This window comes from Pan troglodytes, chromosome 16, assembly GCF_028858775.2.
Source record: "Pan troglodytes isolate AG18354 chromosome 16, NHGRI_mPanTro3-v2.0_pri, whole genome shotgun sequence".
In the NCBI taxonomy this organism is placed as follows: domain Eukaryota; kingdom Metazoa; phylum Chordata; class Mammalia; order Primates; family Hominidae; genus Pan; species Pan troglodytes.
In genome coordinates, this window is record NC_072414.2 from 82,722,072 (window position 1) to 82,860,936 (window position 138,865).

The 138,865-nt window shown below is 47.8% G+C and overlaps 6 protein-coding genes and 1 long non-coding RNA gene across 67 annotated transcripts; 3 read left to right on the plus strand and 4 right to left on the minus strand.

Moving 5' to 3' along the window:
* Positions 1-9,405: 9,405 nt before the first annotated feature.
* Positions 9,406-13,631, minus strand: HDDC3 (HD domain containing 3). Of its 3 annotated transcripts, XM_016927457.2 has the most exons (6): positions 13,468-13,546; positions 12,640-12,769; positions 10,917-11,294; positions 10,543-10,598; positions 10,192-10,432; positions 9,406-9,893 (listed from the first exon to the last, which is right to left on the minus strand). In XM_016927457.2, the coding sequence occupies exons 3-6, from the start codon at positions 11,026-11,028 to the stop codon at positions 9,763-9,765; spliced, it is 540 nt and encodes a 179-aa protein (XP_016782946.2). In that variant the 5' UTR covers positions 11,029-11,294; positions 12,640-12,769; positions 13,468-13,546; the 3' UTR covers positions 9,406-9,762. The 3 variants fall into 3 exon arrangements, with proteins under 3 accessions (XP_016782946.2, XP_063651495.1, XP_001170024.2); XM_063795425.1 differs by lacking the exon at positions 12,640-12,769 and having other exon boundaries at positions 10,917-11,243; positions 13,468-13,631; XM_001170024.5 differs by lacking the exons at positions 12,640-12,769; positions 13,468-13,546 and having other exon boundaries at positions 9,406-10,044; positions 10,917-11,243.
* On the plus strand, positions 13,566-32,891 carry UNC45A (unc-45 myosin chaperone A). 2 transcript variants are annotated; one of them, XM_016927441.4, is made up of 20 exons: positions 13,566-13,813; positions 14,027-14,188; positions 14,429-14,465; positions 14,768-14,943; positions 18,534-18,626; positions 19,127-19,294; positions 21,253-21,421; positions 21,728-21,898; positions 23,699-23,870; positions 25,417-25,717; positions 26,599-26,693; positions 26,947-27,088; positions 27,459-27,599; positions 28,121-28,248; positions 28,459-28,525; positions 28,959-29,072; positions 29,305-29,420; positions 31,727-31,844; positions 31,953-32,108; positions 32,257-32,891. In XM_016927441.4, exons 1-20 carry the CDS (start codon positions 13,808-13,810, stop codon positions 32,512-32,514), a joined length of 2,790 nt encoding a protein of 929 aa, XP_016782930.1. In that variant the 5' UTR covers positions 13,566-13,807; the 3' UTR covers positions 32,515-32,891. The 2 variants fall into 2 exon arrangements, with proteins under 2 accessions (XP_016782930.1, XP_016782928.1); XM_016927439.4 differs by having other exon boundaries at positions 13,632-13,858.
* A 758-nt stretch (positions 32,892-33,649) lies between these two features.
* On the plus strand, positions 33,650-56,009 carry RCCD1 (RCC1 domain containing 1). 14 transcript variants are annotated; one of them, XR_001709578.4, is made up of 11 exons: positions 33,657-33,730; positions 34,587-34,670; positions 35,399-35,687; positions 35,900-36,296; positions 36,397-36,518; positions 38,678-38,776; positions 39,106-39,276; positions 39,804-39,833; positions 40,397-40,553; positions 44,769-44,830; positions 55,937-56,009. XR_001709578.4 is itself a non-coding variant. In XM_009429857.5 (10 exons), exons 3-9 carry the CDS (start codon positions 35,522-35,524, stop codon positions 40,546-40,548), a joined length of 1,137 nt encoding a protein of 378 aa, XP_009428132.2. In that variant the 5' UTR covers positions 33,657-33,730; positions 34,587-34,670; positions 35,399-35,521; the 3' UTR covers positions 40,549-40,553; positions 51,626-52,750. The 14 variants fall into 14 exon arrangements, 8 of the variants coding, with proteins under 8 accessions (XP_003314905.2, XP_009428132.2, XP_063651492.1 ...); XR_001709579.4 differs by lacking the exon at positions 55,937-56,009 and adding an exon at positions 51,643-52,750; XR_010151813.1 differs by lacking the exon at positions 55,937-56,009 and adding an exon at positions 51,626-52,750 and having other exon boundaries at positions 39,112-39,276.
* Positions 44,821-73,578, minus strand: PRC1 (protein regulator of cytokinesis 1). 36 transcript variants are annotated; one of them, XM_063795387.1, is made up of 16 exons: positions 72,897-73,118; positions 71,353-71,433; positions 63,391-63,523; positions 62,721-62,843; positions 60,452-60,685; positions 60,203-60,373; positions 59,588-59,737; positions 58,950-59,097; positions 57,866-58,002; positions 55,398-55,493; positions 53,351-53,497; positions 52,902-53,012; positions 49,169-49,279; positions 48,219-48,395; positions 47,850-47,891; positions 44,821-45,433 (listed from the first exon to the last, which is right to left on the minus strand). In XM_063795387.1, the coding sequence occupies exons 4-16, from the start codon at positions 62,829-62,831 to the stop codon at positions 45,359-45,361; spliced, it is 1,710 nt and encodes a 569-aa protein (XP_063651457.1). In that variant the 5' UTR covers positions 62,832-62,843; positions 63,391-63,523; positions 71,353-71,433; positions 72,897-73,118; the 3' UTR covers positions 44,821-45,358. The 36 variants fall into 36 exon arrangements, with proteins under 36 accessions (XP_063651457.1, XP_063651459.1, XP_063651476.1 ...); XM_063795389.1 differs by having other exon boundaries at positions 44,821-45,977; XM_063795406.1 differs by having other exon boundaries at positions 44,821-45,977; positions 48,296-48,395; positions 72,897-73,076.
* Positions 60,659-67,151, plus strand: LOC134808561 (uncharacterized). The gene is made up of 3 exons (XR_010151814.1): positions 60,659-60,864; positions 62,395-62,481; positions 66,156-67,151. It is a non-coding gene; the product is annotated as an uncharacterized LOC134808561 (long non-coding RNA).
* Positions 73,579-77,162: 3,584 nt separating the features above from the next.
* On the minus strand, positions 77,163-101,177 carry VPS33B (VPS33B late endosome and lysosome associated). 10 transcript variants are annotated; one of them, XM_510601.7, is made up of 23 exons: positions 100,501-101,177; positions 96,153-96,233; positions 95,311-95,372; positions 92,874-92,923; positions 92,297-92,364; positions 88,292-88,337; positions 86,343-86,437; positions 85,939-86,043; positions 85,420-85,516; positions 85,122-85,199; positions 84,842-84,915; positions 84,468-84,554; positions 84,189-84,279; positions 83,876-83,950; positions 83,551-83,615; positions 83,373-83,427; positions 81,581-81,627; positions 80,541-80,673; positions 79,881-79,954; positions 78,982-79,083; positions 78,391-78,466; positions 78,168-78,284; positions 77,163-77,543 (listed from the first exon to the last, which is right to left on the minus strand). In XM_510601.7, the coding sequence occupies exons 1-23, from the start codon at positions 100,594-100,596 to the stop codon at positions 77,464-77,466; spliced, it is 1,854 nt and encodes a 617-aa protein (XP_510601.2). In that variant the 5' UTR covers positions 100,597-101,177; the 3' UTR covers positions 77,163-77,463. The 10 variants fall into 10 exon arrangements, with proteins under 10 accessions (XP_510601.2, XP_063651486.1, XP_063651484.1 ...); XM_063795416.1 differs by having other exon boundaries at positions 88,276-88,337; positions 100,501-100,969; XM_063795414.1 differs by lacking the exon at positions 95,311-95,372 and having other exon boundaries at positions 100,501-100,968.
* Positions 101,178-109,736: 8,559 nt separating this feature from the next.
* LOC100611959 (golgin subfamily A member 2-like) lies at positions 109,737-121,467 on the minus strand. The gene is given in 12 exon segments (XM_016927616.3): positions 109,737-109,770; positions 109,852-110,019; positions 110,269-110,471; positions 110,727-110,792; positions 111,185-111,292; positions 111,377-111,622; positions 112,316-112,626; positions 112,986-112,998; positions 113,001-113,087; positions 113,281-113,385; positions 113,493-113,611; positions 121,257-121,467. Coding segments are annotated over 12 exon segments (1,671 nt in total).
* Between the last annotated feature and the right edge of the window lie 17,398 nt (positions 121,468-138,865).

Consider the following 138,865-nt stretch of genomic DNA (forward strand, 5'->3'; position numbering starts at 1 on the left):
AGGGGGTCAGACAGACGGGAGAGTCCAGAAACAGACCCAGGGCTACAGGAATTTAGTATATGGTAAGAGGGATGTTTTAAGTGGGGAAAAAGGTGGATTATTTAATAAACAGTACTTTTAGACAACTAGCTATCAAAGCTAGATCTCAGCCGGGTGCGACGGCTCACGCCTGTAATCCCGGCACTTTGGGAGGCCAAGGCAGGTGGATCACTTGAGGTCAGCAGTTCGAGACCAGCCTGGCCAAGATGGCGAAACCCTGTGTCTACTAAAAATACAAAAACTAGCCAGGCATGGTGGCGTGTGCCTGTAATCCCAGTTACTTAGGAGGCTGAGGCAGGAGAATCACATGAACCTGGGAGGCGGAGGTTGCAGTGAGCTTAGATCATGCCACCATGTCACTGCACTCCAGCCTGGGTGACACAGCCAAAAAAAAAAAAACCACTAAGTTAGATCTCTACCTCACAGTGTCCATACAAATTAGTTCCAGAGGGAAGATATACTACAAAATTACTCAAAAATTTTTATACCTCTGGTGTGGGACGGTCTTTTCTAAACTTTAACATGAGACTTAAAAGATATAATAAGGGAAAAGATAAGCAGATTTCGCAACCAAAAAATATCGAAAGTCTCTTTGTGATGGAAAACATCAAGGTTAAAACACAAATGACAGATATGGAAGAAAATATTTGCAGCACATAAAAAAATCAACGAGTACAATTACTTTAGGAGAAAAGCTTGCTTCAGGGTCCTTAGAGAAAGTCACTGGGGCCTGCCAAGCCGCCACCTAAAGACAAGAGTGAGAGGGCTGAGTTCTTCCAGGTCGTCAGAGTTGTTGCTGCCCGTATTAGGCCACACAGTGGAACCCCATTTATATCATAGCAGAAGAAATAGGATTATCAATGTGAACTGCTTAGCATGGTGCCTGGTATATACGAGAGCTCCACAAATGTGAGCTATAATCCTATTAGTAAAGGATGCTAAGCAGTTCCACTGTGGCAGGTGTCATTTGCTAGTAGAATTTGTAATCAAACAATAGGAGGGGAATCTGTGAACGCCTAGAAAATGAGCAGAATAAAGGATATTATCTTTGGAGGTCTTAGATGTGCAATGAAATTATTTGTCTGACAGAAATGAATGCTGAATTCTATTTACTTAAGCCTTTAAAATGACTTAAGGCAGTCCGGGCACGGTGGCTCATGACTGTAATCCCAGCACCTTGGGAGGCCAAGGTAGGTGGATCACCTGAGCTCAGGAGTTGGAGACCAGCCTGGACAACATGGCGAAACCCCATCTCTACCAAAAAAATACAAAAATGAGCTGGGCGTGGTGGTGTGTGCCTGTAATGCCAGCTACTCGGTAGGCTGAGGCAGGAGAATCACTCGAACCTAGGAGGCAGAGGTTGCTGTGAGCCAAGATTGCGCCATTGTACTCCAGCCTGGGTGACAGAGCGAGACTCTGTCTCAAAAACAAAAAAACAAAAAAAACATAAAATGACTTAAGGCAGCATGGCTCAAGGTGTGATTCAGAATCACCAGAACTGCTATTGAAAGTACAGGTTTCTGTTCTGACTAGAGCTTCTTCAGCCTGGAGGCTGCAGTGGAGATGTGTAGGGCAGAGCCACAGCTGCCCTGAGACTGCTGTGTAATAGGAGATAGGAGCAAGAAACAAAAGCTGACTTCAGTGCACACGGGGATAAAGGCAGATTCCTGGGTACAACCTTTGAACTGGTCTTTGGGAGTAGAGGCCAAGGAATTTGCATTTTTAACAAGCTCCCAGGTGATTCTTGTGCATGCATAATTTGGAAATGGCCCAACTTTTAAAGCAAGCAGCAACCCTTTACCACAGAGCTGTGGTACTGAGGCCTCACAGTTTGTTTGTTTGTTTGTTTCTGAGACAGAGTCTTGCCTTGTTGCCCAGGATAGAGTGCAGTGGCACAATCTCGGCTCACTGCAACCTCCGCCTCCTGGGTTCAAGCAATTCTCATGCCTCAGCCTCCCAAGTAGCTGGGACTACAGGCGTGCGCCACCATGCCTGGCTAATTTTTGTATTTTTAGTAGAGACAGGTTTTCACCATCTTGGCCAGACTGGTCTTGAACTCCTGACCTCAAGTGATCCGCCTATCTCGGCCTCCCAAAGTGCTGGGATTACAGGCGTGAGCCACTGCGCCCGGCCAGCCTCACAGTTCTGAGGGTTACCATCAAAATGAACCAGGACATGACAGAAGCCATTTCAACCACTGGAGACGGATCGGATTCTATTCCTACTTACTTGGAACCATCCAGCTTTCATGAATAAGGAAGGGCTGTATGGCCAGTTGGAACCACAGAGAGAAAGGCTCCAGTTGAACCACTTAAGAGCTGGTCCTCCCATGCAGGGTGAGCCAGCCCAGACAGTGTCCTCATATGGCTTGCCTCAGGGTAGGTAAAACATAAAACCTCGACCACTTGTGCAGAGAGAGCAGCATCTTTCATTTGACCTGAACCTGACTTGCTTACCTTGCTCTGTCACTGGGGCATCTGTGCACTCACGGAGGGGGAAAATCAGTCTAGGATGGTGGGAATGAAGCTTACCATCCACAATAGAGATCTCTGAACAAAATCTTTGTTCTTCCCTAAGAAAAAAGTGTGTGAAGGACAAACACTTCAAGGGCTCATTCTCATAGTGAGAAGAGAGAAGACAGAGACCAGATCCTTCGCAACAACCCTCAATTTTACTTAGGGTCAATGAGAAATCAGTTCAGATGGTAACAGTACCCAGGACCAACTGGGTCTGCAGTCTCCCTTCATTTTGGCTCCTGACTTTGGACCTCCCTAGTTGAGAATAAACCTGAACTAAAAATCCATGTAGTTAGGTAGTCTGGGCACAGGAAACCAAAGTGGGGTTGGAGGTGCGGACTCTCTGGCATTCTGAATGTGACAGAGTTGAAGATTTGAGACACAGCATTGAGTGTGGAGACCTGGAGAAGGCCCCTCAGTGGAGTAGGAAGGACTGGGGTTTCCCAGTCAGCATGCCTCCCGCAAGTTTGAATATTTGTGTCCCTCTCAAATTCATACTGAAAGTTAACCTCCAATGCAGCATATTAAGAGGTGGGGCCTTTAGAAGGTGATTAGGTCATGAGAGCTTCTCCCTCGTGAACAGGATTAAGGCCCTAATGAAAGAGGCTTCACACAGCCTGCCTTTTTTACTGTGTGAGGATGCAGTAACCACCTTGGAAGCAAAAAGCAGCCCTCGCTAGACACCGAACCTGCCAGCACCTTCATCTTGGACTTCCTGCTTCTAGAACTGTGAGAAAATGAATTTCTGTTCTTTATAAATTACCCAGTGTCAGGTATTTTTGTCATAACAGCACAGACTAACATACCTAGAGATTTGCATTCCAACTAGAGGCGCAAGCACACCTATAATTCTGCTCTCTTAACTCCTAATACCAGAGATTGCTAAATAAATACTAAAAATGTAAAAACAGGCCGGGCGCGGCCCAGCACTTTGGGAGGCCAAGGCAGGCAGATCACCTGAGGTCAGGAGTTCCAGACCAGCCATATCAACATGGTGAAACCCCGTCTCTACTAAAAAATACAAAAATTAGCCGGGCGTGGTGGTGGGAGCCTGTAATCCCAGCTACTTGGGAGGCTGAGGCATGAGAATCACTTGAACCCAGGAGGCAGAGGTTGCAGTGAGCTGAGATCTTGCCATTGCACTCCAGCCTGGGCAACAGAGCAAGACTCCATCTCAAAAAAAAAAAAAAGAGAAAGCAAAAACTGTCAAACTCAAAGGAAATCTTCTTTGACAAAGAATGGAGAGAATAATACAGCCAATAGCAGAGGCTGAGGCTATACAGCTTGAGAGAAGTAGAGACTAGTTCAGGATGGTAGGTGCTGGGACTTCAAAGTCCACATGGGACAGGTAACCAAGTGTAACCTAGGAACGTCAAGGGACCAGAACCAGACTCTGAGAGGTACACAGGCAGGAAAAATGTAAGTTGCAAACAAAAACAGGATGACATGCAAGCAATCTAAAAAAATAAAAGATATGTATGTGCAATCACCAAAGAGCTAAAGATATTCAGTCTTGCAATGAGAAACTGACTGAAAAGAAGCAAATAAGATTTTACAAATTATACATGCTGGAAATGTAAAAATACAATTATCGAAGTATACTCTATGTATGGTATAAGCCCTAGACTGGAGGCAGATGACATAAAAATTTAGCAGGTCTGGAAAACAACTGAGGAATCACCCAGAATGCACCACAGTGATAAAAGAAATATAAAAAAGAAGCTAAGACAGATGGAGGATAGACTGAGAAGCTTTGGCATAATGTTTCATAGCAGTTTTAGAAAAAAAGACTAGTGAGAATACAGGGATGAGAAAACAAAGACGGTGAATTTTTCAGAACTGAAGAAAGATGTGAGATCTCAGAATCAAAGAGCTCATTAAGTTCCAAGAAAGGTACATTTAAAAAAAAAAGGCCAGGCCGGGCGCGGTGGCTCACGCCTGTAATCCCAGCACTTTGGGAGGCCGAGGCGGGTGGAACATGAGGTCAGGAGATCAAGACCATCCTGGCTAACATGGTGAGATCCCGTCTCTACTAAAAAAATACAAAAAAGTTAGCTGGGCCTGGTGGCAGGCGCCTGTAGTCCCAGCTACTCAGGAGGCTGAGGCAGGAGAATGGCAAGAGCCCAGGAGGCAGAGGTTGCAGTGAGACGAGATCGCACCACTGCACTCCAGCCTGGGTGACAGAGCAAGACTCCATCTCAAAAAAAATAAATAGCTGGGCACGGTGGCTCACCCCTGTAATCCCAGCACTTTGGGAGGCCGAGGCGGGCGGATCATGGGGTCAGGAGATCGAGACCATCCTGGCTAACATGGTGAAACCTTGTCTCTACTAAAAGTACAAAAAATTAGCTGGGCATGGTGGCGGGCGCCTGTAGTCTCAGCTACTTGGGAGGCTAAGGCAGGAGAATGGCATGAACCCGGGAGGCAGAGGTTTTAGTGAGCCGAGATCGCGCCACTGCACTCCAGCTTGGGCGACAGAGTGAGACTCCGTCTCAAAACAACAACAACAACAACAAACAAACAAACAAATAAATAAACAGGCCAGGTGCAGTGGCTCATGTCTATAATCCCAGCACTTTGGGAGGCCAACGAGGGCAGATCACTTGAGGTCAGGAGTTTGAGACTAGCCTGGCCAACATGGTGAAAACCTGTCTCTACTAAAAATACAAAAAAACCCCAAAAACAGAAAAATCAAAACGTAGCGGGGCATGCTGGTGTGTGCCTATAGCCTGTAATCCCAGCTACTTGGAAGGCTGAGGCAGGAGAATCGCTTGAACCTGGGAGATGGAGGTTGCAAAGAGCCAAGATCGTGCCACCGCACTTCATCCTGAGGGACAGAGCACGACTCCGTCTCAAAAAAATTAAAACAATTTAAGAAACCTCGTGTAGATATATTGCAAATTATGTAAAATAAAACCTAAAGGCTGGGCGCGGTGGCTCACGCCTGTAATTCCAGCACTTTGGGAGGCCAAGGTGGGTGGATCACCTGAGGTCAGGAGTTTGAGATCAGCCTGGCCCACATAGCAAAACCCTGTCTGTACTAAAAATACAAAAATTAGCTGGGCTGGTGGCATGCGCCTGTAGTCAAAGCTACTCAGGAGGCTGAGGCAGAAGAATAGCTTAAACCAGGGAGGTGGAGGTTGCAGTGAGCTGAGATCATGCCACTGCACTCCAGCCTTGGCAATAGAGTGAGTGGGATTCACTCTCAAAAGAGAAAGGCAAATATAAGAACTTATTGAGAAACTGCAGGAATGAATATAACCTGTTGTACAACCATGGTTTAACTGTAGATTTTTAGCCTAGCTTTTCTTTTTTGAGACGGAGTCTAGCTCTGTCGCCCAAGCTGGAGTGCAGTGGCGTGATCTCGGCTCACTGCAACCTCTGCCTCCCAGGTTCAAGTGATTCTCCTGCCTCAGCCTCCCAAGTAGCTGGGACTAAAGGCGCCCACCACCACGCCTGGCTAATTTTTTGTAGTTTTAGTAGAGACAGGGTTTCACCGTGTTAGCCAGGATGGTCTTGATCTCCTGACCTCATGATCCACCCGCCTCGGCCTCCCAAAGTGCTAGGATTACAGGCGTGAGCCACCACACCGGCCTTTTTTTTTTTTTTTTTTTTTTTTTTTTGAGACGGAGTCTTGCTCTGTCTCCCAGGTTGGAGTGCAGTGGCATCACCTTGGCTCACTGCAACCTCCACCTCCTGGGTTCAAGTGATTCTCCTGCCTCAGCCTCCCGAGTAGCTGGGACTACAGGTGCCTGCCACCATGCCCGGCTAATTTTTTTGTATTTTTAGTAGAGACGGGGTTTCACCGTGTTAGCCAGCAGGATGGTCTCGATCTCCTGACTTCGTGATCTACCCGCCTGGGCCTCCCAAATTGCTGGGATTACAGGCGTGAGCCTCTGCGCCCAGCCTGCCTAGTGTGTTTCTTTGGAACTTATCAAAATGTCTCTAGAGGCCAGGCACGATGGCTTCATGCCTGTAATCCCAGCACTTTGGGAGGCCAAGGCAGGCGGATAACTTGAGGTCAGGAGTTTGAGACCAGCCTGGCCAGCATGGTGAAACCCTATCTCTACTAAAAATACAAAAATTAGCCGGGCGTGGTGGCACACACCTGTAATCCCAGCTACTAGGGAGGCTGTGGCATGAGAATCGCTTGAACCCAGGAGGCAGAGGTTGCAGCGAGCCGAGATTGCGCCACTGTACTCCAGCCTGGGTGACAGAGCGAGAATCCATCTAAAAAAAAAAAAAAAAAGGCTCTGGAACATTTCATTTCCTGTTTTGTTACTGACCTGTGACTCTGTAAAAGTCTACTTTTGCAATTTGGATTAATAATTTTATGAATGCAAATTGGAGATGCTGTTCAAAAAAAAATAGAAAAGTCTTACAAAGGAAAGACAATCACAGTGATAGCAGACATCTAGTTAGCTACAATAGACACCTGGAGTCCATTCAAACCTAGAGAAAACTCAGCCTTGAATTTGCTATCAGCTACACCATTCAAGAGCACGGGGGAAATGAAGACATTTTCAGACACGCAAAGACTCAACAGTTTGCAATGTACAAAACTTTAGTGGAAGAAAGTAGGTGTACTTAAGCAAAAAGAGAATTTGTCTAGGGGCATAAACTAATGAGAGGGAGGGTATACCTAAATAAATACTGGCTATAAATGTAATACTATTTTATAGTTTAAAAAGAGGCAGGAACTAAAATTCTAGATAGCAATATTGTTAAGAGTTATTCAAGGCTGGGCACAGTGGCTCACGCCTGTAATCCCAGCACTTTGGGAGGCTGAGGTGGGCGGATCACCTGAGGTCAGGAGTTCGAGACCAGTGTGGCCAACTTAGTGGCACGCCATCTCTACTAAAAAATAAAAAATAAAAAAATCCAAAAACAGGTACTAAGAGGACAGACCTTGCATCAAATGGTGCTAGGAAAACTGGACATCCACAAGCAAAACCATACATCATATATTTTGTATATGGTGTATATACAAAAAAATTACACCATATACAAAAATTAACCCAAAATGTTCTTGCCACAAAAACAACAAAAAATTGGGTAACTACGTGAAATGATGGATGTGTTAATTTGCTTCACTATAGTAACCTTTTTACTACCTGTATGTAGCCTCATAACATCATGTATACCTTATACCAAATTAAATTGATTTAAAAAGAAATTTAACCCAAAATGGATCAAACACTTTACTTGTAAGAGCTAAAACGATAACTTTGGGAGGCCAAGGCGGGTGGATCACCTGAGGTCAGGAGTTAAAGACCAGCCTGGCCAGCATGGAGAAATCCCGTCACTACTAAAAATACGACAATTAGCCATGCGTGGTGGCGCACGCCTGTTATCCCAGCTACTCGGGAGACTGAGGCAGGAGAATAGCTTGAACCCGGGAAGCGGAGGTTATGGTGAGCAGAGATGGCACCATTGCACTCCAGCCTGGGCAACAAGAGTGAAACTCCGTCTCAAAAAAAAAAAAAAAAAAAAAAAAAGCTAAAACGAAAGCTCCTAGAAGAAAACAGGAAAAGCTTCATGGCATTAGATTTGGCAACGATTTCTTAGATATGACACTAAAAACACCGGCAACAAAATATATAAAGTGGACTACAACAAAGTCATCTTTTGTTAAAAAATCTCGTTATCTTACTCCCGCAAAACTATTAAAAAAAAAATAAGTTCAAAGTTCTCCAAAATGTACCATACCCTGGGGATTACTCTGAACTTTGTTCATTTGTTTTCTTTTAATTCGGCTTTTTTGGTTGCCTTTCACCTACTTTTTCGCAGAGCCCTCCGCTGGGGCCTTCACTTGGGCAAACAACTATCGTAGTCGAACAGCTTTGACCTGACAATTTCCTCGTACCCAAGATGATCGCTTTTCCAGACAACTTAATAAACTTTGGCTTTAATGGATGACCGGATGCAGAATAAAATACATAAAAATAAACCTCAGCTGCTCAGCAACGACTGAAAAACCACCACCACCGGGCAATCCCTCCCCGTGGCCACCGAGCAAAGTTCCACCGCCTCCCCTACACTCCGCCTATCGCCGGGCTCCCGGGGTCGGACAGCCCTGGGCCACTTCCGGGCCTTCCCGGAAGTCCCTGTCACTTAACAACCGAAGTAACCCGCAATGCGGAAGGGCGAGGGGATTGCGAGTCACCGAGTTTCCCGCGCGGCTTGAGGTACTGGGGAACCGGAATCCCCCACCGGCCCAATCATGTTGCTGCTGGGGTCTCTCCGGTGCCCAGCAGTGGTTGTCAGTAAGCGGGCGGCACTCCCTTCCGATACGTCTTTTCTTTTTTCATTTTTGAGAAGGAGTCTCGCTCTGTCACCCAAGCTGGAGTGCAGTGGCGCGATCTCGGCTCAGTACAACCTCCGCCTCCCGGGTTCAAGCGATTCTCCTGCCTCAGCCTCCTGAGTAGCTGGGATTACAGGCCCGAGCCACTGCGCCCGGCTAATTTTTTTTTGTATTTTTAGTAGAGACGGGGCCTCGCCATGCTGGCCAGGCTGGTCTTGAACTCCTGACCTCAAGTGATCCGCCCGCCTCGGTCTCCCAGAGTGCTGGGATTACAGGCGAGAGACACCGCGCCTGGCCCCCTTCCAACTTTCTTAACGGGAAAGGCTGCTACCATTTCTTGAGCACCTATGTGTCAGGCTCCATCAGGCACGTCACAGTCTAACCTGATAATTACACAACCCATGTCACTGACAAGGAAGCCAGGTTCGGAGGGGCTGAGGCCCGCAACCTGAGGGAGGTGACTCCGGGACACACAATTAGTCCTGCTTTGCTGAAGGACAGATATGCAGCCTACCAGTCGGAGGCTGGAGAAGGAGCAGCAGCAGCTTAAACCTTAACCCAGAGATATTTTTATTTTCCAGAACGTGTTAGGAACTAGTACTTATATAATCTCAAGTCCCTGAGGGGCCAGAGATCCCACCATGCAAAATAGCAAACAGACCCAAGACTTGGGGAGAGGCGGTGAGTGCATCAGAAATGGATGGGTACATCTGATTCCCACCACGCGGGGCTCAGCTTAGTTAGCAGGAGACCTTCAGATTGAGAAAAAATGCAAGTCTTTTTTTGGCCTCTAATATCTGGGAAGGATGGAGGGAGCTCAGGAGACACAGAAAAGATGGCGTATGAATCCTGTCCGGCCTGAACGAGGCTGGAGTTGTGCCTCTGGATAGCTTCAAGCACTGATCAGAGTGTCAGCCCCCGCTCCTTGAACAGATGCTTTAGAGCCTCTTCCAGTTGCCGGTTTGTTCCCTGAAGCCCCTTCACCACCTGCGCTGCCCACTCGAAGTATTCCTGGACTCGATGTTCTGACCATCCTGCATAAGAGTCGACAGAAACTTGCTAGCGTGATGTCAAGGAAAGCACTGCCTTTTCCCCACTTCCTGGCAAGCTTGGTTCAAGGCCATGAGTTCCTGATGGAATGAGCTGTCCTGAAAACTTCCCCTTGGCCCAGCTATTGTATTTTTACTGTATGAAAGAAGATCAAAGAGTGGTCCAGTAGGATTAATTTGGGAATTAAGAATGCCCAGGGTTTTTCAGGGGAACTGACCAACATGTGTCTTCAGAAGGCGGCATCCCCCTCCCTTTTCCCTCACAGCCCATACGAAAGCGTACCCTCTGGGGTGCAGCGATTCAGGTCCCTCAGATTGTACAGCTTGTCTGCCAGCTTCACCAGTTTGGCCCCGGGGCTACTGTGGGGCGCTTGCTCCACCTGCAGCCTCTTTCTCTCCAGCTTGGGCAGAGTCTTGTCATCTGTTACCTCCTCCACCAGGCGCCGCACTTGTGCCCCAAAGTGTAGCTCCACCTCATCCAGGGTGGTGTCTGTGTCCTCCACCGTGTCATGGAGCAGGGCCACCTGGGGACAAGTTCCCACTCAGCCCTGAGATGTCAGCCAAGGGTTGCCCATTGCTGAATGGGGCCCCTAATCCCCATCCCAGGCTCCTGGCGGAGAAGGGGGAAAGTTACCTGTAACACCACAATGTCAGTGATTCCCGCCTCGTGGGTCAGGATCCGTGCCACACCTGACGGGGAGGGGCAAAGCAGGAAGTCAGGTCGGAGGTAGTCCCAAGGCGGTGTGTTGTGGGTTTTGGAGAGCCAGATGTGGCCCCTTGTGGACTCTGACTAGCTGGGTGACCTTGGTCAAGTACCTTACCCTCTGGGAGGCAACCGACAAAGGGAACGATCATGCCTACCGTTCCAATTGTTATGAGGCTTAAACGGTATATCGCACTAAACTTGGGACAAAACAGGTGCTCAATGAGGTGCACGCCCCCCACGTTTCCTTCCCAGTCCCCACCACCCAGGTGCCGCAGCCGGCGCTCCGCGGCCGACGCGCCCACCGATGGGGTGGTTGATGTAGGGGGTCCCTTCGGGGTCCTTCCGCCGCTGCTGCCGGTGCTTGCGAGCCGCGAAGTCGGCAGCCTCCAGCAGCTGCGCCGCCTCAGAGCCCATCGCGCGGATGGGGCCGACGACTGCGGCCGCAGGGGCCGGGACGGAACGTTTACAGCGCCCCCTGGCGCCGGGGAGGCCCGGGGATCGTGGAGGCTAATTCAGCGGGCCGAGTTGGGCCTGCCCCAGATGAATTCCTCTGGAGCTGACCGGCCCGCGCAGAGAGCAAGTGATGTGGACAGCTGCCTTCAGCATCGCAGCCCCCAGCTCAGTGTGCTCTGTTGGGGGTGCAAGAAGAACATAAGCCTGGCTCTTTGGGAGCCCACAGTCTGTGGAAAAGAGGAAGACAGAGAAGAAATAAGGCAGTGGCCTCACAGTGCTCTGAATCCAGGGTGGCCAAGGCTCAGGGGACTATGGGAGCGGGAAGAAAGGACAATCCCCATACCCTCAGAGTCAGAGACAGCTTCTCCCAGAAGCTCCCCCCAAGAACAATCTTCAACCTGTAAAAGCTCTGAAAATTCTCCAAGTGTTCTAAAAATAGTTCTCCCTGTAGGGATGGGCCAGGTTCTGTGGGCAGGGGAGTCTACCTTTGGACCCCCCAGGAGACCCTAGGGCCTGACCTGAAAAATCAGAGCCTTCACTGGGAGCCCTGCCTAATTGCTTCAGACTTAGGCTCCCAGGTAGCTGTGACGTTTCTGCAGGAACTGCCTTTGTCCTCAGTGTTGCAGATGAAATTTGCCTTGTCTTCTTATGCTATGAGAGCTCCTATTTCAGTCTCTAGGCATCTTCTGTGGGCCCCTGGGGTGATGAGTGTTGTCATTGCTGTCCTGGGAGCATGATGTTGTCAGGCCTGGGTAGGCACTGGAATAACACTTAATTCTGCTGGCTGGTGGCCTTCTGGAGAAATTCCCTGCCTTAGGGCAGCTGAGGGGTAAGAGAGACCTGGTGATCCCCATAGAACTTCTCTGTGAGAGGGGGTTCCCTATTAGCTAAGTATACTCTAATCAGACAGGTAGCTTTTGTGTTCTGGCTGGTAGCTGGGGCAGATAAGGCTCAGGGGAAAGGCTAATGAAAGGAGTCACCCTTGGTTTTCAGCTAGTCTTGGTGGTTGCCATGTAGCAGAGGTTAGGGAGGGAAGCCCCACATGCTGGAACTGAGGTCTCTGGGACCTGAAATAGGAGGGTCAGAATTCCCAGAGCTTCCATGGCAGCCTGGAAGTTGGAGAATGGGTAGAAACATATTTGGCTGTAAATGCTTGTTTGTTCTTCATACTAATGGCTCAGCTGCTCTCTCGTCCCTCATTCTGTCCTCTAGTCCTTTGAGCCTTCTCTCCTTCAGCAGTTTGGCAATGCAGGCCCCACGTTTTCCAACAGGAGATAGAAACCCAGTCCCTGTCATCTCTCTCTAAAAGCCTGTGATAGAGAAGCTTCAGCCTCGTATTAATGGTGCCCAAGGGCCTTGGGGCTTTGACTTTTATTTCCTTATTGTCTGCAGTCCTGGCCTAGAAAGAAAGATGTTGAGGTTCCCAGGACCAGGACAGAGGTGGTGGTGAACTCTCATGGGCATCCAGAGAAGGTCAGGCCCCTTGCTGACAGGCCTATCTGTGGGGCTACTGCTGCTCTTCAGCTGGGTGACCCTTGTCCAGCCAACCTCTCTCTCAGGTACAGCACTTACCCCTGTGGCCCACCTGCCTCTGGTGCTATGGGCTATTCCTGGGAACTGGAACTGATGGGGATGGGTGGAAGGGCGTCTTTTCTTCTGGTAGGGGTTGATCTCTTTTACTCTCCAGTAGGGGTGGAGTGAGCTGTGGAAAGACCCCTCCTGCTTGTCTCTAGCACCCCCACCTCTCTCTTCAGCTCTGGTCCACCACCCTCACTTGTGCCAGACCACCCGGGATGTCCATGGCCGTCACTACCCTGGTTTCTTTTGCCCTCCTCTCTCTGATTCTCCAGAGGAAGCCTACTGCTGCCACCTGCAGGCGGCAGGGGGCTCCTGCTGCACCCGGGCTGAATTTGAGGCCCTGTACCAAGTCAATCTGTCCGCCCTTCCGCCCCCGCCCATCCTCAGGTGAGATCTCCAACCCCGGAGCCACTGGAACATCGACAGGGTGTTCCAGTATCTGGGGCTCTGTTCCTAAATTATGGGGTGGGAGGCTTGTAACTTACAGACTAGTGAAGGGACAGACCGCAACAGAAAATCATGTAGATCATGATTACAATTACAAAGGAGAAGTTCAGGGGGCTGTGCAAGCTGGTAATGGGGAGCCATCCTGAATCTGCCCATGGGTGGCTCTAGGATGAGCTCCTAAATTCGTATGCAAATGTGTGTATGTAAGACTACACTTATTTGGGGAGGGCGTCCTGAGCTTTCTCCGGACTCCCAGGGATTCTGTACCCCCCACAGAACGCAGCAGCGAGAGCGCGGTCGGGGCCGGGATCCAGATACTTTTTCTCTCCCGCAGGGGCCTAGGCCCGCTCCTAGTGCTGGGCCTCTACAACCTACTGGTTGTGACCCTGATGACCGTAGACCTCGTGCACTTCTGCTGCGGTCGGGGCCGGAGTCGGGGCTGGAGCCACCGCAGGCCTCCCTCTGGGTCCTCCGCCGCGAGCTCCCTGCAGGTCTCTGCGGGGACAGCTTAGGCGCGCCCGGAGCTTGCCTGCACCTGCGATCCGGAGCCAAGCGCCCCGCCCCTGCCCGGGCGCGCTCCCTCCTTAGCCCTGCCCCTCTCTAACCCCACCTCCGACGCAAGAGTGGGGCGGGGCAGCTGCCGGTGGCGTCCTGAACCCAGACTCGCCCCGCCCCAGAGACTGCGCCTGCGCGGGCACGAGACAACCTCTCCGCGATGACTGTGAGTGGTCCAGGGACCCCCGAGCCCCGGCCGGCCACCCCCGGGGTGCGTACCCAACCCCCGCGCCATCACCCCTTCGCACCCGCCCTGACCATCCCTGGCCTCCTTCTCCCCATCCATGAGGCTCGCCCCGATCCCTCCTCTCCTCTCCCCTTAGCTCCCGGGCTCTGCCCCGAACCCCCTCCGACGTTTCCGCCCCCTTTCTCTCTACAGGCCAGCTCAGTAGAGCAGCTGCGGAAGGAGGGCAATGAGCTGTTCAAATGTGGAGACTACGGGGGCGCTCTGGCGGCCTACACTCAGGCCCTGGGTCTGGACGCGACGCCCCAGGACCAGGCCATTCTGCACCGGAACCGGGCCGCCTGCCACCTCAAGCTGGTGAGGGAGCCTGGCGCTCTTCCCCTCGCCCGCCCGGGCCCCGGTTCGCCCATCTAAGCTGATGCTTGGGCCCCAGCTGGACATTCACGCTCCCAGGCCATCCCCGCTTGCCAGATGTCTTTTGCACCTCAGGGTGGTGGGGGATCGGGTGACCCTGGAGAGCGAGAGTACCCCTGCTGCCTGGTTAGTGCCCCGAGAGGGAGATGACCATTCCTTCAGGCTCCTGTCTTTCTCTTACAGGAAGATTACGACAAAGCAGAAACAGAGGCATCCAAAGGTAGGGGAATGGTGGGCCCTGGTGTGGAGCTGTAGGGCTTCTGTGGTGGGCAAGGACTCTGGGACCGCTGCACCGTCACATTCTCCTCCTTTGGCCCCAGAGACACATCTGCCTTCTTTCTTTCCCACTGCCTCGGGCCTTTCCTTTTCTGCAGCTACCCTCACCTTTTCTGAGGCTGAAGCACCGAGCCCCACATTCGTCCCCCCCACCTTCTTCTGGCCTTTCCTCGAGATCTTTCCCTACTGCTCTTGCCTGGAGACAGTGGCCTCATGGGTGCTGACAGCGCTCCTGTTTGTGCTCAGCCATTGAAAAGGATGGTGGGGATGTCAAAGCACTCTACCGGCGGAGCCAAGCCCTAGAGAAGCTGGGCCGCCTGGACCAGGCTGTCCTTGACCTGCAGAGATGTGTGAGCTTGGAGCCCAAGAACAAAGTTTTCCAGGAGGCCTTGCGGAACATCGGGGGCCAGATTCAGGAGAAGGTATGTGAGTGACCCAGAGAGGTGGAAGCATTGACTGGTGGTGAAGGGGTCTGGGCCAGGGGTGTAGACACAGTTCTCCAGACGAGATCCCGGTGGCAAGTGAACCTTGCCTGTGGCCAGGGAAAAGCAAATTAAGATGACAGCACATTACTGTTGATTTGGAGGTCTCTCTGGCAGATATTTAAAAGTTTGTACACTTTTCGAGAAGGAGAGAGGCAGACACATCAGTGGTGAGGCTGGGGGCCAAGGGCTCTCTGATGACTGCTGGAGGGGTATAAATCGGTACAGCTCTTTTGGAGAGTACTTTAGCATATCTATTAAATTTGAAATGAGCGTATCTTGTGATCCCATATGTTTACTTCTTGCTGTTTCTCTCAGAGAAACCTTGTCCATGTGCACAAGTAGACATGTGTATGTTTATTTCAGCCTTTTTTGTAGTAAGAAAAACTTGGAACTTGCCTAAATGCCCAGCCATAGAGGAATGGCTGAATAAATGGGTAATGTCCTTACTACAGACTCTTATATAGTTACTGAGAATAGGTAGATACACACATATTGAAATGGGAAGCTCTGGGACACTTGTTGAATGAACAAAGCAAAATAGGCAGGGCATGGTGGTTCATGCCTGTAATCCCAGTGCTTTTGGAGGCCAAGATGGGATGATCACTGGAGGCCAGGAGTTTGAGACAAACCTGGGCAACATAGTGAGACCCTGTTGCTACCAAAACCTAAAAAGTTAGCTGGGTGTGGTGGCACACCCTTGTAGTCCCAGCTACCTGTGAGGCTGAGGCAGGAGAGTCCTTTGAGCCCTGGATTTTGCAGTTACAGTGAGCTATGATCGTGCCACTGCACTCCAGCCTGGCTGACAGAGTGAGGCCCTGTCTCTTTCAAAAAAGAAAAGAAGAAAAATATACAATAACACATATAGTATAATATCATTTATGTTAATGATCCCCTACATAGCAAAACAATGCTATATTTTTTCTGTGGGTACACTTGGGTATGTAAATGCAAAGGAAAATATTTAATTTTTTTTTTTTTTTTTTTTGAGACGGAGTCTTGCTCTGTCACCCAGGCTGGAGTGCAGTGGTGCAATCTCAGCTCACTGCAAGCTCCTCCTTCGGGGTTCACGCCATTCTCCTGCCTCAGCCTCCCCAGCAGCTGGGACTACAGGCACCCGCTGCCACGCCCGGCTAATTTTTTTGTATTTTTAGTAGAGATGGGGTTTCACCGTGTTAGCCAGGATGGTCTTGATCTCCTGACCTCATGATCCACCCGCCTTGGCCTCCCAAAGTGCTGGGATTACAGGTGCGAGGCACCACACCTGGCCAGAAAATATTTAATTAAATTAATTAATTTATTTATTTTTTGAAACGGAGTCTTGCTCTGTCGCCCAGACTGGAGTGCAGTGGTGCGATCTTGGCTCACTGCAACCTCCGCCTCCCAGGTTCAAGTGATTCTCCTGCCTCGGTCCCCCAGGTAGCTGGGACTACAGGGGCCTGCCACCACGCCCGGCTAATTTTTTGTATTTTTAGTAGAGATGCGGTTTCACTGTGTTGGCCAGGATGGTCTGGAGCTCCTGACCTTGTGATCTGCCTGCCTCGGCTTCCCAAAGTGCTGGGATTACATGTGTGAGCCACTGCACCCAGCCGAAAATATTTCATTTTTTAAATTTATTTTTATTTATTTATGTATTTTGAGACGGGGTCTCACTCTGTCACCCATGCTGGAGTATAATCTCTTCCTCCCGGGCTCAAGCAGTCCTCCCACTTCAGCCTCCCAAGTAGCTGGGACAAATGCATGTCACCACGCTCACCTAATTTTTATATTTTTTGTAGAGACAGGGTTTTACTATGTTGCCCAGGTGGCTGGTCTTGAACTCCTAGGCTCAAGGGATCTACTCACCTCAGCCTCCCAACTGGCTGGGATAACAGGCGTGAGCCATGGCACAGGGCCAAATATGCATTTTTGTTTCTTTATTTTTTCAGGAAAATATTTTAAAAGATATACATCAAAATGATAACACTGTGACCCCTGGGGAAAGGAATGGGATTGAGAGGGCTTTCCAAAGGAGACTGCATCACCTGTTCATATTTTTTTAATAAAGAGAAATTGTGTAAAATACGTATATTTTTAAATTAGGAGAAAAGAATCTAAAGACCATTATGAGCTACAACCAAGCTCAAATTCGCCAGATAATTTGACGTTAAAATGCTGACACAGTGGAAGCAGATAACATGATGGCAGACACCTCACTGAAATGTTGAAGCCTGGGAAAGCAAATAGGTTTCCTCTCTCAATGCCAACTCTGATTGGCAGTGGCTGCCCAGAGTCCTATGTTGAGAAGAATTAGGAAGCAGATTGCCTGAGCCAAGCAGGGGAACGTGCCATGACTGGTTAGTCATGGCTGCCATGGATGCAAGAGAGGAAGGCGGGTGGTCCACATGCTAGGCTTGTGCCACCATCTATGCCCAGGACTCTGGGGGGTGGGGGAGTAGGCCTAGGATGATCTTCCCCATTCAGATTATTTATTTATTTATTTATTTGTTTGTTTTGAGACAGTCTTATCCTGTCACCCAGGCTGGAGTGCAGTGGGTCTCTGCTGACTGCAACCTCCACCTCCCAGATTCAAGCGATTCTCCTGCTTCAGCCTCCCAAGTAGCTGGGATTACAGGCACCCGCCACCACACCTGGCTAATTTTTATATTTTTAGTAGAGACGGGGTTTCACCATGTTGGCCAGGCTGGTCTCAAACTCCTGACCTCAGGTGATCTGCCCACCTCGGCCTCCCAAAGTGTTGGGATTACAGGTGTGAGCCACCGTGCCTGGCTTCAGATTTTATTTATTTATTTTTTTGAGACAGAGTTTCACAGTTATTGCCCAGGTTAGAGTGCAGTGGCGTGATCTCGGCTCACTGCAACTTCCGCATCTTGGGTTCAAGTGATTCTCCTGCCTCAGACTCCCGAGTAGCTGGGATTACCGGCGTCTGCCACCACGCCCGGCTAATTTTTTGTATTTTTAGTAGAGATGGGGTTTCACCTTGTTGGCCAGGCTAGTCTTGAATTCCTGACCTCAGGTGATCCACCTGCCTTGGCCTCCTAAAGTTTTGGGATTACAGGCGGGAGCCACTGCGCCCAGCTCAGATTATTTTTAAAACAGTGAAAAGAGAATTCTGGAGCTAAAGGAAGTGTTAGCAACTACCTCACGATCTGCCAGCTCCCTGGCAGGAGGTATAAATGCTGAGTTCAGTGCCATGGGAAGCCCATTCACGCTGCCACAATGTAGATGGCACCACTGGGAGTGGGTTGTCTCGTAGCTGACAGGATACCTCCCCTCCGAAAAGGCACTACAGCATCGGCGCAGCCCCTGCTGCCCAAGCAGGAAATAGCTCAGAAAGAAAAACAGGTGCGGGAAATTTAGGAGGCACTGCCAGGCAAGTCTCTTCCTGCCCAGGGTAGCTAGGTGCTAGCCCTGAACCTGGACATCTTTACTGTGCCTCCCAGAATGAGGAGCTGGAGACAAATGAATAGGGAGTGTGATGTCTCTGGCCAAGAGCCGTGATTTCTTCCATGCTTTGTTGGTTTGTCTAGGTGCGATACATGTCCTCGACGGATGCCAAAGTGGAACAGATGTTTCAGATACTGTTGGACCCAGAAGAGAAGGGCACTGAGAAAAAGCAAAAGGTATAGGCCCCGGGCTGAGTCAGTGAGTGAGCTCCCACTAGAGCCACCCATCCATAGCACCCTTCACCCATGTAGGCCCCCGAAGCCACTGCTGCCTTGCTCTGCCGCTCCTCCAATCGTGCAGCTGGGCTCATGGGGCCTGGATGGGAGCTCTGAGGGTCTGGGGCTTTAGCGTGAACCAAGGAAAGAGAACCAGTGTTCACAGAGTACCTTGTTGGCCAGGCCCTGTGCCAGGAACTGGGTGTACAGAGGTAACTGAGGCACTGTCCCAGCCCCTCAGGCTCTGCTGGGGACTCATTTGCTCTAACCATCAATCCCGAGAGAAGGCTCTTCCCTCTATTTACAGAGGAAGCTAAACTTCAAAGAAGTTATTTTTTGGCCATGGTCACTCAGCTGTGAAGTGGAAGCAGAGAGGTCCGGGGCTCGGGGCCCCTGCTCACCAGTGCTGCATCCTATGCCATGTGCAGTATCAACATTATAATGTACTTCCTTTGACGCAGGCTTCTCAGAACCTGGTGGTGCTGGCCAGGGAGGATGCTGGAGCAGAGAAGATCTTCCGGAGTAATGGGGTTCAGCTCTTGCAATGTTTACTGGACACGGGAGAGACTGACCTCATGCTGGCGGCTCTGCGTACGCTGGTTGGCATTTGCTCTGAGCATCAGTCACGGGTAGGTGGAGTGGAGAGGCTGGTTACAGCTTCAGTCCCTTTGTCTGTCTGTCCATCCGTTCCTCCATCCACCCATCTGTCCATCTGCCCATCTGCCCGTCCATCCGTCCATCCACTCTTCCACCCTCTACCCTTACCTTATTCTAAAAAGAACTTAGGTAGGTCATGGTGCCTCACACCTGTAATCCCAGCACTTTGTGGGGCTGAGGCAGGTGGATCACTTGAGGTCAGGAGTTCAAGACCAGCCTGGCCAACAAGGCGAAACCCTGTCTCTACTAAAAATAAAAAAAAATTAGCCGGGCATGGTAGTGCGCGCCTGTAATCCCAGCTCCTCAGGAGGCTGAGGCACGAGACTTGCTTGAACCCAGGAGGTGGAGGTTGTAGTGAGCTGAGATCGCGCCACTGCACTCCAGGCTGGGTGACAGAGCGAGACTATCTCAGAAACAAAACAAAACAAAACGACAAAAAAAGAAAAGGCAGAGTACAAGGAGATACATGTAACAAGAGAGAAAAAATAAAAATGGCGTGAAAAAGACCAACATAAATTAGGATGAAGTGGGGTAGAAAGAGCAAAAACAGCCTTGGGGTACCCCAAGCACTTGCTTTGTAGGGGGCTTACAAGTGTGAGCCCCAGCTTTCCTGCAGCCAACTCACAAAAACACATTGGTCACTGACTCCTTCAATGTCCATATGGCACAAGCAAGCTCATTGCCCAGAATGTGCCTGGCCACCACAGCATCTACCATCGAGACAGTGACCGGACACGTAGGGCTTGATCCCGACATGATTCTCAGCGTGGATGGTGGTGGCCCAGCATGGACAGTGCAGCAATAACAGTCCTGCTCCTGGGCCAGTGTGGTGAAGTCCATGCCCCCAGCTCTTACCTGAGCTGGCTTGCTCCAGGGGAGAGGGGACCAAAGACTAGACCCTTAGTTGCTTTTAGAGGAGCCCACAATTCCTAGATAGGGGTGAAACTGTGAAATAGTCAATGAAATCTCTTTAGGCTAAGCTTGGGCTGCATTCTGGGTCTCCCAAGGCTAAGACTGTTAAAAGCATATGCATTCTGTTCCCTCCTGCCTTCCAGTCCATTCCAGTTCACAGTCTTGGCCAAGGACACTTAGCTGCTAAGTGGAAGCAGTCAGGATTTGGGCTCAGTGGACCAAGCAGGCCTTCTAGGGTTCTCCAGCTTAGAAACGGGGTGGAGAGGGCCCGGCGCGGTGGCTCATGCCTGTAATCCCAGCACTTTGGAAGGCCGAGGCGGGCAGATCACGAGGTCAGGAGATCGAGACAATCCTGGCTAACACGGTGAAACCCCGTCTCTACTAAAAATACAAAAAATTAGCCTGGCGCGGTGGCGGGCGCCTGTAATCCCAGTTACTCAGGAGGCTGAAGCAGGGAAATGGCGTGAACCCAGGAGGTGGAGCTTGCAGTGAGCCCAGATCGCGCTACTGCACTCCAGCCTGGGTGACAGAGCAAGACTCCGTCTCAAAAAAAAAAAAAAAAAGAAAAAAGAAAGAAACTGGGCGGAGAGGTCTCACGGGCCCATTCCGTGTACGTTACGTCCACATCCCCAGGGTGTGGAAAGAACCTCAGGGTTTAGACTGGGGAAGAACTAGAGCATTAAGCCTGGTGGTCAGGTAGCTTCGTCTAGCTATAGGTCTTTTTCTTGGGGAGACATGAGCTAAAGCAGCTGCTCCCAGGGCTGCAGCATACTATGTCTTCCCTGGCACCAAGGAGAGGTAGTAGGGCATTGCCGTGTAATGTTTCCTTTAGGAAATCTTTCTAACAAAATTATCCTGCCATTACCCTGGCTCATGCCATCCATTCTGTGTTGTTTTCACTTGGAGCTGGGCCTTCCACCCAATTCTCTCCTTCTGGCCGTATCCTCTAACTCACAACAACTCTGTGGCTGCCCTTCAACAACTGGAAGCTTCCTTCTGTTTACCTCTCCCACCCCAGACAGTGGCAACCCTGAGCATACTGGGAACTCGGCGAGTAGTCTCCATCCTGGGCGTGGAAAGCCAGGCTGTGTCCCTGGCTGCCTGCCACCTGCTGCAGGTTATGTTTGATGCCCTCAAGGAAGGTGTCAAAAAAGGCTTCCGAGGCAAAGAAGGTGCCATCATTGTGGGTGAGTGGAAGCAGGTCTGGGGTCTTTTGGACGTTACTGTCATGGAAGGGATGGGGCTGAGCCAGCCAGGCCAGTTTTTTGGGGACCAGACTTGCAGCTGCAGGTCGTTTGGAATACGGTTTGGTGACATTATTTTACTCTAGATTCTCAGCAACCAAGGTGCCTCAGGACAAAGCTGGAGCTCAGTCTGGAGCCTGGGATGCGGATCCCCCCTTCCCTGTGTCTCCCTGGTTTGTTGGAGAAGTTGAAGGGTCAAACTGGGCTGGGCTGCTGTGGAGCCCACTGATGTCTTCTTGTTGTTGCCAGATCCTGCCCGGGAGCTGAAGGTCCTCATCAGTAACCTCTTAGATCTGCTGACAGAGGTGGGGGTCTCTGGCCAAGGCCGAGACAATGCCCTGACCCTCCTGATTAAAGCGGTGCCCCGGAAGTCTCTCAAGGACCCCAACAACAGCCTCACCCTCTGGGTCATTGACCAAGGTAGGTGATATAGTTCACAAAAACTTGCTTCAGCAGCTGAAGTTTGTTTATCCTTAGGAGTAATAAGAAAAGTTGTGAGTGGCGCCAGGCATGGTGGATGACACACTTTGAGAGGCAGGGGGTCACTTGAAGCCGGGAGTCTGAGATCAGCCTGGGCAACATAGCGAGACCTTGTCTCTATGAAAAATTAAAAAAAAATTAGCTGGGCATGGTGGTGTGCATCGGCAGTCCTAGCTACTCCAGAGGCTGAGGTGGGAGAATTACTTAACCCTGGGAAGTCAAGTCTTCAGTGAGCTGTGATTGTACCACTGCACTACAGACTGGGCAACAGAGGGAGACCCTGTCTCAAAAAAAAAAAAAAAAAAGAGAGAGAAAAGTTGTGATTATCTCCAGCCATGTGTCTGCACTGAAGTGCGTCCTGTGGCCCAGGAGGATGCTGGAGCTGAGAAGATCTTCCAGAGCAATGGGATTCAGCTCTTACAACACCTACTAGACACAAGAGCTACCCTTAGGGGTCTCAAAGTTAGACTCTTCTATCATATGTGTGTGCAGATACACGCACATTGAGCGGGCCTGCAAGCAGGTTAGCAGAGAGGCTGGATTAGCTTTCTGTATTTTTTTTTTTTTGAGACGGAGTCTCACTCTGTCGCCCAGGCTGGAGTGCGGTGGCGCGATCTCAGCTCACTGCAGCCTCCGTTTCCCGGGTTCAAGCAATTCTCCTGCTTTAGCCTCCCGAGTAGCTGGGATTACAGGCATGCATCAGTATGCCTGGCTAATTCTTGTAGTTTTAGTAGAGATAGAATCTCACCATGTTGGCCAGGCTGGTCTCGAACTCCTGACCTCAAACAATGCACCCACCTTGGTCTCCCAAAGTGTTGGGATTACCATCATGAGCCATTGTGCCCTGTTTTTTTTTTTGAGTGAGCATGTATTACTTCTATACTCAGAGGAAAAAATAACGGTAGATATATCAATTCATCTCTCTTTTCCCCTAAAAGATAAATAAGAGCTGGGCGTGGTGCCTCACGCCTATAATCCCAGCACTTTGGGAGGCCGAGGTGGGCAGACCACAAGATCAGGAGTTTGAGACCAGCCTGGCCGACATGGTGAAACCCCGTCTCTACTAAAAGATACAAAAAATTAGCCAGGCATGCTGGCATGCACCTGTAATCCCAGCTATTCTGGAGGCTGAGGCAGGAGAATCACTTGAACTCAGGAGGCGGAGGCTGCAGTGAGCCGAGATCGCGCCATTGCTCTCCAGCCTGGGCAACAGGGCAAGACTCTGTCTTAAAAAAAAAAAAAAAAAGATAAATAAGAAAAGCTTTGCAAAGGCCTTGCATGAGCAGGGCCTTTCACAATGGTCCCGCGAGGCGTGGGTGTCGTGTTCACGGCGGTCCCGCGAGGCGTGGGTGTCGTGTTCACGGCGGTCCCGCGAGGCGTGGGTGTCGTGTTCACGGCGGTCCCGCGAGGTGTGGGTGTCGTGTTCACGGTGGTCCCATGAGGTGTGGATATTCTTTTCCCCTTAGTTTTATAGATGAGGAACCTCAAAAGCTCCAGAGCGTTTGGCCCAGGGGCAGGGCTGGCATGCAGGCCTCACTTCTGAGGTCCTTCCCGATCCTACAGCCGCCTCCCTTAGGTAGCAGATCAGCTAAGCAGATTCTCCGGGCTGCCCTGGACACAGTTGTCAGAACTCTGTAGCCTTCTTGTCTTGCTTTTCTCCACATCTCCTAGGAAGCCTGTTTCTTTTACTTGTAGGGGTTGGAACTAGTGTTCTACTGTCTAAACGGGGTGTCTTTACAGGTCTGAAAAAGATTTTGGAAGTGGGGGGCTCTCTACAGGACCCTCCTGGGGAGCTCGCAGTGACCGCAAACAGCCGCATGAGCGCCTCTATTCTCCTCAGCAAGCTCTTTGATGACCTCAAGTGTGATGCGGAGAGGGAGAATTTCCACAGACTTTGTGAAAACTACATCAAGTAAGGAAGTCTGTTTCACCTCCCGTTGCCAGGGATTCTAGCGAAAAAGTTCTGACTCCTTGAGGAGGGGCAGAAATGAAAGGTTTCCAGCAGAAACAGTAATCTTGGGGAGGACTTGTTGGAGGCTGAACGAAGGGAAAGTGGCCCCAAGGCCCACTTCCTGCTCCAAAGTGGCCTCCCCAGGGAGGTTCTTTCTCAAATCAATGTTCCAATAATGCAACAAATGCCATCAAGCACGTACTGGGTTTACCAAACACTTCCTACGCTTCTGTTCCCACACAGATGAAACATGACAGTCCTTTTTTTTTTTTCTTGAGACGGAGTTTCACTCTTGTTGCTCAGGCTGGAGTGCAATGGCACGATCTCGGGTCACCACAACCTCCGCCTCTAGGGTTCAAGCGATTCTCCTGCTTCAGCCTCCTGAGCAGCTGGGATTACAGGCATGCACCACCACACCCAGCTAACTTTGTATTTTTAGTAGAGACGGGGTTTCTCCATATTGGTCAGGCTGGTCTCGAACTCCCGACCTCAGGTGATCCGCCTGCCTTGGCTTCCCAAAGTGCTGGGATTTTTTTTTTTTTTTTTGAGCTGGAGTTTCCTTCTTGTTGCCCAGGCTGGAGTACAATGGTATGATCTTGGCTCATTGCAACCTCCACCCTCCCAGGTTCAAGCAATTCTCCTGCCTCAGCTTCCCAAGTAGCTGGGATAATAGGCGCCCACCAACATGCCTGGCTAATTTTTGTATTTTTAGTAGAGATGGGGTTTCACCATGTTGGCCAGGCTGGTCTCGAGCTCCTGACCTCACACCTGAGGTGATCTGCCCGCCTTGGCCTCCTAAAGTGCTGGGATTACAGGCGTGAGCCACCGCGCCCAGGCGACAGTCCTTGTTCTTAAAGGAGATTATAGGCCAGGTGTGGTGGCTTACACCTGTAATCCCAGCACTTTGGGAGGTGGAGGCCGGTGGGTGATCACCTTAGGTCAGGAGTTCGAGACCAGCCTGGCCAACATGGTGAAACCCCATCTCTACTAAAAATACAGAAAATTAGCCAGGCGTGGTGGTGGGTGCCTGTAATCCCAGCTACTTGGGAGGCTGAGGCAGGAGAATCGCTTGAATCCAGGAGGTGGAGGTTGCAGTGAGCCGAGATCACGCCATTGCACTCCAGCCTTGGGGACAGAGTGAGACTCTGTCTCAAAAAAAAAGAAAAAGAAAAAAAAAATTAAAGGAGCTTACAGCTGTTGGGGAGAAAACTGATGATAAATTATGAAATAAGCAGAATCATTTCAGAGCTTAAGTCCGGGAAGGGACATCAGTGGTGGTATGGGAGTAACCTGTATTAGATACTATGTCAGGGAAGGCTTGAGTGAAAGTCGATAAAGAAAATCAGCCATTATTGTCCAGGTGGAAACGTCCTAGTCCTCCCATTGGCAGCTTTCCTGCTGTTTCTGCCCAAGTAGTGCAGGTGCCTGGCCAGTGGAGGGGAAGGGAGGGAAGAAGAGTCCCTTTATGTTGGCCTTGGTGTGACGGCTGTCACCCTGTGCCCCTCAGGAGCTGGTTTGAGGGCCAAGGGCTGGCCGGGAAGCTACGGGCCATCCAGACGGTGTCCTGCCTCCTGCAGGGCCCATGTGACGCTGGCAACCGGGCCTTGGAGCTGAGCGGTGTTATGGAGAGTGTGATTGCTCTGTGTGCCTCTGAGCAGGAGGAGGAGCAGCTGGTGGCCGTGGAGGCTCTGATCCACGCAGCTGGCAAGGCTAAGCGGGCCTCATTCATCACTGCCAATGGTGTCTCGCTGCTGAAGGACCTATATAAGTGCAGCGAGAAGGACAGCATCCGCATCCGGGCGCTAGTGGTGAGACGGTGGGCCTGGGGTGGGTAGGCAGGCAGCCAGGCAGGGGTCCTGGTCCAGCCGGTGTTGCAGGGTGCGGCCCCAGCACACTCTAGATGAAAATAAGGAATACTGTAATGCCAAAAAAATTAGCCAGGCTTGGTGGTGCATGCGTATAGGTCCAGCTACTTGGGAGGCTGAGGCAGGAGGATCACTTGAGCTCAGGAGGTTGAGGCTGTGGTGAGTCACGCATGTCACTGCACTCCTGCCTAGGCAACACAGCAAGACCCTCTCTAAAATAAATGAATGAATGAATGAGATTCTGGGCTTTCTTGTGGTGAGAGACATCGGCATGGCTCCTCCCCCCATGGGGCTTAAGACTGGGCCTGCAGGGGTCATGCAGTGTTCCTGGGAGCTGGTGGTTTGGGGGTTTGGGGACTACCTGGCCCTCCATGAGCCTGTTGTGGCTGTGCACCTTGTGGAAGCTGGTCTTCCTCCCTGGGGCACTCAGTCCTGGATTTCTCCATCCAATAAGGATTTGGCTGTGGCTGAAGCACCTGTCCTCTCCCCACATGCCTCTCAACTCCACCTGCAGAGGGCTTCTTTGTGTGACATGGAAGGAAACAGAGCCATTCTCAGTGTGGCCTGGGAAGGGGTGGGGCCCACGACTGTCCAGTGGCCAGCGCATCAGTGTCTGCAGATGCTGTGTCATGCGGCCACCCCAGCAGCTGATTTTGCTGCCACACGCTCTAGGTGGTGGTCTGGAGGGAGAGGGTGCTGATTTGTCTGTGTAGCTTCCAGGGGGCCATGGCAGAGTGCCAGGGAGGGAGTCCAAGCCAGGTGTGGAGGAGCTCAGCTCCTGCCTCCTTCCCCAGAGGCCAACTGGTCTTGCCCTCTTCCTCCAGGGACTCTGTAAGCTCGGTTCGGCTGGAGGGACTGACTTCAGCATGAAGCAGTTTGCTGAAGGCTCCACTCTCAAACTGGCTAAGCAGTGTCGAAAGTGAGTTATCTGGCCTTGCTGTGGTTCCCCACCTGTGGGGTAGATCTCAAGACACAAGGGTCTGGGTGGGGGTTGGGGCCTCCTCCCTGTCCTGCTCTCTGGCTCAGGCAGGGGCTGCAGTCTGGATCCTGGTATGTGAACTGCTTCTGTACATTGAGGGGATGCCCAAACCCTTGGTTTTTCCCCCTTGGCCTTGGTGTACCCCTCCGTACCCCCAATCCTGAGGGTCGTCCACTATCCTGCGTGTCCCCAGGTGGCTGTGCAATGACCAGATCGACGCAGGCACTCGGCGCTGGGCAGTGGAGGGCCTGGCTTACCTGACCTTTGATGCCGACGTGAAGGAAGAGTTTGTGGAGGATGCGGCTGCTCTGAAAGCTCTGTTCCAGCTCAGCAGGGTAGCTCTGTGGTTCCTGCCGTCAGCCTGGGGACACTGTCTAGGATTAGACCTTACCAGGCTTTCTCGGCAGGGCTTGGCCAATGGGGTCTTTTGACCCCAGGGAAGAGGGCTGGTGGCTGAGTGGCTGCTCTGTGTAGTGTGGGCATGTTGGCCAGCACCAGTGGTGTTAGCAAGGATGTTCTTCTTGGAGGAGCTGGGGAGGTCAAGTTTGTAAGCTCCCAAAGTCTGGGGCCTGGGAGTTTCCTGAATTCATCCTGTACCCAAGGGTCCCAGCTGAGGGTGGAATTGGGGGCCTGGGCCTGGGCAGCATTTATCTGAGTATTGCTCTGCCCCGGGATGCCCATGTGAATTCCTCTGTGTCCTGGCAGTCGGAGGAGAGGTCAGTGCTCTTTGCGGTGGCCTCAGCGCTGGTGAACTGCACCAACAGCTACGACTACGAGGAGCCCGACCCCAAGATGGTGGAGCTGGCCAAGTATGCCAAGCAGCATGTGCCCGAGCAGCACCCCAAGGTGAGGGGCCGCCAGACGGGCTGGAGGGTTCCCCACCATGGGGACAGCTAACCCAGGGCATCCACAGCAGAACAACGACTTCCCTTTTTTTTTTTTTTTTTTGAGATGGAGTCTCACTGTCTCCCAGGCTGGAGTGCAGTGACGCGATCTCGGCTCACTGCAAGCTCCGCCTCCCGGGTTCATGCCATTCTCCTGCCTCAGCCTCCCGAGTAGCTGGGACTACAGGTGCCCGCCACCATGCCTGGCTAATTTTTTGTATTTTTAGTGGAGACAGTGTTTCACCGTGTTAGCCAGGATGATCTCGATCTCCTGACCTCGTGATCCGCCTGCCTCAGCCTCCCAAAGTGCTGGGATTACAGGTGTGAGCCACCGTGCCCAGCCAACAGCCTCCCTTTTAAGCCAGTTTGTTTCCTTTTGTCTGGCTGTTTTATTTCCCAGTTCCTCAATTGCTGCTGTGAGAAGGGTCCCCCTTTCTCTGTGAGTCAGCCTAGGCCCCTCTCCTAAGCTGCCTCCTCCCCCAGGACAAGCCAAGCTTCGTGCGGGCTCGGGTGAAGAAGCTGCTGGTGGCGGGTGTGGTGTCGGCCATGGTGTGCATGGTGAAGACGGAGAGCCCTGTGCTGACCAGTTCCTGCAGAGAGCTGCTCTCCAGGTGAGCCAGCCTTGGTAGGAGCCAACCTTTCCCAACTCCTGAGCCTCAGGGCTGCAGATGTGGCTCCAGAGGGTGCAGGTTCCAGTGCTGTGGGCCTCTTAGAGCGACGGGGGCTGCCTGCGTGGCTGCCGTCTTTGCTGAGCCTAGGAGTGCAGCGTCTGCCTGCCAGAGTCCCAGAGCTGCCTGCCCACCACCGCCTTCTCCCCACAGGGTCTTCTTGGCTTTAGTGGAAGAGGTAGAGGACCGAGGCACTGTGGTTGCCCAGGGAGGCGGCAGGGTAAGCTGGTTTACACACCCCTTCCTGATGGCTGAGCCATCAGCCTATAAAACATGACTCAGCAGCTGCCACGCCAGAGCTGGTTGTTAGATGCGGAACAGAAAAACATTAATGGCCAGAGGAACACTGTCCCGCTGAGAGAGTGACGCGGAAGCAGGCAAGCTCCTTGGCCCCTCCATACTGGTGCCTGTGAAGGTCCTAGGCTCTACTGTTCCTTTGTCTCATTTACCCCCATGGCCCTGGTGCTCAGCACAATCCATGTCCAGCCCTTATTAGGTGTTTCAGGAAGTGTTTGGATGCAGAGGGTCTGCACAGGGAGTCAAGCCTGGGGAGAGGGAGGAAGGTGAGGGTGGCACAGTCAGGGCTGGGGAGCCTGATGGTCGGGGTCTTACTCCCAGGGATGTCCTGAGCAGTGACGGGCTTGTTCCTACAGGCGCTGATCCCGCTGGCCCTGGAAGGCACGGACGTGGGGCAGACAAAGGCAGCCCAGGCCCTTGCCAAGCTCACCATCACCTCCAACCCGGAGATGACCTTCCCTGGCGAGCGGGTACGTGTCTTCCTGCCCCGGCCTTTCCACTCCCTCTGTCCCTGATGGCCTGTGGGCTGGGCTGTAGCTCCCCTTTGGGACCAGCAGGAAGTTTCAGCTTTGTCAAGGCCTGGGGCAGGGAGGACAGCCTGAGACAGCAGTACTCTCTTGGGGGTGGGCTTCTCCCTGCAGGGTTGGTGGGGCTTGTGGGGGCTGCGGCAAGTACCCCTGACAGGTGGGGTGCACATTGCAGATCTATGAGGTGGTCCGGCCCCTCGTCTCCCTGTTGCACCTCAACTGCTCAGGCCTGCAGAACTTCGAGGCGCTCATGGCCCTAACAAACCTGGCTGGGATCAGCGAGAGGCTCCGGTAAGGTCCCTTGGGATTGCGGGGCCTGGACCAGGCATCGGGATTCGGAATATCCCCCACAGCAGTTTACACATTGGGAAACACTCCTTGGTCATGGGCTTCTGTGAGCCTCACAGTGACTGCTCCGCATCATTAGAGAGGAGGAGACAGGCCAAGAGGCAGCACGGCACGGCAGACTCTAGAGTCAGACTGCCTCGCTTCCCTGATTGCAAATGGGTAACCTCAAGCAAGTTACTTAACTGCTCTGTCTCAGTTTCTCCCTCTGTGAAATGGGATGATTATAGTACCTACCTCATGGCATAGTGATGAGAATAAAATGAGAAAATACACCTAAAAGTACTTACTACATGGGTACCTGGCCCCTAGCATTGTGCCATATCAGTATATTTTAGTTTTGTTTTTTTTCTTTGAGACGGAGTCTTGCTCTGTCACCCAGCCTAGAGGGCAGTGGCATGATCTCAGCTCACCGCAACCTCTGCCTCCCAGGTTCAAGCGATTCTCCTGCCTCAGCCTCCTGAGCAGCTGGGATTATAGGCACGTGCCACCGCGCCCGGCTAATTTTTGTAGAGATGGCGTTTTACCATGTTGGTCAGGCTGGTCTAGATTTCCTGACCTCGTGATCCGCCCACCTCAGCCTCCCAAAGTGCTGGGATTACAGGCGTGAGCCACTGCACCTGGCCAGCATGTTTTAGTTTTATTACTAACTGTGACTTTGAACATATTACTCATTACTTAGCCCGTTTCCTATTCTGCAAAACAGTAGTGATGATGATCACACTTGCACCTTTAGTATAGGGCCATGGTGAGAATTAAGTAAGATGATCCAGGTGCCTGGTCAGGGTAAATACTCAAATGAGGCCGGGCGTGGTGGCTCACACCTGTAATCCTGGCAATTTGGGAGGATGAGGCAGGAGGATCACTGGAGCCCAGAAGTTCAGGCCAGCCTAAGCAGTGTAGCAATACCTCGTCCCTATTTAAAAAAGAAATTAAAGAGAATATCAGGAAGAATAGCTAATGCATGCTGGGCTTAATACCTGGGTGATGGGATGATCTGTGCAGTAAACCAGGACGGCACATGGTTACCTGTGTAACAAACCTGCACATCCTGCACATGTACCCCTGAACTTAACAGTTGGAAAAAAAATTAGCAAGGTGTGGTGGCGTGCACCTGTAGTCCCAGCTACTCGAGAGGCTGAGGCAGGAGGATCACTTGAGCCTGGGGGGGTCAAGGCTACAGCAGTGAGCTGTGATCATGCCACTTTACTCCAGCCTAGGTGACAGAGTGAGATCCTGCCTCAAAAAAACACAGAAACAAAAACCCTCAAATGTTAGGTGTTAGCCTCACCATCACGACCACCCTGGTCTTCTACATCCTAATTTTGAGCATTTTCCACAATCCTATGCTATTTCCTAGGCCTGGTTAGAAGGCTAAGAAGCACTGTAGTTCATACCTGGTGCAAGAGGGTCCTTGGACATTGCCAAGGGAAATCCTCAGCCCAGGACTTGATTGCATGAGGGTGTGGGTGCAGGGGTGGAGCAGATGTAGAAACTCTGATGATGCTGCCGGTGTTAGTCTGTTCTTGCATTGCTGTAAAGGAATACCTGAGACTGGGTAATTTATAAAGAAAAGAGATTTAATTGCTTCCTGGCTCTACAGGCTGTATAAGCATGGCATCGGCATTTGCTCAGCTTCTGGGGAGGCCTCAGAGAGCTTTTACTCATAGTAGAAGGCAAAGCAGGAGCAGGCACATCACATGGTGAAAGTAGGAGCAAGAGACAGTGGGGGGAGATGCCACACACTTTTTTTTTTTTTTTGAAATGGAGTCTCCCTCTGTTGCCCAGGCTGGAGTGCAGTGGTGCAATCTTGGCTCACTGCAACCTCCACCTCCTGGGTTCAATCGCTTCTCCTGCCTCAGCCTCCCTGAGTAGCTGGGACTACAGGCGCGCACCAGCACGCCAAGCTGATTTTTTTTTGTCTTTTTAGTAGAGACAAGGTTTCACCATGTTGGCCAGGCTGGTCTCGAACTCTTGACCTCAAGTCATCTGCCTGCCTCGGCCTTCCAGAGTGCTGGGATTACAGGCGTGAGCCTCCACGCCCGGCCGAGATGCCACACACTTTTAAATAACCAGATCTCACGAGAACTTACTATCACGAGGATAGCACCAAGCCATGAGGGACCCATCCCATGACCCAGTCACCTCCCACCAGGCCCCACCTCCAACATGGGGGATTATAGTTCAACATGAGGGTTAGAAGGGAAAACATCCAAACCGTATCCCTGCTGCTTCCTCCTGTGGCCCTGCAGGCAGAAGATCCTGAAGGAGAAGGCTGTGCCCATGATAGAAGGCTACATGTTTGAGGAGCATGAGATGATCCGCCGGGCAGCCACGGAGTGCATGTGTAACTTGGCCATGAGCAAGGAGGTGAGGGTTGGTCTGGGTGCTCATGACAGGCGGGGATGCAGAGGTACCTGTGCCCTGGCTGGGCTTTACACCCAACTGACTTGGTCCACTCCCCACATCTGGCCACAGGTGCAGGACCTCTTCGAAGCCCAGGGCAATGACCGACTGAAGCTGCTGGTGCTGTACAGTGGAGAGGATGATGAGCTGCTACAGCGGGCAGCTGCCGGGGGCTTGGCCATGCTTACCTCCATGCGGCCCACGCTCTGCAGCCGCATTCCCCAAGTGGTCAGTGTCTCTTCTCGGTGGGGGAGGAGGGACGGACCAGGAATTTCCAGCAGCAGCTGAAGGGGGCAGTCCTAGGGTGTGTGGGTGTGTCCCTTGCCAAGGTTGAGCCTGTTGCCCAGGGGTCATATCTACCCTGTTTTTCTCACAGACCACACACTGGCTGGAGATCCTGCAGGCCCTGCTTCTGAGCTCCAACCAGGAGCTGCAGCACCGGGGTGCTGTGGTGGTGCTGAACATGGTGGAGGCCTCGAGGGAGATTGCCAGCACCCTGATGGAGAGTGAGATGATGGAGATCTTGTCAGTGCTAGCTAAGGGTGACCACAGCCCTGTCACAAGGGCTGCTGCAGCCTGCCTGGACAAAGCAGTGGAATATGGGCTTATCCAACCCAACCAAGATGGAGAGTGAGGGGGTTGTCCCTGGGCCCAAGGCTCATGCACACGCTACCTATTGTGGCACGGAGAGTAAGGACGGAAGCAGCTTTGGCTGGTGGTGGCTGGCATGCCCAATACTCTTGCCCATCCTCGCTTGCTGCCCTAGGATGTCCTCTGTTCTGAGTCAGCGGCCACGTTCAGTCACACAGCCCTGCTTGGCCAGCACTGCCTGCAGCCTCACTCAGAGGGGCCCTTTTTCTGTACTACTGTAGTCACCTGGGAATGGGGAAGGTGCATCCCAACACAGCCTGTGGATCCTGGGGCATCCGGAAGGGCGCACACATCAGCAGCCTCACCAGCTGTGAGCCTGCTATCAGGCCTGCCCCTCCAATAAAAGTGTGTAGAACTCCACTGTGTGCCCTGTCCTTGGGCAGGGAGGGCTGCTGTGAGTGGGAGTCTCTTGAGTGGGTGAGTATGGGTGTGAGCTGGGCGTGGGTGAGTGTGCAACGGAGCTTCACAGTGGCAGAGCCACCTCCATGGAAGGAATCCAGTGGATTCCCCAACCAGGGCCCACTGAGTTGCTTCTTAATCCTACTGGAGGGACAAAGGGTAAGCCTAGGAAGCTAATCAATAAGAAACTCGCCAGGTGCGGTGCCTCAAGCTTGTAATCCCAGCGCTTTGGGAGGCTGAGGCAGGTGGATCACTTGAAGTCAGGGGTTTGAGACCAGCCTGGGCAACATGCAAAACTCTTTCTCTATAAAAATACCAAAAAAAAAAAAAAAAATGAGCAGAGTGTGGCGGCATGCACCTGTAATCCCAGCTACTCGGTAGGCGGAGGTTGCAGTGAGCCCAGAGCGCAGCCTCCCAAAGTGTCGCCTGGGCGACACAGCGAGACCCTATCTCAAAAAATATTAAACTATCCCAAGAAATAAGTCGTTTAGGGTACAGACTCCCATATGCTGGGCCTTCGGTACGTTTGTCTTTATATTGGGAGTCCTCTGTGGCCTCCGCTGAGGGCGCTGGGGCAGGCGTTGGGGTTGGTGGCCAGCTGAGCCTGGTTGAAGGGCGGCTTGGGCCGCGCCCACCACCCCAGCCCGTTCGAGGAGGGCTAAGCCCAGCGTGAGGCTCGTTGGCTCGACAGAGGCACGTGACAGGTCCTGAGCCAATCCGTGGAAGGTAAAGGCTGCTTCCTGTCTGGGCATGAGTCCGGCGCGTGTCGGGTTTTGAGCTGCCGCGGTCCCGGGACTGAGGTGGGTGGCGGGGTCCGTCCGTCTTGGGCGTCACTCCCCGCCAAATCTTTAGCTCAGGTCTTAATGAATGTCCTCTCGGTGGTTCTAATCCGAGCTCCAGACCCACGGGTTCCTGCAGGGGCGGGACCACCTGGCCCAACCTCTGCTTTGGTCCAGCGCCCCCCGGGTTCCTCCAGGGCCTTGGTCCAACGCCCCTCGGAGATTTCAGCCCATTTCACAGACCGGGCCGCAGGGCCCCGGCGTAGGCCTCGGGACCGGAGAGGCCCTCGCGGGGAGTTGAACAGGGCTGCGGCCGCCGCGCCCCGGGCGGCGACGTCACCGCCCTTGCCGGCGATTGGCCGCCTCGCGCCGCGCGCCCTTCAAACCTTTTCTCCCCGTGGCTGTCGGCGCCCGCTGGGCGGGAGGCCTTTCCGGAGGCGGCCGCTCTGCGCCTCGGCGTTTCCTTCAAGGCTGCCCACCAGAAGGACCTGCCCGAGAGGGTAGAGGGCATAGGGTCCAAGATCAAGGTCAGAGGCCCCCTTGGGTTGAGAGAGGACACGGAAGGGATTAGGAGCCCAGGAACTGGGGTCTCAGGAGAGACCTAAGATCTGACTTAAGAGGCCTGAAAATGCCCGTGCAATTCTGCTTCAGCCCGGGTGCAGCGGCTCACGCCTGTAATCCCAACACTTTGGGAGGCCGAGGCGGGCGGATCACTCGAGCCCAGGAATTTGAGACCAGCCTGGGCAGCATAGCGAGACCCCTGTCTCTATTATATTTAAAAAAAAAAAAAAAAAAGCCCGCTCCAGCCGATTCTGCTTGAAGTTGGCGTTGCTGTTGTAACCACCAGACTGTGTTTGTCTCCCCATTTAACGGTTAGCTCCTTGGGAGCAGACAGCTGTCCTCACTGGCAGAGGAGGAGCGCTCAGTAAATGCTCGCTGGACGGATAAATGACTAGATAAGGTACAGTTGAAATTCTGTCTGTATAAGTTTCTCAAAACCAGTAAGATGTCCAGGGATAATTTTTTTGTCAACGCTAAATACTGGATTCAATAAGCTAATACTGTGTGTTTATCATGGCATGTACTCGCACCAAACCCTTTATTTGCATTTATTACAATTCTGTGAGGTAGGTTCAAACAGCACCGCCCCCACCTCCCTTCGTAAACTGAAGAAATGCAGTTGGACTCAGGTGAATTGGCTGAGGTCCCAAGGCCCCGCTGAGTTGCAGAGGCTCTGCCTCCCAAACGCTCTTCTGCGTTCCGCTGTGGGGAGGGGGGCAGAGCACTGTGTGTGGAGTTGGTGGGACCTGATTTCATTGCTCTGCCCCTCTCTGTCTGGCTGTATGAGTGTGTAAGGGTTACTTTCTCTCAGAATCTCCTCTGTAAAACGACCATTTTGGTTCCCAAGATTACATGGGATAAAGTGCCAGATGCTGGGAAGCTGCGGGACGGGGTGGGGGTGTCGGGGGCGCTCGGATCCTAGTCCAATGCCTAAAGGACAGGCCACTTCCTACCCACTTTGTGGCACGCTGAGCTTGAGCCAAAAGGGAGGACAGGGAAAGTGCCTCTAAATATTTGAGAATCTTTGTAAATCCGGTAGGGCATTAGTCAGGGCGCCTGCTCAGCGAACCTTCGTGGCACGGACTCTGCCTTTGTGGTCAGGAGAGTGATAGTTTCCCCATTTTACAGATAAGGCAGCTCCAGCCCCTGGAAGGCCAGAGACTTGCCAGTGTCCCACTAGCGGGCTCTTCGCAAGAATCCCCCCGGGCCCGCCGCAGCCAGGCGGCGGCCGGCAGAGGGCGCTGCTCGGGCATGGCGGAGGAGCGGCCGGGGGCCTGGTTCGGCTTCGGTTTCTGCGGCTTCGGGCAGGAGCTGGGCTCCGGACGCGGGCGCCAGGTGCACAGCCCCAGTCCGCTGCGGGCGGGCGTCGACATCTGCCGCGTGAGCGCGAGCTGGAGCTACACCGCCTTCGTGACCCGTGAGCACTCCCCGCCCCGTCCCCACTTATTCCAGCCGCGCTCCCCAGTCGCCTCCCCGCACCGCTGTGGCCAGTCCAGTTTGTCTCCCCCGTTCAGGCCGCCAGCCCCACATTCTGGGTTGGTTCCCAATTCGACCCCTTCCCAGGAACACCCCGCTCCCCACACCCCCGCCGCCTCCATTCTGGCCACCCTGCTCCAATCCGCCCCGCAGGTGGAGGCCGCTTGGAGCTGTCGGGCTCAGCCAGCGGCGCGGCGGGCCGCTGCAAGGACGCGTGGGCCTCGGAGGGGCTCCTCGCGGTGCTGCGCGCCGGGCCGGGGCCGGGGCCGGAGGCGTTACTGCAGGTCTGGGCGGCCGAATCGGCGCTGCGTGGGGAGCCATTGTGGGCCCAGAATGTGGTGCCCGAGGCCGAAGGGGAAGACGATCCGGCCGGTGAGGCCCAGGCTGGGAGGCTACCCCTGCTGCCCTGCGCCCGTGCCTACGTGAGCCCGCGGGCGCCCTTCTACCGGCCTCTGGCTCCGGAGCTGCGGGCACGCCAGCTGGAGCTGGGCGCCGAGCACGCGTTGCTGCTGGACGCTGCTGGACAGGTGTTCTCCTGGGGCGGGGGCAGGTGAGCGGGGGCGGGGGCAGGTGAGGGCTGCTGATTGGAGAAGCAAGCGGAGCGGGACCCCTTAATGCGACTGTAGCTGACGAGGGTCTCCCTTGCTCAGGCATGGACAGCTGGGCCATGGGACCCTGGAGGCAGAGCTGGAGCCACGGCTGTTGGAGGCGTTGCAGGGCCTAGTCATGGCTGAGGTGGCCGCGGGGGGCTGGCATTCTGTGTGTGTGAGTGGTGAGTGACTTAGTGCTTCTCCAGACGAGCTCATGATCTTGTGCAAACCTTCCTCCTCGTTTTCCAGTTTGGGTGGGGGCCTACCCAGGCCTCCTTCCAAGTTCATCCATCCATCGCCCAGTCAGTTATGACTCCTAAATGCCTCTCACCCTCGGCCTCCTCTGCCTGCACCATGGCCCACTCACGCCTGGACTCTGGCATTTGTTCCTAGCTTCTCTGTTACTGGTCTCACTGCCCCTCCCCTCCTCTCCCCACCTGCTCCCAGCCAGGACTGTCTCTTAACAGTGCTGCCGAGGGAGTATGGAGTGTGAGGGGGCAGCTGAGCCAAGGAAAACGCAGAAACGCTGCAGTTGCCTAGGGGGCCATGATGTATGGCACAGGGTGGACACTGGGGTGCCCACCAGGCACCAGGATGGTGATGAGTGTGTCCCTGTGGTGGTGCCACAGCTGGCCAGAGTGAGGAGTTTCACTTGGTGATCCAGGTGTAGCTCCTTCCTAGGCTGTTAGAGCCCATGCAGAGAGGGTGAGGCTGGGAACAGATGATCTTTGTCTGTGTCTGGGGCTCTCATTCTGGCTGCTACTTAGATCACCTGGAAGCTTAAAAAATTACCAATGCCAGGGGGCCGGGCGTAGTGGCTCATGCCTGTAATCCCAGCACTTTGGGAGGCCGAGGTGAGTGGATCACGAGGTCAGGAGTTCGAGATCAGCCTGACCAACATGGTGAAACCCCGTCTCTAAAAAAAAATACAAAAATTAGTTGGGTGCAGTGGTGCACGCCTGTAGTCCTGGCTACTCGGGAGGCTGAGGCAGGAGAATCGTTTGAACCTGAGAAGCAGAGGTTGCAGTGAGCTGAGATCGTGCCACTGCACTCCAGCCTGGGCGACAGAGCAAGACTCAGTCTCAAAAAAAAAAAAAAAAAAAAGCTACCAGTGCCTTCCTCCACACCGTATTCTCATGGAATGGGCCTGGGCTGGTTGCCAAGCTCAGGAAACCCTGGGCTGAGCCTGGCCAACGTGGCAAAACCTCGTCTTTGTACAAAAAATATAAAAATGAGCTGGGCGTGGCGGCTCGTGCCTGTGGTCCCAGCTACTCGGGAGGCTGAGGCTGGAGGATCACTTGAGCCACGCGTGAGTGGAGGTTGCAGTGAGCCAAGATCACACCACTGCACTCCAGTGTGAGTGACAGAGTGAGACTCTGTCTAAAAAAAAAAAAACAAAAAAAACCCAACCTTGGGCTGGAGAGGAGACCGGAGGGCTGGAAACAGCCCAGTGGGACGCCCTGCACTCAAGGTCCAGAAGGAGTTTGAGGCCTTAAGTTTAGTGTAGAGGCTGAAGCACGGACACATCCCACCAGACTTCCTAGTTTCAGATCATTGCTCGGGCCCTGGGACCTCGGGCCTGGTACTTAACCCCCTCTGTGCCTCAGTTGTGAATAAAGTAGGGATCCTGCGTAAATGGTGATATTTTCATAAAACCACCTGTAGGGCTATTGTGAGAATTAAGTGATTATATTTGAAAAGCATGTGAAACATCAGCATGGATTAAGCACTTCATAAAAGCAGCTATTGTTAGAAACTTTTAGAATTAGGCAGCTGTTCCAACCAAAAAGCTCTAGTGTTGTGGGAGGCCAGGAAGGGGAGAGCTGCACGTGGCTTTCATCAGGACTGGCTGTGGGTGCAGTTGAAAAAGGGGCACAGGCCGGCCCAGTGGTTGTTTTATTTATTTATTTAGAGACAGGGATTTTGCTATATTGCTGAGGCTAGTCTCGAACTTTTGAGCTCAAGTGATCCACCCATCTCAGCCTCCCAAAGTGCTGGGTTACAGGCATGAACCAATGCACCTGGCCCTGGCCCAGTGGTTTTGAAAGGGAGACCACTGCGGTACTTCTAGGGATACATTTCTGAAATGAGGGGCTATTTGGCAGCATAAGAATGGAAGTGGAAGGTCCAGTAAGGGACTTAAAGGGTGATCTGAAGGCATTGAGGGGATGTGAACCTAAGACAAGCCCCTGGGGCCCGAGGGGAAGCGCCTTGGCCTGGAGTGCTACCTTGGGCAGGGCAGGCTTTAGTTGTCCCCAGGAGCGGATGGGATGGGGAGGAGAGTTTGGATGGATGCAGGGGCTTCACAGTCTGTTTCATGTGTCCCCTTGATCTCTTTCAGAGACTGGGGATATTTATATCTGGGGCTGGAATGAATCAGGGCAGCTGGCCCTGCCCACCAGGAACCTGGCAGAGGATGGAGAGACTGTCGCAAGGGAAGGTGAGGGTCATCTCGGCTCCCACAGCCGTCTCCCCAGGATGTGGCTGTCATTCCTAACTCCTGGCTGTATGCTGGCCTCAGAGCTACACTGCTCAGATGGAGCATGTGAGCCCCTTATGGGAGGGAGCATTGGCAAGGCTGATGCCGGTCTTGGCACAACACACTTGTGCAGCAGTGCCAGCCCTGCCTGCAGAATGTAGGGGTTGGGAGCACCAGCTTTGGAGCTAGGCAGTCGTGTACCTCAGAGCTGTTGTGGCAATAAGTGACTGCATGAATAAGGTTTAGCTCAGGGCTCGGTCGGTGTTCACATCATTATCATCATTCTGAAGCCACAGAACTGAATGAAGATGGTTCTCAGGTGAAGAGAACGGGTGGGGCTGAGGATGGAGCCCCTGCCCCCTTCATAGCTGTCCAGCCCTTCCCGGCATTACTGGATCTCCCCATGGGCTCAGATGCAGTCAAGGCCAGCTGTGGATCCCGGCACACAGCTGTGGTGACACGTGAGTGGGGCTGGGAGGCACTCTGCTCCACTCGAGCTGGTGCCTACGGAAGGGGGTGTGGTCGACGGAAAAACTTCTGTCTTAAGGCTTCTGTGGCTCATACAGAGCAGCTACCTTGCTCAGTGGATAAGCCCCAACCCCCGTGTTGTTTCACAGTAGTTCCCCCAGCCTGTCAGGCCCAGAAGTTTCTTCCTTCTGGTGGGAGGCTGATGCTTTCTGTCCTCCCTGCACGGCCACAGACACATTCCCTGCCCGCTGCCGCCTCTGACAGCAGGGACTGTCCAGTCTGGCATGGAAGACTGCGGCGCTCGGTAGCGTGGCACACAGGAAGATCCGCCACTTTTTCCCTCGGGATCCTCTGCCATGCCACGTGTGATCAGCCAGTTGTTAAGAGAATATGTTGTTCCATGCCAGGCAGATCTCATGAGGATTGTAATATGCTAGCTGTGGGCTGTGCCAAGCTGGGCTGGACAGATGCCTTGCCAAAGAACCGTAGTGACAATTATCGATTGTCCTTTTGCTTTCAGGAACAGGGGAGCTCTACACCTGGGGCTGGGGTAAGTAAAAGGATTGTTTTTGTGACCCTGAAACCAAGGAGAAGAAAGACCTGGGAGTATAGGGCAGGTGACAAAGCCAACAAGACTGGAGGAAGCAGGGGCCTCGGCCAGGTCACTGGGAGGAACAGGACTGCTCCCTCCCTGGGGTTGGAACAGACATAGGCGCGCTCAGTCCGAGGCCAGACAGGGGAGACATGGGGAGGATATCGGTACCACCCGCCTACCTCTCTGAAAGACTGTCTTAAGGGAGTATCCAACCAGCACTTACAAAGCAGCTTTTTGTGGATGTGACACTGGGTGGAGAAAAAGATTCGATGGAAGTGTGTGCTCTGAACATCTTAGCTTGGATAGCAGGGAAGTCTGGAGGAGCGTCTTGCCTGGAGTGGCTGGTCGCCACTAGCCTCTTGGGGATCCCCAAGGTTGCCTGGCTCTGGGTCTCTTGGATTCACAGAGCAGTGGGGCATAATCCCAGCCCTTCATTTGATAGTCTGGGCCCCTTCCTGGAGGGAAAGCAGCAGCAAGACCCAGTGGAGACGATGGCAAAGGGGCTGGTTTCACTTTAGGTAAATATGGACAGCTGGGCCACGAGGACACCACCAGCTCGGATCGGCCTCGCCGTGTGGAATACTTTGTAGACAAGCAACTCCAAGTAAAGGCTGTCACCTGTGGGCCGTGGAACACCTACGTGTATGCTGTGGAGAAAGGGAAGAGCTGACATGTGTACGTATATGTATATACAACACCTGTGAGACCTCCATTCAGGTCAAGGAAAACCATTGCCTGCACCCCAAGGGCCCCATATTTGCCCCTCCCCATCACAGTCCTGCCCTTCACCCTCAAGCACGGTCCTAAACTTGTCTGCACTTTAGAAACACCTGGAGAGCATTGAAAACTCTGCTGCCTAAGGTCAGCATCAATCAAAACAATGAAATCAATGAAACAATGAAACCAGAGCCTCTAGGTGTGTGGCCTGGATAGTGGTAGATTCAAAGCTCCACCCACCTCATCCCAGGTACATTTGATGTGCAGCTGAGATTGGGGCACATTCCAGGTCATCGTCTTCTGTCAGTCATTTCCCTGCTTTCGTTTGAATTTTACCGTTCTTGTATGCAGCCTTATATGACATAGTTGTGTTTGCTTTTGAGTGTTAGATAAATGGAATCCTGTGTATGTGCTTTTGTGTCGTTTTTGTCACTCAGCATTGTATGATCCATCCTTGTTGGGTCCTGGAGTTCATTTTTAATGCTATATGGTGTTCTGTTGTATGAATAATACCTCAAGTGATACAGCCTTGTTGATGGTCATTTTTATTGTTTCTGATTTTGGTCATTCCACATAATACTTTGCGCAGTCTTTTGCACATGTGCACAAGTTCCTTTGCAGAACATTGAGTTGAATTGCTAAGTCAGGAGATACCTTTAATTTTACTAGATAATTGTTGCCCCCAGCAGGGTGGGGTCTACTGTGGCTAAAATGTCAGGTAGATGCACACTGGTTTTAATTGGCATTTCCCTGGATACTGATGAGGTTGAGTAGCTTTTCATTTGTTTTGGATGGCTGGGCATGGTGGCTCACACCTGTAGTCCCAGCACTTTGGGAGGCTAAGCAGGGAGATTGCTTGAGGCGAAGAGTTCATGTTTATTGGCCACTTGGAGTTTTTCTGTTGTCAAGTGCCTGTTCAAGTTTTCTGGCCTTTTAAAATGTTCTGTATTTTCCTTAGTGATTTTTCTTTTGGATATTTCAGATACAAGTCTTTTGAGAGTTAGTATTCAGAGTATCTTCTGCTACAATGTAGTTTGTTTCAGTCTCTCTTGGTATTACCAATTTTAATACTTAGGTGATGCTTACTCCATGCCAGGTAAGGCTCAAAGTGCTTTACAAGTATCAACTTATTTTGATAAAATAAGCTTGTCAGTAGTTTTCTTTATAGTTAAATTCTATTTGTGCATGTGTGTGTCTGTGGTTTAGCAAATGTTTCCCACCCATGGGGTCTTTTTTATTGTGGTAAAATATACTGAACATAAAATTTATGTTCAATAAAAAACAAAAATTGTTTTTAACCATTTTTAAGTACATAGTTCAGTGACATTATATGCATTCACTGTTGTGCAACCGTCACCCCTATGCATTTCCAGAACTTTTTCATCATTCTATGCTGAAACTCTGCGCATTAAACACTTGTTAGTCTCCTCTTCCCCAGCCCCAGGTAACCACAGTCCTAGCCTTCTGTTTCTATGATACTGTAAGTGCCTCATGTAAGTGAAATCCCGTAGTATTTGTCTTTTTATGACTGGCTTATCTCACTTAGCAGCATGTCCTCCAAGTTCATCCATGATGTAGCTTATGTATCTAGACTTCCTGCCTTTTAAAGGCTAAGATTCTGTTGTATGTATACACTGCGTTTTATTCATCCGTGCATTGGTGGATATTTGAGTTGTTCACTACAGTGAATAATGTTGCTGGGAACATGGGTGTACAACTGTCTTGAGTCTCTGCTTTCAGTTCTTTTGGATATATACCCAGAGTGGAATTGCTGGATTGTGTGGTAATTCTAAATTTTTTTGAGGAACTGCCCTGTTTCCCACAGAGGCTGCATCATTTTACATTCCCACTGGAAGTGCACACAAATCCTAATTTCTCCACATCCGCGTCCACACTTGTTTTCTATTTCTGGTTAACAGCCATTCTAATGGGTGTGAAGTGGTATTTCATTGTGGGTTTTTTTTTTTTTTTTTTTTTTGGACAGGGTCTCTCTGTTGTCCAGGCTGGAGTACAGCCTCCACCTTCTGGGCTTAAGCCATCCTCCCGGGTAGCTGGGGCTACAGGCACGTGCCACCACATCTGGCTAGTTTTTTGTATTTTTAGTAGAGATGGGGTTGTTGCATATTGCCCAGGCTGGTCTCAAACTGCTGGGCTCAAGTGATCCACTTGCCTTAGCCTCCCAAAGTACTAGGATTATAGGCATGAGCCATCATGCCCGGCCAAGCCATTTTTTAAAATGGACAGAAGTCAACAAAGACGACAGAAGGATAGCAAGTGAGCATATGAGAAGATGCTGTACATCATTAGTCATTAGGGAGTTGTAAATGAAAACCATAGTGAGACACCACTCCATACACAGAATAACTAGAATTACATAAAGGCTGAACATACCAACTGTTGGTGAAGATGTGGAGAAACTGGAACCTTCATACATTACTGGTAGGAATGTAAAATGGTACAACTGCTTTGGAAAACAGTTTGGCATTTCTTTTTCTTTTTTCTTTTTTTTTTAAGATGGAGTCTTGCTCTGTTGCCCAGGCTAGAGTGCAGTGGTGCAATCTCAGCTCACTGCCACTTCCGCCTCCTGAGTTCAAGGAATTCTCCTTCCTCAGCCTCCTGAATAGCTGAGATTACAGGTGTGTGCCACCACACCCAGCTAATTTTTGTATTTTTAGTAGAGACGGGGTTTCACCATGTTGGCCAGGCTGGTCTCGAACTCCTGACCTCGTCATCTGCCCACCTTAGCCTCCCAAAGTGCTGGGATTACAGGCGTGAGCCACCATGCCCGGCGCAGTTTGGCATTTCTTAAAAAGTTAAGTGTACACCTACCATAGATGTGATCCAGCCATTTCACTCCTAGGTATTTATCCAGAAAAAAATATATATCCATACAAAGACTTGTACATGAATGTTTATAACAGCCTTGTTTTTAATAGCCAAAAACTGGAGAAAAGCCAAATGTGAAAAATAAACCTAACAGGTGAATAAACTGGTATATCAACACCATGGAATACTAAGCAAAAAAAAAAAAAAAAAAAAAAAGAATTATGGATATAAGCAACAATATGGGTAAATCTGAAAGTAGTGAAAGAGCCAGACCAAAAAAATATATACTGTATGATTCTACTTACATCGAACTGTAGAAAACGCAAACTAATCTGTAGTAACAAATCGGTGGGCCAGGTACAGTGGCTCATGCCTGTAATCCTAGCACTTTGGGAGGCCGAGGTGGGCGGATCATGAGGTCAGGAGATCGAGACCATCCTAGCTAATACAGTGAAACCCTGTCTGTCTGTACCAAAAATACAAAAATTTACCGGGCGTGATGGCATGTGCCTGCAGTCCCAGCTACGCGGGAGGCTGAGGCAGGAGAATCCCTTGAACCTGGGAGGCAGAGGTTGCAGTGAGCTGAGATTGTGCCACTGCACTCCAGCCTGGTAAGAGCGAGACTCCATCTCAAAAAAAAATAAATAAATAAAAAAAAATCAGTGGTTGCTAGGCAGGGTGAGGCTGGGAAGGAGGAATGAGAAAGGGGTGGGAAGAAACTTCTGGGGTAGAGATACTTGGTTAACTTGACTGTGGTGATGGTTTTTCTGTCTTACCCTTCACATGTGTACAGTTTATGTCCATCCTCCTTCAGTAACGCTGTTGAAGTGGGGCAGCCTCCCCATATTGAGACAAACGGCATTGAAGCCAGAAGCATCCTAGGACTCCCTTTGCTCTCTACACATCAGGGGTTAGGTTTTATATTTCTCACAAAAAAATTAGAGTAAGAGATATTCTTAATTTAGAAATGTACCAGAGAATATTTTAAAAATCACACTTGGCCGGGTGCTGTGGCTCATGCCTGTCATCCCAGCACTTTGGGAGGCAGGCAGATCATCTGAGGTCAGGAGTTCAAGACCAGCCTGGCCAACATGGTGAAAGCCTGTCTCTACTAAAAATACAAAAGTTAGCCAGGTGTGATGGTGCGTGCCTGTAATCCCAGCAAATCGGGAGGCTGAGGCAGGAGAATCGCTTGAACCTGGGAGGTGGAAGTTGCACTGAACCAAGATAGTGCCACTGTACTCCAGCCTGGGCGACAGAGTGAGACTCAAAAAAAAAAAATCACACTCCTGACTAAAAATTTCCAGGAGGTCCTTTTAGTTTTTTCTGTTTGTTTTTCACACACAGACCAACCAACTAAAAAGTGACTGGGGAAAAAAAGGAAACACCACACTATATCTTTTTGAAATGTAAGTATACAGATTTTAATTTATTTTTAAGAATAATTGTATATTTTAAAAACAGGACACGTACTGTATGAGTAAACAGCGTGGCTAACACCACGTCCACACTGGTAAGCTTTTGAGAACCATTTACACTATGTTGACAGTAGTACTGCTGCAGGCAGACAGAGGAAGAATAAATAATAGTGCTTCAAGAAGAGTAGTGATTGAGAGGATAGGTAAAGAGGGCGCCTCATCGTGGAAGCTAGAGCAGGAACACCTCCCCAGTAGTGACATGTGCAAAGTTCCAGATCTCCACGACAAAGACAGCCCAACCCATTGGAACAGACAGACTCCCAATGTGGCTGGCAACTGCGGGGGTAGAAGAACTCAGGCAAAGTAGGCACAGGAATGGGGGAGATGAGAGCCAGGGACAAACGCCGAGAAAGCGTTCCGACAAGCATGTGTGTTCATACATGCATACCCCCAACAAAGGGCATTGCACTGTGTAACAGAACTGAACACAATTTAACAAAGCAGCTCCCAGCCTTCCTGTCACCTCTTTGGCAGTAGGGCAGGCCATCTCAACTTCGGACACACACAGACATTCTCTTCAGGAGGAAGGCTGTCCTGTGTGGTGGGGACAAGGCTTCAGGTGAGAGCAAAGCTATGATAGCTACAGCATTAATTGAACATGCCTAAACAAAAAAGATGTTAATTACTAGTTACAGGTATACATGCCAAAATTACCCCCAGGGATGGGCATAGTCAATCATTTTCCTACAGTGGTGAAATAAACTTTGATCACGCTTCAGCAAGTAGAATTATGTGGTAGAGAAGTCAGGCCCCATATGCTAAAATTTGCACTTCTTGCCATAAACTCTTCATGTATATAAGCCAAAACCAAGTCTCCCAGGACCACTAAACCTATGATGGACTGTGAACTGTAACACTCATTCACATCTTTAAGTTAGGCCCATGGTCATGGAACCTGGCCAAGGTTTCAAGCACGCCTAAGCTGAAGAAAAACTAAAGTCACCCCCAAAGAATTAGGTCCAGTCTAGGCACAGGAAGCCACAGCTGGTTGACTGATCAGGGCTTCTCAGGACTGGATGTTGGTTGAATTGAGGATTCCAGAAGTAGCATCAGATTTGGAAGCCTTTGAAAGTTCTCGCTGTTGAAAAATAAATAACATCAGTGGCCATACTGCCTCTCTTACACATGGCCCACCCTTCTAAGTTTGGTTAAGTGTCAGCAAAAGGTCCCTTGAAGGTAGTTTCTCTGAGATCCCTAGCCTGCAATAGGCTGCGTTAGGAGTAAAAGGTGAGGAACTCTGAGCACCATTCTATTAGTCACAGACAGAGTGCATGTGCACGCATGCCCGTGACCCCTTTTTCCTCAGCCAGTCCATTCTGTTACACCTCACAGAAGAGAAATCCTTCATACAGTCATGCACTGCATAATGATGTTTCAGTTAACGACAGGCCACATACACTATGGTGGTCCCATAAGATTATACCATATTTTTACTGTACCTTTTCTATGTTTAGATACACAAATACTTACCATTGCGTTACAATTGCCTACAGTATCCCAGGAATAGCCTGAATCAAAAAAACCCACAATTGCCTACAGTATTCTTTCTGTAACATGCTGCCCAGGTTTGTAGCCTAGGAGGAAAACGCCATACCATATAGTTTAGGTGTGTAGGCTGTTCTGTCTAGGACTGTTAAGTACACTCGGATATGTGCACAATGAAATTGCCCCACATTCTCAGAACATATCCCTGTCATTAAGCGAGGCATGACTCTACTTCACAGAGCTACTTTAGAGTTGTCAAGGTAAGTAGGCAACAAGCTTTGGTCTCTTGAGCCCTTTATAAAAACAATGGGCCAGAACATATATCTACCAATCCCTGGGGCTGAGGCCTTGTAACCTGCTGGTGATTTGATCTCATGCTGGAGCACATGGTATAGCAGCAAAAGATAAAGCATGAATGGCTGTTGAGAAAGACAGATATTAGCAGAGGTTAGTTTACCGCCTTTGGTGCTGCCTGGTGGAGTCTCTCAGCCATAGCAACCCAAACCAGACGAACCTACCTAGGACTAGCCACACAGATAGGCAGGTACATTTAAGCCTCAGATAAAATGGGCCTTGGTTGAACAAGCGAAAAAGAGAAAGCTGGACCTCTGTCCAGCAATCAGCCAGAGTGACACACACCCACTTTTAAAGGTAGAAGCACCACCAGCCACATAATTTGAAAAACATGCTGGAGTAGGAAGCCAGTTTCAGTGATCAAAACTAGCTGCAGCCTTGGCCAACTGTTCCATTCTCCATCCCTGCAGCAATTAAGAGGGGAGGCAGGCTAGGGGTTTAACTCAATATCCCCTCAAGGGTGAGGAACATCCTCTCCTCTTGCTAGTAAAATATTGAGAGAAGAAATCACAGATTAAGTAAAAGGCAGTGTAGTTAGGTGTTAGCAAATATAGAGTAGGATACTAGGAAGTGAAGAGCATTCTGGAAAAACTTGCTTCCAGTGCTTCATCTGTGCTTCAGTAGCTCAATGTATGGAAAGAGGCAAAGGTGAGGAAATCAGCGTTAGCTAGCTGAGAATAGAGCTGGCGGTTAAGCCCTGAGGGGTTAGGAAGGCATATACTCCAGGAAATAATCAGCACACAGGCCAAGAGCCTCATTGTAGGCAGCACACAGCTGGGGCTCCCTTCCCCCACGTGATGGGGCCTCTGTTCTTTCCAGCCATTGCAGGCCTTTGATGTCACAATTGGGGAGGGTCAAGGTTTTCTGTCAAACATGATTTAAAACTGTGCCTGACTTTAGGGGCTGAGAATCCAATTCAAGTCTGAACAAATTTTATTAATCTGTTGTGAATGTAAATCAGATGTGTTTTTTTGAGTCCATGATAGGAATTCCTGCTTCCTTTGTAACACTGCCGAGATTATTGGTTAGTGTAGCCCTGTGCCCAGATGAATGAAGCCAGCAGATGACAGATCAGTTTGGAAAAGGGACATGCAGGGATTGCCATACAGACCTGAAGCCCAACAGTGGAACTGTCAGAGAGGGACGGATCCTTCTAAGAACAAAGAATTAAGACAATTACCAAGAACTCCACCAAGAGAGCACCAGGACAGTGATAAGAGGGGTTGCCTCCTGCAGCCAGGGAATGGTATGTATTAAGCAGAAGGATCCAGGTTAAATGTCTAGTTGCTGCTGCCAACTTCCTTCCTACACAACCCCCCCTTAAATCACACCCACCCCGCCATGGTCAAAGCAGGAAAGGGATTCTCAGCCTCCAAGGTAGCTGCCCTAGCTAATAGCCTGGGTGCCCCTGGGAAGATACCCACTCTGCCCCAACTGTGTGCTCCCCAGAGACTGGTAGATATTAGAAAAGGTGAATTACCGCAAACTCAGAATAGGTGCTGGCAACAGAATTAATGCTGAAGTTGCGCTGGAGGGGGGCCGAGCCAGGGTACCCACCACTCAGGATGCTGCCGTTGAGCTCCAGGTTCTCCTTGTTGGCTCCATGCCTGCCGGTACGGGGTGTTTTCTTCCCTGAACAGGTGGAAGCAGCGACTGGCTGCAGAGAAAGAGATCCATGTATCATCCTTCTAATGAACGTGCACACGCACACACAATACCTGCACTGGTCAAAGGCTGAGACTATCTTTATATTCATGTCTATAATCCTGTACTTTTTAGTTAAAAAAAAAAATTTATATATATATATATATATATATATATATTTATATATGGGGCTGGGTGTGGCTCATGCCTATAATCCCAACACTTTGGGAGGCCAAGGCAGGAGGATTGCTTGAGGCCACATGTTCAAGACCAGCCTGGGCAACATAGCAAAACACTGTCTCTAGAAAAAAATTTTTTTAAAATATGAATTGATTTACAGAACACCTATCTTGAGCATAGTCTAATAAAATATTTGAAAGACTGAATGTGTTTTACCACATACTTTCCACATCTCTACTGAGTACTTGGCATGTCTAGTGATCTGGTTTCACTGGGCTAGAACCCACATGTAGGGGACCTATCTCCATACCAGCTGAAGACTGGGCTTGGAATTGAGTCTACAGCGACCCTGCCTGATCTTCAGTTTCCCAGACACATCCCAGTGCTTCCCATGGTACCAGTGGGGCTCAGAGTGACTGTTCTCTTTTTTTGCACATTAGTTTTGGACCATTATTTAATGGTGAGCTAGCTTATATCTGTCAACTCTCAGCATCTCAATAAGAACCAAATCCAGGGATCTTAGAATCTAGAACAAGTAGGTGGGGCCTCTGGGTGAACAGGCTAGGGACGCATGTGAGGATGTGCTTAGACACAGGGCATACTAACCTTGCTGCCAGAAGGAGGAAGTCGAGACACGGGGGAGTGGTAGACTGTCCCTCCAAAGATAGGCCGAATGCTACTATTGGCCGTAGCATTGGACATGGTGGTAGTGTTCAGCTAGGGAGAAGAGCACGTGGGTAACTGATGTGCAGTAACATCCTCAGCATTTCTAGCAACCTGTCTACCCTACAGAGAAATGACTATGGGAGGCAGTCTAGGGAAGACGGGTTTACATGGTGAAGGGCCTGCTGTGTCTAATACTGCATAGATTTGAAGAAACTTGTGAAAAATTTTCAAAGCCTATTGCTATCCAGCAAATGGAAATGTACAATGGTACAACCACTGTGGCACAAGACATCTAGCATATGACCCAGCCATTCCACTCTTAGATGTTTCTACCCAAAAGAAATGAAAGCATAGATCCATACAAAGACTTAGACGTAAATGTTCACAACAGCTACCTGCAGCAGCCAAAAGCTGGCAACAGCCAAATACCCATCAGCAGGTAAGTGGACAAGCAAACTGTGGTAAATTCATACAGTGGAATGAATATTGATCTACAATAAAAAGGAGTGACCTTTTGATACATACAACAACAGAGATGAATCTACACTAAAAGAAGCCAGACAAAAAAGAATATGTACTGCGGGATTCTATGTAAAATGTTTCAAAATGAAAACTAATCTATAGTTAGTTAAAGACTAAATCCCTACTCGCCACAGCTAGAGGCTGGGGGCAAACCAGGAGCCAGGGAAGGAGGGAGATAATACAAAGAGGCACTAGGAAACTTTGGGGACCATGAAATGTTCATTATCTAAATTATGGTGACAGTTTCATTGTATAAACCTACATATGTCAAAACTTATTATATGCTAATGATAAGAGCTGTAAATGTTTTTGAGATGGGGTCTCACTCTGTCACCCAGGCTGGAGTACAGTGGTACAATCTTGGTTCACTGCAGCCTCGACCTCCTGGGCTCAAGCAATCCTCCCACCCCAGCCTCCTGAGTAGCTGGGACCACAGGCGTGTGCCACCACAACCAGCTAATTTTTGTATTTGTAGTAGAGATGGGGCTTCAACATGTTACCTAGTCTCCCAACTCCTGAGTTCAAGCAATCCCCCTACCTTGGCTTCCCGAAGTATTGGGATTACAGGCTTGAGCCACTGTACCCAGCCAACACTTTTTTTTTTTTTTTTTTAATTAAAAAAATTCTAGGGGACCAGGCACGGTGGCTCATCTGAGGTCGGGAGTATGAGACCAGCCTAACCAACATGGAGAAACCCCGTCTCTACTAAAAATACAAAATTAGGTGTGGTAGCACATGCCTGTAATCCCAGCTACTCGGGAGGTGGAGGTTCACGCCTGTAATCCCAGCACTTTGGGAGGCTGAGGCGGGCAGATCTTCTGAGGTCAAGAGATTGAGACCATCCTGGCCAACAAAGTGAAACCCCATCTCTACTAAAAATACAAAAATTAGGTGGGCATAGTGGCGCGGGCCTGTAGTCCCAGCTACTCAGGAGGCTGAGGCACGAGAATCACTTGAACCCAGGGGGTGGAGGTTGCAGTGAGCTGAGATTGCGCCACTGCACTCCAGCCTGGGCAACAGAGCGAGACTCCGTCTCAAAAAAACAAAACCAAAAAAACACATTTTAGGCCAGGCACAGTGGCTCATGCCTGTAATCCCAGCACTTTGGGAGGCTGAGGCAGGAGGATCACTTGAGCTCAGGAGTTTGAGACCAGCCTGGACAACTTAGTGAGACCTCATCTCTACTGAAACTCAAAAAAAAAAAAAAAAAAAAAAAAACCACCACCACCAACAAAAAAACCCCCAAAATTAGCCGGGTATGGTGGCATGTGCCTGTAAGTCTCAGCTACATGGGAGGCTGAGGTTAGAGAATCACTTGAGCCCAGGAGGCTGAGCTGCAGTGAGCCATGATGGTGCCACTGCACTCCGGTGTGGGTGATAGAGCAAGACACTGTCTAAAAATAATAAATTTAATGTTATAAAATAGCAGTAGAGAGAAGAAATAATACTCTTTTATTTATCAAAAAGAAAAAAGTAGGCCAGGCACAGTGGCTCACGCCTGTAATCCCAGCACTTTGGAAGTCAAGGTGGGTGGATCACCTGAGGTCAGGAATTCAAGACCCTAGCCAACATGGAGAAACCCTGTCTCTACTAAAAATACAATATTAGCCGGGTGTGGTGGCACATGCCTGTAATCCCAGCTACTTGGGAGGCTGAGGCAGGAGAATTGCTTGAAACCAGGAGGCAGAGGCTGTAGTGAGCTGAGATCACCCATTGCACTCCAGCCTAGGCAACAAGAGCGAAACTCCATCTCAAAAAAAAAAAAAAGTCCTTTCTGACTGTGCTGTAGAGATGAAGAATCATTACATCTTCCATTTAGTAAGTGTGAACGTTGTTTTTCACATGGTACCACAAGGCCATCTCTTGGTCTTACAGGGAAAATGGCATTACAGGTTTTCAGGAAAACCGCTGAAGCTTTCTTTTCATCGTTACCAGAATGTTGGCAATCATTCCCCCACCGCACCCCGAATTTAATGCAAGGACTCAACAAGCACAGACACCAAAGCTGGCCACTCCGTGACTGTCACTATAGGCCGCTACTCAGCCTTCCATCCACTCAAGTGGACTCGACATGCAGGGACAGAAAAACCCTTTCCCATCTCTGCAGGACAGAGGGAAAGAGGTGGGGAAAAGAAAGATCAGACTGTTACTGTGTCTATGTAGAAAAGGAAGACATAAACTCCATTTTGATCTGTACTAAGAAAAATTGTTTTGCCTTGAAATGCTGTTAATCTGCAACTTTAGCCCCAACCCTGTGCTCACAGAAACATGTGCTGTATGGAATCAAGGTTTAAGGGATCTAGGGCTGTGCAGGATGTGCCTTGTTAACAATATGTTTACAGGCAGTATGCTCGGTAAAAGTCATCCGCATTCTCCATTCTCGATTAACCAGGGGCACGATGCACTGCCGAAAGCCGCAGGGACCTCTGCCCAAGAAAGCCTGGGTATTGTCCAGGTATTTCCCCGCACTGAGACAGCCTGAGATATGGCCTCGTGGGAAGGGAAAGACCTGACCATCCCCCAGCCCGACACCTGTAAAGGGTCTGTGCTGAGGAGGATTCGTAAAAGAGGAAGGTCTCCGTCTCCTGCATGCCCCTGGGAACGGAATATCTCGGTGTAAAACCCGATCGTACGTACCTACGTTCGTTCTATTCTTAGGAGAAAACTGCCCTGTGGCTGCAGGCGAGATACGCTGGCGGCAATGCTGCTCTGTTACTCTTTACTACACTGAGATGTTTGGGTGGGGAGAAGCATAAATCTGGCCTACGCGCACATCTAGGCACAGTACCTTCCCTTGAACTTATTTGTGACACAGATTCCTTTGCTCACGTTTTCCTGCTGACCTTCTCCCCACTATCACCCTGTCCTCCTGCCGCATTCCCCTTGCCAAGATAGTGAAAATAGTAATCAATAAATACTGAGGGAACTCAAGAGACCGGTGCTGGTGCAGGTCCTCTGTATGCTGAGTGCTGGTCCCCTGGGCCCACTGTTCTTTCTCTATACTTTGTGTCTTATTTCTTTTCTCTGTCTCTTGTCCCACCTGATGAGAAATACCCACAGGTGTGGAGGGGCTGGCCCCCTTCAAAGAGGTGGCTGGGACTACCCTCACCCACTCCCTTGAAATCAGTGTTTCCCTAAGCCTCGTGTTTACCTTACGTGCTTTGCCCGGTGTATTGGGAACCAGTCCTCGCCGCTTGCTGGGTGTTCGAGGAGCGCTGCCATACAGCATCTCTGTCTCTGTCTGTTTTTTGTTCTTGAGTTGCTGTGTGAAAGTCAGAAGCAACAGTGATAAATCTCAGGAAGAGAGCGGGTCTGGGATGGCAACAGCAGCAGGGCCGGGAATCTAGGCCCGTGTCTCTACAGCCAGAGCTAAAGAGCTGCTGCGGGCTCCCCGTTCCACAAGCCCCGGTCCCCGGCTCCCCGTTCCACAAGCCCCGGTCCCCGGCTCCCTGTTCCACAAGCCCCCGTCCCCGGCTCCCCGTTCCACAAGCCCCGGTCCCCGGCTCCCTGTTCCACAAACCCTGGTCCCCGGCAGAGACTATGGGCTGCTCAGATTACCTTCTTCCTCTTTTCCCAATTTGCGTTCACGTTCACACTTACTCTTTCCTGCTTGGCTCTCTCTTTCTCCAATCGATGCATCTCCCATTGTTCTGCCACATACTCCATGAATTTCTGCCCATTCACCATAAATGCCTTTGAATGTTCCTGTTCCCACAATTCAATTCGTGCCTTCAACTCTTCTTCCAGCTGAGACCAGAAACAAGGACATGTTCAACTCTTTAGTGCAAAGCCCAAAGGAAATGATTTCCCTAGAGAGTGACTCCTCCTCCCCAGAGCATCATTAGCCTCATTTCAGGTAGCTGGGCCCACATGGGTACAGGTCAGAGTGACCAGAAATCAAAGCCCGGAGACATTTCATTCACACAACACACAAGAGTGGAAAATGGCAAGAACCCAAAGTTTGACCACTAAGGTTTTGGTGCCTGAAGTTGGAGGCAGCACAGGGAAGATCAGCAATATGAAATAGGCGATGAACATTAGGAGCAGGACTCTGAAATCAGACTTAATGGGGTTCAATCTGGAATCACCCTCTTTACTGGCTGTGAAGCAGTGAGCAAATTTACATTTTTTTTGAGACAGTCTCACTCTGTCGCCCAGGCTAGAGTGCAGTGGCACGATCTCAGCTCACTGCAAACTCCACCTCCCGGGTTCAAGCGATTCTTGTGCCTCAGCCTCCAGAGTAGCTGGGATTACAGGCATACACCACACCTGGTTAATTTTTGTATTTTTTAGTAGAGATGGGGTTTCGTCATGTTGGCCAGGCTGGTCTCGAACTGCCTCGGCCTCCCAAAGCCCTGGGATTACAGGAGTGAGCCACCACGCCCGGCCAGATTTACCTAATTTCTTAGTACCTCAGTTTCCTCGTCTGTAAAAATGGAAAGAATACCGACCTCATAAGGATGTTGTAAGGATTGGACGAATCACTAAATGAGAGCGTTTTGAAATGATATCCCTGACTTAACTCAAAAAATGGTATTATTATTATCAAAGTGGAAAATGGTAATGGAGCCCACAGGACTCTCTCTCTCAAAAGCTTTCCTTATGTAACTGGCTGAATTGTGTTTCCCCCAAATTCAAATGTTGAAGCCTTAACCCCCAGTACCTCAGAATGTGACTGTATTTGGAGACAGCGTCTTTAAAAAGAGAATTAAGGCCAGGTATGGTGGCTCATTCCTGTAACCCTAGCATTCCTGAGACCGAGATGGGAGGATTGCTTGAGGCCAGGAGTCCAAGACCAGCCTGGTCAACACAGCGAGACCCCATCTCTTGGGGGGGGGGGGAGAAAGAATTAAGTTAAAATGAGGTCATTAGGTGGGCCCTAATCTCATACGACTGGGAGTGTTTAGGCCACACATATTGTGGGAAAACCATGTGAACACACGGAGAAGACGACAACCATTTACAAAGCCAAGGAGAAAGGCCTCAGAAGAAACCAACTCTGCCAACGACATGTTGATCTCAGATTTACAGCTTCTAGAGTTGTGAGAAAATAAGTTGCTGTTGTCGAAGCTGCCCAGTCCGTAGTGTTTTGTTTTTTTGTTTGTTTTTCTCTTTGAGATGGAGTCTCACTCTGTTGCCCAGGCTGGAGTGCAGTGGCGCGGTCTTGGCTCACTGCAACCTCTGCCTCCTGGGTTCAAGTGATTCTCCTGCCTCAGCCTCCTGAGTAGCTGGGATTACAGGTGCCCACCACCACGCCTGGCTAATTTTTGTATTTTTAGTAGAGACCAGGCTGGTCTTGAACTCCTGACCTCATGATCAAGACCAGGCTGGTCTTGAACTCCTGACCTCATGATCAAGACCAGGCTGGTCTTGAACTCCTGACCTCGTGATATGCCTGCCTCGGCCTCCCAAAGTGCTGGGATTACAGGCGTGAGCCACTACACCCAGCCTATAGTGCTTTATTATGGCAGTCCTAGCAAACGAATACACCTTGATACCAAGTTGCTTATACTAAATATATAACTTATTATCTCTGCCTAAGCTTTGAAGAAAATAGTTTTGGGGCTAAACAATAGAAAGAAAAAGACATACAAATAGTGAGGTATCTTTGTAACCAAGCATCAAAAACCCTTAGCAACATTATTACCTTGGGCAGCATTTTCTGGAGCTTGGCTCGTTGTTTTTCTTCTTTTAGAAGATTTCCTCCTCGGTTTGTAAATCGATTTGGATCTGAAGCTTTTCTCTGTGAAAAATACATTTTTAATTAGTGGAAAACCTGGCACCATGAGACCAATAACTTCTGCTAAGATTCTTTGTTCTCGCCAGGCGTGGTGACTCACGCCTGTAATCCCAGCACTTTGGGAAGCCGAGGCGGGTGGATCACCTGAGGTCGACAGTTCGAGACCAACCTGGCCAACATGGCGAAACCCCATCTCTACTAACAATAAAAAAATTAGTGAGCATGATGGTGTGCACGTGCAGTCCCAGCTACTCAGGAGGCTGAGACAGGAGAATCACTTCAACCTGGGTGGCGTGCAGTGAGCCGAGATTGCGCCACCGCGCTCCACCCCGAGCAATGAGCGAGACGCTCAAAAAAAAAAAAAAAAAAGTAAATTGTTAAAGCTTCTCATTCTTTTTAACTTTTCTTTTTGTTAACTTTTCTGTTTTTTACTGTCTTCTTTCTAGTCAAGTAATGCAGTGGGAGTGGGAGAGGAACAAATCTGTAACTGGCTGTGATCACTGACTTATAAACACCACTACACTCGGACCAGCATGTGTTTTCTTTTAGAACATATAAGGTATATCAGAACAGTAATGCAAGTATATAGCTTGTAATTATAAATTAGGTGTGTATACTCAAAAATAGGGGCACACAGGCAGAAAAATTTAGAAGATATTCTAGAAAATTAAATTGTTTCCCTTCCATACTGCTTGATTGGTGACAGCCAATAGTTACTAGAGAGGATGGTAATTCATTTCTTGTTTTCTTCTTAAATATTGGCATGTCAACAAAGGTTGCTGCCTTAGCTCCTTATTTACGTTTTGTTTTTTTTTTTTTTTCTGAGACAGAGTCTCGATCTGTCACCCAGGCTGGAGTGCAGTGGTGCGATCTTGGCTCACTGCAAGCTCTGCCTCCCGGGTTCACGCCATTCTCCTGCCTCAGCCTCCCGAGTAGCTGGGACTACAAGCGCCCGCCACCATGCCCGGCTAATTTTTTTGTATTTTTTTAGTAGAGACGGGGTTTCACTGTGTTAGCCAAGATGGTCTCGATCTCTTGACCTCCTGATCTGCCTGCCTCAGCCTTCCAAAGTGCTGGGATTACAGGCGTGAGCCACCACACACACCTGGCCTCCTTATTTATGTTTACTCTTCTTCTTGTAACCAGAAGTAAAGAATAACTGAGGACAAAGACATCTGTTCTTAAGCAGCTGTAAGATATCCCATAGTTCTCTCCACTTCTGAGTCCTAGTTTGCTGCCTGTAAACTTGAAGGAGTTGAATTCACATTCTCTGAAGGCCCTCTGAGCTCTAACAGGGCCAGCATGAACCCGAGAACAAGGTCTCCCTCAATCTGTGCCCTACACGCCTCACTTGCTTTACCACAGTCCCTGAGCTCTAAAATGCTCTGAAGGAACCCACCATGCTGCCTATCAGAAGAAAAGGAATCAATACCCATGCAATATTCTAAGTATAGCAAAAGTTGGAATGGTAGAGAATGTTAGTTGCCTGCCCCAACATCCATTCTTCTCTCCTTCCTTAGTTTAACAGAACCAGAATTTACCTGGGGCAGCAATTCACCCAGCCTCACCAGCAGGTGACAGAGCATGTGAGCCACGGTGCTGTGAAGAGAGCCGGGAAGAGCTCTTGAAGGAGTGAGGGGCAATGCCTTCTTTGTTCCTTCCTCCACCACACTGTATGACATGTGCCATCAGGCCAGGCGTGGTGGCTCACGCCTGTGATCCCAGCACTGTGGGAGGCCGAGGTGGGCAGATCAGCTGAAGTCAGGAGTTTGAGACCAGCCTGGCCAACATGGTGAAACCCCATCTCTACTAAAAATACAAAAAATTAGCTGGGCGTGGTGGTGCATGCCTGTAATCCCAACTACTTGGGAGGCTGAGGTAGAAGAATCGCTTCAACCTGGGAGGCGGAGGTTGCGGTGAGCCAAGATCGCGCCATTGCACTCCAGCCTGGGCAACAAGAGCGAAACTCCACCTCAAAAAAAAAAAAAAAAAAAAAGTGCCGTCAGGGTGGGAGCTCTAGCAGCCATCCTGGCCCTGAAGATAAGGTCCACCCTTAGTGGTGGGGGAGCGCCCTGGGCCGGAGAAGCCTGGGGTCCTGCTCACTGTGCAGATCTGCCATGCCTGTCCCACACTGCCCACCTCTGAACCTCATTCATGCAAGAAACGCCTACCTTATTTAAGCCATTAATTTTGGGCTTTTCTCTTAAAAGACCCTGTAGATAAGCTTATCAAACAGAGGCGGTCAGCAGAAATTCAGAGAGACTTAATGATAAAGATGGGGTATCAAAAGCCTGGCAAAGAACAAAGCTAACTGGATTGATTCCGTACATGGCATGCTTTCTTAACAGTTAAAAACACAAAAACTAGGACAATACCTCAAACTCTAAGAAAAGCCTCCAGGTTTCTTCCCACTTCTGGACACCTTCAAAGAGTTCCTTGTGAACTTCATAGTAGTTTTTTAACCGCACAATCTCAGCATCGTGGAGCTGGAGCAGACTTTCTGTGTAGTCCTCTGCAAAATATAGGCCCAGTAGTTTAAAACAATTCCTCTAGTATTTAGTATCCAATTTTACGAATCCCCGATTCCCTAAAATGGAAATAGATTGTTTCCTTATGGTAAACTGATACAGGAAGAGGCGTGTGTGTGTGTGTAATAGATATATAGTGGTTAATAAAAACCAGCTTTGTCACAATCAGCCTGGGGGAGTAGGGCCTAAGAGACTAGGATAGAGACTAAAATAATGTTGTCAAAAATCTGCATCATCTCTTGCCTTGTCTTCGGTTTCTTTCATATTCTGCTTTTCTGTCTTGCCCAGCCAGTAGAGGGGTGGATCACAGAAAATGTGCAAAAGCATCTGTTGAATTTAGTTGGGGTAGCTTCATCTTTATATTCAGTTCAGTTCAGACTAGAATTCAACTGGACTCCAGGAGTCAAGCTCCTTTTGGCTCAAACGTAGGCTCTGGCATTTACCATTATATGTCTCTGGGTTAAATTACTCAGCATTTATGTGCTTTAGTATCCTTACCTCTTGACATGAGGATGTGAAATAATATTAAGGGTTTGACACTGCACCTGGCAAAAAGTAAGCACCTGATAAAAACTTAAGCTTCATAGCTAGAGGCTACAGTGACATATTGCTTCAGAAAGCAAGAGACCAATATTTCCCAATAACATTTGCAAATGCTTTTTCATACAGGAATGGCAATTATGCTAAATGTCTTGAAAAGGTGGCTTTATCTGTTCAGAAAAGGATATACTTCCTGTTGAATGTCTGGATGTCTTAAAAACTAGTGAGCAGGCCACATGAAGACCCCACTTTTGGCTGGGTGTGGTGGCCCAACACTTTGGGAGGCCAAGTTGGGAGGATTGTTTGAGCCTAGGAACTTGAGACTAGGCTGGGCAACAGAGTAAGACCTGTCTCCAAACAAACAAACCAAAGACCTCACTCTTGTACTAACCCGCACAGAAAGGGGCAAAAGCTTGTCTCTGCTCCTGGCTATAAAAGCACTGGTCCCAGTACTGAACCAGCTCCACTCGAATTGCCTCAATCACTTTCTTCATGTTTTGCATTTTCAGTTCTTCCAACCGATCCACTTCTAATTGCAGCTGAAAGAAAGAAACTTGTTAAGGGTGGCTGTCATAGTTTTATATTCACTCAGGTTTGCAAAAGCTCCCCCCCTTTTAAGTAAAATTATAATGCAAAGCCACAAAGGTATTATAAATCAACACTTTTTTTTTTTTTTTTTTTTGAGACAGGGTCTCACTCTCTCACCCAGACAGGAGTGCAGTGGCGCGATTCTGGCTCACTGCAACCCTCCACCTCCCAGGCTCAAGCGATTCTCCTGTCTCAGCCTCCCAAGTAGCTGGGATTACAGGCGCACGCCACTACCACCTGGCTAGTATATACAGGGTTTCGCCATGTTGTCCAGGCTGGTCTCGAACTCCTGACCTCAAATGATTCACCCGCCTCGGCCTCCCAAAGTGCAGGGATTAGAGGCATGAACCACTGAGCCTGGCCAAATCAACAACAATCTTTATGACTAACACAGAAGTGCTAAGAGAAGACTGCTGACCCAGTACCTACTGGGTTTCTTACCGCTTTCCGGACCTTGGCCTTTGACCCAGACATAATGGTGGCCACAGCTTCTCTTTCTTCTTCAGGTATTTGCAACCTGTCCCAGAGCTCTCGGATTTGAGTACGCAGCCCCTCACACACTGCTTCATTTTGTGATTTCTGCATTTCCAGCTACAGCATAGAAAGCCAGTGTCACTCACGGCAAAGCAGCAGCACAGAGGCTAGCCCTCTAGCCTCCCGCAAAGAAATGTCTGGAGTAGAGGAGGAGGCACTTTCATGAGAGTTCAAAGTAGCGTGTTTTCATGCCTCCTAAACACGAGCTGTAAGGCTGTCGGGATCTCAGACCCCAAGAATTAGCATTCAAATTTAGAACTGAAAAAAATTTTAATTAAACACTAGTCTAATTCAAATGACTAATATTATTTCATCTATAATTTCATTTTCTTGGAGCCATATAAAGGTTTTTTAACTGTTAAACAAAAATCAAGGTTGTATATCATATATTACTATCCTTAGCTTCCCTCATTCTCTTACCTTACATTGTCTCCTTATTTAAGACTGAAGAAACAGCTGTCAGTTTTGTTCAAACTGCTATATACTACGGAGATCCTAGGGCATAATTTGAGAAGACAGTACCTGCCGTAGCAACTTTTGTAGTGTTGCAATATTCTCCAAAGACAAACAAAAGGCATCTTCGTCTTCACACACCACATCTCTTTCAAAGCTTGTGTCTGGGGTGTGGTCTAATTCTTCCATACACAGTATGATCTGTCTCTTTATACTGACAAACTCCTCACGCCTAGAAGCCTTTAAAACAAAGCAATTACAAGATACCTAGAGGAAAACCAAAGTGACTTTTAGGAAGAACAAATGTAGGCAGTGTACCTTTGTGTCCCTCAAAGTTGTCACATGTTGCCTGAACTGGTTCAGCTCTTCTAAGCTGGGCACTGAGGCACTGTCAATATCATAGTGGGGCATACAAAGAATTTCGCACAGTTCTTGATCTTGCTCTTGAAGTAGCTTCAGTTCCTGTTTTCTCTCCTTTTTCTGTTTTCGCATCAATTCCACTTGGGTGCGCAAATCTTTTTCTAGTTGCAAGATGGTTGTCTCTCCTTCTTCCTGAATAAGACAACGTACCACTGTTATAAGATTCCAAGTGAATTCCTTCAGAGGAAGAGAAGGACAACATAAGAAGGCGTGGATGACGGACTTTCAGTTAAACTAACAAGTCAGTCAACTCATGGTCAACAGAATATGGCACAAAGAGGGTCTCCTAAGGAAGGTCCCAGTGAGGAAAGGTGAGTAAGTACCAGGGTACTTTTGCCCCCAATTTTAAAACTTGTGGTAGAACACATATAACATAAAATTTACCATCTTAACCATTACGTGTACAGTTCATTGGTATTAAGTACAGTCATATTGTTGTGCAATCATGACCATCACCTCCAAAATTCATTTCCTCTTGCAAAAGTGAAACTTCATACTCAAACAAATAAGTCCCCATTTTTTCCTTCTCCAAGCCTGGCAACCACCATTCTACCTTTTGTCTCTATGATTAGACTACTCCAGGCACCAGGCACTTTTATAAAATGTGTAAATTGGCAGCCAGGCACAGTGGCTCACGCCTATAATCCCAGCACTTCGGGAGGCCAAGGTGGGCAGATCACGAGGTCAGCAGTTTGAGACCAACCTGGCCAACATGGTGAAACCCCGTCTTTACTAAAAATAGAAAAATTAGCCAGGCATGGTGGCGGACACCTGTAATCCCAGCTACTCGGGAGGCTACGGCAGGAAAATCGCTTGAACCCGGGAGGCGGAGGTTGCAGTGAGCCGAGACCACACCATTGCACTCCTGCCTGGACAACACAGCGAGACTCTGTCTCTAAATAAATAAATAAATAACAGTGTAAACTGGCTGGAAAGCTTGCTTTGGGTTAGCTATAGGGTGGCATGCCTAGCTCATATCTAAATACTCATCCTGCTAATCCTATGAACATCGTCTCACCTTAGCAACAAAAACCCACCTGGTAGTCCCTGCTCTACTCCTAACTGGTTAACAAGAAAAAAAAAAGTGGCATTTTTTTATAGGACATATACATTTTTCTTAAATGTCCTATACATTTACACAATTTCATTTAACATTGTGAACTAGGAACATCAGGTAACTTAAGGGAGATGATCATTGTACACCTCACTTCTCGCCCAATTTCACATCGAATGTGAAAAAAGAAAGAGAAACTATGTCCAAAATCAATTATATTTATGACATTTATGTTGACTCCAGGAAGCTCCACTTCATGTTCTCTTCTGCCTGATTGCTCTTGGCTACCAGGTATGAATTATCCTTTGCCCTTTAAAGGTGGTCTCCCTCCTAAGCTAACTCCAAATAGATATCCAGGCAGGTCTTCCTGTAACAGGAAGAGGGACCTGAGAACCTTATGGGTGTACTCATTGTCTTTCCAAGCTCCACATCTGTCCTAATTTTTATGATCCTGGCACTATTTTTACTGGTTCTAAGCAGAGATTTTCAGGACCCCATCTGTTATTCATTTCATCCTTGCTGTGTCCTCACTCAAGTCCCTGACTTGCAGTGGACCACAATATAGCCACTTCTCAGCTCCATACCCAGATGGATGTCATGGCATGCTCTGAAATGGACTATGCACTCCCAGTATTCCAGCTTTTGAGACATTTCTTCTGAAGAAGCCATTTTGGCTGGTTCAGTGGTATGCAGCTTCTGGGTATGATAAAACCCACAAAGGTTGGTTTTTTCATAGTATTCCTTTTAATCATTAGTTACTTTTGTTCCTGTTTTCATTTTCTTTCAGAGAAAGAACACTGCAGCACCATCTATGCCTACCTTTTTCTCAGCGTTTATAAAAAAAAATTCATATTCCCTACAAAGCAAAACTATGGTAAGCAGCAGCTTCTTTTTGATCATCTATTAGTTGCTTCACCTCTTACCAGGGCAACTCTCTACAGAGGTGAGAATTACTCTGCTGGGCCTAATTAACTACACAGCATGTTTTCCCCACTTCTTACGTCTAGCTCCATCCCTACGAGGAAGCCTTCCATCTGCAGGCCCAAGTCAACGTTGCTTTCTAAGTCTCAGGCCCCAGACAGATCCCCAGAGACCCTGTGGGCTGCCACGGACCTGAAATGGCTCAACATGTAACTCGCTGCACAGAGTGTTCAGCTCTTTCTGACAGACGGATATGCTTTTGATGAGTCTTTCCTTCAGGCTTTCCTCTTCAGCAATCATCATATCCAGGAGTTCCTACAAGAGGGAAAACAGTCCATAAGTTTGGGGCAATGGAGGAAAAAAACTCCCAACACCAATACCAAACTCCTCAAATTTCTTTTTTCTTTTTCTTTTTTTCTTTGAGATGGAGTCTCGCTCTGTTGCCCAGGCTGGAGTGCAATGGCGTGCTTTCGGCTCAATGCAACCTCTACCTTCCGGGTTCAATAGATTCTCCTGTCTCAGCCTCTTGAGTAGCTGGGATTACAGGTGCTCACCACCATGCCCGGCTAATTTTTTTATTTTTAGTAGAGACGGAGTTTCACCATGTTGATCAGGCTGGTCTTGAACTCCTGACCTCAAGCAATCCATGCGCCTCGGCCTCCCAAAGTGCTGGGATTACAGGCATGAGCCACCGCACCCAGCCTCCTCAAATTTCAAGAAGGGACTTCAAAACCAAACCAAACAGGAAGAGCCTGTGCTATCCTAATGCCGATGATCACATGTCCCTTCTGTATGCTATCTCGGGTGAGACACCAACATCCTTACCCTGGTCCAATGCAGAGACCAGTACTATTCAACCCACCTTGATATGCTTCTTTACCACCTCAGTTCTTTGTAACCGCTGGTCCTCTGGAATCCCAATTAGCTCCCAGATTTCCCGAAGGTGATTTAGGGCTTTCTGCAGACATACTATGGACTCCTCCGCCAGCACCTCACTGAAAACCAAAAACTAAGGCCTGTTAGTTACATCAGTCACAGCCTCTGGACTAAAAGCACTGTTTTCGAGAACTAAAAAGACTAGCTTCTCAGTGGCCTCGAGAAAAAAACAAATTGAAAACAAGCATTCAGCTTAATTCACCTTTAACCACTCCCCATCCCTTTTCCTACCAAATGCCACTAGCAATACAAGATTTCATATCATATTACATCATGGAAGCTCAACCTTCTGGACTTTCAACAATGATCTACCTATGGAAGTATAATACAGAATTATAAATACTTTTACTAAAGAAAAATCAGACAAAAATGTTGGTAAAATAAACTAACACAAGAACTTGCTGGTGAGAAACTCCTACAAAATGTTTGGCAATTTATTACTATTTTTTTGGTGTTTTTTTTGTTTTTTCTTTTTTTCTGAGACAGCATCTTGCTCTGTCGCCCAGGCTGGAGTGCAGTGGTGTGATTTTTGGCTCACTGCAACCTCTACCTTTTGCGTTCAAATGATTCTCCTGACTCAGCCTCCCGAGTAGGTGGGACTATAGGCAGGTGCTACCACACCCAGCTAATTTTTGTATTTTTAGTAGAGTTGGGGTTTCGCCATGTTAGCCAGGTGGGTCTTGAATTCCCGGCCTCAACTGATCCGCCCTCCTCGGCCTCCCAAAGTGCTAGGATTACATATGTGAGCCACTGTGCCTTGCCATTTTATTTAATTAATTTATTTATTTTTATTTTCTTTTTTTTTTTGAGGCAGAGTCTCGCTCCGTTGCCCTGGCTGGAGTGCAGTGGTGAGATCTCAGCTCACTGCAACCTCCGCCTCCCAGGTTCAAGTGATTCTCCTGCTTCAGCCTCCCAAGTAGCTCAGATTACAGGTGTGTGCCACCACACCCAGCTAATTTTTGTATTTTTACAAAAACACAAAAATCCACCCACCTCGGCCTCCCAAAGTGCTGGGATTACAGGCATGAGCCACTGCGCCTGGGCCTAGTATTCTTAAATTACAACCGGCAGCTCAAAGAATGGCTAAAGTTAAAAAGACAGCATTAAGTGTTGGTGAGTATATAGAAAAGTGAGAACTTTCATATGCTGCTGGCATGGTGTAAATTGGTACAACTATTTTAAAAACTGTTGGCAGTCTATCTACTAAAGCTGAACCCAGCAGTTCTACCTCTACATACATACCTAGCAGAAATGAACACATACGTTCACCAAAGACATATATGAGAATGGTTAGAGAAGCACTACTCATAATAGCAGGGAAACAGAAACAGCCTAGATGTCTATCAATAGAATGAATAGTACATTCCTACAATGCACTAATGCAGCAATGAAAATGAACAAACTGGCTGGGTGCAGTGGCTCACACCTGTAATTCCAGGACTCTGGGAGGCCGAGGGGAGCAGATCACTTGAGGTCAGGAGACCAGCCTGGCCAACATGGGGAAACCCTGTCTCTACTAAAAACACAAAAAATTAGCTGGGTGTGGTGGTGCGCCTGTAATCCCAGCTACTGGGGCGGCTGAGGCAGGAGAATCGCTTGAACCCGGGAGGCAGGGTTTGCAGTGAGCCGAGGTTGCAGTGAGCCAAGATCGTACCACTGTAGTCCAGCTTGGGCGACAGAGCGAAACTGTCAAAAAAGAAAATGAACACACTACACATGATATGGATGAAGCTCAAATTATTATATTTCTATTTTATTTATTTATTTACTTTTTTGGGGTGATGAAATAGTTCTAGATCTTGATGGCGATTATACAACAGTATACAATTGAAACTACCTGTAAAGCGAGTCTGTTTTACTGTGTATGAGTTATACCTCAAATCTTTTCATTTTTTTAATGAAGTAAAAGAAACAACTAAAAAATAGTTGTAAGGGGAAGAGGAAGGAAAAAAAAACACTTTAGGCTGAGCAAATGCCACCAGATATGCAAATGTGTATCACTATGTGATTCCGTTGACAGAGAATTCAAAAACAGGCAAAACTGGCCAGGCACAGTAGTTCACGCCTGTATTCCTAGCACCTTGCAAGGCCGAGGCAGGAAAACTGTTTGAGCCCAGGAGTTTCAGATCATTCTGGGCAACATAGTGAGACTCTGCGTCTTAAAAAAAAAAAAAAAAAAAAAAAAAAAAAAAATTAGCCGGGCACGGTGACGTATGCCTATAGTCCCAGCTACTCAGGAGGCTGAGGTGGGAGGATTGCTTAAGCCTGAGAGGATGAGGCTGCAGTGAGCTATGATCACTGCACTCCAAAGCAACACCCTATCTCAAAAACGAAAACAAAAAAAGCAAAAACAAAACCAGGCCAAACTAATCAATGCTTTCAGAAGTCAGGATAGTAGTTCTTTTGGCTCAGGGGAGGCAGTGACTGGTAGAGGGCTTCTGGGTTGCTGCTTACACAGGTGCATCAACTGTGAACAATTCACTGAGTTTACACTTGATTTCTGTACGTTTCTGAATGTATGTTATTCTTCAATTACCAAAAGCTTATTTTAACAAAAAATTACTTATCTAAAATACAAATTTAACTGGCTTCTGTATCTTATCTTTTAAGAACAGCTTACTTTAAAAATTATCACAATTAGTCTGCTTTACAGAACATTTAAAGAATAGAAATTTTTCTCCCTTTTCTTAGGTATAACAGGACAACTAAGACTGCCTTGGCACCAGAGAAACTACAATCTAGATGTGCTCTGCTTCCAGTCGGCCGAGAAGCCTGCAGCAAATCACCTAAACACTTAAGGTCTTTGTGTGCCATCCACACCCAACTGCAACTAGAGACTTTCATTAGCCCCTTTCTGTCTCAGAGCTTTCGGTGGTTCTACAAGTCACCAGCCTGGATCTCTAACAATGTGTCTCTCCAAAGCTGTTAATACATTCACATCCAAAATATCTCCAGCCACGAAATCCCAGTTTAGAGGTTGCCCGTCCTTGTTGAAGAAACATTTCTACACAAATACCGGTTGCCTATACCAGATGGCCATACCAATACCCAAATACTGACAAACGTTTAAAAGAATTTACGGTACTCCCTTCACTTTAGAAATGTTAACAGTTCAAGTCCAACAGAACTTAAAGGAAAAAAAGAGAAATGTTAACAGTAAGTAAGGCATTTATTTAACATAATCTCAACTAAAGTCCAACTAAAGAGCTTCCCCAGGCAAACACTCCTTTTGCACTTCATTTTGAAGACAAAAGAATGCACAAGTTAAAATCCTAATATTACCATTTTATTAAAAATAACTTTTAAGATCCAATCTGTGGCCAATATTCGATCTGGATGCAAAACCCTGGCTTCCAGACAGGCCAGCCGGGGGCACTGCTCTGAAGGTCATTACTTAAGTATCCCAGTCTCCTCAGTCTGACAGACCTACCCCTGCCCAGCCAATCTCCACATAACAGCTAGTTGTTCATAATAAATCCCATCAGATCCCCGCTTAACTACTCCCCTTCAAAGGCTCCACTGCCCTCAGGAAATAGTTCAACCACCTTCTGTGGAAAGGCCTTCTAAAACCTCTCTCCGAGTCTGTCTGCTAATCTCTCCCACTTGACACTCCCCAGGTCTCTGGCCAGCTGAACTTCCCGGGCATTTCCTGAACAATGCCCCTCAATAAACCACATGCAACTCTCATTTTCTGATGCCACCGTGCTTTGTACATTCAGTTCCGTCTATATGCCACCACCTCCTCTGGAGAGCTGTGGACTTGTCACTCACCATTCCCCCCCAGCCCCCTAGTAGACCATAAACTCAAGGGCAAGGACCACCACATCTTATTCATCTTCATTTTACCACACCCTAACTCACAGTAGTTGTTCAATAGATATAAAATGAATGGCCCTGAATTCCTGCCAAAGGGTCCTATGCTCCTAACCTACCTAACCTAATAGAGGTATTATGCACTCTGGATCCTGACAAAGGTTTACAAGCAGGGCTGCCTATCTCTGTAACACATCTAGAAGGTAAAGTGATCGTTTTTCTGAATAAAAAAATCTAGCACAATGGGCAAAGAATCTGAATAGACATTTCTCCAAAGAAGATATAAAAATGGCCAATAAGCCCATGAAAAGATGCTCAATATTAGTCATTAGGGAAATGCAAATCAAAACCACTTCATAGCCAACAGCATGGTATAATAAAAAAAAATATATAGCAAAAAGTATTGCTGAGAATCTAGAGGAACTAGAACCCTCAGACACTGCTTGTGGGCATGCAAGACGGTACAGCCTCTTTGGAAAATAGTCTGGTAGTTCCTCAGTTGATTTTTTGTTTTTTGAGACAGGGCCTCACTGTCACCTGGGCTGGAGTGCAGTGGTGTGATCATAGCTCAACGCAGCCTCAACGCCCTGGGCTCAAGCAATTCTCCTACCTTAGTCTCCCAAGTAGCTGGGACCACAGATGTGCCATCATGCTTGGCTAATTTTTTTTTTTTTTTTTTAAGGTTTGCCATGTTGCTCAGGCTGGTCTTGAACTCCTGGGCCCAAGCAATCCTCCCACCTCGGCCTCCCAAAGTGTTGGGATAACAGACATGAGCCACTGCACCCGGCCCCTCAGTTTAACAGAGTTCATACAACTCAGCAATTTTATTACTGGGTATTTGCCCAAAAGAAATGAAAACACATTTATACAAAAACTACACAAATGTTTATAGCAGCATTACTTATAATAGCCAAAAAGTGAAAAAAAAAATACAAATGGCCATCAACTTATGAATGGGTAAATAAAATGTAGTATATAGGCATACAATGGAATATTATTTGGCAATAAACCTTGAAAACATTATGCTAAGTCAAAGAAGCAAGTCACAAAAGACCAGAGCTATGGTTCCGTTTATATGAAATATCCAGAATAGGTAAAAAGTAGATTTGGGGTTTGTATGGTTTTTTGAGACAGGGTCTCCCTCTTTCACCTAGGCTGGAGTGCAGTAACACGATCATGGCTCACTGCAGCCCCAACTTCCTAGGCTCAGGTGATCCTCCCACCTGAGCCTCCGGAGTAGCTGGGACTACAGATGTGAGCCACCACACCCAGCTAACTTAAACAATAAAATTTTTTTTTAGGCCGGGTGCGGTGGATCACTCCTGTAATCCCAGCACTTTGGGTGCCAAGACCGGCGGATCACGAGGTCAGGAGTTTGAGACCAGCCTGGCCAATATGGTGAAACCCCGTCTCTACTAAAAATACAAAAATTAGCTGGGTGTGGTGGTGGGCACCTGTAATCTCAGCTACTCGGGCGGCTGAGGCAGGAGAATTGCTTGAATCCGGGAGGTGGAGGTTGCAGTGACCTGAGATCACGTCACTGCACTCCAGCCTGGGCGACAGAGTGAGACTCCATCTCAAAAAAAAAAATAAATAAATAAAAATAAAATTTTTTTTTTTTTTTTAGAGGTAGAGTCTCTCTATGTTGCCCAAGCTGTTCTTGAACTCCTAGGCTCAAGTAGTCCTCCCACCTTGGGCTCCCAAAGTGCTGGAATTATAGGTGTGCGCCACCTTGCCTAGCCGAAAAGTAGATTTGTAGTTGCGGCTGGGGAGAATTTGGACCATGGGGTGAAAGGGGATTGACTGCTAATGGGATTTTAAAGGGGTGATAAAAATGTTCTAAAATTGATTGCAGTGATGATTGCACAACTCTGAATATTCTAAAAATCACTGAATTATAATATACAATTTAAGTACATTGTATGGTATGTGGATTATACCTCAAAGCTGTTATTAAAAACATCTTGGCACATAATCTAAAACTTTTTTGGTTTCTTTTTTTTTTCTTTTTTTGAGACAGAGTCTCAGTCTGGCACCCAGGCCAGAGTGCAATGGTGTGATCTCAGCTCACTGCAACCTCTGCCTTCTGGGATCAAGCGATTCTCCTGCCTCAGCCTCCTGAGTAGCTGGGACTACAGGCACATGCCACCACGCCTGGCTAATTTTTGTATTTTTAGTAGAGACGGGGTTTCATCATGTTGGTCAGGCTGGTCTCAAACTCCTGACCTCGTGATCCGACCGCCTCGGCCTCCCAAAGTGCTGGGATTACAGGCGTGAGCCACTGTGTCCGGCCCATAATCTGAAATGTTTTTGATTTGTGACTTAATTGAAAAACTTACAGATTTTTACTATGGCCGGGCGCGGTGGCTCGTATGCAATCCCAGCACTATGGGAGGCCAAGGCGGGCGGATCACCTGAGATCAGGAGCTCGAGACCAGCCTGGCCAACATGGTGAAACCCCATCTCTACTAGAAATACAAAAATTAGCTGGGCGTGGTAGTGGGTGCCTGTAATCCCAGATACTCAGGAGGCTGAGGCAGGAGAATCACTTGAACCCGGTGAACCCAGGAGGCGGAGGTTGCAGTGAGCTGAGATCGTGCCATTGCACTCCAGCCTGGGCAACAGAGCAAGACTGTCTCCAAAAAAAAAAGAAATAAAAATTTTACTAATATATAACGTATTTTATTTGGCCTGTTGGAAATGGGTGTTTGGAATTACCAAACACCCATTATTATTATTCTAGTTAGAGACACTTCCTATAAGAGGATCATTTTCAAATTAAAAACTAACATTTCTCACTCTTCCTAACATTCAAATTGTACTGAACTTCATTTTTTTTTTTTAACTTAAATCTTGTATCATCCTTGACACTTCTTTCTTATATGCCCGCCATTAGCATTATCTACACAAGACAGGCAGAATCTCACTCCTCCTGACCTCTGCTGCTACCACTACCACCCCCACCCTGGTCCAGGTCACCACCACCAACTTTTTGCTGTATGGCAGGGACCTCTTAACTGGTCTCCCTGCTTCGAAGCTGGCCTCCTTAAGTCTATTGTCAACACAGGAGCCCCAAGTCCTAATCTACTCAGAACCCTCCAACGACTTGCCATCTCACTCTAAGGAAAAGCCTCTGACTTTCCAAAGACCTATGGAGCCCCATTCCATCTGAAAGCCTTTTCTTTTGACCTCAGTGCTCATTCTATTCCTGTCACAGCGACCTCCTTGCTCTTTCTGGAACATACCAGGCGCTATCTCCCCTTAGGGCACTTGGATTTGCTGATTCCTCTACCTAGATCTCTTTTCCCCCATGCTGCATGGCTTCACCCTTTTCCTTCTTAGGTCTTTGCTCAGAGATCACCTTCTCAGGGAGGCCTTTCCTGACCCATCTCTTTAAAACCACAACCCCCCTTCCTACACCTTCAGTACTTCTTAACCTCTTGATTTCTCTACATAGCACTTACCACCATTTAAGACTAACTTATTTATTACACTCCTCTTTTGCTATTAGAATATAAACTCTGTGAGGGCAGGGATGTCACTTTTGCTCACTGCTATATCCCCAACACTTGCAATGGTTCCTTGTATATAACAAACATTCAAGAAGTATTTTTCTTTTCTTTTTTAGTATAAATTATTATTTTTTAAATAGAGACAGGGTCTTGCTATGTTGCCCAGGCTGGTCTTGAACTCCTGGGCTCAAGTCATCCTCCCACCTTGGCCTCCCAAAGTGCTGGGATTACAGGTGTGAGCCACTGTGCCAGGCCCAAGAAGTCTTTTTGAATGAATAACGTGACATTTCAAAAAAGTTGTATGATCTTAAGATGCTTCAGAGCAATCATTATGAACAATTATCATGATACACTTAAATACTCCCTGGCTAAATTGTTTCAGGTAATCCCCTAAAAGCAGCAAGTCTGAGTTTTTTTTTAGATTCACTGAAAAAAATCAGAGTGCATACAAAGACTACCACTCAAGGGCAAAAAGGTTGTAAAATGAGTCAGTTTTTCCAGTCTTGAACATAAATCACTGGACTGGAAGGTATCTCACAGGGGTCCTGTAAATTATTTCCTACCTTCAGGCAGCCTTCACTGATCCACTGCCCTATTTTTTCTTAGCATTCCAGAGAAGGAGCTTTGTTGATCTCCAGTTCAACCTGTTTCGGGGATCGATAACCATAATTAATTCTGGCCAGAGTTTCGTTTGAGCCTCAGAGGTCAAAGCTGCAGTGAGCAATCTCGCCACTGCACTCCAGCCTGGGTGACAGAGTGAGACCCCGTCTCAAAAAAAAAAAAAAAAAAAGTTAATTATATCCATTAGCCTGGAACCAACATTAAAGGGTAAGTTTTCTCCTGCTTCATTCAATCCCTTGATAGAGGAGATGCCTACATAATTCATAAACTGTTAATGGACTTTTTTTTTTTTTTTTTTTTTTTTTGAGACGTAGTCTCACTCTGTCGCCTAGGCTGGAGTGCAGTGTCGAGATGTCGGCTCATGCAACCTCTGCCTCCTAGGCTGAAGCGATTCTCCTGCCTCAGCCTCCTGAGAAGCTGGGGGTACGGGCGCGCCACCAGGCCCGGCTAATTTTTGTATTTTTAGTTAAGACGGGGTTTCACCATGTTGGCACTCAATTCTCAGTATTCTGAGGGCAAGCATTTGAAAAAGACTGATCAGAATTAGTGATCATGAAATGAAGAATCTTACAAAGCCTTAGAACAATCAGTTCCACCAAAAACTACACATTATTTAATGCTGTATCATCAGAAAACTTCATCCACAACTTTTAGAAAATAAAGTTAATATTTGGAAGTCACAAGGTTGGTAAGTGGCAGTGTCACCGTCTGGTCCCGATTTCAAGTCGGACAGTCCCTCCCCAACACTGCCTAGGAAGTTATTAAAACGACTGGAAAAGAATTCCATAATCCGTTTCTTAACTTGCAAAGAAACAAAGCTATCTTTCCAATTCAAACAAAACGTTAACACCGCTGGCCAGATATAAAGAAAAACAACGGGCCAGGCACGGTGGCTCACGCCTGTAATCCCAACACTTTGGGAGGCCGAGGTGGCAGGATCACTTGAAGCCAGAGTTCGAGACCAGCCTGGCCAACACAGGGAGACCGCGTTTCCACAAAAATAAAAAAAAGAATAAAACAAAGAAAAACAACGATAAATAAACTTAACAGCTTTAAAGAGAAGCCACGACCACAGAAGGTTTACAACGAGTCATCTGCGCCAAGCAGCGGCACCTGAGACGCCGCGGGCGGGGAGGGTGGGGTCCGAGCGCCAGCGCTGACCGCCTGGGTGGAGGCCGCCCCGGGCCCCCGGCCTCGACCTCCCTGCCGCGTCCGGACACCGGCGCTCGGCTCCCACCCGGGCGTCTGAGCCTGCGGGCACCTGCGGCCGCCGGGGGACAGCGCGTCAGGTCTCACCGCCGCGGCCCTCGCACTGGCTCGCCGCCTCCAGACCCTGCCCCTCAGCGCCCCCGGCCTCCCTCGGCGCCGACTGCCGTGACGATCTAGGCCCGGGACCCCGCACGGGTTCCGCACCCCTGAACAGGCCCCGCACCCGAAACGAGCGTCGCTCCCTCCCGCGTCCCCTCGATTTCCCCGCAACCCGCACCTTCTCCTCATGGCGGACGCTCCAAGCAGCCGTGAGTCCAGGTCCAGACCTACTCCACACGGCCCCGAGAGCAACAACCACCCGCAAACACCGGCGATGTCACTCCGCGTAGCCGCTCCGCGAGCCGTTGAGCCCCGCAAAATTTCAAACCGCGCCACGGGGCGAAGCCTCGTCGCGATTGGCGTCGCGTCCCGTCGCTCCAAGAAAATCCCCGCCCCTCGGGCTGAAGTCGCGGGTGCGCAATCGGGGTGGGGACTCGCGAGCAGGGCCTGGGAAGCGCTGGAGTGGCGGAGGGGGATGACGTCACAGTCTGTGAGTGGCCGGGCGTGGCCTGCGCCTCCCGCTTCCCTAACTTGGCGGCAGCCTCAAGGGACTCTTCTCCCAAGCCAGCTACCTCATCGGAGCGCCGCCCCGCCTCGCCCCGCGCAGTTTGGATTCGAAGTGCGCGGGCGGGGAGGGAGTTGAGAGCACCGCGGCTGCCTGGCTTCCCTGAGTGCCGGCTGCCGGGAACGGGCGCGGGGGTGAATAGGTAAGTTAGCGCCTAGTTTCCCTCGCTCATCCAAGAAGCGAAGCTTGGAATCGATCTTTGGTGGGACTCTTCCCCAGATGTAAGAAGCCATACACTAAAGGGGAAGGGAAGGAACATTGAGTCCTGCTCATGGGCCTGGAACGTTTCAACGCCAGTTATCCCATTTAACCTCCACAATCGCCATTGCAGAGGAAACGCAAAAAGATTTGGATGATTTGCCTAAGTCACGTTATCAAATTAGATGAGTTTCTAAATCGTTACATGAAAAATTTAAAACTCAAAATAGACATTAAAGTACTTTTGTAGCCTCCTTTCCTCGATGAACATGTTACATCCCTAAATGCTTATATATCACATTTTTTTCCCAGTGATTCATGGTGGCATGGTGGCATGAATCCTGGTGTGTAGATATCTCGCCCATTCTGCTATTGATATTTAGATGATAATTTAAAAGATAAGGCTGGGCTGAATATCTTCATACATAAATCTTTGTGTATGTATGTATTTATAAATGCATCCTGCATTTTCGTACGGCTGATTCCTAGAGGTGTAATTACTGAATGCTCCCTTTATTAATTTGCCTTCTGCACAAAGCCTCACCGGAAAAGTACCCTCCTTTTGTTACCCTCAGCAGGGCTGAATTCTATTGTACTTTTAAACATCTTTGCTCATTTTGTAGGTAAAATAATAATACTGGCATTTCCTTGTTTGGCACTTGATTATAACTGAAATTGCACATTTTTCGTGTTTATTGGCCAGCTGTAACTTACGTGAATCCTCTTCATATGCCTTTTCCCTAAAGGTAAAGGATGCTTGTTTGCTTCACCTTCAGAACCATATTTTTCTTATTTTCAGAAAAAGTTCATTGGTGCTTTCAATGTTCTTTTTATTTTTTTTAATTGAGACGGAGTCTCGCTCTGTCACCCAGGCTGTAGTGCAGTGGCCCAATCTCAGCTCACTGCAACCTCCGCTACCCGGGTTCAAGCAATTCTTGTGCCTCAGCTTCCCGAGTAGCTGGGACTACAGGCACGCACCACCATGCCTGGATACTTTTTTTTTTTTGTATTTTTAATAGAGACGGGGTTTCGCCATGTTGGCCAGGTTGGTCTTGAACTCCTGACCTCAGGTGATCCGCCTGCCTCGGCCTCCCAAAGTGTTGGGATTACAGGCATGAGCCAACGCGCCCGGCTTCCATGTTCTTTTTAACTTGTCAGCAGCATGCCAAACATTCACAGCACCAACACAGTGGGCGACAGGCACCACTTTTTCAATTTCCTTGCACTCTGTGATTAACATTGACACCACTAATAGAGTAGATGGTAGCACTACTTTTAAAATTTACTTGCGTTCTTTGTTGATTAAATTAACAGGAGAGCTTTTCAGAAAGCTTCACAAATTTGTGATCTTCATACGTGTTCTTAGCGCCAGCATTATGAAGTATCCAAAGATAAGGCAATTTTTTCTCTCTTGTCCTTTACACTGAGGTGCTGAGGCTAACAAAGTCATAGAACTGATGCAAAGATATCCATTCAGAGCATAAACGCAGCATGTAAAACACTGTGTAATACGTGTTTATAATATATGACCTTAGCCTGGACACTGTGGCAAAACCCTGTCTCTATAAAAAATACAAAAATTAGCCAGGTGTGGTGGTATGAGCCTGTAGTCCCAGCTACTTGGGAGGCTGAGGTGGGAGGATCACTTGAGCCTAGGAGGTCAAGGCTGCAGTGAGGCATGATCACGCCACTGCACTCCAGCCTAGACGACAAAGCAAGACCCTTTCTCAAAAAAAAAAAAAAAAAAAAAAAAAAATCCTATTACAGGGTCATATATTTCTACTGGATGGAAGTGCAATGTTTTGCCACTGTTTAATCTTTTTCTGATGCCACCTATTCTTTCTGTGAATTAACAGCCCTGCTGGCAGTGTCTTTGGTCTTGCACACTAGCTTGACATAACACTCAAAATTCTAGCTAGATGCTTGAGGAATGCCTTTTCCTTGGAATATATTCTTATACAGAATTATCATTATTCTTATTTATTTATTTATTGAGACAGAGTCTTGCTCTGTTGCCCAGGCTGGAGTCCAGTGGCACGATCTCGGTTCACTGCAGCCTCTGCCTCCTGGGTTCAAGCGATTCTCCCACCTCAGCCTCATGAGTAGCTGGGACTACAGGTGCGCGCCTCCACAGCTGTCTAATTTTTATATTTTAGTAGAGACAGAGTTTCACCATGCTGGCCAGGCTGGTCTCAAACTCCTGACCTCAAGTGATCTGCCTGCCTCGGCCTCCCAAAGTGCTAGGATTACAGGTGTGAGCCACCGTGCCGGGCCCAGAATGATCATTATTCTATAGGAAGAATACTTTTGATGATCCAGTAACTCAGGTTTTGATTTTCTTTCTTCCTTTTAGTAAGTGGCAGCACTGTGGAATGGGGAACAGATGGAAGAATGAGCAGCTGGGAGGGACACTCTTGCAAAAACCCAGGCAGGAGACAATAAAGACCTCTGTCGTAGGGATGGTGAGGAGAAGATGAACTAGAGACATTTAGAAATAAGAACCAATAGCACAAGGGAACCAGCTGAAGGTGGGGCATAGAAAGAAAAAATCTGAGGTCAAGAATACGATTTTTTGCTCATTTGAACAAAGTTTGGGAATACAGGAAGAAGAGCAGATTAAAGGATTCAAGTAGGGACAGGAGCTTCCACTCATGAGTTTATTTTGTACATGCTGAGTTTGAAGTGCCTGTGGAATGACCAGGTAGGAAATACTTGTGTGGTGCTAAGGAGTGAGATGAAGGCTTGAGATCTGGAAGTGGATGACAACAAAGGACAGAGAGAGGGGAGATGTCAGCAAATGGGATGAGCAGAGAGGAGTAAAGAACAACCTAAGAGACCGTGGGAGGACAAAGAAAGGGTATTATGGAAGCTGAATAAGACAATTTCAAGGAAAGCATAGTCATCAGTGAGATCAAGTTGGAAGAGGCCTGAAAAGAGGCCACTAATACAGGTGGTTGTAATTCCTTCTTTTTTTTTTTTTTTTTGAGACAAGGTCACAGCTTACTGCAGCCTCGACCTCCTGGGCTCAAAGGATCCTCCCACCTCAGCCTCCCCAGTAGCTAGGAATACAGGTGTGTGCCACCACCCTCGGCTAATTTTTTTATTTTTTGTAGAGATGGGGTCTTGCCATGTTATCCAGGCTGGTCTCAAACTCCGGGGTTCAAGCGTTCCTCTTGCCTCGGCCTCCAAAACTGCAGTGATTACAGGCATGAGCCACAGCACCTGGCCTATATTTCATCATTTTTAAAAAGTAAAGAGAGAGAGAGAAAGGCTACTAGCATCAGCAATGAGGAGGGTGCTGGCACATTTATAGGAGCACTGTTTGCTGATGCCTGAAATGGCTCTAATGGCACACAATCTTTCATTCTGCAATAAGAAACAAACGCTTAAAATTGAAGTGCCTCCTTAAATTAAAACAACAAAGTCATTTTCTCAAAAATGTAACGAATCACAACATTTTAGAACTGGAAACGTGCTTGCTGGTCACCTCAGCCATCTCCCTCATTTTATGGTTGAGGAAACTCAGGTACAGAGTGGTAGAGTGAGTTTTACCGGGAAGAACCAGACCAGGCCTGGAGCCACTACAAAGTCCAGGCCAAGAAGCATAGGAAGCCCCTGTAGAAAGCTCCAGTGGGCTTTCACTAATAAAGAGGGAAATGCGTGTCCAGAACGACAAACGTATTACATCTGAGAGCAGAGGCTTTATTTACAATGATATTCAAACAGGATTTAGCAAAGGATACCTCTTCCTGCTCGTATCTTAGCAGCATGGGTTGTACTTCATAAACAGAAAAGAGAAATATCCTGGGAGCAGGAAGTGAACTCTTTTCTCAGATATGTTCTCTAAATCCCAACACGTTCCATGCTCCCGGCTCTTAGCAGGTAGTTGGTGGACACTTGGTTATAGCAGCTGGGTGCCAGATGCCTGCATCTCACTGAGGAATGTGTTCAGGGAAGATGTCAACACCGGCCGGGAGAAACATCAGGCTTTCACCTCACTCATGGCCTCCATGAGGCGAGCGCTGTTTGTGACTGCTGTCGTCAGGAAAATGAACCTGTGGCCTAAGGAGTCAAATGCAGCAGCAGAAGAGACAGCACAGATCTTAGGCCCCAACGGCAACCATAGAGCCCCTCCAGTTCCACAGTCCCCACGGGGTCACAGCACCAGTTTATAGACAGAGACGTGAGTGCCATGCTCTTGGGCACCACTGCTTTCTACGACTGGTATAACTGGGCTCCCTGCTGTGGCAGCCCACAGTAAGGCTATGGCAAGTTGTACTCTGAGGCCAGGAGAAAAATATTCCTGTGCAGGACACTTTGCATGTTTTTTTTTTTTTTTTTTCTTGAGATAGAGTTTTGCTATTGTTGCCCAGGCTGGAGTGCAATGGCGCAATCTCAGCTCACTGCAACCTCCACCTCCCGGGTTCAAGCAATTCTCCTGCCTCAGCCTCCCGAGTAGTTAGCATTACAGGCACCCGCCACCATGCCTGGCTAATTTTTGTATTTTTCGTAGAGATGGGGTTTCACCATGTTGGTCAGGCTAGTCTCGAACTCCTGACCTCAGGTGATCTGCCCGCCTCCACCTCCCAAAGTGCTGAGATTACAGGCATGAACCACCGTGCCCAGCTGACACTTTGTTACCCAGATACAATGCAGGCCAATTCTCACCTTTCTGCTCTCTCTTACCTTTCTCTCTGCCCAGGAACCGGAGGGCTGAGATCTCAGAGAATGTACAACCACCCAAGAACACCACCAAGATGAGGCGCAGGGACTCACTGGAAGCCTTGTCTTCCTTAGTCATATCTGTGAGGATCAGACCAGATTCAGCTCTTCCCTGACATGCTAGTCCTGAGTGGTGCATCCAGCCCACCTCTCACTGCCAGCCTACCCCACTGTTAATGCCACATACCTGTGAATGCAAAGTCACTGCAGTTGAGCAGCCGTACCACCTCATCAAGGCCCTGCCAGCTTCGCCGCTCTAGCACCTGGGAAGGTGTAAGCACTGTTTTTAAGGCTACAGACAGTATCAGGCTTAGGAAAGGAAGGGCACAGCAGCCAGACTGTCACATTTCTTGCTCATTACTCAAGTAGCAAAAAGTTGAGACAGGGCCAGGTGTGGTGGCTCACGCCTGTAATTCCAACACTTTAGGAGTTTGAGGCGGGGGGATCACCTGAGGTCAGGAGTTCGAGACCAGCCTGGCCAACATATAGTTGGCCCCGTCTATATGAAACCCCATCTCTACTAAAAATACAAAAATTAGCTGGGTGCAGTGGCACATGCCTGTAGTCCAGCTACTTGGGAAGCTGAGGCAGGAGAATCACTTGAATCCGGGAGGCGGAGGTTGCAGTGAGCCAAGATCGCGCCACTGCACTCCAGCCTGGGTGACAGAGCAAGACTCCATCTCTCAAAGAAAAAAAAAAAAAAGTTGAGACAGGCCAGGGACCAAGAGAAAGCAGAGAGAGTGAAATATGAATGGGAGCAAGAGTAACATGCTCTCACCTGCTCAATGATTCGGCAGCTCAGGGGCACATAAGCACCACTGAAGACGTAAGCCATGTCTCGGGGCACTTTCAGATCATACTCACCGTCCACACGTGGGATCTGTAAGACAAAGGGACTTCATTAGGCAAGTGACAGCTCAGCTCCCTAACCCTTTAAAGGATCAGATAAAGTGGCATAGCCCAAGGAACAATTCTTACTTCAACTAAAGGGAGAACCAGCAATAGCCCTGAAAAGAGAATCCATAACGGAAGATGGCAGTTTCTGTTCAGTAACTGCCAGTTCTCTGGAATGAGTTCCCATGCGCCATTATTGAATAATGTAAAGGGGCTGGAGGGATGGGTTCTCCTTTCCCTGCCCTTAAGTGACACAGGATATGGTTGTCACTGAAGCAGCACTTAGAATATTCTCTGGCATTGGCAGGTGCTTGTTACATGTTGATTAAATGAATGAATCTACCATGCTGTAAGACTACCAAACAAAAGAATCTTTATACACATGAAATGACAAAAAGGTTTTTGTGGATTCAAAGTACTCCACAATGGGCTGGGCGCAGTGGCTCATGCCTGTAATCCCAGCACTTTGGGAGGCCGAGGTGGGCGGATCACCTGAGGTCAGAAGTTCAAGACCAGCCTGGCCAACATGGGGAAACCTTGTCTCTACTAAAAATACAAAAATTAGCTGGGTGTGGTGGCACATGCCTGTAATCCCTTGGGAGGCTGAGGCAGCAGAATCACTTGAACCTGGGAGGCAGAGGTTGCAGTGAGCTGAGATTGTGCCACTGCACTCCAGCCTGGGCAACAGAGCAAGACTCCCTCTCAAAAAAAAAAAAAAAAAAAAAAAGTACTCCACAATGGAATGAACCCACTGTCTCCCCTAACCATCCCTGTTCCACATACCAAATTCAGCTTTTTGCTGATGGCACGAAAATTGCTCCTCTTGGCCAGAGAACTGAAGGCATCAGTAATCTTTCCTGGGGAAGAAATCTGTGTCAGGTTTCACCTAAGGTCTATGGATTCATGACACTGCCACAGATAACACCATTCAGGACACGACAGCACCAATCACATCCAAAAACTCTCGGAAGCTATTCAACTATAATTCCCTGGAACTAATCAAGATATACTCCCCACCCTTCTCCCCACCCACAGTCTTCCCCCTCCTACGGTGTACCAGCTCTCTACTAAATGCAATCCACAGGGTAACCCGAGTTTATTGGTATGTGCTTTGGAGTTAAACCGACCTAACTTACTAACTAAGGGACCCTGGACAAATCACTTAATTCTCTAAGCCTCAGTTTCATCATAAAATGAGGATGAGAAAATTTATCTCATAGTCTTTGTGAGATTAAATGAGAAACTAAAGGGCTCAGCACATGGTAAGTGTTTACTATGTGGAAACCGCTCTTACTAGCAGAAGTAGTAGTAATAATAGTAATGACATTAATAGGAAGGAATCAGTCCACCTTCTCCAATTCATTCTGTCCCTCCCAGCATGCTGCCTGTTGAGAGAAGTCAGGACAACAGCTGGAGCAGGGGTCACTTGTGCTCCCTGCTTACCTGCAGCCTTGTCGGTCACCAGCTTGCTCACTTTACTCTCCACGGCTGTGAGGGTGTCCCCGGGGGCCTGCTCCGTTAGGAGCCCAGCTCTTCGCAGATTGGAGAAGGTTAGCAGGTGCTCAGGGCCATAGCTCTGAAGAAGATGCAATTAGACTATTTACTGAGTGTCCAAAGAGCATCTAGCACTGTCAGGTACTACAGAGTTGAGCAGAAGGACTATGAAGCCTCTGCTGCACTGTGAAGGAGCTCACACTTTGTTGAGATAAATTTTCACATCAGAAATAACCAAACAGGGCTGGGAGCGGTGGCTTATGCCTGTAATCCCAGCACTTTGGGTTTGGGAGGCCAGGGAAGGCAGATCACTTGAGGTCAGAAGTTTGAGACCAGCCTGGCCAACATGGTGAAACCCCATCTCTACTAAAAATACAAAAATTAGCTGGGCATGGTGGCTCGTGCCTGTAGTCTCAGCTCCTCAGGAGGCTGAGGCACAGAAATGCTTGAACCTAGGAGGCAGAGTCTGCAGTGAGCGGAGATCGCGCCACTGCACTCTAGCTTGGGCAACAGAGCGAGACATCGTCTCGAAATAAAAAAAAAAAAAAAAAAAAGAAAAGAAATAATTAGCACCAAACAAAGAAGAATAAAAAGCAGCATGAGACTTTAGAGACCCATGGATGTATGGGAAAGGCTTCCTGGATGAAGTAAGACTTGAGAAGTACCAGGAAGGAAAGCTGAATCAATGCCTCACACGGTGCTAAAATGAGGGAGACTCCCAGGAGTAAGAACTCACCACTGGGGCCAGCACTGAAATGTTTAAATTCTCAGCACTGGCCATGCGCCGTCAGTGTGTGGGGTGAAACAAGGGTAGAGGGCAGAGAGGCGTGCTGAAAGGTGACTCTCCCTAGTAGCTCTAAGAGGGAGGCCTGAATGGAAACAGGAGGGTAATGGAGGCAGGAAAGGGGCCACTTCTCTTGCCTCTTTCAAAAATGCCCAATAACTGCCCTCCATCAAGTTCCCTCAAGAATACATTCTCCAGGCCTTACCTGCAGATACTGTGTTTTCAGAGATCGGTAATCCTTGGGGATCAAACCTAAGAGTGAAGAAAATAAGACAGGTGCATGAGAAAGGCCGGCAGAGGCACCCTAAAATGTACAGATCAACCAGCAACGAACGCCTTCTTCAGGAGGAAGGATTCAGTAAATGTTAACCCTGCAGAGTATACAGTTGGTTCTAAATTTAAGCTTGCTTATTGAAAGATAAAGCCTTGGTCTGGGAGCTCCCAAGAAGAGCTGTGAAACGTAAGGGTGCTGAGGAGGGGACACTGGAACTAACGGTGATCGTAGTGGGATGTGGGGAGGATGCAGCAGGAGGGAGGAGAAGTGACGACTCATGCATTTATTTATTTATTTATTTAGAGATGGAGTCTTGCTCTGTCACCCAGGCTGGAGTGCAGTGGTGCGATCTTGGCTCACTGCAACCTCCGCCTCCCGGGTTCAAGCCATTCTCCTGCCTCAGCCTCCTGAGTAGCTGGGATTACAGGCATGCGCCACCACACCTGGCTAATTTTTGTATTTTTAGTAGAGACAGGGTTTCACTATGTTGGTCAGGCTGGTCTCCAACTCCTTATCTCAAGATCCGCCTGCCTTAGCCTCCCAAAGTGCTGGGATTACAGGCATGAGCCACCGCACCTGGCAGACTCATGCATTTCTTTCTGGCTAAGGGGCAGTTCTACTAGGAACTGCTTCACAACTATTGAGAAATAGGAAAAGTGTTCAAATGAGTTCCAAAAGCACAGTCTTATATGTTTTTCTCCATAGAGGTAATAATAACTGGGATTCTAACTGCAGTAAATGAGATTTAGAATAAGCAAATACTTCTCTGGGTAGAAAGCAACCTTTGGCCGGGCACAGTAGCTCACTCCTCTAATCCCAGAACTTAGGGAAGCCGAGGCAGGTGGATCACCTGAGGTCAGGAGTTCCAGACCAGCCTGGCCAACGTAACAAAACCCCGTCTCTATTAAAAATACAAAAATTAGCTGGGTATGATAGCGTGCATCTGTAGTCACAGCTACTCGAGAGGCTGAGGTGAGAAATCGCTTCAACCTGGGAGGTGGAGGTTGCAGTGAGCCGAGATCGTGCCATTGCACTCCAGCCTAGGCAACAGAGCAAGACTCTGTCTTAAAAAAAAAAAAAAAGGAAGAAAAAGAAAAAGAAGGCAACCTTCAAGAATATTCACCAACTGGAAGACTTCAACAGTAAAAACAAGTTGCCATGAAGGTTGCACAATCTGGAATTTTAGAAATGTTCATGAAAACTAGCTGGGCGTGGTGGTGCACACCTGTAGTCCCAGCTACTCAGGAGGCTGAGGCAGGAGAATCACTTGAACCCAGGAGGTGGGGGTTGTGGTGAGCTGAGATCGCACCACTGTACTCCAGCATGGGTGACAGAGCGAGAGTCTTGTCTCAAAAAAATAAATAAATAAAATAAATGTTCATGAAATTAACTTGCTGTCCCTTTTTCCTGGAATGTATCTTTATCTTATTGAAAATAAGGACAGATGGAGTGATGAGAGAAATGCCACTCAGCTCTGCACCCCTGCAGTCCTAAGATATGACAAGGCTCTAGGGTGGCCTGGATGTGGTCCCGCTTAGGGCTAAAGCAATAAATTACCCTGTGTCCTGGTGATAATTCACCCCAAACAAAAAAGAATCCATTAAATTACAGGGAAACATTCTGTTTGCTAAGACATTTGCCTTAGCCTTTCAAAATCACTTCTTCTGTCCCTAAGGCATAGTTTCTCAATCTGACATTCTCATCTTCAGTCTTTTGGGCTCACCATTCTCAGTGATGGACAAAAGGCACATGAGGCGCAGGCTTTCTATAGGCGACACCTGCATAGGAAGAAAGAATCAAGGAGAACTGAAGCTTCACAACACGTGTTCTTTTCCTTCTGCTTAAGGCCAACCCCACCTCTAAATGCCATTCTTGGCACCCCCAGCCGTCCACCCGCGCACCTGCCGGTCTATGTGTTCCTCAATGTAGCTGGTGCTCTCCCGGATGTTGAACCCCTCTAGGAGTGCTGTGAGTAATCAGAGGAGAGCCTGTTACTGGGGGCCAGCTCAGCTGTTGCCATCTATGCTAACAGGTGTCTGTCTCCCCATCTCTTTCTCCATCCTTGGGGTGGGTTAAGGGACCCCCAGGACTTCTAGCAGGAACCAGCATTCCACATAGCCAGTGTCAGCTGGAAAGAGCCAGAGAACATCTTTTAAGGGTGGGACGGGGCTGGGAGCTGGGGAAGTAGAAGCGTGGGCAGTAGCACAGCAAGGCTGCGGCAGTTACCATGCTCAGTCTTGATTAGCTCCTGGAAATCCTGCTTGGTTTTCTTCTTCATGATGGATTCACAGGCCCCAATATCTGCAGGTTGGACAAAGGGAGCTGACATATTCCTGGTTCTAGAAAGATGTCCCTTTATTGTCCAGAAGAATAAAAACCTCCTAAGGCAAAATCCAAAAGCACTTCTTCCCACTTTACACCAAATAAGACCATATGCATCAGATGAACAGGGATCTCCTCCTCGGGAGTAATGGTCCTCTGGAGCTTTCCCCAGAGGGACACAGTCACTTCCCCTCACGCCCCTCAAGCTGAAACCTACGGAGACTCAGCAGGCGGTGCTCCTGTTTCAGGCCCTTGAGCTCCTGGGACACGAAATTCTTCATCTGCTTAATGTCCATGCCTCTCCGGCGCTGTGGGAAAATTCCCAAAGGTGAACCCCCCAACCTCAGACACGAGAAACCACCACCCTCCCTCAGTTGCCATCCATCCATGAGAAAGGACAGGGAACCTGTCACAGAATTAGAAGGGGAGCCCAAGGGCAGCAGCCTTGGGAAGCCACTGAGGCAACAAAACAGAGGACCAGGGCTTGGAGCCTCACATCATACTGGGCCTGCAAGTTCCGGGCCTTCTGGCTCAAGAAGCCAAAGACATTGGAGAAGTGCTCATTCCGAATCTCATTAAACACCTGTGAGGACAGTAAGACAAGAACAGCTTACTCTGTCAGAACCATAACTTAGCAGTAGAATGACAGTACAGGAAGGGTACTCAGGTGTTCTGGCAGAAATACAAAGAAAGCTGAGCTGGGATCCGTAAGTTCATATCAAATGCCTACTCCGTGTTCTAGGAGATGCTCTGAACTGGTGGGGAAACCCTCTCTCCCATAGACTCAGCCTCCCCTCTCAGAGCTGGGGCCCACAGCCTGGTATAAGCAGTGGCCCTAGGTGGGCCCATTGCTAGCACCCACACCCTCACCTTGTCCTCGGCATTGAGTAGCACCTTCAGGCTCTTGTCAGAGGATGTGACTTCTGGGCCAAAGTCGACACTCCCTTTGAGAGCAGAGGGACAGCTATTAGGATCTCCAATGAGGACTTCTCCTACCATTCCCTGAACTGCCATAAAGGTCCTCAAACTATCTGGAAGCCAGCAGTTCATTCAGGGTCTGGGTCTCTCCCACAAACCCTGCCCCATGTGGGAGGTGCCAAGGCTGATGACCCGTCCATCTTGCCAAGATGCAGAGGACCATAGCACTTACCACACTTGATGCGGAAGGTGTCATCTACTAGGCCCTCGTAAACCACTTGGGAGCAAAGTGCTGTCACAAAGTCCACATCTGAAACAGAGATCCCTGACCATGAAGGTTCTCCCTGACCCAGCCTTCTACACAGCATGTCCAAGGGCAGCTTTGATACTTTCCATAGGGCCAAGGACCCACGCTCCTCAAAGCTGGGATTCACAGCCCTAACTTTAGGATTTTAACTTTGCCACCACGCTTTCCATATTCCCGTGTCTTCTAGGGCTGAAAGATGACAGGAACGCTGGGCATAATTTACCTCTGTCCAAGAGAAAGATATGTCCAATCTCTGGCCTTCGGCCCTTGGTTTCGCCATCCTCCTCCTCCTCCAGGTTCCTCCACAATTCATATGCCATCTGCCAGGGCCCAAGACATCCTCAGTCTTGTGTCCAGGTCCCTACTGCAGCCCCATACCTACAGAAGCCAGCCCTTTCCACGTGATACTTCCTCTTGTCCCCGAGACAGGAGCTAATTATTCATAATATGGCCCTATCTACTCCCGTCTGTGTCTATCCTTCCCCAACACTCTTCCTACTGATGAGAAGATGTGTTACTCTGTCCCCAAAATAAAAAGAGATTTAGGAATGCTACCCAGGAGATCCTGGCTTCTGCTTCTCTGTTAGCCACACAAGTTCTCCTCTCTGAGGATCTATTCCAGAACAATGAAAGCAAAGTAAAGAATACACCTCATATCACAGATGCCCTTGGATAACCCCAGGAGGGTACAGAACAGGGAAAACAGAGTCTGCTGGGACAACAGTACTGCTAGTGCTCTTACCTTGGCGCACCTGCCAATTCCATAGCAGTTTGGAAAGGGTCCATAGAGAGTGCTGAGAAGGTGTAAGGCCTGAGCTACAGTGTTGATCCAACGCTGATCTCCTTCCTGCAGGGACCACACAAGCCACAAAGATATGAATCAACCCAGTAGGACCACCTGGAAAGTGGCTAGCCCTAGAAGCCTGGAGCAGGGTGGCAGGGCCTGGGGGATGCTTGAAAGGTTCATTTTCATTGGCTCCACAGGAAGTCCCACAGAGACCAATCTGTAGCACTCAATCACCACATCACTATCACTTGTGATAAATTACTTGCGTTGGACAAAGGTTATATTGGTATTTCTAGCCCTCTGCATCCCACATTTGTCCCCATCCCCTGATGCCAAGACACAAGGGCTTCTGCATTTACCAGAAAGTAATCCCTGAAAAATTCTGGTAGTTCCATGCTCAGCAGATCCACATCAAGAGGCAGCAAAGAGAAGGCCCATTCATCACAGCTCACATCTGTGGGGACAGAGAGCATCAGCCTCCCTGCAGAAGGTACTTAGCTCCACGTTAAGAGAGAAGGTCCGCCACAAATATTTGAGTGCGTGCAACAAATATTTGAGTGCCTGCCACATGCCAGTACTGCATTAAGCAATGGAGGCTCAAAGAAGAATAAAACACAGTCCCTGCCCTTAAGGAGCTCACAGTCTGATAAGGAAAGGAGACGTGTCCACAGCAGCCTGTAATACAATGTGATAAGTGGTGGGTTTTTACTAGAGGGCTGACCAAAAGTGCCGAGAAAACATTCATTCATTCATTCATTCATTCATTCATTATTTATTTATTTATTTAGAGACGGAGTTTAGCTCTTTTCATCCAGGCTGGAGTGCAATGGTGCGGTCTCGGCTCACTGCAACCTCCGCCTCCTGGGTTCAAGCAATTCTCCTGCCTCAGCCTCCCAAGTAGCTGGGATTACAGGTGCACGCCACCATGCCCAGCTAATTTTTGTATTTTTGGCAGAGACGGGGTTTTGCCATGTTGGCCAGGCTTGTCCCAAACTTCTGACCTCTGGTGATCTGCCCGCCTTGGCCTCCCAAAGTGCTGGGATTACAGGTGTGAGCCACCATGCCCGGCTCACTCATTCATTATTCAGCAACTATTTACTGAAAGCTGCCTACATGTAGGACTGTATGAACACCAGAGATACAGCAGTGAGCAAAATGGACATGCTCCCAACCTTCTGGAGCTTACAGTCTAGTGAGGGAGACACACCAGACAAATTATGACACAAAGTATTAAATCACGGTTGTGCTCCAAAGAGGTCAAACAGCAAGCTGTGAGCACATATATTAAAGGGATGTAACCACAACTGGGGGTATAGGAAAGACTTCCCTCAAGAAGAGAAAATCAAGCTTAGAATTTGGGTAAGACTCGGGAAGGCAAAAAGCTATAGGGTGGAGAACGTTCTGGGTACCTGGAAAAGCATGGGTAAAGTCTCTCTGGCTGGAGGGTGGCGAGTCAGGAGAAGGAAGCAGCACACGATGAGGCTAATGGGACAGGAGGGGCCAGACTGTGCAAGGGATAGGAGGCATGTTGGGGATTCTGGGCTTTATATTGAGCCGCTGCTATTTCCAGCAGGGAGGGCTGTGATCAGGTTTGGGTTGTGTGGAGAATAGCGTGAGGAATACACAGAGGGGAGGCCCAGTTTTTCCTGTGGGAGCCTTGGAAGGTGAGAAAAGAGTGGCTGGTCATTTCCAACTCTAAGCCCTGGTGTTCCTTTCATACTACCCCAGGAGTGTTCTTTTCTTATCCTTTCTTTTCCCTCCCTCTCTCTCTCTCTTTCTCTCTTTTCTTTTATTTTTTCTCTCTCTCTCTCTCTCTCTTTCTTCCTTCCTTCCTTTCTCTGAGTCTCACTCTTGTTGCCCAGGCTGGAGTGCAATGGCGTGATCTCGGCTCACTGCAACCTCTGCCTCCCGGGTTCAAGCAATTCTCCTGCCTCAGCCTCCCGAGTAGCTGGGATTACAGGCGTGCGCCATCACGCCCAGCTAATTATTGTATTTTTAGTAGAGATGGGGTTTCACCATGTTGCCCAGGCTGGACTCGAACTCCTGACCTCAGGTGATCCACCCCCTTGGCCTCCCAAAGCGCTGGGATTACAGGCACGAGCCACCGCGCCCAGCCCCCAGTAGTGTTCTAATTCGTGGTCCTATTCCCATTCCCATTCTCAGGAACCTCTCCTCCTGTTACACTAACAGGAATAAGACCAGGAAAAGAAGGAGCTGGTGGCGGGGGCGGGGTGGGGGGGTTGGAGAACAACAGTTTTTTCTTCTGTGTGTTCTCTTTCCCTTTCCACTCACATTCATCTCCTCTCACCTCCATAGATTCCCTCTTCCTCAAGCACCATCTCACACGCATAAAACTGAAAGAGAAAAGGAAATTGATTAGTAACTACCTTCTTCTCTGTTCTCTCCATTTCTCTGGAGTTCCTCTGTGGTCACTGATGAGGACAATAATTACCGAACCCAGTGAAAGACAAGAGAACCCAGACTCTTAAGATCTAGAAAGGACCATTAGAATCATTCAGCCCAGCACTTCAGTTCTTTCTCATCCATTTAATTTATGTTTGAGTAAATTGCTTCTTATCTCCCTGAGAGAATGGAAGAGCTTTACAAAGGAGAAGGAGTTCAGCTGTCTTCAAAAGGTAAGTTGTACCGACAGAGATGAGAGCAACGGCATGAAGTGCTCTGGAAATTGTGGAGGAGCAGATGGGAGGAAAAGATCTGTACAAGGGAGAGTGAGTTCTGTTTAGGACATGCCCACGGGACCTTGGGAGACACAGACAAGGACTTGGGATTAAGTAGCATATACGCTGTATTTAAAGTGGATGATGTGGCTGGGTGCACTGGCTCACTCCTATAATCCCAGAACTTTGGAAGGCCGAGGCAGGTGAATCGCTTGAGCCCAGAAGTTCTAGACCAGTCTGGGCAACATAGTGACACCCCATCTCTACAAAACAATGCAAAAATTAGCTGGGCATGGTGGTGTGTGCCTGTAGTCCCAGTTACTCAGGAGGCTGAGGTGGGAGGATCACTTGAGCCCAGGAGGTCAAGGCTGCAGTGAGCTGAGATTGTGCCACTGCACTCCAGCCTGGGCAACAGAGTGAGGCCCTGTCTCAAATAAATAAATAAAGTAGATGGTCTGTCCAAGAGAAAAGAACACGCAGAGGAGAGCTAAGGACAGGACTCTAGGGAACACAAGATGAAAGGGGGCCAGAGTACAGGACCTGGCAGGGAAGACTGAGAAAGAATACTCAGAGAGGCAGGGGCAGGAGAAAACAGCAACAGTCAAGGCAGGAAAGGTGAGAGTTGCAAGGAAGGGTGGGCAACGGTGTCAAATGCCAGGAAAGTTAAGTAGGATTAACATTAAATAGACACCAGTGGATTTGACAACGGAGACCTGAGGGAGACTAGATGAAACGATGAAGGTAGAGATGAGGAAGCAGAAGCAGTGACAACAGAACATTCTTCACAGAAGCCTGGCCATGAAAGAAGGGGGAGCCCTGACAGGGAGAAGAGATGAAATGGGAGACATTGTTTAGAAGGGATAGACATGGGTGAAGGCAGAAGAGAAAGTCTACCTGGTAAAGCAAGATAATGGAGAAGGAAAGCAGAAATGGGGCCAAGAACTGGCATGGAACAGCTCATCTTAGGAGGGAAAAGGCCACGATCTCTTCCTCCTTTGAGGTAAGTGGGGAAAGGGTGAATATTTGAAAGTAATGAGAAAGAATGCTGAGGCCACTCACATCTGATAATGAGATGACATTATTAACAGCTAATGTTGTAAGCCCTTAAAATGGATTAGGCATTGTTCTTAGTGTTTTACAGAAATCACTTGTCTTCATCTTCATACTAGTTCTGTGAGATGTAGATCAATGCTACGTGCTCCTTATTTTACTGTTACACAGAAGAATCCTATTCCTCCCTCACTCATTTCTGCCAGGAAAACTGAAATCTTCAGGCCTGCTTTTAACTTTTAATGCTAAGTAATGGAATTCCAGAGCCAGGTCTGAAAACTGCCAATCTTCATAATTAACAAAGGAGTCTCAAAGAAGAGAGAGAGATGCCTCCTAATATAAAATTAGGTCAAAGAATTTGATTAGATAAGGTGTTAAGTGGAGAACACTCATAAAAATACCTATTTTGTTTTTCTGTGTAATAGAGAGGCTTGTAGGATTATTTTAACTTGTAGGATTATTCCCTGTTAATACAAGTCTGTCCTTGGCCAGGCGCAGTGGCTCATGCCTGTAATCCTAGCACTTTGGGAGGCAGAGGCGGGCGGATTGCCTGAGCTCAGGAGTTCGAGACCAGCTTGGGCAATATGGCAAAACCCCACCTCTTTTAAAAATACAAAAAATTAGCCAGGCATGGTGGTGCACATCTGTAGTCCCAGCTACTTGGGAGGCTGAGGCAGGAGAATTGCTTGAACCTGGGAGGCGGAGGTTGCAGTGAGCCGAGATTGTGGCACTGCACTCCAGTCTGGGTGACAGAGCAATGCACGGTCTCCAAAAACAAAACAAAACAAAACAAAACAAAACAAGACAAAACACCAAAGCTGTCCTTGGAAGCGTAATTTGGAAAAAAAAAAAAAAAAAAAAAGAGGTTTTGTAAGAGTCCAAGAACTAGAAATTATTGCCATGACTCCTTTAGTAACATTCAAAAGTACCTATAATTCTGAGTGGTTGTCCTACTCAATAATTTCTTGCCCTGGTAATAATACTTCACGTTTGTATTCCTAAGCATATTATCCTAAGATAAATATTTGTAAGATTGTGCTATCAATGTTCAGGTGACATTAAAAGGAAGGTCACTGGCTCTTTCCTCTTATTCCTTTAACAGAAGGAGAAAACAATATAAGCCTAGGGTCCCACTTGATTTCTTATTTCAACAGAGACTCAAAGTCATCTCACTTAAATTAAGAGATAAGTACTATTATCAACTCTATCTTCCAGATGAGAAAACCGAGACACGGAGCAGCTCAGTACCTAACCCAAGACCACACAGGTAATAAGGCCTCAAGGGCGGATTTTATCCAGACAGCCTGGTTTCAGAGGCTTCAGTCCTTAGTTACTGCCTCTATTTTCTCTAGAATTTTCTTAGAAAGATTGAAAAGGAATAAATCCCTGTTCTTCCTAGTCTAGCTTCTACCTTCTGTAAGTATGCATGCACTACTTGCTGTAGCTTTAGAGGCCTATGGTTGGCAAGGTAAAGGCCTGGAACGTCATTCCTCCCAATCACTGGGATTGAGGATGCACGTAGCTGATGTGGAGGTGAGAGGGGAGCTCAATGGAATCAAGAAATGGACAGACTATGATGGGCCTCCAAATATGTACTGCAATTATTGAGTTAAAGATGGAAGAGCTCTACTCTGGCTGTGCTAACTCACTGTGTGAGCATGGGCTTCAGTTCCCTCAGCTGCTCAAAGTTGGGGTGGAGTAAAACAGTCTCTAAGGTTCCTTTCCTGTGCAAGAAAAGGCTTTTCCAATATATGGTGGCATGGTTCTAGTAACCCAGGGGCAGCCCAGCCACATCCTTATAAGCATAGGGGATGGGAAGAGGGAGGGTGATGATTTATCGTATTTATTCTTAAAGGGATACAGGGAGAAAGTCACTGGAAAGCCGTAACACTGTGCACCATTACTATACTAGAGTTTGTGTTAGGGATACAGAGCAGGTTCTACCTCGCAAGCGTGAAGCTTTTCATTTAAAAAAATCTACGTAGAGGCCTCTTCGCACAATTCCACAATACTTTATTTGGGACAGTATGATGACAGACCCTCTGCTAAACAAATGAGGATATGTTAATGAATTGAGGATGCGTTAGTGACAGGTATTAGGTTCAATCACACATAATTTGCTTTGAGGGAGTGCTATGGTTTGAATGTGTCTCCCAAAAGTTCATCTGTTGGAAACTGAATCCGCAGTGCAACAGTGTTGGGAGGTGCAGCCTAATAACAGGTGATTGGGTCATGAGGGAGGAGTCCTGATGAATGAATTAATGTCCTTATGGCAGGAGTGGGTTGCTATAAGGCGAGTCCAGCCCCTGGGTGTCTCTTGGTCTCATGTGCTGGCTTCCACCTTCCACCCTTCTGCCATGGGATGACCCTCGCCAGATGCCAGCCCCACACTCTTGGATTTCACAACCTCCCCAGACCATGAGCTAAATAAATTTCTGTTCATTATAAATTACCTAGTCTCAGGTATTCTGTTACAGCAACAGAAAACGAACGGAGACAGGGAGGTAGTGCTGTTGGCCCCTTACCCCTGCCCGGTCCTCAGTCCTGTTCTACCTTATCCCACTTCCTCCAGGATCCAAACTCACCTTTTGAGGGCTGAAGATCACTTTGTATTTGCGAGTTCGGCCAGCCAATTTGTCAGCATTGACAAGACCTACAGAGAGAAGGAATGCAGCCCAGCAAGTCATGGGCCATCTGTTATGCTAGAAACAGGGAAGCTGCCGGGCACAGTGGTTCACGCCTGTAATCCCAGCACTTGGGAGGCCGAGGCGGGTGGATCATCTGAGGTCAGGAGTTTGCGACCAGCCTGGCCAACATGGTGAAACTCCGTCTCTACTAAAAACACAAAAAATTAGCCCGATCTGGTGGTGGGCACCTGTAATCCCAGCTACTTGGGAGGCTAAGGCAAGAGAATCGCTTGAACCCAGGAGGCGGAGGTTGCAGTGAGCCGAGATCATGCCATTGCACTCCACACTGGGCAACAAGAGTGAAACTCCGTCTCAAAAAAAAAAAAAAAAAAAAGAAGCGGGGAAGCAGACATCCTCCACAAGTGCTACGGCCAACCCAAACAATTATTTTCTTATTAGAGGGTCCTTATGGCCAAGGCCCTTAGATTTTGCCCGCCCTTTCCCACAGTTACACATAGTACCATGGCACACTCACTGGCAATGTATCGCATATTCTTGATGCGGGGTCTGACCAAGAAGCACAATCTATGAGAGAGAAAGAAAAAAAAACAGTGAAGGAGAATTATCAAGTTGGATAGCAACTTAGAAGAAACTGAAACAATACCAACTCTTTCGCCATTTGCCCTACAGGTCTCATCCTAGCCAAAGCTATGCTATTCTCTTGGTCCACCATACACCAACCACAGAAGATACCTCTCAACATAATGGGTATAATGTGATGAGCTGGGTACATTACTGGCCCTATGGTGGACCCAAAAGTTCCTGTTCTCAAATAATTTACAATCCAGTGGGCAAAAAAAGATGCAGATATGGAGTATATTAACAATCGGTGCTGAAAAACAATATAAGAATACCCCATAAAAATATACAATTATTATCTGTCAGTTAAAAATAAAGCCTGGGCGTGGTGGCTCACACCTGTAATCTTAACACTCCGGGAAGCCAAGGTGAGAAGATTGCTTGAGCTCAGGAGTTCGAAACTAGCCTCAGCAATACAGTGAGACCTCATCTCTATTAAAAATAATAATAGTGCTGTAATCCCAGCACTTTGGGAGGCAGAGGCGGGCGGATCACCTGAGGTCAGGAGTTTGAGACCAGCCCAGCCAACATGGTGAAACCCCGTCTCTACTAAAAATACAAAAATTGGCTGGGCATGGTGGCGCATGTCTGTAATCCCAGCTACTCAGGAGGCTGAGGCAGGAGAATCGCTTGAACCCAGGAGGTGGAGGTTACAGTGAGCCCAGATCGCGCCATTGCTCTCCAGCCTGGATGACAAGCGCTAAACTCCGTCTCAAAAAAAAAAAAAAAAAAAAATAATAATAAATAATAATAATAATAGTAAAATAAAAGAACTATAAGGCCTGGCGAGGTGGTGCATGCCTATAATCCCAGCATTTTGGGAGGCCAAGGAGTGCAGATCACCTGAGGTCAAGAGTTCAAGACCAGCCTGGCCAACATAGAGAAACTCCATCTCTACTAAAAATACAAAAATTAGCTGGGCATGGTGGCAGGTGCCTGTAATCACAGCTACTTGGGAGGCTAAGAAGGAGAATTGCTTGAACCTGGGAGGCAGATCCCGCCACTGCACTCCAACCTGGGTGACAGAGTTAGACTCCTACTCAAAAAAATAAAATAAAACTATAGGTGGATGCAGTGCTGCACACTTGTAATCCCAGTTACTCAGGAGACTGAGGTAGGAGGATCCCTTGAGCCCAGGAGCTCAAGGCTGCAGTGAGCTATGATTGCACCACTGCACTCCAGCCTGTGCAACAGAGTGAGACCCTGTCTCTGAAAATAAATAAATTTAATTAAAAAATTTAAATATAAGAAAGTAATAGAAAATAATGTTTTTCAAACTGGGGTACATGGATATATTCTCCATGTATCCAGGAGAATTTTTTCTTCTAAGAAAGCATGTACATTAATTAAGTTTCAGAAATACTTTAAAATCAAGACAACAGCTGTACATGTCTACATGCCGAGCGAACAGGACAAATACAAGATGCCATGGAAATCCAGAGGAGAAAATCACTCTGGACTGGAAGGGCAACAGAATGCTTCATGGAGGAGGTGGCTGGGCTCTGAAGGATGGACATTCTTTATAGGAGCAGTGAGGACAGGAGAGAATTTCAGGCAGAGCAAATGGAGTGATGAAAAGGGTGAAGGCACAGGCTGAGAGGCGGGTGGAAGCACATGTCAACAGAGGCTTGAAGGGGACACACGAGACAAGGCTGGAAAAGTAACGTGGGAGGCCACGCTGCAGACAGCCTTGAAGTCTATGACAAATAATGTGGACAATCTTCAGCAAGTAATAAGAGGCCTTGCAGATTCTTCTTTTTTTTTTTTTGAGATGGAGTCTTGCTCTGTCACCCAGGCTGGACTGCAGTGGCGCGACCTTGGCTCACTGCAACTCATCGCCTCCCGGGTTCAAGCGATTCGCCTGGTTCAGCCTCCTGAGTAGCTGGGATTACAGGCACACGCCACCACACCCGGCTAATTTTCGTATTTTTAGTAGAGATGGGGTTTCACCATGATAGCTAGGCTGGTCTCTATCTCCTGACCTCAGAAGGTCCGCCCGCCTCAGCCTCCCAAAGTGCTGGGATTACAGGCGTGAGCCGCCGCACCCGGCTGCCTTGCAGGTTCTTGAGAAAAGCACGATGAAAATAATTTTGAAAGATTAGTCAATCTGGTTATAGACTATTATAAATTAGAGAGGGAAGAGGACAAGAAACCACAGAAAGGAAACTACAGAAAACAAAACAAAACAAAACAACAGAAGAGTAACCTAGCCATGAAATTGTAAAGTTCAGGGAGGTGAACCATATATCTCAGCCAAGGACAGATGAAAGGCAAACGTGCCCCTAGGGACCTCTTCCAGCTTGGAGTAGGGACAGACTCTCCCAGACACTCACTGTTCATTGGAGCTGAGGGCTGGCTTGTTCTCCACCTTGTATAGCTTGTCTACTTCGTGTTGCTACAGAGAGAATCCAATAAGACAATGGACATAAGAGTGCCTGAAAAGCACAAAGTGTGACACGAAGATAGGGGACTTCTTGAGGGCTTCCTAATTATGCTAATTCTTGAGGGCTTCCTAATTATGCTAATTCTTGAGGGCTTCCTAATTATGCTAATTATGCTCCCCTGACAACCATCCCACTGAATTTTCCTCAAACTGTCAATAGGAAAACCTAAAATAAAACAATATAAAAACAGTATGGGCCAGGTGTGGTGGCTCATGCCTGTAATCCCAGCATGTTGGGAGGCCAAGGTAGGAGGATCACTTGAACCCAGGAGTTTGAGATCAGCCTGGGTAACATAACAAGACTCCATCTCTACAAAATTAAAAATAAATAAATAAATAAATGTATATATTCTGTAGCAAACAGACTCAGAAAAATAAATAATAAATTTAAATTTAAAAATTAACCAGGTGTAGTGGCACATGCCTGTGGTCCCAGCTACTTGGGAAGCTGAGGCAGGAGGATCACCTGAGTCCAGGAGGTCAAGGCTGCAGTGAGCTGTGATTGTGCCACTACACTGTATTCCAGCCTGGGCAACAGAGAGAGACTCCGTCTCCCCCCGCAAAAAAAACACAAAACAAAAAAATACGAACAGCATCAATCTCCCTTTTCTACCCAATTAAGCTACCCTATATTTGCCCTACAAGAGTAGTCACTCTTCAGTAGTTTGTATTGTTCATCAAAAGAAAAACTGCTCAAAGAGGGGCATGACCCCCAGGGGAAAGGGACGGTACCTTCAGGATGGAGACATTGGCAATTCGATCCAAAGGGCTCATGAGATCTGCCTCAATGAATAAATCCTTTTTTCCAGGAAGCTGAAGGAGACACAATATGTTGGGTCACTCACAGGTCACACGAGCTTCCGCAGCTGAGAAGTGGCCCAGCCACCCATCTAACAGAAACAGTCTCTGAGGTGGGAGGGCACTAAGTATCGTCTAGCCCGTCACCTTATTTATTATCTGTATCCACAGTTGACACTTCTCTGTATATTTACCTATTTTGCCTTCTCGTTTTCTGTACCAGTGGGAAGAAGACATCCCACCTTCTTTCTCAGGTTAACTCCTTGTCACTCAACCCTTCTGCTCACCTGTGACCTTGGTCTGCACCTCACTCCCCTTCCCTGCTGCCTCCTCCACTCTGGCTCCCAACCACCCCTGGTCTCCTGCTGAACAAAGCCAAACACAACAGAACCCCACCTTGCATTTTTCTCCTAAGTACAAAATAAAATAGCACACGTTCACTGCAGAAAACTTAGCAAACCCAGGACAGTTCTCACCCCATCACCCTTCCACTCCCCCACCCCACAATCCCTGTCATACGATTCCTGCACCACCACTCCTGACACCGATCTCAATGTCTGTTCAGAGGAAGGAGAGGTCACAGTTAGTGACAGGGAGGGGAAAGTCACTGGGAGTTTCCTCTCACCCAGGCCTTCACAAATGAGTAGGGTGTTGACATGGATGGATGAAGAGGACAGTCCAGCAAAGATCAGAGAGAGAGCATAGGCTGTGTAGTAAGGGGACGATTTTGCCCTCCAAGGGACATTTGGCAATGTCCAGACACATTTTTGGTTATCTGACTCAGGGTAGGGGTTTTACTGGCATCTCGTGGGTAGAGGCCAGGGATGCTGCTAGACATCCAACAATGCACAGGCCAGCCCCCACCACAAAGAATGATCCAGCCCAAAAAGTCAACAGTATAGAGGGCAGGAAATCTTTTTTTTAAAATCTTATTTGTTGTTTTGTTTTGTTTGTTTGTTTTTTGAGATGAAGTCTCCCTCTGACACCCAGGCTGGAGTGCAGTGGCGTGATCTCGGCTCACTGCAACCTCCGCCTCCCGGATTCAAGCAGTTCTCTGCCTCAGCCTCCCGAGTAGCTGAGATTACAGGTGCCCGCCACCACACCCGGCTAATTTTTGTATTTTTAGTAGAGACGGTGTTTCACCATCTTGGCCAGGCTGGTCTTGAACTCCTGACCTCGTGATCCACCTGCCTCGGCCTCCCAAAGTGCTGGGATTACAGGTGTGAGCCACTACTCCTGGCCTGTTTTTTTTTTTTTTTTTTTTAAAGATAGATTCTTACTCTGTCGCCCAGGCTGGAGTGCAGTGGCACGACCTCAGCTCACTGCAACCTCTGCCTCCCAGGGTCAAGCAATTCTCCTGTCTCAGCCTCCCGAGTAGCTGGGATTATAGGCGCATGCCACCATACCTGGCTAATTTTTGTATTTTTAGTAGACATGGAATTTTGTCATGTTGGCCAGGGTGTTCTCGAACCCCTGACCTCCTCAGGTGATCCACCTGCCTCAGCCTCCCAAACTGTTGGGATTACAGGTGTGAGCCACCACGTTTGGCCTTTTTAAATGTTTATTTATTTTTTAGTTTCCCAAACTCAAAATGGTCAACAGAGGGTAGGAAATCTTGAGGTAGGTGAATGGTGAAAAATAGACCAAAATAGTTGGTTAGAATTGAGCAGGAAGGGCTCCAAATGCCAGCTTAGGGGAGTGTGGCCTTGATCCTCTAATTAACAGAGAAAAATAAAGCTTTTGTGTATTGAAGCATTCCAATCAGCTGGAAACGTCAGAGGAATCTGAAGACCAGAGAAAGAGGAGGCAGGGAGTCCACTTAGGGAGTTAATAAAACCATCCACAGAGTGCAAGCATGTGGCAATGAAAGAGGCCTGATTTAGGCTGGTGGTGGTGTGAGCAAAAATAGATTAAGAGATACATGGAATGTGTAATATAATTTTTTTTTTTTGAGATGGAGTATCGCTTTTGTTGCCCAGGCTGGAGTGCAATGACGTGATCTCGGCTCACCGCAACCTCCACCTCCTGGGTTCAAGCAATTCTCCTGCCTCAGCCTCTTGAGTAGCTGGGATTACAAGCATGGGCCACTATGCCCAGCTAATTTTGTATTTTTAATAGAGATGGGGTTTCTCCATGTTGGTCAGGCTGGTCTCGAACTCCCAACCTCAGGTGATCTGCCTGCCTTGGCCTCCCAAAGTGCTGGGATTACAGGCATGAGCCACCGCACCCAGCCTAATTTTTTTTTAATACTTGAAAGAAATTAACAGTGTTAGTAGTGTTTATAACTTATGGTAGGGCTATAAGTAGTTTTTTTTTCCTTTTTACTTTCCTTGATCTTCTTACATTTTCTATAATGTGCAAGTGTTATTTTATAATCACCATAAAAAAGTTATGTGTAAAGAAGTATCCACGGAACTCAGCAACTGGTTCAGTTAAGTATCAGGGTGAAGGAGAGGCAAAGATGATTCTGATATTTCAAGCTGAATAGCAGTGCACATTAACAAAAATTAAGTCAGAAGTTAGTTAGGAGAGGACGTTATTGCCTGGAAATCCACTTTGGCCATGCTGAATCACCCAGTGGGCTCAAGTTTCTCTTCTTGGTCTCCTCTACTTGATCTCACCTGAACTAGTGGCTTTAACTAGCACCTCTTTTCAATTCTTCAGACATTTGTTGCAAGTCTTTTATGTGCATGTCACTGTGCAAGCACTAAGTATTAAAGAGAAATAGGCCGGGAGTGGTAGCTCAAGCCTATAATCCCAGCACTTTGGGAAGCTGGGACGGGCAGATTACCTGAGGTCAGGAGTTTGAGACCAGCCTGGCCAACATGGTGAAACCCTATCTCTACTAAAAATACAAACATTAGCCAGGTGGGCTAGCGTGCGCCTGTAATCCCAACTACTGGGGAGGCTGAGGCAGAAGAATCGCCTGAACCCGGGAGGTGGAGGTTGCAGTTAGCCAAGATCGCGCCACTGCACTCCAGCCTGGGCAACGGAGTGAGACTGTGTCTCAAAAAAATAAATAAAATAAAATAGAAATAAAATCTGGTCTAAGATGCCCTGCAGTTCTCATCTTGATCCATCTTCCTTCCAGTCCTCACAATGCAGCTGCAGTTCTACATTTCTATCTGCTGGATGTTACAAGCTGTATTTCTTACGGGCATCTTAACTTCCCCCATCCAAACCCAAACAAATCAACTTCCCCCATCAAACCTGTTCCTTTTTCTAATTATTTTTCTCATTTCTATTCAATGTTAATACAACAAATATTTATTAAGCACATGGTGTGTGCTTGACTCTAAGCTAGGTACTCACTAGGTAGTGTTGAACAAAACAAACATGATCCCTGCCCGCCTTCCAGTCTAATGAGGAATACAGACATAAAATGAATAACTAAATGATTACACAAGTAATCCATTAAAATCACAGTGGCAGTATTATTTTCCTAATAACCCAGGTTAAAAATCTCACTCATTTTTGCTTCTCCTTCAACATTTATAACCAATCAGTAAGTCTTTGAGTTTTCTTTCACCATAACTTAAAAATCCATCACTTTCCTTCATTCCCACTGCTACCAATTTTGTGTGGGCCTTTATTTCTTGTCTGATCTACGGTCTCCTAACTGGCCTTCTTGTTGCCCATTTACGCCACCACACACATCACTATTAGAATCATCAAGTATTGTCTCATGCCACAAATGGAAAAAAAATTTTTTTCAGTGGCTACTGTGTAACTGCTGATGGGTGTCTTCCCTTACATGCCTTGTCTTTCCCTGGTTTGCCAACTTTGCTCCTACCAATCTATCTGCCTGGAGCATGCTTAGTCTCCAAAGAAAATATGCTTATTACTCACACTCACCTCCTTGAAGCTCCTAGATCATCACCCCAGCTAGAAATGATCACTTACTGTGAACTCTTCGGGTACACTAGCTCTATCACTCATTTACCACCTGTGTGTGATAATTTGTGCTTCATACAGCTCCTACTGGAGTGGTAAGAACCCTAATGGCAAAGATGTCTTAACCATCTTTCCGTCCCTAGGGATGCCTGGCACTAATGGTGTCTCCCTTGCCTGTATGCGGGGTTGGGGGGTGATTTCCATTAACTCTCTGGCCAGGTTCCAAACAGCTCTTACTACTCCCTGGATTCATTCTGGACCTGCTGGGTAAGCTCCAAGGACAATACCAGGGGCCAAGAACAAGATCAAAGGGGCACGGCAAGGAAGAAATGTGCATCCAATGAGTGCTAAACTGTAGATGCGATAAAGGCGCCAGGCAAGCACTGACCTGCTCCAGCAGATAGATGAGCTGGTCTCGAGCCAGCCTCTTCAGCATGGAGAAGTCAGGCAGCTCAGGGGCGTCTGGCCGATGGGGAAAAGCCATGGCAGCGGTCACCTGCGCCGCGGGGTGGAAGGACGCCCTTCGCTCTGAGAAGGCCGGTCGCAGCCCAGGGAAGCGCAAGGGGGGCTATTCTTCAGGCCTGGGCACCGACTTCCAGAGACCCCAGAGGGGCCCTCGCTCCTCAGCAGCACTCCAGGAATGAATGGCCACCTCCAGGCAAGAGAGCTACTACCTCGGAGCAGCCTTGTCTCAGACCTGCAGCCACCGTGTCTCGACCCTCCCTCCCTGATCCACTCTGCCCGTCAGCAGGATTCCGGTCTACACCCCGCAGAGACTCCGCAGCGTACGGGGAGAACCCCGCCTTCTGCCAGAAAAAGAAGCGACTTCCTGGATCTCCCGGAAGTCCCTTTCGCTCCCAGCGCTTCGCGTACCAGGAAGGGGACGGCGTCCTGAAAGGGACATTTGAAAAACGGAGGCAACGCGTCTATTAATTGGGTGGCGGCGCCTGGGGTCGCAGCACTCCAGAGGCCGAGGTGGGAGAATCGCTCGAGTCAGGGAGGCGGAGGTTGCAGTGAACTGCGATCGCGCTACTGCACCCCAGCCTGGGCAACAAAGCTAGACCTTGCCTCAAAAAAAAAAAAAAAAAAAAAAAAAAAAAAAAAAGACATAATGAATGCATCAGGCTAGCTAACAATAACCTCAACTCTGATCAATCATACCATCATATCATTTCCTGGTGAGATGCATAGGAAATACAGAGCATCACCTATTGCCAAAAATTGAACCTAATCAAGCCTCAAGATCTAACTACCAGTTTATAGGCTATATAGAGATTAGCAGGAATATGTTAAGACACCGAAGGTATGAAATCAACCATATCCAAAATGTAGGAAATTATATGGGACAAATGATCTGTCGTCTTCAAAAAAATGGCAAAGTGGGAAATGTGGGAGGGGAAAACACTTCAGAATAAAAGAGATTTAAGAGATGTATCAACAAAATGTTTCAATGTGTGGATCTTTTTTGGATAATAATTCAAAGATAACTGATTTAAGGAATTACTAAAACTTTTCGGGTATTGTATTTCTTTTCTTCTCTTTTTTTTCCTGACAGAGTCTCGCCCTTTTGCCTAGTGGAGGAGCTCGGCTCACTGCAAGCTCCGCGCAACAACCCCCCTGCCACCCCAGGTTCAAGAGATTCTCCTGCCTCAGTCTCCCGAGTAGACTGGGATTACAGGCGAGTGCCACCATGCCCGGCTAATTTTTGTATTTTTGGTAGAGACGGGGTTTCACTATGTTGGCCAGGCTGATCTCGAACTCCTGACCTCAAGTGATCCGCCTGCCTTGGCCTCCCAAAGTGCTGGGATTACAGGCGTGAGCCACAACGTTGGGCCAGGTATTGTATTTCTATATTATTATTTTTTGTATTTCTATGTCATACAGGCTTGTATTTCTGTTAAAAACAAGTCCTTATCTCTTTGAGATACATACTGAAGTTTTTACAGGTGAAATAATTTGGCCAGGAGTAATGGTTCATGTCTGTAATTCCCACCACTTTGGGAGGTCCAGGTCAGGGTCGGGGGGTTGCTTGAGGCCAGGAGTTTGAGATAAGATTGGTCAACTACAACACATAAAAAATAGCCATGCATGGTGGTGGGCACCTTTAGTCTCGATACTTGGGAGGCTGAGGCAGGAGGATCACTTGAGCCCAGGAGTTTGAGGCTGCAGTGCGCTACGATCATGCTACAGCACCCCAGCCTGGGCAACAGAGTGAGACACCGTTTGTTTTTTCTTTTCTTTTCTTTTTTTTTTTTTTTGAGACAAGGTCTGGCTTTATCTATCACCCAGGCTGGAGTGCAGTGATATGTTCTGTCTCTTTTTTTTTGAGAGGGAGTTTCGCTCTTGTTGCTCAGGCTGGAGTGCCATGGCACGATCTCAGCTCACTGCAACCTCCACCTCCCAGGTTCAAGCGATTCTCCTGCTGCAGCCTCCTGAGTAGCTGGGATTACAGGCATGTGCCACGCACCCAGCTAATTTTGTATTTTTAGTAGAGACAGAGTTTCTCCATGTTGGTCAGGCTGGTCTCGAACTCCTGACCTCAGGTGATCTTCCCGCCTCAGTCTCCCAAAGTGCTGGGATTGTAGGCATGAGCCGCCATGCCTGGCCCGATATGTCTCTTAAAAAATAAAAAAAAATACTAAAATATGTTTGGGATTTGCTTTAAAATAACCCAGGGGGAGATGTAGGAACACTCAGGAAAAAGATTGGGCCAGGCACGGTGGCTCACGCCTGTGAACCCAGACCGAGGCAGGTGGATTGCTTGAGCCCAGGAGTTCAAGACCAGCCTAGGCAACATAGCAAGACCCCCATGTCTATAAAAAAATTAAAAAATGATTGGCCATTTGTTAATTGTTAAAGCTGATGGGTACATGGGGGTTTATTGCATTTTAGTATTCTACGTCTTTATTTAGAGATGGAGTGTTGCTCTGTTGCCCAGGTTGGAGTGCAGAGGCATAGTCATAGCTCACAGCAGCTTTGAGCTCCTGGGCTCAAGTGATCCTCCCACCTCAGCCCCCCAGATAGCTGGAATACAGGCACATGCCACTTTGCTGAACTTCTCCCTACGTTTCTATGTTTGAAAAGCTGTATAATACAAGGCTAAGCAAAAAACAAAAAACACGCTATGCTCACACTGGACTTTGAGAGCTCATATGGTATTTTATGCTGAGCCTTTCTTCCCACTAACCCCCTTAGATTGAATCTTGGCTGCAGTGGGAGATGGAGGTTGCCCTAAAGTGGTGGGATTTACTCCCACTGCTGCTTAAAGAAGATGAGTGAAGCATTACATTACACTCCTTCTTTCCCCCGCCGGAATCTCACTCTGTTGCCCAGGCTGAAGGGCAGTGGTGCTATCTTGGCTAACTGCAACCTCCGCCTCCCAGGCTCATGCGATTCTCCTGTCTCAGTCTCTGGAGCAGCTGGAGTTACAGGCATGCGCCAGCACTCCCAGCTAATTTTTGTAGTTTTGGTAGAGATGAGGTTTCTCCATGTTGGCCAGGCTGGTCTCGAATCCTGACCTCAGGTGATCCACCTGCCTCAGCCTCCCAAAGTGCTGGGCTTACAGGCGTGAGCCACCACGCCCAGCCTTATTTTTATTTTTATCCCGTGACATTTTTTATCCGATAACTTTTTCTTCCTAAGTTTTTTCCATAACTTTTTTTTTTTTTTTGAGATGGAGTCTTGCTCTGTCACCCAGGCTGGAGTGCAATGGTGCATCCGGGCTCACTACAACCTCCACCTCCCGGGTTCAAGCAATTCTGCTGCCTCAGCCTCCTGAGTAGCTGGGACTACAGGCACGCACCACCATGCCCAGCTAATTTTTTGTATTTTTAGTAGAGACAGGGTTTTGCCATGTTGGCCAGGCTGGTTTCGAACTCCTGACCTCAGGTGATCCGCTCACCTCGGCCTCCCAAAATTCTGGGCTTACAGGAGCGAGCCACCACGCCGGGCCTAGTTCCCTGCTTTTGGATGACAGTAATCTTCATCTCATCTGCACCTGTTTCCCCCATTGGACACTTCTCCAGGTTTTGCTGACAGTGGCCTGCTTTTATTTAATTTTTATCACATGACTTTTTTTTTTAATCCCATAGCTTTTCATAAAACTTTTTTTGGAATAATTTTTTTTTCATAACTTTTTCCACAACTTTTTTCCCACAATTTTTTTCCTCAGCCTTTTTTCATAACATTTTTTATCCCATAATGTAACTTTTTAAAAATCCCATAACTTTTTAATCTCATAACTTTTTTTTTTTGAGACGGAGTCTGACTCTGTTGCCGAGGCTGGAGTGCAGTGGTGCGATCTCGGCTCACTGCAACCTCCACCTTCTGGGTTCCAGCAGTTCTCCTGCCTGAGCCTCCCAAGTAGCTGGGACTACAGGGGTGTGCCACCATGCCTGGCTAATTTTTTATATTTTTAGCAGAGACGGGTTTCACCGTGTTAGCCAGGATGGTGTTGATCTCCTGACCTCGTGATCTGCCCGCCTCGGCCTCCCAAAGTGCTGGGATTACAGGCGTGAGCCACCGTGCAGAACATCTCATAACTTTTTTAATCCCATTACTTTTTTTAATCCCATAACCTTTTCAGTTTGTGTTCTTTTAATAAACACTTGCATAGTTATATTACAATTTTGTAAAAATAAAAACATTATCCCATGCCAAGTGTGCCCAGCATTTGCACAATCTCGATACCTTTAATACTATGGTTTTCAAGACACACAAAATAAAATTTTAAGTCAAAAACAGCACTTTGCAACAATAACTTATTACATTACAGTAACATCACAGCAGTATTTGATAATGACACTTTAGGCAAAAGTCTTTCAGTATTTCCATTATAAATTCTATTTACAAGAATTCGTAAATAGGTAAAAGTTATTCTAAGAAAACTTGACAAATAAAACTTTGGACTGGAATTGGCATTTCTTTCTCTACTTTTCCTTCTCCAGTTTCTTTCTTTTAAGCTACAGTATTCATATTTTAAAATGTTTTATTTCAAAACATTAAAATAACAGTTACTTTTTAAATAGTTATACTATTATAAAATGACTCCTTAAGATAAAGTTTTAAATAAATTATATTCTGGATAGGGCTGATTTACATTTTGAAATTTTCTAAAAATCAGCTTTGGTTTTAAAATTGATTTTTTTTTCATTTCTGGAAAACCTATCAGGTTTAATCAAATACTTTAAAAATGATTATCATATATTGCAATCTTTTTTTTTTTTTTAGAGACGGAGTCTCACTCTTTTGCCCAGGCCAGACTGCAGTGGCGCTATCTCGGCTCACTGCAAGCTTGGCCTCCTGGGTTCACGCCATTCTCCTGCCTCAGCCTCCCCAGTAGCTGGGACTACAGGTGCCCGCCACCGCGCCTGGCTAATTTTTTATATTTTTAAATAGAGACGGGGTTTCACCATGTTAGCCAGGATGGTCTCGATCTCCTGACCTCGTGATCCGCCCACCTCGGCCTCCCAAAGTGCTGGGATTACAAGCACTAGCCACTGCACCTGGCCCATGCCTGGCCTATTTTTATAGAGACAGGGTCTCACCGTGTTGCCCAGGCTGGTCTCAGACTCCTGGACTCAAGTGATCCACCCACCTTGGCCTCCCAAACTGCTGACATTACAACTGTGAGCCACTGTGCCTGGCCTATTTTTATAGAGATGGGGGGGTCTTGCCATGTTGCCAAGGCTGGTCTTGAACTGCTGGCTTCAAGCAATCTTCCAGCTTTGGCCTCCCAACGTGCTGGGATTACAGGCGTGAGCTACTGTGTGTGGTCTAAAGTCTATTGATAACATTTGCAGTGATACTTATTAAAAAATAAAAAAGTTTTATAGGTATTTGTGTTAGCTTTTTTATTGTTGTATAACAAAATACCACAAGCATAATGGCTGAAAATAACACATATCTCACAGCTGGGCACAGTTTAGCTGGGTCCTCTCCTTAGGGTTTCATAGCACTATAATCCAGGTGTCAGCTGGATAATCAAAGGGCCAACTGGGGAAAAAGACTGACTTCCAAGCTCCTTCAGTGTGTTTGGCAGAATTCATCTTTAACTGTAGGACTGAGGTCTGTTTCCTTGATGACCTTTGGCTCTGAGTTGGGAGCTGCTCTCACCTAGGGACTGCCTGAAGCTCCTTGTTGCCTGGCTTATCTGTGGACTGTCTTACAACATGGCAGCTTGCTTCTTTAAAGCCAGCAAGGGCTTCTCCAGTCTGCTAAGATGGTATCTTATATAGAACATAACACAGGAGTGACATCCCATCGCTTTTGCTATATTCTTTTGGTTAGAAACAAGTCAGGTCTCCCATCCCAGCACTTTGGGAGGCCGAGGCAGACAGATCACTTGAGGTCAACCATTTGAGACTAGCCTGGTCAACATGGTGAAACCCCATCTCTACTAAACATGTACAAATAAAATTAGCCAGGCGTGGTGGCTAATCCCACCAACTGTAATCCCAGCTACTAGGGAGGCTGAGGCAGGATAATCACTTGAACCTGGGAGGTGGAGGCTGCAGTGAACTGAGATCGCGCCACTGCACTCCAGCCTGGGTGACAAAGTGAGATTCCATCTCAACAACAACAAGAAACAAGTCAGGTCTTGCCTACACTCAAAACGAGGGGAGTGTATAAGGTGTAACATGGGGAATGTGTGGAGATCACGGGACCCACTTTACAATTCTGCCTACTATAGTATGCTAATGATCTCTAATAGATGTCTAATAATCAGCAGAGAATATTTTCAGTTTTATCTTCATTGAGTACCTTTTCTAGATTGATAACTAATGAAACATTATTTTTACATTAATTACATTTCCTTAGCTTTCTTGTGAGGGTTTAGAAGTCAGTCTATACATTTATCCTGGGCTGTATTTTTTTGTGGGCTTTCTAGGGTGTGATGTGAGTACACAGAGTTTACACATACCTCACTGAAACTGTTTTTTTCTTTGCAGCACTGTAAGGGCTGTGGTAATGTAGGCTGGGAGTGGTGGCTCACACCTGTAATCCTAGCACTCTGGAAGGCCAAGGCAGGTAGATCACTTGAGGCCAAGAGTTCGAGACCAGCCGGGCCAACATTGTGAAACCCCCGTCTCTACTAAAAATACAAAAATTAACTGGGCATGGTGGTGCATGCCTGTAATCCCAGCTACTCGGGAGGCTGAGGCAGGAGAATAGCTTGAATCAGGGAGTTGGAGGTTGCAGTGAGCCAAGATCGCGCCACTGCACTCCAGCCTGGCGACAGAGTGAGACTCCATCTCAGAAAAGCAAAGAAGTCTTCCGTTTGCACAAAGGGAAAGTAAAAAATTGTTTAAATTAACCAGAAGTCTGTAACGAGGTTAAGTAAGGGCTAAATGTTGTCGTTTCTTGTTTATCATTAGGAACACGTGATGATGGTAGTGCTGGTGTTGAGGGTGACTGGGCTCAGAAACGATCACAGGTGCGCCTAGGTTTTGAGGCCTAATTTTCTAGTTTCTAGAAATGAGGTTAGAAACAAGAGTTCTGATCAAAATCTCCCTTGGCTATTACTGTTAATATGGTTTGCATCTAGAATGACACAGAAACTCATTACCCATATCTTTTCTATGGCAGTGAGGAAAACAGAGTAAGTTCATGAACATAGGGATTTAGCCTTGGGTAACGAGGAAGGGTATGAAGCAAGGTTGCTGACATTTCTAAATGTCTGGAATCTGATTTGAGGCTGGGAACAGTGGCTTATACCTGTAATTCCAGCACTTTGGGAGGCCCAGGTGGGAGGATTGCTCGAGCCCAGCAGTTTGAAACCAGCCTGGGCAACATGGCAAGACACCATCTCTGCAAAAAATACAAAACATCAGCCAGGCATGGTGGTGTGCACCTATGATCCCAGCTACTGAAGGGGCTGAGGTGGGAGGATCCCTTGAACCCAGGAAGTTGAGGCTGCAGTGGTCATGTTCACACCACTGCAGTCCAGCCTGGGCCACAGAGCGAGACCCTGTCTCAAACAATAAATAATCAACCCGATTGTGGCCGATGAAAAATTTGGCAGTTTGATTTGGAGCTCATGGAAACTTTCTCAAGTTCATGATTAATCTTTTCCCATATTTTGAATTTCTAGGACAAGGAGACTGGCTTTCACAGAGGTTGGGTTGGGTTCAGTTTTCTTCAGAAGAACTTCAGAATGCACTACAACAGGAAAATCATATTCTAGATGGAGTCAAGTCAATCTGTTTGTATACCAGATACATCTATGATATACATGCAGCTACTATCTGATTATGTATCAATTAAATAGATCATAAATGTGGAACGATGGGGACTTTGAGAGATTTGTAACTGAAGCTGCCTTCATGCTCGTTAGAATGGTGGGGTGGAAGAGTTCCCAGTTTTAAAGGAGAAGAAGTACAAGAAGACCTGTAATTGTTAGCAAGATATATAGAACACAGTGCACATAGCAGCACACTTCTCAAGTCAGGTAAGCTGGGGCTGAAATCTTGCCTTTCCCACTTATTATGTGATCTTGGGCCAGATTGATTTATATTTTATTTTTTAATTTATTTGTTTTCGTTGAGACTGGGCCTTTCTATGCTGCAGGTTAGTTTTGAACTCCTAGCCTCAAGCTGTCCTCTTGCCTCAGCCTCCCACAGTGCTGGGGTTATAGGACTGAGCCACTGTGACTTGCCCAATTTACAATTTTTAATGGAGGGTGAGGGAGTCATAAGAACAACAAAGATGGTAAAGGGAGTTTGAGGAGAAAACAAATAAAAGAACAAGGTGCAAATAAAAACTGCCTGAGTTCTTTTCACCGACTCCCTCATAAAAAGGCGATTTTCAGATCGAATGTTTTTGCAGACATTGCCTTTCCTTCCTTACAGTGCTTATTTTTTTCCAGCTCCAGGTTCAAGCTCAAAGGCCTAAAGTTTTGCAAACATCTGGTGAAGAGGAAGATTTTTGAGACTCTCCCAGCCTATTACATAAAGGAAATATAACCGAGAATTTTGTCTAAAGGTTTTCATTTGAAACAAAGCCACATTAAATTAATGTGGCTTTTCCCCACTCCAAATTAAAACACAGCGCAACAGGGGCCACATTTATTGGGCAGGACAGTTCCAATATGTGAACATCCTCCTCCTCACTGCCGTTGGGGTGACTTGACTCATAAGCAGGTGTTCTTACACAAAATGTTAACCCGAATTGCTAGTGTCACACAAAAGGAAGTGGTCTTGATTGTGTATGTGGGCCAGCATGTTCTACACATGCTGAAAGGTGGGAGAAGCACAAATACAACCCACTCTTTAAAAAAACTAAATAATTCAAAGTAAAATTTTCTATCCCCGCCCCCTCCCCACCCTTGCCTTCTCCAATAATAAAAAGTAGAATCCAGATTTGGTTTGTATCCTGACCATTCACAAAGTGTCGTGCCACAGCACTTGCATCATTAGGGTTATGGATGATCACAGTTCATTTGCTTTGAAGAGACGTGTGTCTGCTCCTTCCTCCTCTTCTTGCCTTCATGCTCATGTTCTCTGGGGCAGCTGCTGAGGGTCTTTGAGGGCCACCATGCTGTCTGGCTTCTTCCAAAAATGTGTCCAAATCAAAAGAATCTTCCTCAAACTGAACTGGTCCTTCTCAGCCTCTCGGCCTCTCTGTCTATGGTCTGAAAAACTCCTTGTTGGGAACAAATCTAGGGAACAAGAGAAAAAGACTATGAACTACTTTATTTTCACTGGTGTAAACACTGAAACAGAGTTGTATGGCTTGATACCTGTTGGTCTTTCTTCTGGCTTCTAGGTCATGACCATACATATCCTTGTCCAGATTTTTACCGGACCTATAAATACTCTGGGCCATATCTTTATTTACCACCTCTCCAGGCTTGATCGTAAACATTATAAATTTTGTCTTCTCCACCTGCAAATCCACTGTCCATACCCTGTAGAAAAGTGGATGACATTAAATGAAAATATAAACAGCAATTATTAAAAGATGAATCTGACAACATTCACGTGAAGAGTAAACTCTTGCTAATTTGTAGCTCAAATTTTCCACAACCTGAACTGCAAATTGTAAAAAAGTCTTCATTGGACTGGGTGTGGTGATTTAGGCCTGTAATCCCAGCACTTTGGGAGGCTGAAGAGGGCGGCTCACTTGAGGTCAGGAGTTCAAGACCAGCCTGGCCAACATGGAGAAAGCCGGGTTGGTCTCCCCACACGCGGAATCGCCCCCGGTCCTTGCGGTTGGGGCTGCCGCCTCTGGCTCCTTCTGGGCCAAGGCCACCGGGTGAGCCAGGTGCTGGCAGCACACCCTTTGCTCTTTCAGCTGCCCACGTAGCTGTGCCTGCTGCTCCTCCTTGGCACTGACTAAAGCCGAGTTTAAAAAGGCCACCTGCAGGCAAGACGTATGCATTCTTGTAGGGGGATACACAGGACAAATGTGGCAGGGAGGGGGAGAGGAGGTCTTCCTTTGGGGCCTCAGAGGGTGCACCTGTGGGTCACAGGTGAAATGATGTCTGATCACTGGCTCCCAGGGAAGGCACGAGGGTCCAGAGAAATCAGAGGGCAGGAAACAAAGAGCAAAAGGGGGTCTGGGAGGGACCACAGAGGGAGGCAGCAAAGGTGGGGCAGTGGGAGTCAGGCTCACCATGGCCTCCCGGCTCTTCAGATCCTCCAAGATGCTTGGCATAGGCTGAGGCGCCTCCTCCTCCTCCTTACTGCCCAGTTCATCGCCTGTGAGGGGTGGCCAGAGGGGTCCTCAGACAACCCAACAAGGGAGGTACAGTGGGCCACCTCTGTCCCCACCCCTTCCCAGAGAGGAATGAGCAGCTGTTCTCTATTTTCATTTTTTTTTTCTAAGAGCCAATGTCTCGCTATTTTGCCCAGGCACAGTCCCACTAGCCATCGGTGCGGGAGTTCTGACCTGCTCCCTTTCTGACCTGGATCCCATCCTTAGGCAACCTGGTGGTCCCCGCTCCCAGGAGGTCACCATATTGATGCCAAACTTAGTGCAGACACCCGGTCAGCATAATGACCAGCTGTCTTAAAGGTCTCTTCCATCTCCTCAGTCCTACACTGCTAACAGTCCCCCTTTCCTCCTGGGGCTCTCTCCTCTTCCTCTGAGTGGTGTCCCGTACCTTCCCCAGGGAGAGCCATGAGGCTCATCTGGGACTGTAGCTGCTGGTTCTGCTGGCTGGTAGCTTCCAGGCGCTCCTAAGGGGCCAGGAAAGAGAATGAGAAGGCACAGAGGTTGGCAGGTCGTCCCCCTCGGGGCCCCGTCCTCAGTAACTCCCTTGCCTGAGTTTCCTTGAGCTCTTGGCGGGCCATCTCGGCCACTGCTTTGCCCTGAGCTTCCTGCTGCTGCAGCTGGTCCATGAGCCGGGTCTGCAGCAGTAACTGCCTGTGCAGCGCCTCCTTCTCAGAGGTCAGCTGCTGATAGGCTGCCACCTGCTGCTGATAAGTGGCCACGTACTGCTTCAGGTGACCCAGGTACTGGCCTCGCTGCCACTGCAGACTCTGAGCTTGTTGGCTCTCCAGCTCCACCTGCAGGAAGTCCCTGGGCATGAGGGCAGCTGGTGGCTGGCTTCCAGATTCTGGGCCCATTAATAGGGTAGAGAGGGCACTGTGGGGCTCTGTCACCTGCCCAGGTCCCTGGCCCCTTGCTCCAGGCCTAAGTGACTGCCCCTACTTGCCTAGAGCCCCATGCCTCCTTCCCCAGCCTCAAATCTCACACCCTTTTCTCACCATTTAAACTGCAGGCCACAGACTGGAGGAAAAGCAGAGGGAGCCAACCACCATCTGCTAAGTGTGCTACATGCCTAATGTTTCCACGTATTATCTCATTTAACCCTCAGCACCTCTGCGAAGAAAAAGCTCACTTCCTTTTTAAGTGAAATAAACTGAGACTTAGAGATGCAAAGTAGTTCAATGGTGAGCAGTGGAGCTGAGGCCAGAATTCAGTTTGAATCTAAGGAGGCTGTTATACCACTGCCTCTTTCCCTATGACTGGGGGGCTCTATGCCTCTAGCTGGGATGATGACGTCCAGACCTGGGAGAAGCCCAGGGCTACCCACCTCTAAAAGTCAGAGGGCAGGAAGCAAGAAACAATCACAGCCCTGCCCTGGAGGGTGCTGGGGTCACCTGTCCCCCAGGCTAGAGCTGCCTCTGGCCTTGCACCTCCCTTCCCCAGAGACTGGTGCCCGCCTCCTAGCCCTTCTTGGATGGGGCGGGGGTTACCATCTGCTTCACCTTGGCCAGCTGCTCCTCGAGCTGGTGATTCTGGGAGAGCGCGTGGCTGACGGTGGTGCGGTCTTTCTGCACGGAGGACCTGCCCGTCTCCCCCTGCTCCTCCCAGAGCTCTGCTTTCCACTCCCGCAGCCTCTGCTCCTGCTGCCGGTTCAGGTGACTCGAGCCCTCATTGGCTTCCACTTGGGCTTGGAGCTGTCCTGCCAGACTCTCCAGCGTCTTCCGCAGGTGCTTGATCTCCGCTTGCAGCTGCTGCTCCACCTCCACGGGTCCTGCTGGGGGCTCCAGGTGTAGGGGTTCAGCTGAGAAAGGAAGCAGACAATAAGGGCCCCTGGATTCTCAAAAAACCCTCCTCTTGGTGCACAGTTCCTCTCAGGCTCCCCAAACTTGGCCTCCCTGCTAATGATTCCTTGCACCCGGGTGGTAGCCAATCTTCCAAGCCACTTTTAGATAGCACTGTGGGTGGCTGACAATCAGCACTCCTCCCTCTTTGCTGATGGGGACACTGAGGCTCATGGAGATGACAAGACTTGCCATGTCCCCACCTCTTTCCCTGTGCCTCAAAGCCCTTCCATTTACCCACCTCCCTGGGGCATTCTAAGCCACCCCCACAGCCCTCTGATGCCAGTCCTGCTTCGAGGTCACCCCAGCCCCAGCTCACCCATCTGGTTCTTCGTTCAATGGTGAGCAGTGGAGCTGAGCTTGTCTCCAGCTCCTCTACCTGACGCATGTCATGCTTCTTCTCCTCCTTCAATGTGTGAACCTGCCCAAAATACAGGGGGAAAGGGCCCTGGAGAGAGGGGCTGGTGGCTGGACAGGCTACCATCTCCCTCTCTGCCCCCACCTCCACAAAGCCCAGACCCATGACCACCTCTGGCTGTGCTCCTCCCATTGCACAGATGGTCAGAACGATCAAGTGACCTCTCTAAGGCGGGGACTGAAGCGTCAGGTCTCACCTGCTCCAACATCTCCTGCATCCTCTGCCACACATGGCATGCTCTCCATGGAGATACTCAGCGTACTCGTCTCTCCATTTGTAGATATTGCAGCCACTCCATCACCTGCGAGAATTGACACAGAAGTTAGGAAGGGCTGTCACTGGTCCTCACATACTCCTGGCCACCTGGGGTCATCTTCCTTCCACGTCCCTCCCTCTGCAAAGCCTCACGTGCCCCAGGTATGCTACCAGCTGTGCCCGCTCCTCCATGGCCTGCTGTAACTGCTGGTTAGCATCCAGGGCTTTGCAGCATCTAGACAACTGGATGGTGAAACAGGAGAAATTTCGATCTGGGAAGCCCGGACTGTTCCACCCAGTGCCTTTAAAAGGGCTAGGGCTAGGCTCAATGTACAACTCAGTCAATAAAGTCTCTGTCAAATTGCTTTGCTTTAGATACAAAAAATTGAATAATTTTAAAGAGATCTCAGGCTGGGCATGGCGGCTCATGCCTGTAATCCCAAAATTTTGGGAGGCTGAGGCGGGTGGATTCCTTGAGCTCAGGAGTTCCAGACCAGCCTGGGCAACATGGCGAAGCCCCGTCTCTACAAATACAAAAATTAGCCAGGTGCAGTGGCACGCACCTGTAGTCCCAGCTACTTGAGAGTCTGAGGCAGGAGAATAGCTTGAGCCTGGGAGGTGGAGGTTGCAGTGAGCTGAGACAGCACCACCGCACTCCAGCCTGGGTCACAGAGCGAGACCTCATCTCAAAAAAAAAAAAAAAAAAGATCACAACTCTATTACCAGGAAATAGTGAAAGTGTTGGCTTGAACCTCAGAAGGAAATAAACAGACTCATGAGCTAGACATATAAATGTAATCTATAAAATAATGGTTTTCATCCATGATGCTTTATGAAAAAAAATTTTAAGCCCTAACCTTGAGATTCTGATTCCCCAGGTCTATGGCAGGGCCTCAATTTGTAGATTTTTAGCATTCTCTAGAGGATTCTATGGCAGGAGAAGAACAAAGACTCAAATTTTTCAGCTCTTGGCTGGAGCGTCCCCATACCTGGCATGATCCCTAGGCCATGGCCCCAGCTGGATGGGGTTCTCACCACCCCAGGGCTGCAGTAATCCCTCCAGGTGTTCAAGAACCTCTGGCATACGCCAGGTAGAAAAATGTGTTTCCTTCTGTAGGTCCAAAGCCAGGGATACCATATGTTCTGTATTGATATGAAACAATGACTTGCAATTAAAACATATCAATCTGCTTCCTACTCCTACCCTCCATCCAATGTGTTTTATTTTTATGAGTTAAATAAGAAAACGAGTGGCAACCAGAGATTTTGTCTAAAAAGTATATCTACAGGTATCAGTTCTCATCCAGCCTGATCTCATCCAATATCATATATATTCTCTTACATGTAAAGTTTCAGAAAAGTATCTTCACAACGTAAGACTCAGGCACACTAGGAGTTCTATAATAAAACACCAAGTAGATCAGAATGTCCAAACTTACTAGAGAAGAAAAGTGGAATCATTGGCTATATTTTCAAATTGCATTCAACAGGAAATTTAAGTTTTGAGTATTTTCCACCTTGAACCTGGGAAGTGGAGGTTGTGGTGAGCTGAGATGGCGCCATTGCCCTCCAGCCTGGGCAACAAGAGCAAAACTCTGCCTCAAAAAAAAAAAAAAAAAAAAAAAAAAAAATTACTCAGAAAAAAGGAATGATTTCTAACAGAAAGTGGGCAATGGAGACACGGGAACTTCCCACAAGAATAAAAATGGCCAATAAGCATATGAAAAACATTAAAAAGCACTAGAAATCAAAGAAATGTCATGAAAACAATGAGATTTTCTGCTTAAAGACCAGCAAAGATGACAAATAGAAGGGGAAACCTGGAGCTCTGTCTCTGTTGGTGGGAGTATAAACTGAACCAATTTTCCTACAGGATAATTTGAACATTTCTATTAAAAACCCTAAAACTGTTTTATGTTATTTTCCTCCAGAAATTCTTCTTCTATGAATTCAGTCCAAAAATGCTTGCTCAAGTCTATTAAAAATGTATATAGAAAGAATTTCACCTCTGGGGTGGCAACGATTCACTTAATATACAGCCAGCTATTAAAAATGATGATGCCAGGATATATTTCTGCCATAGAAACATGCCCAAAATATAGTAAGTGACAAAAGACTATATATTATTATTCTACTTTTTAAAATGTTTATATGCACACAAAAGTGTAAAAAGCAACAAACCAGAATGTTTTGAGTGGCAAAATTAAAAATTTTTCTTTATATTTTGTCATCCAAATTATTACAAAAAGAATGTGATTTCCTTTATAATCAGGGAGAAGTGTTATTTTCATTTATTTATATTTATATATTTTTTCTTTTTCTTCTTTTTTCTCCTGTATGTTTTCCACGTAGGCTAGAGAGCTTGAATCTCTGCCTCTTGAGGTCAGTCAGCCCATTTTCGGGACGTGCAGTACACAAAGCTGCCCCATCTTCCTTTTATTTTTCATTTTTATTTTATTTACTTATTTTTTGTTTTGAGACGGAATCTCGCTCTGTTGCCCAGGCTGGAGTGCAGTGGCATGATCTCGGCTCACTGCAACCTCCACCTCCCAGGTTCAAGCGATTCTCCTGCCTCAGCCTCCCTAGTAGCTGGGATGACAGATGCCCGCCACCATGCCTGGCTAATTTTTTTTATTTTTAGTAATGACGGGGTTTCACCATGTTGGCCAGGCTGGTCATGAACTCCTGAGCTCAGGTGATCCATCTGCCTAGTCCTCCCAAAGTGCTGGTATTACAGGCGTGAGCCACCACGTCCAGCTGAGAGTTTTTTTTTTTTTTCATTATACTTTAAGTTTTAGGGTACATGTGCACAATGTGCAGGTCTGTTACATATGTATACCTGTGCCATGTTGGTGTGCTGCACCCAGTAACTCGTCATTTAACATCACGTGTATCTCCTAATGCTATCCCTTTTTTTCTCCTCCCTGCCCTTCCCCCTCATTGTAGCCAGCAGCAGCTCCAAACTTCACTGCTGCTGGGGAGGAAGTAGTAGAGGGGAAGGAGGGAGGGAGGAGATGGGGGGCACCAGGGGGACCCTGACCCTCTCCCATGACATTTCCTGCCACCCGCAGCAACTGTGTGGTGTGTCTGGGTGATCCCAGGCCTGCCACAGAACAGAAACAATGGCTAGAAAAGATGGATATCTCAGTGGTGATCAAGGTGGAAGGATGACTGAGGACGAGGTGTCTCTCTGCATCCCAATCCCCTGACTTCACATAGAACCAGAGCACTGAGGCACACCTGACTGCCCAGGAAAGGGACCTTGAGTTCAGAAACTCAAATGTTGCATTTAAAATCAAGGACTTTAGGATGAAATTTCTCACGCACTGCATTGTGGACTGGGATTCACGGTGTCATGGATGGGGCACCTCCCAGTGCTGGGTTTTGTGTGCAGCACTTTGTATCCATTCTCTCTGACCTCCCAACAGCCCACTGAAGGAGACATTACCACCCTCATTTCACAGCGGGGTCAGAGGCCACAGGGAGGTCATGTGGGAGGAGGAGAAGCAGGTACCTCAGTCTGAGGTTGGGACCTCCCCCCATGACTCTGAGGTCAGTGCTGAGAAGCTCCCTAAGAGGCAGGGACCAGAGCTGGAGGAGTGGAGACCGTCACAGACCCTTCAGGGGCTGCTGTGCCATTGCTGGAACCTTCTCTATGGAGAGTACTAAGTACCTCTACCTGTAGCACTTTCCCTGGCTGGAATCCTGCAATTGTCACAGTGGTCTGAGATCCAAGAAGGCAGGGCAGGAGCATTGTGTCCCCTTCCCAGCAGGTGCAAGGGAGGCTGGGGGGTGAGGCACAAGCCCGTGGGAGGGTGAGGGGCAGGACGGGTGCATGGTGAGCCTCTGTTGACTGCTTGCTGCATCAGCTGGAAGGTCAGGACCCAATGGCTATTACAGGTTACAATTACAGAAGTATTTTGGATTTCGGATTTTTTCAGATTTTGGAATTCGAAAATCTGAAATAGAAAATGCTCCAATGAGCATTTCCTTTGAACCTGGCCTTCGAACATCATGTCGGCACTCAAACAGTTTTGGATTTTGATTTTCAGATGAGGGATGCTGTATTATCTTCTGAATGAGGCCACTCATTTAGGAAAGCCAAGAGTTTGGGGACATGCAGCTGCAGGCCAAAGAGGTGATTTCTGAGGTGCCTTCCAGTGCAGAAGGGCCTACAAAGTGGTTTAAGCCAAGCCACAAAATAGGAAACCCAATATTTAGCTAATGGAACACTGATATAACCTGCTCAAGATGTCTGTCTCTACTAATTCAGATGGAGCCAAGCCAATGCATTCTTATTATTTTAAAAAGGCACCAGTCCATCTGCAAAAGCACTGAATTGTATCACGCATCATCAGTGGTGGTTTTTTACGGATATGAAGAAGGGGTTTTCACAATACATCGCACGACACACTATCTTCCAAATCTCTAAACGTTTCTCTCCCCAGCCTGATCTTCTCCAGTTGGCCAAATCACTCCCTCTTTTCTCTTGTCTCCAAAACTCAAAACCATGTTCTGACTTTCTGTATCCTGCCCTCCCCTACTTGGACCACCTGAGAAGGCCCCCGGTTCCCCAGGGTGTCCCCTCCTCCCCTCCTGGGATCCCCCATCTTTCCTCAAATGGACCAGTTTGGCCTCTGTTAGTTTCTCCAGCTCTGCATCTCAACCTTTCTCCCTTCACTACAGAATAATGTCCAGGAGGCCAAGAGCCCACAAACCAGGGACCCTCCCTTTCCAGAAGGGAGGAGAGAGGTGACTACAAATATTTGGTTATGATTTTCTTCGCTGCCATGCCTGTTTCCATGGGCAATGCTGAGCCCCAGTCCTGGCAGAGCTCAGAACCAGGCTCTCAAGAGCTGGGGCAAGTGGGGCCTAGGGAGCCTCTGGGTTGAGGATCTTGCACCCCACTCTGCAGCTGCCCTGTCCCAACCTCTGTCCCTTCCTTCCTGTGTCCCCAGGCCTGCTCTGCCCTGTCCTGCCTCAGCCTGCCCAGGAAGGCCTCTGCTTGAGGCCCCCAGGAGGCTCACCCCAGAGCAGGCATTATGATGGGGACTGCCACATCCCACCTGCAGAGTCTGCCTGGGGCTTTGAACCAGCCAGGAAGCTCGTGTGGACAGGGCTGGCCCCGGGCCTAGTGGTGGGGGAGGCAGGTCAAGTCTGAGCCCTCCCCAGTGCTGCCCCCATCCCCAGGCCTGGCTTCCTCTGGCACCCAGTCCTGCAGGTCCCACCCACCCTGTGCTCTGCCAGGTCAGGGGACTGCTGCTATGGCATTAGAGGGTCAGAGCCGCAGAGGGCCCTGGAATTGATTAGCCGAGTCCACCTCCCATGCCTCAGGATGGGGATGTTAAGGCCTAAAGCGAGTCAGGGACCCTCATCCATAAAAGAGCACATAATTTTGGACAGAATGAGCTAGAACCCTGGTCTCTGAATTTCCACGCTAGTGTTTTCCCCATAACACATAGGGATTCCATCATTTCTAGCTGGGCTCATTGGCTCATGCCTGTAATCCAAACACTTTTAGAGGCTGAGGTAGGAGAATTGTTTGAGACCAGGAGCTTGAGAAAAGCCTGGGCAGCAGTTTGAGACCCTGTCTCTATAAAACATCAAAAAATTAGCCAGGCGTGGTGGTACACATCTGTAGTCTCAGCTACTTGGGAGCCTGAGGCAGGGAGATTGCTTGAGCCCAGGACTTCGAGGCTGCAGTGAGCTGTGATTGAGCCACTGCACTCCAGCCTGGGTGACAGAGCAAGACCATGTCTCTAAAACGATAATAATAGTAATTTCTAAACTATGGAGGTGGGTAAGGGTGGGTATTGTCGAAATTAATGGAATTGAAAGTGTAGATTGTGGGTTCTCCTATGGTTATTTGCATTTTAAGTGGAACATAAAGATCAAAACATCTTGACACACAGGCAAATCCACGGAGACAGAAAGCAGATGAGTGGCAACCGGCGCCTGGGGAAGGTGCGGAATTGGAAGTGACTGCTTCATGGGTACGGGGTTTCTTTTGGAGTGATGAAGACGTTCTGCAGTGATTAGTGGTGATGGTTACACAGCACTGTGAGTGTACTTAATGCCACTGAATCATACACTTGAAAATGGTTGAAGTGGTAAGTTTTATGTTTCATGTATTTCACCACAATTAAAAAAGAAAGCTCCCGGACTCAAATACATAAAACCTGTATAGAAAAAGGTCTCACTGCTGGGAGTCTGTTTTGCTTCTTTCCTTCTCTCTCTGTGCCTCCTTCACCCAGTCTAAGAGGGCAGCTACACGCAGTGTAGAGAGTGACTGAGAATCCACTCCAGGACAGCATCCCAAGAAACAAGACAGAACCAAATGATAAAAGGAGTTGTTTCTGGAAAAACATCCTGGAATAGGGGAGGCAGCACAGGTCAAGCCACAGGGGAGGGTCTGTGACAGCTGCTTTACTCCACGGGGTACCACTGAATGCTCCGGTGGTTCCTGACTTCACATTTTAAAAATTATTTTTATTTATTTATTTTTTTTGAGATGGGGTCTGTTGCCCAGGCTGGAGTGCAGTGGTGTGATCTCAGCTCACTGCAATTTCTGCCTCCGGGTTCAAGTGATTCTCCTGCCTCAGCCTCCTGAGTAGCTGGGATTACAGGTGCACGCCACCACGCCCAGCTAATTTTGTATTTTTAGTAGAGATGCGGTTTCGCCATGTTGGCCAGGCTGGTCTTGAGCTCCTGACCTCAAGTGATCCTCCTGTCTCGGCCTCCCAAAGTGCTGGGATTACAGGAGTGAGCCACCTCGCCTGGCCCTGAGTTCACTTTTTTTAAAGACTCCACATATGAGTGAGATCATGGGTTATTTGTCTATGTGTGCCTGGCTTATTTCACTTAACATGGTGTCCTCCAGGTTCATCCATGTGGTTCCAAATGACAGGATTTTCTTCTTTTTATGGCTGAATAGTACTTCATTGCCTATAAGAAATGATCCATGCATAAGGGGATGGATGTGCTACCTCCCTGATTTGATCATTACGAAGCATATCTGTATTGAAACATCAAATTGTACCCTATGTACACTTTGTACATACAATATGTACACTTTGTACATACAATATGTACAAATTGTACATACAATATGTACACTTTGTACATACAATATGTACAAATTGTACATACAATATGTACAAATTGTACATACAATATGTACAAATTGTACATACAATATGTACAATGACAATGTGTCCCTTTTAAAAAACTGGCTTGCCGTAGAGACCGGTAAAGGCTTTCGCAGCTCCAAGGGAGATCACAGACTGTGGAGCAGGCTGGGGGCTCCAGGGCCTGGGCCCCTGGCACTCACCACTGTACTTTCCAGGCACAACCCTCCCTCTCTTTAAGGTCAGGCATTCCCACTCCCCTTCCTGAAGGTCCTGCTTCAAGCCTGCCTCCTCCTTCCTCACCCAAACCACTCGCTGTGTTTTCACCCCTTATCAGAAAATTACTTAGGCCATGAAGCTCTGTATACATTTACCAGCTTTCTGAAAAGGCTTTCATATCAGGCAGTTTCCCACGGGGTTGGAGTCTCAACGCATTGAAATGGTAAATTATGCTGGGTGCAGTGGTTCATGCCTGTAATCCCAGCACTTTGGGAGGCCGAGGTCAGGAGTTCGAGACCAGCCTGGCCAACATGGTGAAACTGCATCTCTATGAAAAATACAAAAATTAGCCAGGCATGGTGCGCACCTGTAATCCCAGCTACTCGGGAGGCTGAGGCAGGAGAATTGCTTGAACTGAGGAGGTGGAGGTTGCACTGAGCCGAGATCATGCCACCGCACTGCAGCCTGGGTGACAGAGCAAGGCTTCGTCTCAAAAAAAAAAAAAAAAAGAAAAAAAAAAGAAAATAAAAAAATTAAAAAGAAATGGTAAATTAAATTATGTTTTCTTTACTCCCTTTACTGAACTCCTTGTAGGGCCTAGCACTGTATTCTGCACACTTGAGTCCATCGTCCAGCAGATGCTGGTCCTTCATCTGGCCTGGGGCTCTGAGCACTCGCCCCACAGTGCTGACCTGGCGGTGCTCACCGGGGTGGGAGGGAGTTGGCGCTACTCTCCTTGGAGTGCTCTTGTAGGTATGTCTTAGATCTGTGGTCTGAGGCATGTTAGGAGCCTAGAATAATTTCCCAAGGGGAAGAACTGAGAGTCCCCACAAGAGAACAGAGCTTGCCCATCTACTGAAGAACAGTCCTCCAGGGTCCTCTCCTGATCCTGCTCAGCTGCGAACTCCCTCCTCGCCCACCCCTCCTGTTCCTCTTCCTCCTCTTCCTCCTCAGCTCTCAAGGTTTAACCATCAGGTTAAACATAGTCCCCACAGGGTGAACCCAAATGAACACCCAGCGCTGTCAGGCACAGACTATTGCATGGATAGGCTCACGGCAACCCTTCAACCTACACATAGGGCAGCCTTATCCCAAGCATGTGCATTGTAAATGCACACTTCCCAGGGGCGGACAGGGAGCCTGGGTTCCCGGCTCAGCTTAGCTGGTGATCAAGGTATAACCTTAGTCCCTCCTCTCTCCAGGCCTCGGTTTTCTGGCTGTATAATGAGAGCACTGGACTTAATGAACATGGGTTTCCTTTCAGCTGGCGTGTCCATGTTCACACAGTTGTTCTTGGTGTCACTCAAGCAGCTGCTCCTGCCTCCCCAGCCCCACCCACACGCATGCCCATAACCACATACATGTGGTTAGAGTGGGAATGAGGAGGTGTGGGAGGGCAGCCCCTTCAGAAACTGCTGGCCCTGCTGGTGTTGCCACCCAGAGGCCCTGGACACAAAGCCCTCCATGGACCCCCTTAGGCTTGCCTGGCAACAGACAGGGGCCTGTTGCCCAGACACATGCTTCTGCCTGGTGCCCAGACATATGCTTCTGCCTGGTGCCCCTCAGCTGACCGCAGGGAAGCTTTGGAAATACCCCACAGAAAGGAAGCCACTAGATCCCATTCTCCTCAAGTCTATCTGGGGAGAGGGGAACGCAGAGTGAGAGGGCTCATTTTCTGGCTGCATTAGCCGTTAGCCGTTAGCTCCGGAGGTCTGGGCCGTGAAGTCCTGGGCAGCGCAGGGAGCGGCAGGTGAGCATCTGCTTCACCCCAGAGGCTGCTCCTGGCTTTGCCAGACCTGACCTCAGAGGATTTGGTCACATGGGGGTGTTGTATCCCTGAGACTCACAGAGACACGCAAAACACCAAGTGGGGGGTGGGGGTGAGGCCTACAGAGGGGAAGGAACTTGCTGAGGCCTCCACAGTGAAGAGGGCACCTCCAGCGCCTGGCCTCCAGAAGGTCCTCAGGCCTGAGTTCCCCTGTAGCACCAACACAAGGCAGTGCTGGGCCACTACCCCCTGCCCTTCCCCCCTTCCCTAAGATGCGGCTAATAGGTCAACTGTCCTGGTCCAGGGATATTTTTAGCCAGCAACATTTTGCTCTGAAGGTGGCTTTCCTGTGGCTGCAGTAACAAATTGAAACAACTGGTTGGCTTAAAATGCCAGAAATTTGCTCACAGTTCTAGAGGCCAGAAGTCTGACATCAAGGTGCTGGTAGGGCCATGTTTCCTCGAAATGCTCTATGGCAGAATCCCTCCTTGCCTCTTCCAGTTCGTGCAGGCCTCAGACATTCCTTGGCTCACAGCTGCATCACTCCCGCCTCTGCCTCTGTCTTCAGGGGTCTTTTTTTCTGTCCCCTATAAAGACACTTACTAGATTCAGGCCCCACTCAGATGATCTCATCTTGAGATCCTTGATTACATCTACAATAATGGCAGATTCACAGGGTATCGGGGTTAGGAAATGGACATATCTTTTTGGGGGCCACCGTTCAACTCATAACATATACCACTGCATTACCCCATGCCCCTACATTGTCAGCCATACTCTGTTGTTTGTTCCTGCTTTGTGGTAACAATAACAGCAACAGCAATACTAACAGATAACATTAATTGAGTGCTTACTATGTGCCAGGCACCATGATAAGCCCTTAACATATTAACTCATTTAATTGTCACCACAACCATGTGAGGTGGTTACTATTCTCTCCAAACTACAGTTGAGGAGATGAGAGTCAGAGAGGAACATGTTGATCACAGGTGAATACAGAACCAACTCCTGGGATCCCAGAGTTCAGAGTGGACAGAGACAAAGGTAAGAGACAGGGGACCTGCCCCTGGGTTTGGAGAGCAGGAGGACCAAGGAAGATGGTGGAGGAACTCAAGCCAGCACCACTCCACCCCTTTCAGCTGTGTCACCCCAGGCTGGAGCCATGCGTCACACACCATGAGGACACTGGGGCTACAACTGACACATGTTCCTGCCACGTGCTGCTAAGAATCTTGGGAGAGAGAGATGGAAACCAAACATTTGCATAAATTAATGTAAAATTGCAAATGGAATGCAGAGCACAAGGTTGTCTGTAAAAACTCAGGCCAAGGAAGAGCTTCCTGAGACAGAAACGTCCAAGCTCAGAAGTAACCAGGCAGGAGAGGAAGGGAGGAGTGTTTTGGGCAAAGACTTTGCATCTGCAAAGACTGTGTGGCCAGAGGAGGCATGAAGAGTTTGAGGAGTTGAAAGAAGGCCTGAGTGGCTGCAACTCAAAAGAGGCTTCCTAGGTGGTGAGGAGGTGAGGGGTGGAGCCAACCATGTCAGGCTCTGAGTGTCCAAGAGTGGTAAGAAGCCAGATTTTAGAGGAAAAAACAGGTCCCTGGGGAGACAGAAAATGCTTTCTATTCCTCCTGGACACAAAGAAACAAAGCACAAGTTACATCCTTAGCAGGTGCCCACTTCTCTGGTCCTGGATGGGACACACTGCTCCACTGCAAAGAGCTCAATCTGGCCCTGCCTGTGCAGCACAATGGGGCAAAGCAAGGCTTAAGCCCGGGAAAGGCTGGGATGAGCTCCTTAGGCTAAATCACAGGTGCTTTGTTTGTTTGTTTGTTTTTTTAGCCATTCTTTTTATTATTATTATTATACTTTAAGTTCTAGGGTACATGTGCACAACATGCAGGTTTGTTACATATGTATACATGTGCCATGTTGGTGTGCTTCATCCATTAACTCATCATTTACATTAGGTATATCTCCTAATGCTATCCCTCCCTGCCCTCCCCACCCCACAACAGGCCCTGGTATGTGATGTTCCCCTTCCTGGGTCCAGGTGTTCTCATTGTTCAATTCCCACCTATGAGTGACAACATGTGGTGTTTGGTTTTTTTGTCCTTGCAATAGTTTGCTGAGAATGATGGTTTCCAGCTTCATCCATGTCCCTACAAAGGACATGAAGTCATCCTTTTTTATGGCTGCATAGTATTCCATGCTGTATATGTGCCACATTTTCTTAATCCAGTCTATCATTGATGGACATTTGGGTTGGTTCCAAGTCTTTGCTATTGTGAATAGTGCTGCAATAAACATACGTATGCATGTGTCTTTATAGCAGCATGATTTATAATCCTTTGGGTACATACCCAGTAATGGGATGGCTGGGTCCAATGGTATTTCTAGTTCTAGATCCTTGAGGAATCACCACACTGGAAACTACTTCAAATTTCATATGGAACCAAAAAAGAGCCTGCATCGCCAAGTCAATCCTAAGCTAAAAAAACAAAGCTGGAGGCATCACGCTACCTGACTTCAAACTATACTACAAGGCTACAGTAACCAAAACAGCATGGTATTGGTACCAAAACAGAGATATAGACCAATAGAACAGAACAGAGGCCTCAGAAATAATCTATAACCATCTACAGTCTACACACATCTACAACCACCTGATCTTTGACAAACCTGACAAAAACAAGAAATGGGGAAAGGACTCCCTGTTTAATAAATGGTGCTGGGAAAACTGGCTAGCCATATGGAGAAAGCTGAAATTGGATCCCTTCTTTACACCTTATACAAAAATTAATTCAAGATGGATTAAAGACTTAAATGTTAGACCTAAAACCATAAAAATCCTAGAAGAAAACCTAGGCATTACCATTCAGGACATAGGCATGGGCAAGGACTTCATGTCTAAAACACCAAAAGCGATGGTAACAAAAGCCAAAATTGACAAATGGGATCTAATTAAACGAAAGAGCTTCTGCACAGCAAAAGAAACTACCATCAGAGTGAACAGGCAACCTACAGAATGGGAGAAAATTTTTGCAATCTACTCATCTGACAAAGGGCTAATATCCAGAATCTACAAAGAACTCAAACAAATTTACAAAAAAAAAACAAAACAAACAACCTCATCAGCAAGTGGGCGAAGGATATGAACAGACACTTCTCAAAAGAAGACATATATGCAGCCAACAGACACATGAAAAAATGCTCATCATCACTGGCCATCAGAGAGGTGCTTTGTTTTTTAACACTTGCCTGAAGGACTTAGGTGACTGATGGGTGAGCAAGAGGAAAGTTGTTTGGATTCATGGGTGAACATTTAGGCAATTTCCATATTCCATGTATGAGTGCCACTGCAATGCATATTGATGCATTCATTTTGCACATTGGATTATTTCTTCAGGATCCATTTCTAGAAATAAAATTTCTGGTGCAAACACATGGGACATTTTTAGGGCTGTAGCCCTACAGAACAGTTGTTCCAATTTACAGCCCCAGCAGTGGATGAGTGTCTGTTTACTTAAACTCTCCCCTGTCCAGCTGTCATTATTACTGTATCTTTCTGATCTCTGCCGATTCAGCAGGCAAAAAGAGGTATCTTGTGGTTTTAGTTGCATTTCTTATTCTCCTCCTCCTCCCTCCTCCCCCTTCTCCTTCCTACTCCTCCTTCTTCCTCATGTGGTTTTAATTGCATTTCCTCCTGTTGCATTTTCTCCTTCTCCTCTTCCTTCCCCCCTCCCCTTCTCCCCTCCCCTTCTCCCCCCACTTCTCCCCCCCTTACCCTCTTCCTCCTCCTCCTCTTATTGTTTTAGTTGCATCTCCTCCTCTTCCTCCCCCTCCTTTTTCCTCCTCCTCCTCCTCTTCCTTCTCCTCCTCCTCCTCCTCTTCCTTCTCCTCCTCCTCCTCCTCTTTTCCCTCTTCTCCTTCTCTTTCTCCTTCTCCCTCTCCCTCTCCCTCTCCCTCTCCTTCTCCTTCTCCTTCTCCTTCTCCTTCTCCTTCTCCTTCTTCTTCTTCTTCTTCTTCTCTTTCTTTTTAAGACAGGGTCTCGCTCTGTCACCCAGGCTGGAGTACAGTGGCGCAATCTCGGCTCACTGTAGCCTGGACTCAAGCCATCCTCCTTCCTCAGCCTCTGGAGTAGCTGGGACTAGAGGTGTGCAACACCAAGCCCAGCTAATTAATTTCTTTTGGAGGGCTGGGCACAGTGGCTTACACCTGTAATCCCAACACTTTGGGAGGCCAAGGGGGCGGTGGGTGGCTTGCTTGATTCCAGGAGTTCAAGACCAGCATGGGCAATATGGCAAAACCCCATTTCTACTAAAAATACAAAAATTAGCTTTGCATGATGGCATGCATCTGTAGTCCCAGATATTTGGGAGGCTGAGGCAGGAGGATCACTTGAGCCTGGGAGGCAAAGGTTGCAGTGAGCCGTGATTGTGCCACTGCACTCCAGCCTGGGCAACAGAGTGAGACTGTCTCAAAAAAAATTTTTTTTTTTTTTGTAGATATGGGGTTTTGCTTCGCTGCCCAAGCTGGCGTTAGACTCCTGGCTTTAAGTGATTCTCCCACCTTGGCCTCCCAAAGTGCTAAGATTACAGGCATGAGCCACTGCAGCTGGCCACATTTCTTTTATTGCTCTCATGGTTATGAATGGTTTCATATATTTACTGGTCATTTCTACTTATTTTTAAGTTACATATCCATGCCCTGTTCCCATGCCTGTTGGGAATATGTCTTTTTCCTATTGATTTGTACTGATATTAACCCTCTGTCTGACATACATTGAATGCTCCTGATTTATCATTTCCTTATGAATTTTGTTTCTGAGATTTTTGCGTCATAAACAAATCTTTTTGTGATTGCGTTTCCAATCTTTCCTTTAGGGTTTCTGATTTCCATGTTAAACTTAGGATAGCCTCCTAAGTTTCAATCCTTAGGATTGACATTATACAAATGTTTTCCCTACTTCATTCTCTTATCTTTTTGGTATCCCTTTTCACTTTTTTTTTTTTTTTTTTTTTTTTTAGAAGGAGTTTCACTCTTGTTGGTCAGGCTGGAGTGCAGTGGCGCAATCATGGCTCACTGCAGCCTCGACTTTCTGGGCTCAGATAATTCTCCTGCCTCAGCTTCCTGAGTAGCTGGGACCCCACAGGTGTGCGCCACCATGTCCAGCCAGTATTTTAAAATTATTTTTGTAGAGATGGGATCTCCCTGTGTTGCCCAGGCTGGTCTTGAACTCCTGATGTCAGGCAATCCTCCTGCTTTGGCCTTCCAAAGTGCTGAGGTTACAGGTGTGAGCCACTGCGCCTGGTCACAACTTGACTCAAGAACACATGGTTGACAACATCTTGATGAAAAAGAATATGGCTGGCCAGCATGGTGGCTCACACCTGTAATCCCAGCACTTTGGGAGGCTGAGGCCAGTGGATCACCTGAGGTCAGGAGTTCAAGACCAGCCTGGCCAATGTAGTGAAACCCCCATCTCTACTAAAAATACAAAAATTATCCGGGCGTGGTGGCGGGCACCTGTAGTCTCAGCTACTTGGGAGGTTGAGTCAGGAGAATCGCTTAAACCCAGGAGGTGGAGGTTGCAGTGAGCTGAGATTGCGCCACTGCACTCCAGCCTGAGTGACAAAGTGAGACTCTGTCTCAAAAAAAAAAAAAAAGGGATATGGCTGATACACACAGAATGATCTACTCTCCTAAGATCTTGTACCCCAAGAATTTTATGACTTCTTGGATGGTATCGATTGTGTTTTATGATGTATTTATTCATTTACTCGATAAGTTTTGATCGAGTGCGGCTCTGTACCAAGATGTGTGTCAAGAAATGGGGATACACTGTTGTGCAAGAGGAAGTCCTCATTTGCCAGGAGCTTACAGTAGACAGGGGAGGACACACAAACCCATTATGAAGAAATACGGTAAATGCGAGGGGAATGGAAGCGGAGGGTGCTCTGGAGTACCCAGAAGAGTTATGCCGCCCAGTCTTGTACTGTCAGGGATAGTTTCCCAAAAGAAAGGACATCGAACCTGAGAGCTGAAGAATAAATACTAGTTAGCCAAGTTAAGGAAGATGGGTAGGTGGGAGGGAGTAAGTTTAAGTTTTAAGGCATTCTAGGTAGAGAGAAAAGCAATTTGGGCAAATCCAGTAGGGGATAAAAATCATTTGGGAAACTGAAAGTCAGTCTCTTGAGTTGATTGCAGGAGGAGAGGGTCAGAAAAGTTAGAAGAAGAAAAACAGGGATCGGATCACAAAAAGCCTTGTAAGTAAGATTAAGGGTAGGGTTATTATTATGAGGTCAATACAAAGCCATTAGATCTTTTGAGTAGGTGGTATGCAGTGTAATTGCATTTGCATTTTTAAAAGATTACCTTGTCTATATGGTAAGAATAAACTGGAGGTGGATAACAGCAGAGGCAGCTCCCTTAGGAGGTTGTTGCTGTGGCCCAGGCCAGAGATGATGAGTTGGACTTGAGACTGGGGCTGGAGAGAAGCGGGCAGTGTAGAACATATGGCTAAAGCAGGCAACCTGAAAACATCCTGGAAATTATTGTCGTTATAGGACGGCCCGGCAAAATGCAAATTGTTCTGTCCTCGTTTGATCTCAGCTGGACTGTGAACTCGGGGGACAGGGACTATTTTGTATTCATCCCTGTTTCCAGCACTACGGAAGTGCTCAGGAAATGAAAGTTCTTCCTAAGTGAGTCTCAGTGACATGGTGTTTTGATTGAGTGGTAACCCTCACGCCTTTGCTGACCCACCTTTATTAGGGAAGTTCGGTAGTGATGGTTAAGTCGATATGTAGCGCTACTGCAGCAGGGACATTAAGGTGCAGAAGCTTTACCCAGTTCACAGTGCACACTCAAACGCTCAGGCTGGTTTTTCCTGACTCAGTTCTCTTCTGCCATCTGCTGGGACAGCCTTTCATAGCACATCAAAGCAAGATCACCAAGGAAGACAAGTTTAAAAACTACGGGAGCCACAGTGGACAATGCCTTGGATAAGCTTATAACTTAGTTGGAGAAGCAAGTGTCACATCCATACCACTGTCCATTTGAAGCTAATCTTCAGTGTTTATTTCCCAAAGACAAAATGTCTTTTTTCTTTTTTTTTTTTTTGAGATGAGGTCTGGCTCTGTCACCCAGGCTCCAGGCTGGAGTGTAATGGCACAAACACGGCTCAGTGTAGCCTTGGCCTCCTGGGCTCAAGAGAGCCTCCCACCTCAGCTCCCCAAAGTGTTGAGATTACAGGCGCGAGCCACTATTCCTGGCCTATGCAGACTACCGTAAATATCTGTATTCTCCTATCAACCTTATGATAGCCATAGATTGTAACAATTTCTAAGCAAGAAAACAGAAACACAGAGATTTAAATAAAAAGCCAACTTTGAACAATAAGTAAGTGGCCGAGCCAGGACTGAAGCTTCCTTGACTCCTAGTTCCACACTTTTCTCACAACGTCTTAACATCTGAAACACAACAAGAGACAGTTCCAACAGGCGGAGACTGGCTGCTGATCCGCAGCAGGGACAGGGTGGGCCTAGTGTGAAGGCTGACAAGGCCAGTGGCTCCCTGATGTACAGAGATGCAGAATGTTGGCATGGGGTGGGGTGGGGTGTAGGAGAGGAACAGAAACAATTCTCCACATTCCATGTTCCCCAAAGATGTGTCAAGGGGATGTTTCTGAGGGATTTTTTTTTTAAGTATATGAAAACTAATAGAACTTGAACCTTTGGTGGATGTTGTCAAACAAAATAGACCCTACTATTTTTGTTAATGAGTCTGGTTAAGACTAAGAAACTATTGCACCATCCTTTTCTCTTTCTACCTCTCTCTCTCTCTCTTTTATTTTTCTTTTTTTTTTGAGACAGGGTCTCACTCTGTCACCCAGGCTGGAGTGCAGTGGTGAGATCACAGCTCTGGCTGATTATTTTTTATTTTTGTAGAGACGAGGTCTCACTATGTTACCCAAGGAATCCTCCTGCCTTGGCCTCCCAAAGCACTGGGATTACAGGTGTGAGCCACCGCACCTAGCCAATTTTTCTCATTTAAACTTAAGTTATTTTGATATGAATACCCAAATATAGTCTTGGTGTTAAAAAATCAAACATTCAGGTAATGCTAAACTTTTCCTTTACTACAAGTTCCAAGCCTTTTCTCAATGAAAACCACAGTCAGGAGTATGCTTCCAGATCTTCTAGGAAATATGAGTGTTCCTATGGGAGCATAGAGTCTTGTTTAGTGTTTTATCTCCCTTACATGAATGGGATCTTGCTATACTGTCCTGCCTCTCCCTCTGAGCGGCCCACACTCCCCTGACTCAGTGGGAGGTACGCTTTGACTTGTCCAGGGCCACTCCTGGGAAGCTCCACGTTATCCCCTGAGAACAGACGTCCTCGGTGCCCTCCTGCTCCCATGCCATGCCCCCCAGCTGCCAGGTCCCCACAGCTCTGGCCCAGCTTCTTCATAGCTTGCTTCTACCCGCCCCCGCCGCTTTTTTAAATATTGTGGCAGGATAAATATAACATAAAATTTGCCATTTTAACTATTTTAAAGTGTACAGTTCAGTAGTATTAAGTACATTGACATTGTTGTGCTACCATTACCATTGTTCATCTCTGGAACTTTTTCATCTTCCTCAACTGAAACTCCATTCCCATTAAACGATAACTCCCCGTTCCCCTCTCCAGGCCTCTGGAAACCACCTTCTACTTTCTGTCTTATGAATTCGACTACTCTAGGTGCTTCATGTAAGTAAAATCACACAGCATTTGTCCTTTTGTGACTGGCTTATTTCACTTAGCATCATGTCTTGCAGGCTCATCCATGTGGTAGTCTGTGCCAGGATTTCCTTCTTTTTTTAAGTTGAATAATATTCCATTGTATGCATGTACCACATTTGGTTTATCCATTCTCCTGTTGGTGGACACTTAGTTTGCTTCCATCCTGTGGGCTATTGTGAGTAAGGCTGCCATGAACATAGGTGTACAAGCATCTCTTTGAATTCCTGCTTTCCATTCTTTGGGGTATATGCCCATAAGTGCTGCAGCAGCTTCCTGAGTACATTTCAGGCTGTGGGTGTTTTCTTCATTTGAATACCCCTTGCATTTTGGCTACTAACCATAGTTAACTACTGATGTGGTTTGGACTTAATGTTCCTGCACAAATCTCACGCCAAATAGTAATCCCCAGTGTTTGAGGCGGGGCCTGGTGGGAGGTGATTGGATCATGCAGGTGGGTTATATCCAGTTATATCACTCCTTCTCCAGTTATATCACCATTTTTGTTCCTCAGTTGTTACCAGCTTAACCTTTCTCATTTCGTTAATTATTGATGCTATCACTTCTCTCCCCATTTTGTACCATAAATGGTTTAGCACCACCCTTTTGGTGCTGTATTGGTGATAGAGTTCTCACGAGATCTGGTGGTTTAAGAGTGAGTAGCACCCCCGTCCCCCACCCCATCTCTGTTCTTCCAGAGGCTGTTTGAAGTGCCTCTGTCTCCCTTCACCTTCCGCCATGATTGGAAGCTTCCTGAAGCCTTCCCAGAAACAGAAGCCAGTATGCTTGCTGTACAGCCTGCAGAACCACGAACCAATTAAACCTCTTTTCTTCATAAATTACCCAGACTCAGGTATTTCTTTATCACAGTGTGAGAACCGACTAATACACTCACCCACCAAGGGCACTCCTTTTTCCTTTCTAGGATAGCTATAGGCTTAAATAAATGGTTCTCCATTTCTAAAGATTTTGGGCAGGGTAAAGAGTCTGTTCTCAGACTTCTGGACTGTAAGACTCCGTTCAAATGTCCCTGCCTCTGTTGTGTTCCCTGACCAATCCCTAGTGACTGAGTGCCCGTCTCCTTTTCACTGCGGGTCCACTGTGTTCTCTTCAGGTGCAGTGTTGCTGCTTTTGTTTAGAGTCCATCTTCCTCATGAGACTGTGAACCCCTTGAGGGAGAAGATTGTGCTTTGTCTTTGATCTGCTGTATTGTACATAGTGAACAGTGTCTGTTTTAAAATTTTAAGTTAATTTAAACAACATCTTTAATGGCCGGGCGTGGTTGTTCACCCCTATAATCCCAGCACTTTGGGAGGCTGAGACAGGCAGATCACTTGAAGCCAGGACTTCAAGACCAGACTGGCCAACATGGTGAAACCCTGTCTCTACTAAAAATACAAAAATTAGCCGGGTATAGTGGTGCATGCCTGTAATCACAGCTAATCGGGATGCTGAGGTAAGGAGAATCGCTTGAACCCAGGAGGTGGAGGTTGCAGTGAGCCGAGACCGTGCCACTGCACTCCAGCCTGGGCGACAGAGTGAAACTCTGTCTAAAAAAAAAACAAAAACAAAAAAACACACAAAAAAATCACCAAATTTTAATAATTATATACAGTTAAAAAAAGTCAAACAAATAAAAGTTTTATAAACCTTAACTTCCCCCTCCTAGTCTTAGTACTGCTCTTCAGAAGGAAACACCTCTGTTTCAATTTTTTAGTCCTCTGACTCTGAGTGTTAATCAGCTTCTCTAAGTAGTAAAGTTGTACCACTACACCACCAACCCTGTAGGGCTTTATCTACTGGTTTCTGCTGTGGTTGATGAGAATTTAGTTCACCTGTACCACCACCCAGCTTTCCTGCTCCAACTGGTTCCAAGCCTTCACCCCTCCCTAACCCCAGGCCCACTGCCATGTGACTTTGCAGCCCTGCCCACTTGCATATCCCCAGATTTTGACTTTGGGCTTAGCCATGTGATATGCTTTAGATAATGGGATGTTCTCAGGTATGATGTAAGCAGGGGTTAGAAAAGTGCTTGTGGGCCAGGTGCGGTGGCTCATGCCTATAATCCTAGCACTTTGGAAGGCCGAGGCAGGTGGATCACTTGAGACAAGGAGTTCAAGGCCAGCCTGGCCAACATGGTGAAACCCTGTCTCTACTAAACATATAAAAATTAGCCGGGCATGGTGGCACATGCCTGTAATCCCAGCTACTTGGGAGGCTGAGGCAGGAGAATCACCTGGACCCGAAAGGCAGAGGTTGCAGTGAGCCATGATCACGCCACTGCACTCCAGCCTGGGCAACTGTGTGAAAGAGTGAGACCCTGTCTCAAAAACAAAAGAGAGAGAGAAAAAAGAAAAGTGCTTGTGCAGTAGGGTCTGTTCTGTTGTATCTCTGTCATCATCTGGCTAGCCTGCTGGTCTTGGGAGAAGCATAGAAAATGTAGGGCAACACCATCCCAGTCACTTATAGACTCATATACAGAAGCAAAGCAATCTGGCCAGACCCAGCGTAGATCAGTTGAATTATAGTATGTCTGCAGATGGATGAACAATCATAAATGATTGTTGTATCAAGCCACTGAATTTTTGGGTACTTTGTGATGCAGCAGTAGCTAACCAATACATACCACAATCTACCTTCCCAGCCCCACTCTTCCTTCTCCAGTTATATCATCATTTTTGTTCCTCAGTTGTTACCAGTTTGACCTTTCTCATTCCATTAATTATTGATGGTATCTCTTCTCTCCCCATTTTGTATCATAAGTTTATTTTCACTCCTCTTCCTTCCACCTCCACTCACCACTTTCCTGATTTCATCAGGAAATTCCAACAGCTGATTTCCATCAGGAAATTCCAACAGCTGATTTTTGTCAGCTACATCTTAGCTTTTACACAGAGACGTCTGATTTAATTAACATTTTGCTTTGTAACAGAATGTTTGGACACCTGGTGCTTTCTAAGTCCATAAGGTTTCCATGGAGGAAAATTGACAAAAGATTCTTTCAGAACAAACCCACAATTTCCCATTAACTAGTTTAGTGTGTTTTCCTTCCTTGCAACCAAATCATCCCAGATTAGTATACCCTCAGTCCCATCAAAGCTCCTGGGGACCAAAACGTCAGCAGCAATAAGACAGAACGGCAGGATGAGACTTATTTGCATTGAGTTATGTTGGGTTGTTAGCAGCGGTAATAAAACCCTGGGATGTTTCCTCTCTGACAACTCTCTCTATTGTCACAAACATTTGTGCTAGTAGCAGATGGATAGGTCACATCAATTTAATGTAACAACTGTACTTTACAAGGCTCTGTCTTCATTAGTAAAGATCAATTAAACCAAGATGGGCATTATGCCCAGGAAATCAGTGTGACATTTAACAAGAAGGATATTCTCGATGGACACACTTTGCCATAATTTTTTTTACCACATATAATAAAAAATTGGAGGTGAAAACGAGTAGATATTTTGTAAGGTTTAGGCTGGAGATGGTGATGTTGGAACCTGGAATTCTCAATTGGTAGGAATGCTATCCTTGGGTTTGAGGAAGCTCAGATCTTTCCTGACCCCTCCACACCTACATGGGCCAGAGAGTGTAATGAGGGACCCTTCCCTTCTGCGGACATTCATTCCTTTATTTCCCCCATATTCTCTGGAATCATGAAAAGAACCTGGATTTGGGAGTAGACAGTTTTACATTTGAGCGGCCACTTTACCATGGCTTTGCAAGTGGAACTTGGGCAAGTTCCTTAATGTTTCTGATCTTCAGTTTCCTCAAATAAGGAAAATAAATAAATGCCTAATAGGTTCTGCTGTGAAGAGTCAATGAGCAAAGCATCTCATATGCCTGAGTCATAGAGAGCACATAACAAAAGATAGCTCGTTTTATTCTTATTATTCATCACCTTGAGACACATATTTATCTTAATATTTAACTTAGCTCACTTTATTATCCCATACCATTTGTAGTGAGAATGTATTTTTCCCCTGCTATCCTTTCTTCTGTGATAACTCCAACGTCTCTCCTCCCTCAGGGATATTCCTTGATTCTTGGATGCTGTCTCCTCCAGCAGAGAAAACCGGAAGACAAGGGTGTCCCAGAGTTTTGGCTGTTGTTGCTTGTCCTAACACACGATGGCACTGTTGAAACAGGCAATCTTGCCATTTGGTGCCATCCTCCCGGTACAATGCCCAGGGATCTTAGGGAACCAGGCAGGCACCTCCGTGGAATATAGAGATCCGGCAGCAGCTGCTACAGCCCATCTCAGCCTTGTGGAGAGATCACTTTTATTTAAGTACGGCTTGTGATGGAAACAGACCTGCAAGCCTATTGTGTGTGCAGGAGGGATCCTCACCCTGGTGTACCCGCCCGTGTCTGAGACTCAGTCCCGCTTCCTTGTTTAATTGCTCTGAGCTTTGAGTTGACACATCCAGAAGCTCCATGATAAGTGATTTCTCTCCATGCAGACAGCTACCGTCATACTCAAGTAATTCGCATTCTCCTCTCTGGCAGTATTCACGTGCAGGTTCCTGCCACAAAGACGCCCTTGTAGGGAACCAGCTCTGAATAAAGCTTGGAAAACTCACACCTCCCTGGGCACATCTCTGCCCAGATGAGTTCCTTGGACCTGCATGTTTCTGCCCACACTCATGAAACCTGGGCTGGAATTAGCTGTCAGCGCTGAAGGAATGTTGGCGTAAACGTCACTCGTCCACTTTCACCTTTTAACCAAATCTCAGGACTTTAAATGCATTGAGGGTGTTTGCCATGGGAAGGAGGGGCATGAAGAGATACCCAAGATAAATGGTTTAATCGAGAAAACAAACTGGCAAACTAGATGTATAACATGATCCCATTTCCCTGTTTTTTCTTTTGCACTTCTCTATTGTCTGAATTTAATGTACTTTTACAAAGCGTATGAATTAGTTTTACATATAGGAAAACATGACAAAGATTTAAAAAACCACCCTATCCTGCCAGCAAGTTGGCTGGAAATAGAGGCTTCAACCGAAAGAAAAAAGTAGGGGGATAATGTGGGGTCTTTATCAGTATTGCTTTTGGAAAAATTGAAAAATCATCAAAATTATTTTTTCTAGTGATATATGACCCAGAATCAAATTTTAAAAGATTCTTTATTTCTTCCTTCCTTCCTTTCTTTCTCTCTTTCTTTTCTTTCTTTCTCTTTCTTTCTTTCTCTCTTTCTCTCTCCCTCCCTCCTTTCCTTCCTTCCTTCTTTCTTTCTTTCTTTCTTTCTTTCTTTCTTTCTTTCTTTCTCTCTTTCTTTTCTTTCTTTCTCTTTCTTTCTTTCTCTCTTTCTCTCTCCCTCCCTCCTTTCCTTCCTTCCTTCCTTCTTTCTTTCTTTCTCTCTTTCTTTTCTTTCTTTCTCTTTCTTTCCTTCTCTCTTTCTCTCTCCTTCCCTCCCTCCTTTCCTTTCTTTCTTCCTTCCTTCCTTCCTTTCTCTTTCTTTCTTTCCTTCCTTTCTCTTCTCCCCTTCCTTCCCCTCTCCTCTCCTCCCCTCCCCTCCCCTTCTCTTCCCTATCTTTCCCTTCCCTTCCCTATCCTTCTGTTCCCTTCCCTATCCTTTCTTTTCCTTCTTTCTGCAGTCTCACTCTGTCACCCAGGCTGGATGAAGTGCAGTGGCACGATCTCGGCTCACTGCAAACTCCTCCTCTTAGGTTCAAGCAATTCTCCTACCTCAGCCTCCATAGTAGCTGGGACAAAATTATCTTTTAAATCAGCACAAAACAAAATTGATAAGGTAATATAAAAGCATATTGTGAGCTGGCCTTTGCTTCCTTAAAATGATTTCTGAAGAGATCAAAACAATTTCAAGGAACAGGCATAGTGGCTCACGCCTGTAATCCCAGCACATTGGGAGGCTGAGGTGGGAGGATTGCTTGAGCCCAGAAGTTTGAGACCAGCCTGGGCAACACAGTGGGACCCCATCTCCACAAAAAATAAAAAAACTAGCTGGGCATGGTAGTGTGTGCCTGTAATCTCAGCTACTCAGGAGGCTGAGGCAGGAGGATCGCTTGAAGCCTGGCATGTCGAGGCTGCAGTGAGCTGAGATTGTGCCACTGCACTCTAGCCTGAGTGACAGGCAAGACCCTGTCTCAAACAAAACAAAACAAAACAACACAAAACAAAACAAAACACCAGTATCAAGGTCTAACAGTAACCATACACTAAGGACAACAGCAGAATCAGGCAAGAGCAGATGGTGTTTCTATGTACTTGTGGCCAAGAAAGATTTCTGTGCTTTCTTTTCATGTAGGCTTCCTTTTTCTGTTTTTACTTTTGATCAAGAGGTTTATATTTGATTATGCCTCCACAATGTAGAGCGTCTGAGCAGCATCTCTCTATTTAGTTAGAGATTAAAAACTGAAGAGATGAGGGAAATTGACATTTAATGAATATCAACTGGTACTGAGCACTGGGCCAGTGACTTTACTGCCTTTTTGGTGCAGAAGCCTATGTCCAAAAGGGGTTAAGAGCAAATTCAAAGCTGCTGGCTTTTGAAGACACTTGACCCTTGGATCCTGCATCTATGAACTTGGGAACTGCAAATATGTATACTTCTTTATGGAAGGGAAGAATTCAAATTTTTCCAAATATATATTCAAGTCTATTTTAGCTGCATATGTTTTCTGTATTAATTGGGTGATGTTAGCTGCTGTAGTAGATTAACACCACTTCTCAAGGATTAACACGAACAAACATATTTCTCTCTTAGTTTCCTGGTCCATACTGGTTGGCTACTCAGAGCCCAGGTGCCTTCATCCTGTGGCTCTGCCCTCTGCTCCGTTCCCAGAGTTATTTTCATTCAGCAGATGGGTCAGGGAGAGCGACTGTGTGGAAGACACATATGCTTCTTAGTCATTTTGACCTGCAGGAGACAACAGCACAGCATCATTCCCTTGGTGAGAGCTAGTCCTGCCTAGAACTGGGGCTGGGCAGCCCCTTCCCACAACGACTGTGCACGGTGGAAGGGATCACTTATCTTTGATGGTCAGCCAATCGTTTCTACACAGGTATACTCATGACTCAAATCAACGATTCTGGAAAAATGTAATTTTTAATGTCCTCAAAGTCACTTTCCAACTTCAGCAGTGAAAATGGCAAGAAAGAGAGGTCATTTGGAGTCCACTCAGAGAGAAGGTCGAGATTCAGATCAGGCGTTCTGGAGCTTCCTGTTTGTATTTGCACAAGCAAACTATCTCCAGACCCAGTATCTCCTCAGCAGATTGGTCAGAGAGCAGGCAGAAGCATATCTATCTGTCAACAAATTCTTTAAAAAGGTAAAATTCCTCAATGGATTGTAGTAACGCAAATGTAATATATGTTTCCAAATATTGTTAGTGTAATTGGACACCCATTTGTGTGAGAAGTAGCTATACTTTTAATATGCTGCTGGTGGAATTTTTAATTGGTTTAGCCATTGAGAGAACACATTGGCATCATATCTTAGAGTTGAAAATGCATGCATCCTATGACCCAGCATTCCATCTGTACCATTGATAAGGATTTTTTTTTTCCCAATCAGCAACCCTGGATGACCAAATAATGCAAACAACTGCGTGTATGAATGACTCTGAGTGGTTTCATTTTTTTGACAAGATGATATCTTAA

Excerpts from the sequence above, each read along its gene's own strand:
- HDDC3 (XM_063795425.1), bottom strand. The coding sequence starts at position 11,028 with ATGGGCTCTGAGGCGGCGCAGCTGCTGGAGGCTGCCGACTTCGCGGCT. Across the intron at positions 10,433-10,542 it reads CTGACATTGTGGTGTTACAG|GTGGCCCTGCTCCATGACAC; the intron begins GTAACTTTCCCC and ends ACTTGTCCCCAG. Across the intron at positions 9,894-10,191 it reads GAATCGCTGCACCCCAGAGG|GATGGTCAGAACATCGAGTC; the intron begins GTACGCTTTCGT and ends ACTCTTATGCAG.
- UNC45A (XM_016927439.4), top strand. The coding sequence starts at position 13,808 with ATGACTGTGAGTGGTCCAGGGACCCCCGAGCCCCGGCCGGCCACCCCC. Across the intron at positions 21,422-21,727 it reads AGAAGGTGCCATCATTGTGG|ATCCTGCCCGGGAGCTGAAG; the intron begins GTGAGTGGAAGC and ends TGTTGTTGCCAG. Across the intron at positions 29,421-31,726 it reads GGGATCAGCGAGAGGCTCCG|GCAGAAGATCCTGAAGGAGA; the intron begins GTAAGGTCCCTT and ends GTGGCCCTGCAG.
- RCCD1 (XM_016927454.4), top strand. The coding sequence starts at position 35,522 with ATGGCGGAGGAGCGGCCGGGGGCCTGGTTCGGCTTCGGTTTCTGCGGC. Across the intron at positions 36,297-36,396 it reads TTCTCCTGGGGCGGGGGCAG|GCATGGACAGCTGGGCCATG; the intron begins GTGAGCGGGGGC and ends TCCCTTGCTCAG. Across the intron at positions 39,834-40,396 it reads GCTCTACACCTGGGGCTGGG|GTAAATATGGACAGCTGGGC; the intron begins GTAAGTAAAAGG and ends GTTTCACTTTAG.
- PRC1 (XM_009429849.5), bottom strand. Across the intron at positions 55,494-57,865 it reads GGCTTTTCTTAGAGTTTGAG|AGAAAAGCTTCAGATCCAAA; the intron begins GTATTGTCCTAG and ends TATTTTTCACAG. Across the intron at positions 53,013-53,350 it reads AGAGAGCCAAGCAGGAAAGA|CAACTCAAGAACAAAAAACA; the intron begins GTAAGTGTGAAC and ends ACTTTCACACAG.
- VPS33B (XM_510601.7), bottom strand. The coding sequence starts at position 100,596 with ATGGCTTTTCCCCATCGGCCAGACGCCCCTGAGCTGCCTGACTTCTCC. Across the intron at positions 92,924-95,310 it reads GCCCTCAGCTCCAATGAACA|ATTGTGCTTCTTGGTCAGAC; the intron begins GTGAGTGTCTGG and ends TCTCTCTCATAG. Across the intron at positions 88,338-92,296 it reads TGATCTTCAGCCCTCAAAAG|TTTTATGCGTGTGAGATGGT; the intron begins GTGAGTTTGGAT and ends TTTCTCTTTCAG.